This window comes from Felis catus, chromosome A1 (assembly GCF_018350175.1).
Source record: "Felis catus isolate Fca126 chromosome A1, F.catus_Fca126_mat1.0, whole genome shotgun sequence".
Classification (NCBI taxonomy): domain Eukaryota; kingdom Metazoa; phylum Chordata; class Mammalia; order Carnivora; family Felidae; genus Felis; species Felis catus.
In genome coordinates this window covers 29776063-29919580 of record NC_058368.1, presented here as the reverse complement: position 1 = coordinate 29919580, position 143518 = coordinate 29776063, and the positions used below count along the sequence as shown (strand labels likewise).

The following is a 143518-nucleotide window of genomic DNA, read 5'->3' as shown; positions in this document are numbered from 1 at the left end:
GAGCTGTCCAGGGACCAGAAGAAAGAGGAGCAGCTCTAGGAGAGACTGGGTAACCGGATACTGTGCAAAGCTGTGGTTCCTGGGTATTGTCATCCTGGGTGAAGGTGGAGGAAAGTCAGCAATGCCCTGCTAGCCAACCACTAGGTCTGGAAGCCCAGAGAGTAGGAGAAGGGGTTCTAGCCAGCTAAAGATTGCTGGTGAAGTGTTTGCTGTTGTGGCTTCCAGAAAATGACTTGCTGAAGATATGTTGATAATATCTTATAGACATATCTTATAAGATAAGATAATATCTTATAGACATATCAACTATGTGTCTATTTTTGTGAATTATCCTAGATTATCTTCTCCTATATAGCTTCCGCAGGTGGGTAGCATTATCGATAACAGGAATTTTGAAGCCATAAACCCAAGGATATCTCTAACACACCATCTACCAGCCAATTGCTATTTCTTTGCCACAATGTCTCCCTGCCCTTGTCTCCACCAAAACGTTCATTCCCCTTCATCTCATTCGCAGCCATCACACTTCCGCTCATTAAGCACCCACTATGTGCTAGAGCTAGGATTACAGTGGTAGCAGAGACAAAAGGCACAAATCTTGACGTCAAGGAAAATACCGAGTCTCCTTCTCCAAAAATGAACTACTGGGACCTCATCAAGATAAAAACTTCTGCACAACGAAAGAAACAATCAGCAAAACTAAAAGGCAACCAACAGAATGGGAGAAGATATTCACAAATGGCATATCAGTTAAAGAGTTAGTATCCAAAATCTATAAAGAACTGATCAAACTCAACACCCAAAAACCAAATAATCCAGTGAAGAAATGGGCAAAAGACATGAATAGACACTTCTCCAAAGACATCCAGATGGCCAACCGACACATGAAAAAACATTCGACATCACTCATCATCAGGGAAATACAAATCAAAACCACAGTGAGATACCACCTCACACCTGTCAGAATGGCTAACATTAACAACTCAGGCAACAACAGATGTTAGCAAGGATGTGGAGAAAGGGGAACACTTTTGCACTGCTCATGGGAATGCAAACTGGTGCAGCCACTCTGGAAAACAGTATGGAGTTTCCTCAAAAAATTAAAAATAGAACTACCGTATGACCCAGCAATTGCACTACTTGGCATTTATCCATGAGATACAGGTATGATGTTTTGAAGGGACACAAGCACCCTCATGTTTATAGCAGCACTATCAACAGTAGCCAAAGTATGGAAAGAGCCCAAATGTCCAACGATGGATGAATGGATAAAGAAGATGTGGAATATATACACAATGGAATATTACTTAGTGATCAAAAAGAATGACATTTTGCCATTTGCAACAACATGGATGGAACTAGAGTTTATTATGCTAAGCGAAGTAAGTCAGTCAGAGAAAGACAGTTCACTCATATGTAGAATTTAAGATACAAAACAGATGAACATAAGGGAAGGGAAGCAAAAATGATATAAAAACAGAGAGGGAGACAAACCATAAGAGACTCTTAAATACAGAGAACAAACTGAGGGTTGCTGAGGAGTGTTGAGTGGAGGGACAGGCTAAATGAGTGATGGGGCATTAAGGAGAACACTTGTTGGGATGAACACTGGGTGTTATATGTAAGTGATAAATCACTAAATTCTACTCCTGAAATAATTATTATAGTATGTGTTAACCAACTTGGATTTAAACTAAATAAAAATAAAAATAAAAAGTAAACTGGTCTTCATCAAGAAAAAAAAAAAAGTCTCCTTTTCTACTTCCTTCCACTCATTATGCAGGGGGAAGATCATGGGAAATAAAATCTGGGAAAATATTTAGGGGCCAGGTAGTGAAAAGCATTAAATGTCATGCCAAGGATTTAAATGGCATCCCATTGGCAATGGGAAGCAATACAAGATTTTAAGCAGGAGATTTAGATCCACCTTTGAATTTTCAAAAGATCTGGAGTCTAAAAAATGTTTTCAACTTTGTTAGTAAGGGCAGTTAAAACACTGAAATGGCAATTTAGCCTGTTGGATTGCCAAAGCTGTTTTCCAAGAAAACAATCAGTTTGAGCAAGGAATCCTGAAAATTAACAATATTATCCCTTACTGATAGGAGTTAAATTTGGCACAGTCCTTAAGGTTAATTTGGCATGTATATAAAACATACAAAATGTTGCATCTCCTTTAATCTAAAATTGCTGCTAATTCAAACGAGAAATGGTAGAAGCCTAATCTAAAGCAGAGACTGGAAGGTAGTAAGGTAAAGAAGAAAAAACTGGAAAAGGTTTATTCCAAAGACAGAAGCCATAAAAGCTGGTAACCAATTATATTGGGAATGATAAATAAGGAGGAATGTGACTCCATGGATTTCAGCCTAGGCAACTAGATCTATGTAGATGCTTTTAAATCACAACAATTAGAACAGAAAGAGGGATAAATTACAAGAGGGTAATTAAAAGTTAACTCTCAAACATTTAGGAGAACAGAGTGTATAAGGGGAAATGTCTGTGGGACACCCAAATGAGAAGCCTAATTGGATATGAAGATTGCAGGAGAGGGAATTTAGAAAGCATTTGTGATATTTAAGAAGAGTGTTGAGTGGTGAAACTAGAAATTATATTGCAAAGACCTAAAGAATGGAAAGCCAAGTAAGGAAGCTGAAATAGAGAATAGACCATAGAGTTGGGGTACTAGCTTGAAGGATAATAGAATCAAGGGAATGATTGTTTGTGTCCAAGAGTTTATCCATGGAAGTAGTTTGATATTTTAAAGCTGAGTGGGAACACCCAGTGGAAGGGAAGAAAGAGAAGGGGAAACAATTTTAAGAAGGTAGGTGTTGAGATGCCTGATTTAGCAAATAAAACTACATGATACCCAGTTAAATTTCAGAAATATAGTTAATAATTTGTTAGTTTAAGTATGTCCCATGCACTATGTGGGACATACTTGTAGTAAAAAAAATTATTTGTTGTTTATCTGAAATTCCAGTTTAACTGGGCGCCCTGTTTCTCATCAGGCAACTCTAGGTTGGGGAGGACAAGGAGCCTAGGAAGAAGGACAAGTGGGAAGGGTTGTGGACATGTCTGCTTTGACATGGTTGAGAAGAGGACCAGTGAAGAGAAAGGCATTTCAGAGGAGAACATGAAGCCAATGTATGGACCTCAGAAATCATATTCTCTGTTTTCTCAAAGATGAAGGTCAGGTCATCTGTGGAAACTGAGCAAGTCAGAGGACAGTATGGAGATGTGAAGGGAGAATGCAAAAGTTGGGATCATCAGCTGTGGAGAATGGAAGGGAGAGCCAACTAGGAAGAGGACTGCCAAGAAGCATGGAGGCTTCAGAAATTGTCCACTGGTACCGGACAGAGTGAATAAAATGCAGTTCAAGGAGAAGCCAGTGCCAGAAGCAGGACCTCAAAGGCCATGTCATGGAGTTTATATTTTACTCTTACTAGGTCATGGGAAGCCAGATCAGTGAGAGGTTTTGTGGTTTTTGAAGTCTTCTCTGGCTACTTGTGGGGAAAGAACTAAAGGTGAGCAAGAATAGATGTTGGAATATCAGTGGGGAGATTAAAATAATGTTCAGGAAAAGGATGGAAGAAGCCCAGAGAGAGAGACAGACAGAGAGATAGAAACAGAGAGACAAAGAGATTGAAAGAACTGAAGACAGAATAATCAAGACTTGTCAATTGAGTGCATTTGGGAAACTGATTAGGAAAAAAGAAGTAAAGGAGAGATGTTCAAAATAATTACCTCATTTCTGACATGAACAAGTGAGTAAAGAAAGAACATTGAGATAAGGAAAACAGTCTATGGCCATGCCCTCTTGTCTGATCTCAGAAGCTAAGCTGGGTCAGGCCTGGTTAGTACTTGGATGGGAGATAAGGAAAACAAAAGGAGAAACAGGATTAGCAAAAGGGACACTACACCCAGCCTTCCTTCTGAACCTCCACTAGAACCATGAGGGGAAGTAGAAATGGCCTGGATTGTGCCATCTATCTATTCTTTGAGAATCTCAGCACTAAGCAAGTCACATTCATATCTGACTCTATAACAGTGCTATAGGGTGTTATTATCCCTGTGTGGCAGGATAATATTTGGAATTATTCATTAGTTTTCTGTTTTTCCTTGGCAAGTTTGCTCTACCCACCTCTTCACCACTCCCAATTCAAACAGCTAGACAATACTAGTCAATACTCATTGCGTAAGGGGGCAGATCATACAGGGTGGAACAAGAAAGAAAGAAAGAAAGAAAGAAAGAAAGAAAGAAAGAAAGAAAGAAAGAAAGAAAGAAAGAAAGAAAGAAAGAAAGAAAGAAAGAAAGAAAGAAAGAAAGAAAGAAAAAGAAAGAAAGAAAAGAAAGAAAAAAGAGGGAGAGAGGGAAAGAGAGGGAGGGAGAAGGAAGGAAGAGGGAAGGAAGAAGGAAGAAAGGGAGGAGGGAAGGAAGGGAACGAGGGAGGGAGGGTGGAGGGAGGAAAGAAGAAAAGAATATTCTAACATTTCACTTTAAGAATCCAGTGTTCTTACAAGACTCAGAAGGACCTGGGCATAGGTTAAATGGTGGAGTGGAGTGAAGTCTCAGAGCAGAGCCTTCCTTTGAAACTAGAAAGCTTTTTTTCTGGCTGGGGAGATGGAAGACAAAGAAACCATGAGACCATGGATTTTGCTGAGCCTCGGAGTGGACCTCCTGCACCTACTGACCAGCAGAGATGGTAAAGTCTCCAGAGAATTATGTATAGTGAGTCGAGACAAGAATACTTCAGCACCACGACAGAGATTTTTATGCCCTAGTATTGCCTGGAAGTAGCAAAATTATTGCAGGGGTCTCATGCAGAACATGGAATTAAAAGAAAACCACATGGGGCGCCTGGGTGGCGCAGTCGGTTAAGCGTCCGACTTCAGCCAGGTCACGATCTCGCGGTCCGTGAGTTCGAGCCCCGCATCGGGCTCTGGGCTGATGACTCAGAGCCTGGAGCCTGTTTCCGATTCTGTGTCTCCCTCTCTCTCTGCCCCTCCCCCGTTCATGCTCTGTCTCTCTCTGTCCCAAAAATAAATAAAAAACGTTGAAAAAAAAATTAAAAAAGAAAACCACAGGATCTGATAAATCTACATGGAGAGGAGCAAAGGACACTGCATGGGGCAACCTGAGGTCTACAGGTGACAAAGATCTAGATGGGGCAAAGCACACTGTGTTAGGTTTTTGTGGACGGATGACAGCAAGGGCAAGATAAGCTCGCCCCAAAGCTCTGCCACTACAAGAAGGAAGGAAAAGTGAGAATGGTCCCCTAACTTGGCTGTGATTGACTTAACTGCCATCACAACAGTATAGGGTCTTGTAATAGATTAAAAAAAAAATTGTTATTGGAAAATTTTGAAAGTTACCTTTTGGACAACTGAGATTGATGAACTGAAAAACAGAGACTTCTATGTCCTGCTTACATTTCATAAATGGACAAACTCAGGCTGAGAGTTGCTGAGCCTTTCCACAAAACTGAGCAAAGGGAGGAGCGGAGTGAAACCCAGGTCCTCTCGCTCCAAAACCCACCTGCTTCCCACCACCCTGACTGTTACTCAAGGAGAGCAGTTCTCGCCCTCCGCCCCCTTTTTTTCCTGAATATTGACTTCCATTACAGATCAGCCTCAAGAAATGGTGAGCGTTGTCATTGCCATCTATCCTGAGAATGCTTTGAGATCTCAAGAGCTTAAGAAGTCTTCCAAATTAGAAACTTTGTCTAAACAGTTACTTGGATGTGGTGGCTGTCAGAATCACTAGACCAATGAATGCAGTAAAAACAACAATTTGCATTCTTAAAGCCCAGATAATGCCACCCGGAGTCAAACTGAGATTTTTATGCTGCCATTAAAGCAAAGTATCAGCAATTCCTCAGGGAAAGGGGAAACCAAGAGTTCAAAGGACACATTAGCAAGTTTCTCAATTAAATGCCAAGCAGTAATACAACTTTGTTTTAACACCCTCTTACTTAGCCATTTAATTTTTCTTGAAAAGGAAAAGCAACCCTCGGGGGTGTTGAACCTAATGCCTGTCTAAGCAGACGAAGCTAATGCTTTCTCAGAGAGGCTACTGAACAATATATCTGATTATGTCTATTTCTGAACAGGAAAATTGATCAATTAAGGGGAAAGGAGGTTTGCCAAGCCGAGCACTGAGGAAAAAAAAAATTTTTTTTTCAAAGCTGCAGGCGATGCTCCTGCTGGGAACTAATGAAAGTTCCACATAAGAAGTTAGATTCCAAATTGGAAGTCATGAGAAGTTGTGTTCACTTCAGTCAAGCCAGAGTGAGGGAACATGTCGAGGAAAGACGGAACACGAACAGTTCGTAAACTCGTTTAAGGAACTGCTAAATGAGCTCCCAATGGGCCCTGAGCTCTGCTATCTGTGCAAGGAGCTTCTTTCTAAAAATGTCAGTCTTCAGAGGCCAAGAGATGATGGGTGTGTTATCTGATCTTTGTGGGCCCAACATATCACACGAGAGACCTAAATACTTCAGAAAGCACTAGGCCATGTAACCAGCAGGTATACTCTATATTCTTGCTGACTGCACACCTGGTGAATAGTTCCTTAAGAATGTAGGGGACAGGGGTGCCTGGGTGGTTCAGTCACTTAAGTGTCTGCCTCTTGATTTCAGTTCAGATCATGATCTGGTGGTTCATGACTTCAAGCCCCATGTTGGGCTCTGCACTGACTGTGTGGAGCCTGCTTGGGCTTTGCTCTCTCTCTCTCTCTCTCTCTCTCTCTCTCTCTCTCTCTCAAAATAAATAAACTTTAAAATAAATTAAGAATGTAGGGGAAGAAGCACATGTCGACATAGCATACCACAAAATACTCTATGCTATAGCAGAAAGGGAGGTTCAACGTTTGATCAAATCATAGGAAGCCAGCATCGATCACCTGAATGCAAAGTCAGGTCCTTTTATCTCTTTTAATCATTGCTGTTCATGAGCACCTGTTGCATGGTTAGCACTCAGTTGGTACTTGTTAATTAATGAATGGCCACAAAGACCTAAGGAAGGTCAGTTACTCTAAGCCCTCAAGCACTAGGTGTGGTGACAATTCAGATGAAAACGTTGGTGAGGAATCTATAAGCCTGTCTCTCATGGGAGATCTTTGGGAATAAGATAGAATCTGCCTGTGACAGTTGGCATGTACTCCTGTCTAGGTAGGGGACAGGGGAGGAGATGAATGTACATAATGGCCTGTGACTTTAAGGTTCTGTTGGGCATATCTCTCACACTGGCACTGGCCAAACTTTCTCTCCCAGTTGTCCCTGTGGTCTTGTGATAATGAATCAATAAGAGGTAGAGCTAAAACCACTCCCTCCTGGCCTCAAATAGTCAAATAATCATGATCTGTCTTTCCTCATCGGTGGTTCACACTCAAGGAAATATTTAATTTTTCATATCTGAACTTTTTCTGTATCAAGGATGGTAAAGCTGGGTTTACTTTTGAGAACCTGACCCCTAGTCTTCTCCCCACTCCTCAAACAGGCAGAGCTGGCTCCCACTATGGAGCCTTGTTCCTGTTGTTCCGGAAAGTTCAGATGTACTAAGCTTCAGAGAGTGGAAGGTGCTGTCCCAAATCCCAAGTTAGGTATGGTCCTTACCTTCAGGGAACTCTCATAACAAGACCTCTGGCTCTACAAAAAGGTCAAGTTGTAGGCCTATCATCTGCTGCAAATGATCCACAAATTCCTTTTCACTTTCCCAGTGGAAATTTGAAAATTGGCACCAATCATGACATAGGACTTAGTAATCGCAAAGGACACAGGTTCACACAAGGGCATTTTTCCCTTTTAAATGAATTTGTGGGAACAACCACCCCAGAGTAGGGACAGGACTCCTGTCACTGAGCCCCATTGAGGCCCGATGTGAAATGTGCTGCCCACTACCGGCCTCCCTACCCCTACCCCTACCCCTACCCCCCACCTCCCCACCACCATCTGACTTCAGTGCAACAGTTTGTGGAACCATATGGCAAAGGTTGAGGTCAGATGGATAAAAACGTTTCATTGCACTGAAGAATGGTTAACAAACACTTGAATGTAAATTCTAACACATTGTGAAACTGTGGCAAACCGGGCTGAAAAGGGACTTTAGTTATGGCAGGAAATCTGTTTCTCAGCTCCACCCCACCCTTTCCAGTTCATTACAGGTATTGTGGAGGGAAAATGGGGTTTTGTGTCCTCCCTTGGCAATCTGCACCCTGCTCTTCTGCCAGATTTCTAATGACTTTGCAATGATGATTTAAGAGGTTTTGTGCCTGCAAGTTGTAAAGGATTTCAGCTTCGGGCTGCCCTCCTCTCGGGGCCCCTGAGAGGAGCGCGCACGCAGTGGGCTCTCAGCGGGACCAGCTCCTGCAACTGTGTCCTAATCTCGCTTCTCCGCTTGCCCTCCACGTCACAATGCTCTCTGAGGTCACTGGATCAATCCAGAGGCAAGAGAGACCCCTCCAGAGCTCAATGGTTTACACTGGAATTGGATCCATGTCAATTTGTAAACGTCGTTGGTGGCACAGCCACCCCCACCTCCAAAACTGAAACTCCCTGTAACCCCAGGCAGGAATTTGAACTGAAAACCAACTTTCTCCGTCAAGCCAGCAGCTGTCACTCAACACACACACACACACACACACACACACACACACGCGCACACACACACTCACTCACAATGCAACAGTCCCTGTTAAATTGTCCTGAATGCCTCAGCTCTCTCCTTTGAGGCCCAGAGCAGGGGAAACTGCAAGGGTTTGCAGGAGCTTCCGGGGAGATGAGGGCTTGGGCAGATGGGCTGGAAGCACATGAGCTGCTCAGTCTGGAGCTCACTCAGAGACCTCTTCCTCAGCCAGACACCTACCACCGCCCTCCCTATAACCCCCATTCTTCAGCCCTTGGCCAGGATGGTGCAGGAGCAGGGCCACCTCTAGCCTATAAGGGACTCATATTAGAAAGAGCATTAGAAAGAGCAAATTAGAAAGAACATTTTCCCTCATGCCCACCTGGGCAATCTCACTGCCTACCACAGGCATGGCTTGGCACCTTTTTGCTATCTTACTCATTTTTCTTTTGCTCTTTTGGAAATGACACGCTTACAGCTGCCATTTTTCCTCTGAGCACATACCTCCTGACACCCACCAGTGACAATTCTCTGTATTCCCAGGGCTAGCCTACTACATAACAGTGCATTTACTGATGAATTAAAATAATGGAGGATGGCAAGATAATCGGGATTTATCACTTGCCCATTGTTTACAGCAGTCTACTGGGCATTTGTCTGTTCTTTGTTGAGTTTAATCCCTTTGCTACAATTAACTCCAGAGTGTTCTTAGATAAGACCTTTCTCTCCATATTCTGTTTCCCCTTCAAAAACTGAAGAAGTGAAGAAAGTAATTCCTAAAATCAAATCTCATTCGAAAAGATTCCCACTCAATGATCTAAAATGTCCTTTAAATATCATGTAAATAGCATGTTTCTGTAAATATAAGATAAGGAAAAGAATATATTGGCCGTGCCCAATGTCAAAAGTAAAAAAGGGTATAATGATTCTGCTGAGAAAAGAATTCACACTCTCATGGGGAAGGATGAGATACTGAATGGGTATGATGACATCAAGGTCAAGTTTCCTTTGCCTGTCTTCTGCCTGCCTTCAATCAACAAGCTCTGGTTTCCAGGCAAACCTGGTAATCACCGAAAGATTTTTTGCCTTCTTTCTATTTCCTACATGCAAAAGAAAGGACTTGGGTAACATAAATTGATTGGAATTGGTTTCTTTTCCTGGGTGCCTTTAAACTCTCTTACATTATTTGGAAGTGAAAAGAGGGTGGGGGGAGCAAATGCTATGAACATCCAATCAAAATAGCAAAGTTGAAATTGTCTACCCCAGAACCTTTAAGATGAGTTCTTTGAAGACCTACATCAGACATCAGAATTTACTGTGGGGATTTCTGAAGTTCCCGGCATATCTTGTGAGCTTCCCACACAATCATTTTAAATTGGTCAAGAAAAAAAAAGGGAAAGAAAAAGAATCCTAGGCTCCCGAGGTTGCTGGTGACAAGATAGACAATTAGAGATGTGTGTGGTATGAGTGGGGCTGGACAGAGAAGAGGAACACAGCACACGAAGCTGCATTCAGTGTCCAAATTATTTATAAGAAAGCATGTGAAATGGCTCTTTCCCATTGTGTTAATAATATTTGAATAGAAATGGAAACTTTTCAGCTTTTCAACAAGAAGCTTGGGACCTTCCTCCACCCCTCCTGGTTTCTCCCCAACTCACCTCCTCACCCCCCACAAATGATTGATAGCCAAGGAATGGGAGCTGTGACAGTCCCTTTCTTTGCTTTCTTAACCTCTTTTTCCTCCTTTCTTCCCCACAAGGGGGAAAACACAGGCAAAAGGCAGTGGGAGGGGGTGAATGTCCTTTCAGCTGCAAGCCTCGGAAAGAAAGCTTTCTCTGCAGGGAGTGGGGGATTGAAGCGTCAGTCAAGAGCACTTTGGAAGTGTTTGCCTTGGCCTCCCAGGGGGGTTCCACTGATTCCAGCACCTCATTCCCCTCGTGTGCCTTGGCTGAGCCCCAAGGTCTTATCCGGCTCTCCTCTCCTGCCTCACACCGCCTGCCAGCCCCATGCTTCCAACTTTCCATATCAAGTGGAGGAGAAAGAAGCAGGACAGAGGGAAGAAGGAACAGGAGCCGCCAGGCTGTGTGAGCCAAGCAGGGCTGGGTGTGCTCCTCCAGCCTGCAGGGGCTTTCACGGAGAGCTGTGAACCGGGCACCAGCCAGGCTGCCACCACTCCTGGAGGCTGTGCTAATGTTATTGCTGCCTGTAATTAAAATACAGGCCCGCTATAAAAAGAACTTTTCATTTAAAGGTTTGATAGAGATGCATTAAGGATCCCTATACATGAATGAATTCATAATGGCCAAATGACATATTTATGCCATGTACTTAGTTATGCCTTAGCTAACTCCATGATTCTAATTTATTTGCTGGTAAAACACCATCCCCGCTGATGTGCTCTGCTGAGTATACTTCTGTCAAATACCTATTCAATAAACAAACAACATGACATATAAAGAACAAAGCCCATTGTGGGGAATAGCTCGGGATTTCACCTTTCTGGTGACAAACCCTGAGCTTGCCCTGCAGGTTGCTCTGTGGGAGCATCTCCTAGAGAGACACCAGGCCTCTTGCATCCCCCTCCGATCTCTTAACCGTTGGGCCACGGTCTCCACTTTGTGCTGATTCTGCATATCCCTGTAACCCGACTTCCTTCAGGTTCAGGGACTCCAAGAACACACTCACCAATACCACTATTGAATGTCTATTACTACCCTTTACGAGATTTCCTCGTGTTTCAGACTCCATACACCATTGGCAGGCATCTTATCAATTATGAACACCTACCAACGGACCTAGTAATCATAGCTACCATTCACTGAACACTTACCATGGGTCAGGGGCTTGGGATACCTTACTTTCTCTGCCTTGGATAATCCTTTAAATATCATTGGCTCCAATGTGTTGATTGGAAAATTGGGTGTTGAGGGAGCGCCTTGGTGGCTCAGTCAGTTGAGCATCCGACTTCAGCTCAGGTTGTGATCTCATGGTCCATGGGTTCAGGCCCCATGATGGGCTCTGTGCTGACGGCTCAGAGCCTGGAGCCTGCTTCAGATTCTGTGTCGCCCTCTCTCTGACCCTCCCCTGCTCCTACTCTGTCTCTCTCTCTTTCTCTCAGAAATAAACATTTTTTAAAAAGTTTTTTAAAAGATTGGGCATTGAGAAATTAGAATATCTTGCCCTAAGTTATGCAGCAGGGTGGTGGCAGAGACAGAATTTGGAATCCAGGTCTGTCTCTCTCCAAAGCCCACAACCTTTACAATACATTATGCTTTCTCTAAGAGTAATACTAATGGAGAAGAATGATAATAATTAATAGAGATTTTCCTGTATTCTGTGCAACTTTTAAGTGTTTTACATATAATTACTCATTTAATTAATGAGGTAGGGTTACTATCCCCATCCTACAGATGAGAGATAGGCAGAGAGCATGAGTAATTTTCCTAACAAAGTTACAAAGCTGGTTAATGGTGATGTCAGGATTTGAACTCATGCAGTCTTCTCCAGAGCACATACTCTGGATCAATATTCTGCTCACTCTGAAGGCTACCAATCAGACCATGAGTAGGCCTCTCTGGAGAATCCAGTGGCTTATTCCAGAATTGAGAATTGGGACCCAAGAGAGTGATGGAGAGAGCAGAGAGAGGTGCCCACAGACATGTGGGAAAGCATGTCCTGGATATGTGGAAAGAATATCCTAATGTCTTGTGGAATTTCTTCTGTCCACCTGCCAGCCTTTCACATAACCTCTTGCTTCTTATTTTTTCTTTTTCCTACTACCTGGAGTTGGGCCAAACTTCACAGGTTAAAGCCACAGTCCTCTGCCCTTATATCAGATACCAGCTATAAGTTTAAGGATATGCATGCTACTCTCACTTCTCACCCACTGGTTACAAATTTGGTTATTCCCACTACGCCCTCAGGTTCAATAATTTGCTAGAATAATTCACAGAACTAAGGAAAGCACTACACTGATGATTACAGTTTTATTATAGCAAAAAGATGCCAATCAGAACAGATCAAAGAGGGGTGCCTTGGTGGCTCAGCTGGTTAGGCATCCAACTCTTGATTTGGGCTCAGGTCACTGTCTCACGGTTTGTGGAATTGAGTTCTACATTGGGCACCGCACTGTCAATGCTGAGCCTGCTTGGTTCTCTACCTCTCTCTCTCTCTCTCAAAATATATAAACTTAAAAAAAAAAAACAATCAAAGGGAGGGACCTATAGTGTGAGGTCTGGGAGAATCCTAAACGTGAAGCTTCCATCCTCCTCAGGGACTCTCTCCCTACCATTGATGTGTGGTAATATGAAAGAATATTGCAAACCAGGGAAGTTTACCCAACCTTCAGTATCTAGAGTTTTTATTGGGACTTCATCATGTAGGCATTGATTAATTGAATCACTGGCCACTCGATTGAACTCCGTCACCAGCCCCCTTTCTCTTCTCAGAGGTTGGGCTGATATCACTGGCCCAAAGCCCCAAACCTCTAATCACAAGTTGGTCTTTATGGTGTAGTCACCCATATCCTGGGTGACCTCATTATCAAAAACTATTAGGTGTGGTTGGGATACCTGGGTGGCTCAGTCAGTTGAGTGGCCAAATCTTGATTTCTGCTCAGGTCATGATCTCACTGTTCATGGAATTGGGCCCTGCTTCAGGCTCTGCACTGACATCGTGTAGCCTGCTTAGGATTCTCTGTCTCCCTCTCTCTGTGCCTCTCTCCCACTCATGCTCTCTCTCTTTCAAAAATAAATTAAAAAAAAAAAAAACACTAGGGAAGGTCCAAGATGGAGGAATAGCATGGAAGTTTTTTTGTGTCTTGCATCCATGAAATGTAGCCAGATCAACTCTAAACCATCCTGCACACCTAGAAAACTGATTTGAGGATTAACACAACAATCTGCAAAACCTGAACCACAGAACTCAGCAGGTATGTGGCACAGAGAGGTGAACTGGGGGAGAGAGAAGCCGCGGAGGGCAGGGAGCTGGTTTTGCTTGTGGAGAGAGGACGGAGATGGGGGGAAGAGTACAGGAAAAGCACATCCCCCCAAAAGCACCTGGAAAGAAAGTGGAAAAGTGGAAACAGCTGCAGGGACTGAACTAAAAAGGGAGAAAGGAGAAAGGAGAGGGTTTAAATTCCATTAGAACTCGACAAACAGGGGGAGTGCAACTCGATACCTGGCAGTGCTCTGGTGGGAAGGGCAAATCCCCAGGAGCAGACAGCAAGGTCCAAGGGGTCCAAAGGCCACAGAGGCAGAGGCGGTTCCTCTGCTGGGAGGACATTTGGTAAAGGATGTACTGTGTCCCCACAGGTTAAAGTCCCAGCAGACTCTGGAGATCAGTCACATTCACTGGTGTTGGAACAAGGACGTTAAGGGTGAAGCCTGATGCCAGATGCATGTTGTGATTTACCATAATCCCTGAAACGCTGCTGCCACATGATTGCGTGCATTTTTCTGGGGCCGGCTGGACCCACCCGCAGTCTCCAGGCATTGGTAGCAGCACAGTCTCCCGAACATTCCTGGGTGCAGCCAGCAGCCAGTTGGTGACACTCTCCCCCAGAGGGTCTGAGCGGGTCAAAACCGCAGTCCCTCAGAAGTAAGGGGTTGGCAAACACAGCTGCATCTGAGATAAAACTCAGGAGGAAGGTGCCACCTGGCAGGCTGACAGCTTGGTCACGGATAGTGTAGAAGCGGGGAGTGGACGGAAGCCGGAGACAAAGGAGGGGTGCACAATTGCTGGTGGGGGAGAACAGAGCTCCAACACTAGAGACTGGGTAGGTGGGTGATGCCATTTTCACCCCTTCCGCACATGCACATGCGCACCTACAAGCGCCACAACAATCCACCCCAGTAAGCTAAGCAGCGCCACCTAGTGGAGAATAGAGCTATTACACTAAAACCTGCCCAACTGGGCCAACTGTGATCTTCACAGCACCTCAAGTCTCTCCACCTGGTTAGTTTACAGACTATAAAGTGCTTCATAGTTTGACTTCTAGGGAAAAATGAGGTAATTTCAATCATATTTCATTCTGTTCGCTGGTCCTTTTATTCAATTTATTTTCTTTTTCTTTTCTTTTCTTATTCTTGAATACAGAAAGAGAAAAAAATTTATTTTTATTTTCCATTTTTATTAAAAAGATTTTTCTTTAGTCGTTCCTGGGTGGATCAGTCAGTCGAGCATCCTACTTCAGCTCAGATCATGATCTCATGGTTCATGGGTTACAGCCCCTCATCGGGCTCTGTGCTGACAGCTCCGGGCCTAGAGCCTGCTTCAGATTCTGTGTCTCCCTCTCTCTCTCTGCCCCTGCCTGCTTGCACTCTACCTGTGTCAAAGTTGAATAAACGTTTTTTAAAAATTAAAAAATTTTTTCTATTATATTTCTTATTTTTTTGTAAATTTTTAAAATTCTATTTTACTTTCATCATTTCATTTTATTCTATTTTATCGTATTCATTTTCTTCAAATTTGCAAACATTTTCCTCCCCCCCTTTTTTCCCCTTTCTTTCTCTTTACCTTTTTCCTCTAAGCTATCAAACTCCTTTCAACAACCAGACCTATGATTTAGCATCCTATATTTGATTTCTTTGTGTTGTCTTTAATTTTTAATTTTTTTACTTTATTAATTCCTTTTCCTCCTTCAAAATGACAAAATGAAGGAATTCACCCCAAAAGAAAGAACATGAAGAAGCAACAGCCAGGGACTTAATCAACACAGATACAAGCAAGATGCCTGAACCAGAATTTAGAACCACGATAATAAGAATACTAGCTGGCATTGAAAATACATTAGAATCCCTTCCTGTGAAGATAAAAGAAGTAAAAGCAAGTCAGGATAAAATAAAAAAAAGCTATAAATGAGCTGCAATCTCGAATGGACGCCATGGAGGCAAGGAAGGATGAGGCAGTGCAGCTAATCAGAGATACAGAAGACAAACTTATGGAGAATAATGAAGCAGAAAAAAAGAGGGAGACTAAGGCAAAAGAGCACAAAATAAGAATTACAGAACTCAGTGACTCATTAAAAAGAAATAACATTAGATGCATAGGGGTCCCAGGAGATGAGAAAGAAAAAAAGGGGTAGAAAATTTATGTGAGCAAATCATAACAGAAAACTTTCCTCACCTGGGGAAAGACACAGACATCAAAATCTAGGAAGCATAGAAAAATCCCATTAGCTTCCACAAAAACCAACCATCAATAAGGCATATCCACAGTCAAATTCACAAAATACTCAGGTAAGGAAAGAATCATGAAAGCAGCAAGGGAAAAAAGCCCTTAACCTACAAAAAAAATTAAAGGAGTTCATGACCACTAAACCAGCCCTGCAAGAAATTTTAAGGGGACTCTCTGAGGGGAGAAAAGATGAAAAAAAAAAATAAGACCAAAAGCAACAAAGACCAGAAAGGACCAGAGAACACCACCAGAAACTCCAACTCTACAGGCAGCATAGTAGCAATATATTCATATCTTTCAGTACTCATTCTAAACATCAAATGTTTAAATGCTCCAATCAAAAGACATAGGGTAACTGAATGGATAAGAAAATAAGATCCATCTATATGCTGTTTACAAGAGACCCACTTTAGACCTAAAGACACCTTCAGATTGAAAACAAGGGGATGGAGAACAATCTTTCATGCTAATTGTTGTCAAAGAAAGCCAGAGTAGCCATACTTCTATCAGACAATCTAGATTTTAAGATAAAGACTGTAACAAGAGATGAATAAGGACATTAGATCATAATTAAGGGGTCTATCCACCAAGAATACCTAACAATTATAAATATTTATGCTCCAAATGTGGGAAAACCCAAATATATAAATCAATTAATAACAAACATAAAGAAACTCATTTATAATAATACCATAATAGTAGGGGATTTCAACACCCCCACTTAAGCAATTGACAGATAATCTAAAAAGAAAACCAACAAGGAACAATGGCTTTGAATGATACACTGGACTGGATGGACTTAATGATATATTCAGAACATTTCATCCTACAGCAGCAGAATACACATACTTCTCCAGTGCACATGGAACATTCTCCAGAATAGATCACATACTGGGACAAATATCAGCCCTCAACAAGTACAAAAAGATCAAGATCATGCCGTGCATATTTTCAGACCACAATGCTATGAAACTCGAAATCAACCACAAGAAAAAATGTGGAAAGATAACAAATACTTGGAGACTAAAGACCATCCTACTAAAGAATGATGGTCCAACCAAGAAGTTAAAGAGGAAATTAAAAAGTACATGAAAGCCAATGAAAATGATAACACCAGAGCCCAAAACCTCTGGGATGCAGCAAAGGTAGTGATAAAAGGGAAGTACATAGCAATCCAGGCCTTCCTAAAGAAGGAAGAAAGATCTCAGATACACATCCTAACCTTACACCTCAAAGAAGAAAAAGAACAGCAATAAAACCCAAACCAACAGAAGACAGGAAATAATAAAGATTAGAATAGAAATCAATGCTTTCAAAACCAAAAAAAAAAAAAAAAAAAAAAAAAACAGATCGATGAAACCAGAAGCTGGTTCTTTTAAAGAATTAACAAAATTGACAAACCACTAGCCAGTTGGATCAAAAAGAAAAAGGAAAGGACCCCTATAAATAAAATCAAGAATGAAAGAGGAGAGATCACAACCAACACAACAGAAATACAAACAATAGTAAGAGAATATTACGAGCAATTATACACCAAAAAAAAAAAATGGGCAATCTGAAAGAAATGGACAAATTCCTAGAAACATATACACTACTAAAACTGAAACAGGAAGAAATAGAAAACTTGAACAGACCCATAACCAGTAAAGAAACTGAATTAGTAATCAAAAATATCCTAAAAAAAAAAACAAGAGTCCAGGGCCAGATGGCTTTCCAGGGGAATTCTACCAAACATTTAAAGAAGAGGTAACACCCATTCTTTTGAAGCTGTTCCAAAAAAATAGAATTGGAAGGAAAAATTCCAAACTCTTTCTATGAAGTCAGCATTACCTTGATTCCAAAACCAGACAAAGACCCCTCTAAAAAGGAGAACTACAGACCAATTTCCTGATGAACATGGATGCAAAAATCCTCAACAAGATACTAGCCAACTGGCTCCAACAATGCATTAAAAGAATTAGTCACCACAACCAAGTGGGATTTATACTTGGGATGCAGGACTGGTTCAATATCCACAAACTAATCCATGTGATACATCGCATCAGTAAAAGAAAGGACAAGAGCCACATGATCCTCTCAATAGACGCAAAGAACGCATTTGACAAAATACAGCATCCTGTAGGAATAGAAGGATCATACCTCAAGATCATAAAAGCCATATATGAAAGACCTACTGCTAATATCATCCTCAATGGGGAAACACTGAGAGCTTTCCCCCTAAGGTCAGGAACAAGACAGGGATGCCCACTCTTGCCACTCTTTTTCAACATAGTATTGAAAGTCTTAGCCTCAGCAATCAGACAACACAAAGGAATAAAAGGCATCCAAATCAGCCAGGAGGAGGTCAGTCTTTCCTCCTGGAAAAATGACATGATACTCTGTATGAAAAACCCAAAATATTCCACCAAAAAACTTCTAGAACTGATACATGAATTCAGCAAAGTCACAGGATATAAAATCAATGCACAGAAATCAGTTCCATTCCCATACACTAATAATAAAGCAACAGAGGTAAATCAAGGAATCGATCCCATTTACAACTGCACCAAAAAACAGCAGTGCCTGGGTGGCTCAGTCAGTTGTGCATCCGACTTTGGCTCAGGTCATGATCTCAGGGTTCATGAGTTCGAGGCCCGCATTGGGCTCTATGCTGACAGCTCAGAGTCTGGAGCCTGCTTCAGATGCTGTGTCTCCCCCTCTCTCTCTCTGACCTTTCCCTGCTCATACTCTGTCTCTGTCTCTCAAAAATAAATAAATATTTAAAAAATCCTACAATTGCACCAAAAAAACATAAAATACCAGGAATAAACATAACCAAAGAGGTGAAAAATCTATACACAGGAAACTATAGAAAGCTTATGAAAGAAACTGAAGAAGACACAAAAAAATGGAGAAAGATTCCATGCTCCTGGATAGGAAGAACAAATATCATTCAAATGTCAATACTCCCCAAAGCAATCTACATATTCAATGTAATCCCTATCAAAATAACACCAGCATTCTTCACAGAACTAGAATAAACAATCCTAAAATGTGTATAGAACTAGATAAGACCACAAATAGCCAAATCAATCTTGAAGAAGAAAACCAAAGCTGGAGGCATTACAATCCTGGACTTCAAGCTGTATTACAAAGCTATAATCATCAAGACAGTATGGTACTGGCACAAAAACAGACACTCAGATCAATGGAACAGAATAGAGAACCCAGAAATGAACCCACAAACGTATGGCCAACTAATCTTTGACAAAGCAGGAAAGAATATCCAGTGGAATAAAGACAGTCTCTTTAGCAAGTGGTGCTGGGAAAACTAGACAGAGACATGCAGAATAATGAACCTGGACCACTTTCTTACACCATACACAAAAATAAACTCAAAATGGATGAAAGACCTAAATGTAAGACAGGAAGCCATCAAAATCCTCAAGGAGAAAGCAGGAAAAAAACCTCTTTGCCCTCGGTCACGGCAACTTCTTACTCAATACACCTCCAGAGGCAAGAGAAACAAAAGCAAAAATGAACATTGCGACCTCATCAAAATAAAAAAGCTTCTGCACAGCAAAGGAAACAATCAGCAAAACTAAAAGGCAACCGACAGAATGGGAGAAGATATTTGCAAACAACATATCAGACAAAGGGTTAGTATCCAAAATCTATAAAGGACTTATCAAACTCAACACCCAAAAAACAGATAAGCCAGTAAGAAATGGGCAAAAGACATGAATAGACACTTCTCCAAAGACATCCAGATGGCCAACGGACACATGAAAAAATGTTCAACCTCACTCATCATCAAGGAAATACAAATCAAAACCACAATGAGATGCCACCTCACACCTGTCAGAATGGCTAACATTAACAACTCAGGCAACAACAGATGTTGGCGAGGATGCGGAGAAAGTGGATCTCTTTTGCACTGCTGGTGGGAATGCAAACAGGTGCAGCCACTCTGGAAAACAATACGGAAGTTCCTCAGAAAATTAAAAATAGAACTACCCTACAACCCAGAAATAGCACTACTAGGTATTTATCCAAGGGATACAGGTATACTGTTTTGAAGGGGCACTGCACCCCAATGTTTATAGCGGCACTATCAATAATAGCCAAAGTATGGAAAGAGCTGAAATGTCCATCAACAGTTGAATGGATAAAGAAGATGTAATATATATATATATATATATATATATATATATATATATATATACACACACACACACACACACAATGGAGTATTACTCATCGATCAAAACAAAAATCTTGCCATTTGCAACTACATGGATGGAACTGAAGGGTATTATGCTAAGCAAAATTAGTCAGTCAGTGAAAGACAAATATCATATGACTGTATTCACATGAGGAATTTAAGATACTAAACAGATGAATATAAGGAAAGGGAAGCAAAAATAATATAAACAACAGGGAGGGGGACAAAACATAAGAGACTTAAATATAGAGAACAAACAGAGGGTTGCTGGAAGGGTTTCAGGAGGGGGGATGGGCTAAATGGGTAAGGGGCATTAAGGAATCTACTCCTGAAATCATTGTTACACTATATGCTATCTAATTTGGATGTAAATTAAACAATAAGTTAATTTAATTAATAAGTTAATTAATTAATTAATTTAAAAAATTTAAAAACCTATTAGGTGTGGTTGAAGGGGCCCACCCTGAGTAACCAAGATACTCCTACCACTTGGGAAACTCCAACGATTTAGACGTTACCTCCCAGGAACCTGGTATAGAGGTCAGCCAAATTCTTTATTTCACCTACAGTGTAGATTTGGGGCAACAGACACCTTTCTACAAATCTCATGATTATATTCTGATAACAGAACCAGAATGAGAAGCCAGCATTGATTCAATTTAATCACTACTAAAAGGTCAATCCAATTTTTTCGGCCATCTTAACTAAATTAGAAGGCTCATACAGCAATCCAATCAGTTTCTCAGATATTAACTATCAGATAACTGATTCTAATGGACTTTGATCAAGTATTTACAGTGCCTACACTTTGTTGGGGTGTGAACCCCTGAGAGACTCTGAGAGATTCTAACCATTAATCTTTGCCAGTGGAATCTTCCCAACTTCTCTGGGGAGGAAATGAGATGACAAAGGAGCTGGAAACAATATGTAAGGTCAAGTGGTCCAGCACCTTTGTTTTACAGTTGGAGAAAATGAGGACAAATGTCTTAGGGAGTCCAGCCAGCAAACAACTTGTATGATGCCAGGCCGTTCCTCTCCATTTGAGATTTATTTCTCAGCCTTTCCTCTAGAGCTCCCAGCCTTGAAAAAGCTGATATTCCTCAAAGAGTGAATGTATTAAGAATGTACAGCAGGAACTCCTGGATGGCTTAGTGGGTTGAGGTTAAGCTTCTGACTCTTGATTTGGGGTCAGGTCATAATCTCGCAGTTCATGGGTTTGAGCCCCAAGTTTGGCTCTGTGCTGGCTGTGTGGAGCCTGCTTGGGATTCTCTCTCTCTCACTCTCCCTCTTCCCTTCCCCTGCTCTCTTTCTCTCAAAATAAATAAACATTAAAAAAAATTTTTTTAACGTTTATTTATTTTTGAGACAGAGACAGAGCATGAATGGGGGAGGGGCAGAGAGAGAGGGAGACACAGAATGGGAAGCAGACTCCAGGCTCTGAGCCATCAGCCCAGAGCCCGACACGGGGCTCGAACTCACGGACCGCGAGATCGTGACCTGAGCTGAAGTCGGACGCCTAACCGACTGAGCCACCCAGGCGCCCCTAAAAATTTTTTTTTAAGTGCAGCAAATCAGGCCACCTCTTGGAGCCTCTGTTCCCTAATCTTTAAACAGAGACGACTGACAGGAGGCCCCCTAGACTCAGCCACACCTGCCTTGAGGCAGACAGGTGACATAACTGATTTAAGCAGGCAGTTGTGAAATAATAGACAGTGGGGCTGGGGGGGTGCGGACTGGAAAATGGAAGGCCTTCACATATGAATTTAAGAAATAAACCAAAGTCCTTTGGCACAGGGTTTATAGTCTCTGACCTGGATGACCTCCCAGGTTCCTCCCGGCTGTCTGATTCTATTATTCTACGTTTTCCTTAGCACAGTGTTTGTCAGATTGATTTCCTCTAGGGCAGTCAGTTATGCTCAGAGAATCAAGGAAGTGGGGTGATTGGCCAGGGGAGAAAGAAGGGAAAGTTTTAAACTGGAGGATACAGTCCCAACTGAGCAGCTGTGGGATCGTGAGTTGCCAAACAGGAGAAAGGGGGCAGTGAGAGAGGAGAGGAAAACACTGTCTCTAAATTTCACAGTTTGCCCTTGGTCATTCAGAGGTGAATCACCCACGCAAACTAAGGTTGCTGGTGGGGGGCAGCCCCTGGAACTATGCAGTGCACAGCATGCACAGTGGTATGCAGCAGTCCCGAGTGGCCTGCCCCCTTGAAAAAAAAAAAAGAAGTTCTGGAGACCTCCAGACCTCAGAAGAAATGCTCAGCTGCTACCAGGCCCAATGCAACGATTAACCCAGTTTTCCTGCTTCCTGAACCACCAAGTTTTCTTTCTGCTAAACCTCTCTGCCCTCCAGGCACTTTGACACGTGGGCTATTTTAGCAAGAAAAGGTTCAAGAGAAAAGGAAAGCTCACTGCCACACACACACACACACACACACACACACACCAGCACACGTCCCCTCCTGAGCAAGCTTGGCATTGAGGATGAAAGCCTACGTTCCCCTTGAGGATTTCTCTTTCCCTCTTCCTGAGGTGCCTGGCCCTGGGTATAGGAATAAGGAGGCAGGGGCTGCCCCCTCCCTGATCCATCCTGGGGCCTGATTTGCATACGTTTCAGTCTCTTGGCCCAGCTTCTGTCCTTTCTCCAAGATCTGCCACCTTCCCCGGGAACACTGCGTCCTCAGCAGGCTGTTCCCAGGCCCTGGAGCACCACCGATCCGAGGCTCTCTGCCCACAGCAAGCAGACGCTGGGAGGAGAGCAACCTTGCAAGGAGCCGCACCTTCCTCCCTGCGAGAGGGAGCGGGGCTTCTCCCTCCGCAGCTGCCAACACTCCTAATGTTATTGTGCGCGGGAGGCCCCTAAGACAGCTCCGGCAGGAGTGAATTAATAACTGCTGGCAACGGAGCTCCTGCAGCAACCAGCCCCGCCCCCTCAGGGACTGTTTGCCCTTCTTCAGAGAGTCCTCCTCAACCGCTTTGCAAACTTCCTTCTGTGCGAGCAAACAGCTCGGATGTACTGGGTATTCTTAAGAGTCCCCTCATTTTCAGAAAAGCTCAGGGCTGGGTGTCAGGACACGGGCGTTCTTGGCGAGCTCAGCCACCAACTGGGAGTTTAACCTTGAGCAGGTCAAGGTCCCTCCGCTGTCTTGCTTCTCTTATCTGTACATTTTTAGGTCGACCAATCTAAGATGTGATGAACATGACCCTGCGCTGGGTCCAGACCCGACTTCTGTGGCTGAAATTGCAGCCACCCACTGCTTCTGGGATCGGTGGCTGGGCCATTACCCCTGGGCTCGTGCAGGCTACAGCAGCTCCTTCACAGTCGAGCTGACCCGGGGACAGACGGCCCAGCCAAGAGACAGCCCCATCTCCACTCTCCCCTTCCTCTCCTCCTAATTTGTCTCAAGCCACAAGGCCTTTGTCTCTACACTCCACCTGGTCACTTTCCTTCGAGGCGTATTTGGGCTCGTGCCAAGCTCGTGCTCCTTCCAGGGCCTTAAGCAAGAAAAAGATTTTGGTGCCCACCCATCTAGTTCCATAAATAATTCAAAATAAATTTGCATTTTGGAAAGCAGCCAAAATGTATGCTGAAATTCTAACTTTTTCCCCCCCCAAAAGTTTCCCCCAATCACACATGCTTAAAACAGTTCATCAAGGCTTCATGTCTCTTGATCCGCCTCCCAGAGCTTGCCCATTGGGTGGTAGCCCATGACCTCATTTGAAAGCACTCCTGGGAAGCTCTGCTCTTTGGTCCCCTGGCACAGCTGCTTAGACCAAGTGTGGACACCTGACCAGCCAAGCCAATCAGAATTTTGACAGAGAAAAGGTCTGAAGTAAGAGACCAAAACCACAATAGCCCAACAGAGCTAGGAGCTTGAGCCAGAAGGTCGAGGTCAGAGCCCTTGAGGTGGTAATGACAGCCAAGGGCCAGCCAAGTTACAAAGCCTTGCAGAGGAAGCCCGGCTAAAGAGGACAGAGCAGATGTGCAGACGAGGGACCATGTGGCTCCAGAGAGAGAAGCCAGCAGTGCTGACAGCTTGCGGGTTCTTAGTTCCGGAGACTCGGCTGCAGTTCCTCCTATTAAATGTCATGAGAGTCTTCTGAATGCCGACAGTTAATCCCCCTCTTGCTAATCTTGTGTGGCCTGTGGAACAGCAGCCACAGTCGCACCTGGGAACTTTTTAGACATGCAGAATCTCTTGCCCAACCCCGGAGCTAGTGCATCTGAGCCACTCTATCTGAATCTGCCTTGTAAAGAGATCCCGGGTGATGTGGTGATGCCCGCGCAGGATCCGTGTGCAGGGCCCATGTGGTGGCAGTTTTTCTTCCTGTTAAGACACTCTGCTCCCTCCCCGGCGTCCCTATCCCTGTTAGCCCAGGGACCCCACCCAGTCCCTGCTCCCTCACCCCCACCTCCTCCCCCCCCCCCAAAACGGCTGTGTAGCCTCTGAACCCTGGCACCTCCCTAGTTGCCCAGCCCCTGGGCCCCGGCACCTGACAAATCCAGCAAGGAGTAAATGAATCACTGCTAGCAACTAAGCCCCTGCAGCCAAGCAGCAACTCCTCTTGGGAGGACGATCCGCCCTTCCTCCCAGAGCCTGCCACAGCAGTCTGCCTGCCCGACTCCCCGGGACTGCCTGCTGCCTGCCGCCCCATTTCAAGTTCCACGCTGCGGGACGATCTCCACTCACGACTCAGGCGGTGCATCCGGCCTACCTTTGGCTTACTTGACAACCTTGTCCCCAGGCCAGTTTCCCCAGCCCCTGTGGCACAGTGCGCCCCTCCTTGTTGACCCGCAGGTCTTGAGACCTGGCTGCCAGGGGCCTGCCCCAGTGACAGATGTAGGACCAGAGACCTCAACAGGTAAAGTCCTCAGGCCCCTGACTGGCACCCAGACAAAAACTCTCAGCTCCAGCTCCTCTGCCAGCATCAGGGTTTCCAAGATTGAGTGTGGAAGGTTCCAGACTGACATGAATCCTCCTAAATGCAAGGACAGAGGAACGCTATCCCGCCAAGTCCTGCCCACACAGCAGGCAAAGTGCTTGGGTGTAACCGCGGAAGGCCAGGCTGCTCGACAGCTGGGGCTGGGGTGCTGTCTGGGTGAGTCAGCAGGCTCAGGGACAGAAGCCCCAAAGTCCTGGTGTTCTGCCCGGGGACCTCTGCCTCGAAATGGCCCATAGACACATATCCAAGTGTGGTAGGAGTCTCCCTGAAAATCACATAATCATAATTGCCTGCATCTTTTTCTACAAAGTCTTTTTGTGCCTCATCTCCTTGAAGCCTCACGAGAGTTTGAAGTCACTCTAAAAGGTGAGTTGTGTGGGCATAATCGTCCTCCAAATGAGAAAGCAGGGCTTGCGGGGGTAAGTGGTTTACCCGAGGTCACCTCAGTCATGGTGGAGCTCCTCTTCGGAGGAAGATTTTCTGACCCTTTTCTAGTGCTCTTAGTGACCCAGTGAGCCAAATTTCTTGAAAGAGTTGCCTTTTCTTGTGCTGGCGCTAAACTCCTGCCTCTCAATCCCTTCTTAACACATTCCAGTCCATCTTCTCTCACCTTGCCACAAAAATAGCTCTCAAAGTTATCAACAGCCTCTGTTGCAGGTTGAATTGTGTCCCCCCCCCCAAAAGAAAGATGTGTGCACCGACACCCCCCCCCCACTCGTGAATGTGACTTTATCTGGAAATGGGTTTGTTTGCTGCAGATGTAATCAAGTTAAGATGAGGCCATAGTGGATTAGGGTGGGCCCTGTCTAATATGACTAGTGTCCTTATATGAAGAAAGCCCACATGTAAAGATGGAGGCAGAGATTGGAGTGATGCATCTACAAAGCAAGGAACACCACCACCAGACACTGGGAGAGAGAGAAGGAAAGTTCCTCCCCCAAAGCTTCAGAGAGAGTGAGGCCCAGCTGATTTCTGATTTCCGACTTTTGCCCTCAAGAAATGTGAAACAGTAAATTCCTATTGTGTTAAACCACCCAGTTGGTGGTAATCTGTTACGGCAGCCCTAGGAGATGAGTACAGTCTCCATGTTTTTGCATCCCAAGGACAATTTCTCATATTGTTTGACATCTTGGCCACGTACCGCTCTGGTAGCCCTGCATCTCTCCCAAACAAATTCTCTCCTGGACACTGTGCCCTCATATTCTCCCTGGCTCCATCCCCTGGGCACTTTCTGCTCAGTCGCCTTTATAGACTCTCTTCGTCTATCCAGCCATTGCGTGTTGGAGTTCATTAGGGCTAAGTCAGTCCCAGGCCCCCTGGGTTTCTTGCCCTGTCCTCTCTCGTGCAGTCATTCATTCCATCCAGGCCATTTGACTCTCCACCTATTCACTGATGACCCCAAGAATCAGAGTTCAACCCTCCCTTTGAGCACCACAAGTTCATGACCAACTGCCTATTTGGTTCTTTCAAAAGCCCATCAAACTTAGTATGCCAAAGGTGGAACTCATAATCTTCCCCATCCATCCCGTTGGGTCTGACAGAAACCTGAGAGTCATCTTTGATCTTCTTCCCCCACACCCTCTGTTCAATTTCTTTCTTTTTTTTTTAATTTTTTTTTCAGCGTTTTTTATTTATTTTTGGGACAGAGAGAGACAGAGCATGAACGGGGGAGGGGCAGAGAGAGAGGGAGACACAGAATCGGAAACAGGCTCCAGGCTCCGAGCCATCAGCCCAGAGCCTGATGCGGGGCTCGAACTCACGGACCGCGAGATCATGACCTGGCTGAAGTCAGACGCTTAACCGACTGCGCCACCCAGGCGCACCCCCTCTGTTCAATTTCTTACGAGGTCTTAATTTATTTCAAAAATATTTTGCCTCAGGGCACCTGGGTGGCTCAGTCGGTTTAGCATCCAACTCTTGATCCTGACCCAGGTCATGATCTCAAGCCCCACATGGGGCTCTGCACTGACAGTATGGAGCCTGCTTGAGAGTCTCCCTCTCTGCTCCTCCCCTGCATGTACTCTCTCTCTTTCTCAAAATAAAGAAATAAACTTTAAAAAACATTTACCTTTCTTAAATTTTTTTTTCAACGTTTATTTATTTTGGGGACAGAGAGAGACAGAGCATGAACGGGGGAGGGGCAGAGAGAGAGGGAGACACAGAATCTGAAACAGGCTCCAGGCTCTGAGCCATCAGCCCAGAGCCCGACGTGGGGCTCGAACCCACGGACCGCAAGATCGTGACCTGGCTGGAGTCAGACGCTTAACCGACTGAGCCACCCAGGCGCCCCAAACATTTACCTTTCTAACCAGTCTATTTCCTCCATCTTCACAGCCACCATGCTAGTATAGGCTCTTGGCATCTCTCGCTTGGACCAGCGGGACTGCTTCCATTGGCTGTCCCCTGTCCCCTTTTGCTTCTTTCCTGCCATCCCCAACCCACTAGCCAGAGCTATTTCAAGACACAATTTTCTTTTATACTTATTTATTTTGAGAGAAAGAGAAAGTGAGCAGGGGAGGACTAGAAAGAGAGGGAGAAAGAGAATCCCAAGCAGGCTTCACTCTGTCAGTGTAGACCCTGCATGGAGCTGGAACTCACGAACAGTGAAATCATGACCTGAGCCGAGATCAAGAATTGGACGCTTAACTGACTAAACCACCCAGGTGCCCCTCAAGACTCAAATCTTATCATAGCTCTGTCCTGTTTAAAATATTCAGCAACATCCCATAGTTGTTAAGATAAAGCAAAATCCCTAAATGAAACTCTAGGATGCTGCCCCTTATCAATTAGGAGAAGTTAGTTAACTTCTCTATCTCAGTTTCCTTTTCTGTAAAATAGACATAAGAAGAGCACATACCTTGTAGATTTTTCAGAAACAATAAATGAATTGCTACATATGAAGTCCTTAGTATGATGCTTGGCACATAGTAAATCTTAAGCAAAAACATCGATTAGTATTATTATCAATAATATGATAATGTTTGTTTATTTTTGAGAGGGACAGAGACGGAGTGTGAGTGGGGGAGGGGCAGAGAGAGAAAGGGAGACACAGAATCCAAAGCAGGCTCTAGGCTCTGAGCTGTCAGTCAGCACAGAGCCCAATGCAGGGCTCGAATTGTGAGATCATAACCTGAATCGTAGTTGGCGCTCAACTGACTGAGCTACCCAGGTGCCCTTATTATCAATAATATTGTTACTATTATACAACCATTATCAATATTTCTAACCTAATACTGCAACCTGCTTCCCTCTTGCTCTCCTCTTCCAGACACACTGGCCTTCTTTCCCATCCTTGACCATGTTATAGCTTCACCTACCACAGGGCCTTAGCATATACTTAGCATATACCTATTATATCTTCTACCTCATTGCCAAGTTAACTCCCACTCAACTTGCAGATTTCATTTGAACTGTCACAGCTTCAAGAAGCCTTCTCCAACATTCCAGATCAGAACTAGACTCCCCATCATTACATGTCCTCTTTGTTACATTTACCACTCTTATGATTATACTTGCATTTGAGTGACCACTTTGTAACCTATGCCTCTTTGAGTAAGCTGAAAGCTTTGTGAGTGCAGGGCTCATGAATGGTTTTCTTACCATCTATCCCTAGTGCCTAGCACAGTGACCTGCACCAATCCTCAAAGAATGTGTGCTGCAAGTATAAATGAATACTGTCCATCCAGCTACTTCCAGCAAATCTCCCCTTCTTTAAGTCCCCCTCAGGTCCATGGTGCTGAAATTACCACAAGGATAAGCAGGAAGAACAACTCAGGTGTAGTCCTTGTGAGCAATGCTGCTCTGTTCCAAGCAATAAGGAAGTAAATGTTCTCTGTTCTGTTCCTTCTCTCTGGGCAACCCAGACTAGAGGCACTAAAGCCATCTATCATGCTGTTTATCACAACACATCCAGATGCTCTGAGCAATAAAGTCATTCACAATACACAGTCATCCCATTTCAGGAAGATGCTCCCAGTCGAGCCTTCCCAGGGGATCTTGCAGACGAAAAGAGACACCCATCTGTCTGGGAAGGGGACTGCTGTCTGCAGAGCTCTCTTTCAGCCTGGTGGCATATGTCACGGGACCTGCCATCAGAGCCTGCAGGTAACAGACCCTGAAGTGGCGCCCTGTCCAATCAAGCTGACAGCAAGTTCTGCATTTGTTCAGGGTACTAGAAAATGCCAAACTCAGGTTGATTTTTGAGGAGAGACTCCTGTTCAAAATAAAGATGGTTTTGTAGGGGTTTTCCCCTCTGAAGCCAAATAAAATCAAACTCTGCAAAAGAGGTTTTTCTGAGAAAGAAAGAAAGAAAAAAAAAGAGGAGAGAAAAGAAAAAAAAAAGGAGAGGAGAGGAGAGGAGAGGAGAGGAAGTGAGGAAGGAAGGAAAGAAAGAAAAGATGCTTCAGCCTCCTGGATCAATGAGCCAAGCCTAACAAGATGAAGGTTAATAGGAATTAGTTTAAGGTGTTTCCACTTCAGTCCAGAAAGCCAACTGAAAAAACTGAAAACCGTACAAGGTGGTGGAGATGAGCCTTAGCAGCAGCTGGTGTGACAAAGATTTTAGGGGTTTTCGTTGACTCTCTGCTCAACAAGAGTCATCAGTGTGACGTGGCTGCCTTAGCAAAAGCATAGGACCTGGTAAGACAGAGATGATTGTCCTATTCCCTCTATTCTGGTCACAGCACACCCAGAATATTGCTCTCGGTATACACCACAGAACACAACTTTCACAGAATACAGTCAAGCTGAACAGCTTCATCCAGCAGGTAAGAAGGGGCAGTTTCCGGGAAGTCAAGCACCAGAAAACAATGTGAGGGTCAACAAACCAGGGCCATTTGGCCTAGAGAGCCAGTGCCTCAGTGCCTGGAAGGGACAGGCCTAATGGCATTCAAAAACTTTTGGTAGGTGGAGAAAAAAACTTGTCACTCTATGCAACCCTTTGCGATTCCCGTAGAACTGAAGAGGAAAATACAGAGTGAAGCAGGTTTGGCTCAATATCAAGAACATCAGTGTTGGTGTTGCTTTGCCTTTTATTTTTAAATTACACAACTACCACACGTACATGGTCGAAGAAAAATTCAAACAATACAGGTATATATAGAATATGAATTTACTCCCTTGGCTTTGCCACATACCCATATTTTACTCTCCCTCCACAAGGAGCCACGTGTAATTTTAGTGAACACCCTTTCAAGCCCAATGCAAAATGCATTTATTCACACACACATAGTTTGAGTTTGGGGTTTCTGCCCACCAATGAGACCATACTTTACCCATTGGGGAAAGCTTGCAGAGCACGGAGCTAGACAGGGAGACCATGGACTGCCTCCAAAGAGAAGGAGACCCCCTCTATTAGAGATATTCAGAGAACAGGCAGTTACTAATCAGGGTTCTTACAGAGGGAACTTGAGCATTGGAAGATCCTTAGTTCTCTCAAACTTTGCCTAAAGAAGAATCACAGAGGGTGATTTTTAAAATTCAGATTCCCAGTCTTAAATCCAGAGAAACTGACATAGTAGGGCTCGGGGGCCATAAATCTGCATTTCCCACAAGCACCCCAGGTCACTTTACTGCAAATAGTCAATGGATCAGACATTAGAGAAACACTGGAACGCATGGTTAGACCACTTGACCTTAGGGGTCTCTCTGTCCCTCGTCCTCAACTTGAACTGGATCAAATTGGAAAGTCTTTCTCCTGAGTAACAGTTTGCAATAAAGAGACAAACATGATGTCCCATAACTAACTGACTGGCTATCTTTGCTTGACTTTTCCCAGGTCCCTTAGCCCCGGTGCCCTACCCTCTCCCCATTCTGGAAAACTGATAGATTCCTCCAGGGAGCTCAGCATGGAGTAAACAGCTAGCTTGGAAGCAGAATGAGGGACACACCAAATCTGTACTCCACCACTCCCAAGCCCACCCCCAGGGGCCAGTTTTGAGAAGGACAAAGATTCTGCCCTGCCCCAGGCTCCTCAAGAGCAGCAGAGCAAGCTGGGACCCAAAAGAGGACAAGTCCCCTTGCAGGCATCCATCGCCCATGTGCTTTTGGGCTCCCCACAAGCCCTGGAAGTGGTGGTGGTGGGGGGAGTTGGAAAGGTGTGAAGAGTTTTAACAGTCACAATGACTGGGGCAATAACATTCATCATTCAGTGGGTGGGCCACAGATTTTAAACGCCCTGCAATCCGAGAGAGAAAACCACACAAAGAAAAAGTGTTCCTCTGCCCCAAATGCCAAAAGTACTTACCCTTCTTCTCCATGCATACCATCAACTATGCTCCTAGTGGCGATGTGAGTTCTACCGCTTAATTTTGTCTCCAGCTGATCACATTGACATCTACTCTAAGACAATAGGATCAAGAGGATACTGGGGGAAAGAGCACGGATTTCAGCAGAAACCTAAGCAAAGTGCATGGCCACCAGCAAAGCAAGGTCCCAAGTCATCCTCAGCTAATCCAGCCCAGACCTGAGAAATCCCCTCTTGTCCAGACAGATATTTTCTACCAAGGTTTCGGCTCCTAATGAGGACCTACCCTCCGAGCAACACCAAGGCAGCTTGTTTCTGGGCTCTCTCTCTGGAGGGCTCATGCACAAAGAGGATTTCTCTCACCTCAAGGTGCTCTTGGCCGGTTCGACAGGAGTGCTATGCACAGCAGGACCATGTCCTCAAATGGTCGAGGCTATTTGCTTTGTCAACTGACAAATGTCATTTATCATTTGAGACAGAGATTGGATATTGGGGCCTCTGGCTGGTGAAAGCTGTTGAATATTTTTTTCAGGATGGCTTAGCAGAAACTTGGCAAACTGAAATGTTTTCTCACGCTGTGGATTTAAAGGTACAGTCTTCCTCTATAGAAAAATGTCAGCCAGACTTTACGAGGTGGCTAAACCCTTCGGTTCAGTTCAAAAGCATGTAGTACTTACTCATGCCCTGTCTCTTCCTCGGGTGCTTTACCAGTATTTCTTCTCCCTCTCCTAGTGTTTTGTAGACTGCATACTCCCAGGAGATGGAAATCAAGCCTCTTCCTTCTGATCTGCCCACAGCACCGAGGCCAGCACTGGGATCACCTTGCACAGATACAGATGCACCTGCTAACTGATTATTGACTGGCCATTATCAGACGTGCATGTATTGTCTCCTCATCTATCTTACTCATTCTGTTCCAGTTTGCAAATTGTCCTCCCCCCCCCCCCCCCCGCCCAACTTGTACCGGACGACACAATCCAAGACCTCCCTCACTCTTTTTCTTGAGTAAATTCTGATCTTTTTCTTATTTCCCTGGATTTAAATTCAGGAACAGCCTAGAAGAATGCATTTGCTTATGTGCTATGTATATTGTCTTTTCAACTAGCCTACTGGTTTCTTGAGAGTGGACATCACATTTTCTGCTGCCTCTTTGTCCCCAGTTGAAACTTGTGCTAGGCTGTGTCTTCTCCATGATCACAGAGCTAACAATCAACGGTGCCGGGACTCAAACCCAGGTGTTCCAATTCCAAATCCAGTCATTTTCCCACAAAAACAAATTAGTGATCCATGATAATCTCGAAAGAGTCTGATTTTGATATTTTCTCTTATTACTGAATTCATGAGGGTCAAAAATACAACTTTAGCTACTTTGCAGACTATGTTTTGTTATTAATAATGCTCTGAGTGACTAATTTAGAATTTATTATTTTGAACCATGAACAACAACTGCATATATTTCATTATTTGGGAGAGTTAGTTATGCTTCTGCCTAATTAGTATTTTAAGATTTGTTTACAACTTTTACAGTAGCAGGCTTTTCAGTACTGACTCTTCCCTGGGGCTTTCCAAGTCTTTGCACATTATGGTTACTCTACTTGCTCCTGAGGATTTTAAAGCTCTCTATTCTTTAATTTATTTACATAATCTTCCTGGGACAGGAACACAATACAATAATTGTTAACATTTATTGAGCACTTATTGTGTGCCAGGCATTGTGCAAACCACTTTACATGCATTATCTTACTTAATTTTCCCAAAAACCTATGTGGAGAGTACTATTAACATTCCCTTTGAAGAAGAGAAAACCTAGTCTCCAAGACAGTAAGTAAAATTCTCAGGGTTTTCTAATGCAGTAAATTCAGAACTGAAACCCAGGGTTTGTTTGACTCCAAAGCCCAAATCTGGAGCTACTTTATTGAAATGACTCCAACTAGAAGCTTAGGGACCTGGATTCTACATGAGACTCTGCCAAAGCTGTGTGACTTTGAGGCATGGAGAAAAATGGCAGTGGAGCTTGAAGGTGAGTAGGCATTTGTAGCAGAGGGAAAACACACTCTGAGAAGACAGTAGGGCGTCCTTAAGGCTTAGAGAGGTATGTAGTGTGAAAGTGCTTAGGGTAACAAACCACTGAGGCTCTACAAAGGTATACCCCTCGGTGGCAACAAGAGATCAGTAACATCCATAGGCAGCCTTCCCAAAATGTTTTCTGGATATGTTTGGAAAGTGGCAGTGGAGCTTGAAGGTGAGTAGGCATTTGTAGCAGAGGGAAAACACACTCTGAGAAGACAGTAGGGCGTCCTTAAGGCTTAGAGAGGTATGTAGTGTGAAAGTGCTTAGGGTAACAAACCACTGAGGCTCTACAAAGGTATACCCCTCGGTGGCAACAAGAGATCAGTAACATCCATAGGCAGCCTTCCCAAAATGTTTTCTGGATATGTTTGGAAAGTATGGAGAAACCAAAAAGACACGACAAATTCTCAAGAGTGACAGAATCTGACAAAGCCCCAGGTTACCCTAGTAGCACCAGGCTTCAGATGTCCCAGAAGCAGAATTGTGACCTGGTGACTTGAGTTCCATAGGGCAGAGGCCACCCCAGAAAAAGCAAGTCTGTGTCAATGTCCTATCTGCCTTGGTAATGGCATCCTCCTTAATTTGGGGAACTCTCTCTCCCCTGATGTATTTCTATTGAGTTTCCAATTACAAAAATCCTCCCCCTGATTACCAGGGTGGCTAAAGTATTCCAAGGAAAGCAATCACAGCCCCTCTGTAGGGAAATCTGAATCTTTGACAAACAGGGGATCCAAGAGGTAATAGCTGCCATCCGACAATCACATTCCAGAGTGTTGGTCCAACTGCTGAGGTTCCGAAAACTGCCCTGATGTCCAGCCTGCCTGAGGCATCCTGGTTCAGCTACTACTTTTTGCAAGCTATGCCAAAGGCTTCCAATAATGCATTTTTGTTTAAGTTAGCTTAAGTCTGTTGCTTGCAGCCAAATAAATTTGATACTCACTGATAGAGGAAATGGGGGCCTAAGAACGTCCTGTGTGGTCTTAGGCTGAACCCAGGTCAAGCCCAAGATGACTACCATCTGGTAAGTGGTATCTGGACAGTCTAACAATCCACTGGACTCCAAGAGAACTCTCTTGGAAATACTTCCAAATGCAGCAAAACTTCTCCACAACATCTAGAACCAGGTACTCTCTTCTCCAGAACATTCCATTCAACACTGCTGAAGTAGAAAGAGCGACCTCCTCCCCACACACACTGACAGTCTTCATGCACTACTGCACTTTCACTCCCTCCTTCCCCCTCTCTGCCACATTCCATGCAGTCAATCCAAATCCTACAGCCTAAAGATAAGGGGTCAAGATATCTTTTCCTGAAAGTCAACAGGATTAAAGGAAGTCGCACATTATACCAATCCTTACAATCCTGCAAGGTAGATACACAGTTCTGTGTGATGAAACTGAGGTAAGAGACATTAATCCCAGGAATAGTTTGCGCAAATGGTAGCCGCCGAGGTCCATCTGGGCTCTTCTGCTACATGTATCAGACACATCTCTGTGCCTCTGTGCCTCCTCAGCCTCCCTTGTTCCCCAGATCTTCATCCTCTTGCTTCACCTCAGCCTCTGCCTTGGCCAACAAAATCAAAGCCTGATTGGTTCTTTCACATGAGGCCAGCCAGCCACATATGCTGTGTTACGGGTATCAAAGACCCCCACCACCCCAGGTTGGATAATTTTCTAGGATTCACAGGACTCCAGCATATAGTTGTACTTACGTCTATGATTTATTACAGCAAAGGATACAATGCGCAACTAGCAAAAGGGAAAGGTATGTGGGGAGAAGTCCAGGGGAGACCAGACACAAGCATCTAAAAGAGACCTCTCCCAGTGGGGTCCCACAGGACTCACTCAATTCCTCTAGCAAGGGGTTGTGACAACACATATGAAATATTGTCTATCAGGGAGGTTCATTAGAGACTCAGTGCCCTGTGATTTTTACTGGTGACTAGACATGTAGGTAACCTGTGCCAGCATGTACCTAAACTCCAGATCTGCAGAAGGAAAACAGGTGATCAGCATAAACTTGCACAAAAAGGTCTAGGCACAGTGATGTGAGCCCTTCTGAAATCCAAGTTCCCCAATGCTGGCCTTTCCAGCAGGCCTTTTTGAGAATAGCAATCTTAGGCCTACACTATTTACTCTTTTCTGCATATATGTGGCTTGGATGAAATGTCATATTATAGAGCATGAGCTCTGACTTTCTCAGTGGTTTTCAAGATAAAATAAACCTTAAATACAGGGAAGATCCCTCCCCAGGGCGCTTAACTTTGACCAATAGAAGTAAGAGACAGAGGATAAATCCCCTTCCCTTTTTGCTCCCAAGGACTGTTCTGAGGTATGGTTTTTCTGTATGGTCTGGCCAAAAACCTGCATGGCTGATCAGGTGCACCTGCTGAGCAACTGGCTATGATCATTTTGTTTGTTGTCATTGTGTGCGTGTGCGTGCGCGCGCATGCACACATGCTATCAGGAACCAGAGGCCAGCACAGTAACATATCACCTTGAGTTGCTTCCATTCCTTCCCTGACTCTTTTCTCTTTTCCTTCACTTTCCTGGGATAGCACTTCCCGCATAGCACATTAGTACTTAAGCCTTGTCTCAAGCTCTGAGTTTTAGGAAACTCTGCCTAAGACACCACACTCTGTTGGGAATATACTGGCACCAAGCCACTTTAGTTTTATCTCACTCTGGGAAGGACCACCCAAACAGGGTGAAATGGTCTGGACACCTTAAAGAAAGGCATGCTTATTCTCTAGAAGAATTAGATAGCCATTCATTTATATAACAAATTACTTAACCAGACACTGAAAAAAGGCAAAGCACCGTGGCCCTGGGGAAACAACAGTGAGCTGGACAGACATGGTCCTTGCCTTTGAGGGTCTGGCAGACTTGTGGAAGAGACAGTTGACTAAATAATTACCAAAAAATAAATGTGCTAAGCGCTCTGAAGACCAGGGTGCCACAGGATCCTAACCTGGTTCGAGGAAATGCATAGCCTCTTGGAGCTTACGTGGGAGATGGAAAATGTGTAGGCATTAGCCAAGGCAAGGGCCAGGGAGAGGGGAAAGATCTGGGCTGAAGACATGAATTGAGGAGTCTTCTCCATATATAAGTAATGGGAGGCAGGGGAGTGGTTAAAAAGGCACAGAGAGAAGTGTCACTGGCATAGATAATGCACTTAGCCATCTCTCCCTCCTCTGAACTCCCAAGGAACTCGGAACTGCCGAAACTTCTCAAAGTCCATGACATCTATCTGGCACCTCAGCTGTGAGTTAACATTTCATCTGCATTGAGGCTCCTCTCTGCAGCCAGGTTGTGGTGACCCTGAGGACAAAGGGAGCAAGAGCCTCGCCTACCTGGAAACAAGGTAAGTTTGAAGGTTTGACTGCCTATGTGCCCTACAGATTGATTAGGATCCTGGAAGGGGAGAATATCTTGAAGGTCTCTCTTTTTACACTTCCTCAGTTTGCCTATAAAAAAAAAAAAAAAAAAAAAAGAGAAAGCAGAGAGATGAAAAATCGTCCCCATGTCCCAAGGTTTATCACACTGTATTGTAATTGTCCAGTAATTGTTGTGCCTCCCGCATTACACTCTAGAAGCCGCGTGAGGGCAGGGTCTGTGTCCACCTTCTTTGCTCTTATGCTCTCCGAGCTTCACGCCATGTCTGGAACACACAAAATACCCCAGACAGGTGGGGTTTTTTTTAATTTTTTTTGTCACGTTTGTTTATTTTTGAGAGACAGAGACAGAGCACAAGTTGGGAAGGGGCAGAGAGAGAAGGAGACACAGAATCCATAGCAGGCTCCGGGCTCTGAGCTGTCAGCAGAGCCTGACACGGGGCTCAAACCCACAAACCACGAGGTCATGACCTGAGCTGAAGTAGGACGCTTAACCAACTGAGCCACCTGGGTGCCCCAGGTGGTTTTTTTTTTTTAATCCTTTATTTTTGAGAGAGAAAGAGGGTGAACGGGGAGGTGCGGAGAGAGAGGGGGATAGAGGATCCAAAGCAGGCTCTGTGCTGACAGCAGCAAACCAGATGCAGGGCTTGAACTCACCAACTGCGAGGTCATGACCTGAGCCAAAGTCAGCCGCTCAACCGACTGAGCCACCCCGGCGCCCCCAGGCATGTCTTGCTGAATGAATGGATCAATAAAACGCTACTTTAGGCAGAGCCCAAGCTAGGAAGCGCGTCTTTGGATCCTTCCCAGTGTTCTACCCACCAGCACTGAGTCTCACTTCACCATCACGTGTGGAACCAGACCTAGCCTTGGAGCCTGATACTCCTCTTGTTGGAGCCTCAGGCAGAGCCCGCCCCTGGCCACTGCTCGGAGTAGCCGAAGTATGTTGAGAAAGTACTTTAGTTCAAGCACAACATCCAGTTCAGCCCCAAACCTCCACTAGTGCTATTGATTTGTCGGGGGGGGGGGGGGGGCGTTGAAATGGAATGAGCGGCTGATTTTCTCCAAATGGCACATTTCATTCATGATGCATGATTGTAATCATGGCTGCCTGAAGCCTGCAGTCCCCAGCTCGGCGTGAAAAAAAAAGAAAAAAAAAAGAGAAAGAAAGAAATGGCTATTTTCTGGAGTGAATACACTGAAAGGGCAAGAAATCCATATTCATTTTCTTGCCTCTCGGCTGGACTCTATATTTCGCAGGCAGGTGGAACAAAAATCTTTAAATATCATGCTGATCCAGGAAATGCTCGGCAATATTTAAAGAGCTCTGCGAGCCTGCCTCGTGCCCCTCAGGTCCTCCGCAGGCAGCCCCCACGTCACCATTGCTGCGGCTACAGTGAGCACGGCTCCAGACCCCAGGTTCAGATTAACTGGCGCATGACCTTTACAAAGTACTGTAGTTTATAGGAATGTTGAATTTTTCAGCAGCTGGGGAGGACGGGAGCTCGTGGGAAGGGAGGAATGGGAAATGACTCCAGGCTATTTAAGCCTCCAAGGGGAGGAATGAACTGGGCTTCGACTTTAATTATGTCCGCTGCCCTCGGAGGCACATCAGGAGACAATAGACTGATACCATTAATAACGATTCTCCTGCCCTCGCCCACGATAAATAACTTTAAGAAGGTCTTCAGAATATCATTTAGGTTCTCCTCCTCCCTCCTCTAGCACCGACTTCCTTTTTCCTTGGCAGATGGCTGAGATCCCAGGACTCCCAGTGCCTTGACCTCCTGCAGATGTTGGACTCCGGATGAAGGACTTCTGGGAAAAAGAAAAGAAAGAGCCTGAATGCGTCAGATCACGGCAAGCCATGGGGTGGCCCACTAACTGCTTTTTTATGATTGTCACTTACTGCTCTGATTTACCCGCACGTAAAGAATTGTGTCAGCAATTGTCGAGGGCCTCAAAGGGAGACCGATGCAAGGGAGGGCAAAGCATTATTGAGAGCCAGGTCAAATGGGCGATGAATGGACGATTATGGGCAGGGGCAAAGTGCCATCGTTAGGATGCCGTAACAAACTAGACATTGATATATTGTCCTCTCTGAGATCCTCCAACAGGCCATTATGGCTCCCCTAATGAGATTGTCATGCGTTTCTCTTTACGTAGCTATTAAAGTCTTGTCTACATCTGCTGAGGTTTCCAGGGGAGGTGGGTGAGAAGCCATAAGGGGGAAGGCGCTCTGTATCTTCGTTTCTTCTGCAATCCACCCCGATATGCCAGAAAAGGCTCCGGTGTGGCCCAACAGCAGCAGACGAACCTTCCAAGAGAAGCAAAGGGTGGCAAGTGGCCTTGGTTTGGACGTGGGACAGGAGGGGTCAGCGGAAGCCTTCACAAAGGCCCCTGATCAAAGGGCCTTCTGGGAGTGGCCAACGAAGTGCTGCTTGTCCCACCGCTTCTTTCTCGCCCCAGATGGCGAAATAACATGCTCTGTGATTCTCATTCACTCAAAATCCCTGGACGTCAATGTGTGGGTGGTGACCCAGCCGATTGCATTTAATGCTGCTCATCTCAGGCACAAATACTTCATTTTGTCTCTATAAGACCGGAGGAGGAAAGATTGCAGAGAAAAGGCCCTGATACCTCTATGACTCAAAGCCACATGGGCTGTGGGTTTGGGACCATTCCAGGGCCCGTGAGCCTGTCGGGGTGAGGGGCGTCGCATCCACATAGATCTTGACCCCACTGCCATGCAAGGACTTTAAGGAATACCCTGCCCCACCTCCAGCTCAACATAAACTTGTTTCACAAGAAGCCACGACGAAGGCCCTGCCTGAGACTCTGCATGACTAAGCCACTTGGTGCTCCTGAGTTCAGCTCTGAGACATGTGACATTTGCTGCTGACTCCTCAGAACAGATCTCGATGTTTACAATTGGCTCGGTTTGAAATAAAAAGCACTTGTTTTTATGATTTTTTCCCCAGAACAACAACCACCAAAGAACACATTTAAATGTAAGCAGAGCGCCTTGGAACTGGTACTAAAACATCTCCGAAGGAGGCTTTGCAATGAATATATCAGATGTCTGGAAATAACTCCGCAAGAGGTATGCAAAGGAAGCCCCCTCTGCTCTAATGAGATGATCAGGCAGTGGGTGAATACATTTTGATACACAATGCTTCAGTGTCTGGTTTGTTTTGGAAAAACAGGAGCCCCTTTCCCCTTTTTCAGGCCAAATGCAACACAATAGAGCAAAGCCACATGAATCTATTATGTCTTATAGGGCTTTTAGCAGGAGTATGACTGTTTAACCAGGCAGTGACACGAGAAGAATTACTATTAGACACTCCAGCTGAAAGTAGAGATTTTATTGATTCCCCACACTGGCCTGCCTTTTTATCTTTGATTGAGTGGCTTTCATGAATCCAAAAAGGTAACACTCTTGCATTGAAAGCAGCAGCAGGCAGTCCAGCCCAGACTGAAACCATCTGTCAGTCTACAAGAAAGATGAGGGTACTTCCCCAAGTACCACTATCCGGGCCCCTCTCCCCACAGGACCAGCCATTGCCTACCCCAGCGCGGGCCCCAGCCCCCTGTCGGACTGCTCCTCCAGGCCGCTAAATCTTGACAGAGGACTTACTGAAGAGATAAGCAAAATACACCTTCGTATAATTAGGACACTAATTGCACCCTGAGACAGAGTAATTATGTCCCCCTTTTTAGGAAAGCCGTTAGTTCTGCACATTCTTACTCTCCAGGTTTTTGTGATCATTATTTTTTATTGTTTCTGAGGTCTCATTTGGAAAACGATTGGATTTGTCTCTCTGTTTACTAAATATCAGACATGATGTACAAACATCTTTCAATTAGGTGTTCTGTGAGGAGCCTGTTCTCCCCGTCTCTATTTTAAACGGGACTCATTTGCATTCATGGGCAAATTAGGATGCAGAAAAGCGTATAAGCAATGTGCAGGTTTACACTTCAGTGAATATTCATAAAGTACCGATTCTCCTCGCGACCATTTCCCCGCAAATGGCCCTCCCACTATGTGCACTGTGTTTGTCATTCAGGGAACTTTTCATTTATTTTAAAGTGCCAGGTTTGGAGACAACACAAATATATTCGGGCAGGCCCTGTAAAAGCCAGAGCCGAAAGGAAATGGTGTTTGTGTTTCATGCCACAACAGAGCACGCTGGGAATCCTTGCGTTTGACAATGCTGTCTCCCTGTGCAGGTATAAGAGAAATAATCCAGAGTGACAAATGGATCGGTCTGAGGCTGGAGGAGAGATGAACCCTTGTTCTGCAATACATGGTCTGTTCTCCAAGCTTCTGCCAGGCCCGGGTCCTCCGTGCATGGTACTCTAGGACCTGGGGTCTCTTTGCATGCTTCCTTGGGTCCTGTCTTCTCCAAGGTTATGTCTACATGGACGGCATCATCTGGATAATTCAGATGTTATAAATAAAACCCACTTCTGCCTTTATTGTGTTGCTGAGATAATACGTAAGATAATTGCATAATCCACCTCCAAATCAAATAAGCCCCTCAGTGAAACGCAAGGAATCAATATGGAAGGAGAAAGTAGGCAAAATTAAACATAAAGGCTTTGTCTGAATCATCTGCACTCTGAGAATGAGGCACATTTTTGAACTAGAGCTATGCTTCCAATCCCTCAAGTGTCTGAACTTCATATGAGGAGTCAGTCAAGTGGACAGTGGGATTGGGGGCAGGGCCAGCCTGATGGAGAGGAAGCAGGGGTGCCCCATATGGAGGTAGGGCCCTGAGTCCTGGGAACAAAGACCGTGGGGCCATTGAGCAGACCCTCCTCCTCCCACTTCCTCCCAGAAGGGGATTGCTGAGTAAACGCTTCCACAAACATGACCCTGGCTTTGCTGCTTATAGCTTTGACCCTGCTCGGAAGGAATTTAAAAATATAAGAGGAAAAGTGTAAAAATAAAAATCAGAACGAAAAGGAGCTACAGGACCCAAGAGCACAGGGGTGGTGAGATGCCACGGAGCCTCTGCCCACCTGTCTCTTGGCACCCTCGGCATTTGTAATTCCGATGACACAACCATGCACGGCATATGTGGCCTGAAGTCAATGACCCGGCTTCCTCCGCGGGGGAAATACAGATTTATACGTTTTGTTGACCCATACTGGCCAATCAGCCAACCAGATTTGATCTTGGGGGCAGATGTTTTTGGCTGCTCATAGACTCCCAAATGCCCCACTACCAGACCCCCAAAGAGGAACTGCTTGCGCCAGTGGCTGTTTGCAATAGACCAAGGCCATCCTCCTTCAGATCATGGTGTTGCACCATGCAGACTGCCCAAACTGGCAACCCTAGGTGTGTGGAGTAGCTCCCGAGTCCGCTGGTACCACGCCTAAAGTTGCCAAACAAAGGAAGAAGGAAAAGGAGAAAAGAACCACAGACAGACACTGAAGCATAAGCCAACAGAGAGAAACCCATACTCAAAATCCTCCAGACCCCAAAACTGGCTGAGGACACACAAGTGAAGATAAGCTGAAATCAACCCTTAAAGATCTCAGATGCCATCAGGGCACAGGGATCATGAGACTCTTTTGGTAAAAAAAAAAAAAAAAAAAAAAAGGGGGGGGGGCGCCCACCGACACTTTCTGCCAGGCATTGTTTTTTTGTTCCAAACCAATCAGGAGGAATGAAATGGAGGCTGCTTTGTGAACGGCGTGGGGGCGAGGGCAGGAAGAGAGATTTGTCCAACGTCAGAGAGATCTGCTTGCTCTGCACCCTCTCATGAGCTGTGGTCCTCAGCCCAGATGGTTTTTCCATGTCTCTTCCTCATTCTGACCTCAGCCCAGCCTGGAATTCACACTCAGCCATTTTGACACTGTGATTGCTTCCCGCCCCCTCCTCACCACCACCCCCCCCACTCCTGCCTTGTCCTTCTGCAGCTCTCCTGCCAGTCCTAGAGCTGTGTCCTTTCCCTGCTCTGCTCCCCTGCTGCTGAACACGACAGGAAAAGCAAGTTCTTACCAGAGTCCATCAAAATTCAAGCAGGGGGCCTGTGTTTGTTATTCCTTCTGAAAATCCCTGAAGTGGCTGATCCAAATGCGTTGCCTCCTTTCTGTCCCCAAACCCCACTCCCAACACCCTTTCCCCTTGAATGTGGCCTTGCTTGCTGCTTCGCCAAGAGCCTATTCCATTTTTTTTTTTTTCTGTAGAAAAATCTTTCTTTTCCCTGTCCCTCTTTCTCCATGCCTTTCCCAGGGAGGAAGTGCCCTTTCTGGAAAAGGATGCCCTTTTTCCCATCTCTCCCAGTCCTCACTTGCTTGCATTTCCAATCTCCCAGTCTCTCCCAGGAACTCCCACTCACCTGCAATCAGGCTGGGCCACCTGCTTCTCTCTCATATATTTCTTCTTTTCCCTCCCTTCCAAGTGCACTGAAAGAGGTCCCCAACACCTCCACGGCTTGCCCACTCACTCCTCGCTTGCCCCCATCAACTTCCTCACATCTCAAGGCTCAGGAATGACCTCCCCAACCCCACGGGGAAGACCTCTCCTCTCCCCACAGCCCCCTGACTTCCATGCAACATTGACTCTGTTGACCACTCTCCCCTCAAAGGCCCATGGTTTTTCTGCTCTTTCGCCATCCTGAGTGTCCCACCACCTCTCTGACTATCCCACCTAGCTCTGACTAACCTAGGGAATGAGGTTCCTTTCCCTCACTCCCTAAATCTGAGAGCTCCCTAAGGCCGCGCCCTGGGTCCTCTTCTCCAGCCAGGCTCATTGCTTCACCTCTGACCTACGAGCAGAGCCCCAGATTCATATTTCTAGCTGCCTTAAGGATCTTTCCACCTAGAGAGAAGGAGGAAGGAAAGAAGGAAAGAGGGGAGGAAGGCAGGGAGGGGAGGAAAGGAGAGAGGAAGGAAGGAAAGGAGAGAGGGAGGAAAGAAGTAAAATAAAGGAGAGGAGAGGTGAGAAGGGAAGAAGAAAAGAGAGAATGCAAGGCAGGGGTGGGGAAGAGAAGAAGAAAAGGAGGGAGATGGAGATTGAGGGAGAGAGCAAGCAAGGGAAGGAGAGAGGGTGTATATCTGGTTTACATTGCCTCTCTCACAAATTACCACATATTTATGGCTTAAACAATAGAGATTTATTACCTTAAAGTTCTGGAGATCCAAAGCCCAAAATGGCTCAGCAGGACTGCGTTGTTTTTGGAAGCTCTAAGGGAAAGAACTCGCTTCCTTGCCAAGCAGCTTCTAGAGGCTGCTGGCATGGCTTGGCTGATGGCCCCTTCCTCTATCTTCAAAGCCAGCATGCTGGATCTTTAAATCTGTCTCCAACTCTGACCCTCCGGCCTCCCTCTTACAAGGACCCTCATGATTACACTTAGGGTTCACCTTAATCACATCTGCCAAGTTTCTTTTGCCATATAAGGTAATATATTCACAGGTTCTGGGGATCAAGATATGGACATTAAGGGGTCCGAGGTGGGGGACCTCTATCCAGACTCCAGTACTCCTCCTCCACAGCACTTGTCCTGATTTTTCAACAGACAGTTCTCTCTCCCAACTCTGAACCCCAGCTGTCCCTTTCGGCTGCTCTCTGGTGGCTCCAGGAGAAGCTAGCCTGTAAGTTCCTTGAGGCAGGAACTGTCCCTTTCTCCCCTGCTTCCTTTGCAGCCACTCACAGCATCTCCCTCGTGCAGAGCACAGGCCCAATAATATTTGTGGGACTGGATTGAATTGTTGAAGGCACAGCTTCCCTGCCTGGGCCTGCCCTTGTGGCCTCAGCTGACAGCCTGGAGATTAACTGCCTAATGAATAAAGTTGCTGAGCCTGGCCCAGCTGTGCCTTTCAGAGTGTGTTGGGGTTTGTTTTGCCAAGTGCAGATTATTGGCCCTGTCATTCGTTCTTCAAGAGCCCGAGCTGCCGGGCCGAGGCGGGCAGGGCCACCTGATCACAGCCGCAGCTGCGGAGACAGCCAGCGAGACGGGCCTTCGGCTCACCTGCCTTTGAGTGACGCGAAACATGATGTGGGCCTCCAGAGCTGCCAACCGCGGGGCCGTGGAGGCCCGAGGGGGGCTGTCACCATTCACCTGATGGTTCCAGACAGCCTCTCCCCCTCCTGCAACTCCCACCACCCATGCTTGGCCCCGGGACTGGTAGCGCTTTAACAAAGATGTGGCTATGTATGCATGAAGGTTGTCTGCGGTTTTTAGGGTTTCTTAAGGAGTCAAGAATATACATAATTTCAGGATCATTAGATCAAATGTGACTGTGAACCTTCAGACAGGGAGTCTCACCCCAGCACTGAGGCCACAGATGTCTGGTTTGAGACGTCCTGGAATGCAGCCCGTGATGAATGTCCGGGAGGAACCCCAAGGCTGGCCCCCAGGCAGCTGGCCAAGGGAGGTTTCCATCTTTGGATGCAGGTCTAAGGAGAGCCCCATGGGCATCCAGGACCCCCTAACGATGAAGCCCAGTGCAGCCCCTGTGGCAGAGGACACAGTTCCCAGAACATCACAACCCAGGAACAGGGGCACCCTGCCGCCAACCTGTGACAATTCTTGTCCACACCTCCTGCTTCTGGAAGCCACTCAACTCCTCCCCATGGAGGGTGGGATCCTGTCACCTGGGGCTCCCTGCTTCACCCTCCCTTTCTCTCCCTCTCTGAATTGTCACCCTCTCCAAGGACACATTCCTCGGACATTGGTGAGAAACTCAAAGTGAAATGAAGACAGAGTAGAAAGAGAAACCTGATCTGAGAGCAATGGATGTCATAAAGCTCTTTCGAAAGCATAAAAACCAGAAGCAAAAAACAAAACAAAACAAAACCCTCTTTCGTTTGTGAATTATCCACTCCTTTATTCGGCAAGTAGGCACCAAGTGTCTACCATGAGCCAGAAACTGTTCTGGGTGCTGGGAAACAGCAGTGTACCAAACAGACAGCAATCCCTGCCCCCGTGGAGTGGGAGACAGAAATAAACACGATAAATAAGTAAAATGGGTAGCACGCCCAACGGCATAAGTGCTGAAGAAAAACAGGCAACACAGAAGTGGAGTGGGAAGTGTGGATGAGGCTGCCACTCCGGCTGGGTGCGGTCAGGTGCACGGCAGGCCACGAAGCCAACCTCTGAGAATGCTTGCAGAGCCAGTGAGCATCCGTTTCACTTCCCAGATCCCTGAGTCCCCTGGTCTCAAGGTTTTGCCTTTCCTCCCAGTTTTATGCCTGCTCCACTGCATTCCTGCTGCCTGGGAGTTTGCTTATCTCGACTGCAGTAACTGGAACTACAAACAGCCTGCACTATTTGTAGAAAAATCCTCCCACTTGGTCTGGGGATGATTCCCAAATGCAGGGAAGCCAGGTAGCAGCTGGCACCCTCCCCTTGAATAACCCATTGCAAGCCCGAAGCAAGACAGAGTTCAGTGCCTGGAGACGCTCATCAGAACACTAAAAAACTAGCAGACATCGAATAATATCCAGTGAAGGGAGCCGGGGCACTTCAGTAAACTAGGCATCCACTCAAAGAACTATGAAATCACCATTCTACATTATAACAGAGTTTCTCTACCTCAGCACTATTGACATTTGGAGCCAGAAAATTCTTTGTAGTAGGGGCTGTCCTGTGTACTGTAGGATGGCTAGCAGCATCCTTGACCTCATACCCACTAGATGCTGGTAGTCCTGTACCCTAGTTGTGACAGCCAGAAATATCTCCAGATATGGCCAAATATCACCTCCCAGTTGAGAAACATTGCATTATCAATATGAAAGCAATGTCAAAATATGGGGGAAATGAATAAGAAACTAGAACAGTGTGACAATTTCTTCCTCATGCATGAATTTATTCCTACCATCTTACAAAGGTATACAACTAAATCACATTTTGTTATGCATATAATGATTTGCCTTTTTAAAAAAAATCAGAAATAAATGAAAGCAAGAGTGTTACAAAAAATCTGGAGCACATTGTCCTATAGTAGACACACACACACACACACACACACACACACACAGACCTCCAAACTGTACCTTCCCTATGATTATTATGACATAAAAACATGAAAATAGTTTGATTTGCTGGGGTAGCAGGATTGTGGGTAGACTTTTTTTCTGCTGCAATGTTTCAGTGTGGTTATGAAATTATATAGGAAAGTAATTACATTTTAAAAATCTCTCTCTGCAGAAAAGCTCTCTGATGGCAACAGTGATGGAGAGCTGTGAGTTTGGTGGGCATCTACAGGATTTTGTTAATGATGGTAGAATTCAGAGCAGAAAAGTCTGCCCTTGCAGCTGCAGGGTAGCTCACTCCTTCAAAAGAACAATTTGCCAGGCCGTGGGAGGTGCAGAATTTAGCCTGGAGAATGAAGGAAATGATACCACTATCACTGACATATAAAAGACAAAACTCCAACCCTCCAGGTGTGAATCTAAAGGTGACTCTTCTGAAGACAGAGCTTATGGGAACATTGGGACTCTGTTAGGAAATTACACCTCTCTCTGGACTTTCCAGGAAGATTTCATGCAGGATGCACAGTGCAGCTCCCACTTTATAACTGATGCAAATGTTCACAAGTCACCTCTTCTTTATACATGGAAGCACCTCTTCTTTATACATGGCTCTGGGCTGGAACAGTCAAAAGTCTTTCCTAATGACTGGGGGGTAACAAAGTGGAAAAGCACAAACCAAACCGAAAATCTAGGTCATCTCTCTTGCAAAATACCACCTACTCCTTTTCAGTTAACAGAGCACCAACACACTCGCCTCCTTCCTGTCTCTCCCTCACCTTAGCATAACAGCCACCATCTTCAATATCCACCATGCAGGGCATTATCCTAGACATGGTCATTCTTCAGAGTCTGGACAAAACAGAGGGTTGCGTTCTCTCCATCTTCATGGTTTGGTTCCTGACTAAGAATCTCTTTGCAAATTAGGAGATGTCAAGAATGATTTCATAAGACCATGCCTACCCAGAAGAGGACCAACTTAATTTTGTGGGACCCAACAGACTAGCCATGTCAGACTACCGCTTGATATAACCTCACCATTCATTTGAGAGATGCTCACATGCAGTAACAGAGCATGGCTGCTATGTAATAACCTGGAAAGTAACTTCGCATTATTCCTATGTGCGTGGCCCATCAATTTCTGTCACTTTCTCTGCTACCTTATAGAACTTCATAACTTTCATCCAACATAGTACCTGGCAGAGGTAGCCTCCTATGGATTGGCACTGAATTGGTGCAAGGAGGCAGGACAAAGCAGGATAGTGCAAGAGTTTAGTGTACCTATTATGGAGACAGATAGATGGCTTGGGTTCAAATCCCATCATTTGTCCATCTGTCAGCTAACTTGGAAAAAAGATATTTTCACGTTTTTGTACATCTGCTTCTTGACCTATAATTTGCAGATTGGAATGATGATAAATTGTGGTGGTGATGATGGTGATGATGATGATGGTGGTGGTAGTGGTCGTGATGGTGATGATGATGGTGGGGATAGTAATGGCGGTGATGCTGATGGTGATCATGACAATAACATAGTTATAAAGAATAGTTCAAATAAACCATGCAAAGCCCCTGGCTTATAGTATGCCCTCAAATGCCATCATTGTACAACTGCAACTTCAGAGCCAGTCCTTGCCACTGATTTACCATGCGATCTCATTATAGTCACCTGCCTTCTCTGCACCTAGCTTCCTGGCTGAGAAGTGAAGTTACCATCCTGATGGCCTTCAGTTGTCACGAAGAGAACTTTATCATAATTGTGTTTAGACTCTCTACATTGGGTTCATAAATTACACCAAAGTAATTGTTGCTCCAAGGACCCCTGTTCGAAAGCCAACAGTCTGGGTCAGGAACAGTGCTCTAGTTAGACACACAAAGTTCAGAGCTTAGCAGGAGAACAAATGCAGAAAGGGACATAAACAATACGTTGCTTTGTGTTCTAAGTAAAAGGATCCTTCTGCTATAACAGAGTCAGAACAACCTCCGTACTCAATAGAGGGTCAGTATGTTTTATTGCCAAGGTTGATCACGTCCACACCCACCCATGGTGTCTCCATAACTTCATGCAACATGTACCACCCTGTGGCCAGTGGGTCTTTGTGCTTCCCTTCCTCCAGAGAGAGACAAGTTCTGGGTCAGGCACCAAACCCACATAGTTACAAAGATAGAAATCACACTAGAATTACTCTAGTTGTGGGTGAGCATCCAGAATTTCTGCTTCAGATCCTTCCATGGCTTTGGTCTTATAAACACATGCTAAGCGGTTTTAACCTAAGCTTACTCTTGGATGCACACACAAATCTAAGATGTGCCATTTTTGTTCCCTGATTCTCAGTTTCCTTTATTGCTTTGGATGCGAGAAATCCTCCCTGTATCATGTCACATGACCCTGTGAGTGACAGTCAGGTCACGCAACACCTGTTGAACTTTAGGATGTGGAAAGAGGAGCCACAGAACAGGTAAAGGCCACACTCCAGCAGCCCACTTCCCCTCTACTTAGAATGAAGGACATAAGAATCTGCTTTGGCTTTCCCCAGGCAAACAGAAGCCCTGGATAACATGTAGGGCCAAGAGACAAGCCCCTCCTGCTAGAGGCTCTATAATCCCAGTAAGTCCACTGAGAGTTCACAGAGAATTTCCCAGTCCATCATTCTATTTGCTCCTCACAACTTTGGACAGGCCATCTCCCCCATCAAAATATCTCTGTGGATCACCCACCTGTCATCTTGACCTTATGCTCACCTCTGCCACCATCTCCATGATTCCACGTACATTTTGACATCTGCCTTCACCTTCATATGAAGGTAAAACCACCTCACCTTTAAAACCACTGATTCCAGCATCCTACAATTGTCACCCAAGATGACAATTTCTTCTCCATCCAACCCACTATTCACTGACTCCTTCCACAGTCCTTTTTCAACCTCATTATGACCTCCAGTTCATTGAGCCCTATGAGTGCCTTCCTTTCTTCACTTCCTTCCTAATCCACCTAGGAACATGCCCCATCATGTCTCTACCAGACTCCTTAATTCCCTTGACACCCTCTCTTTTTATGATTCCCAATTTGCAAAAGCCCCAGGGTTTCTAAATGAAGCATTATGAGCCACATTTTAGAAAACAGCTCTCTGCCATATAGAGCTTCTGTAGCAGTTAGCATCCTAGCATCTGGGCACTGTCTCAACAGTGTCCCTAATCATTGTAACAACCAAAAGTCCCCCACAACTCCCAAACATGCCCTGCCTCCAGTCTAGGTCCCTGAAAGATGGCAACCCTACTTCACCCCAATTCCCTGGGACACTGTGACATAGGCAGAGATGGTTCTATGGGCAGAGAGATATACCAGTCAGGATTCCACCAGAGAAACAGAAGTAGTAGTAAATATATATATATATATATATATATATATATATATATATATATATATATATTAAGAGATTTATTGCAAGAAATTAGCTTATGTGATTGTAGGGGCTGGCTAGGAAAGTCTGAAGTCCATAATGCAAGCTATCAGGAAGGATAGGCTGGAACTCTCAGGCAGGAGCTGATGCTCCTGTCCATAGGCAGAATTTTTTCTTCAGAGAAACCTGAACTCTGTCCCTTAAGGTCTTTCAACTGATTGAATCAGGCCCACCCTGATTATCAGGAATAATCTTCTCTAGTTAAGGTAAACTGATCATAGACTTTATTCACATCTACAAAATACCTTCATAACAACACCTATATTAGTGTTTGATTAAATAACTGGGGACTCTAGACTAGCCAACTGGACACATAAAATTGACCATCACAGGAGACCGTATAATTTGACATCCAAACTGGGATACTCTTGAGAGTGAAAGGAAAAGCTATTCATGATTATGTCAGGATAAGCATAAACTGAGACAGTCACAAGCAAATTGGAACATATGGTCATCATATCTATGGGATGGCTAAATATGCCTTACAAAGTCCCCTTGTGTCTTAACAAGGCTCAGGACACAACCAAATATTTTCCTACATGGGAGAAAATGTTGAAGCCATTATATATGAGCTAGCAGACCTGGAAGGATCTCAATTCAAAGGGAATTTCAGCAAAAAGCAGAAGACCAAAGACCCGAGATTACAGATACCCCTCGGACGGTACCAGCTCCTGTCTGGTATCTCCCCAATTCATGTACCTAAACAGTTCTCAAGAAAGTCAGCAATGATCTCTACATAACTAGGAGGGAGAAGTATATGGCAGTGGTTGAGGAGATGGGATCTGGTGTCATAGTCCCTCATTCAAATTACTTACCGTATGAATTTAGACAAGTTATATAAGCTCTCTGTGCTCAGTTTCCTTATCTGGAAAACAGGGATGGGTTACACATAAAGGTTTTAGAGTAATTCCCAGTAATGTTAACTATCACCACCGTTACATCTAAAAGATACATTTCGTCCTCATCCTATATCACCTGTCAGCAGCATTTGACCCTGTAACCACACCCTTCTTTTTTGAAACACTGTCATTTCCTGGATTCTATGCAACAATGTTGTCCTGTCTTTCTTCCTGACTCTGGTCACTCCTCAAGCCACACTTTCTTCTCAAGCAGTCACATCTGCACCTGTGAATTCATTAGCCATCTCTTAACTCTTAAACCCATGTCTCCAGGTGAGCTCTCTCTTCCAAGCTTCAGATTCACACTCCCACATGCCTCCTCAACACTGCCTCTTAGATGTCTCCAAAGTTCTTAAATTCAACATGTCTAAAGCTGAACTTATGATCTTCTCCCCCCAAAACACTGGGGAGCCTTAAGTATCTGACTTTGGCTCAGGTCATGATCTCGTGGTTCATGAGTTTGAGCCCCATGTTGGGCTCTGTACTGACAGCTCAGAACCTGGAGCCTGCTTCAGATCCTGTTTCTCTCTCTGCCCCTCCTCCACTCCTGTCCTCTCTCCTCAAAAATCAATAAACATAGGGGCGCCTGGGTGGCTCAGTTGGTTAAGTGTCCAACTTCAGCTCAGGTCATGATCTCATAGCTCATGGGTTCGAGCCCCACGTCGGGCTCTGTGCTGACAGCTCAGAGCCTGGGGCCTGCCTCAGATTCTGTGTCTCCCTCTCTCTCTGCCCCTCCCCCACTTGTGCTCTGTCTCTCTCTCTCAAAAAAAAAATATTAATAAATAAATACATACACACATACATACATATATATATACATATATACATATATATTAAAAAACATTTTTTTAACAGCAGCAACAACAAAGAAACTGGGCTCTCCTCCTTAGTTCTCCCATGCCCCCATCATCCATCCCATGCTACTAATCAGAAACCATGGAAGTGGTGCTCTCCATCACCTCCTCTACCCAACCGACCTCCCAGTTCAGCCAGTTTCACCTCCAAAATGACACATGAGAGATCAAAAGTGTACCTAGTCCTCAGCCTCCTCGCTACCAACAATCCAAAATTCTCCCATGTCCTGCCTTTACTATTGTTGTGCCGCAACTGTTCTCTCCACATCCCCTCTGACTCCCCTCCAATTCATACTCATTTGTAGGCCTGACCTATACACACATGCACACAACATACACATACACACACTCGTGCACACATAGACATACAACACACACACACACACACACACACACACACAGAGTTTTAAAATCTTTTGTCATCTCCCATTTCTATTGGGATAAGCGTCAAAATCCTTGCTATGGCCCACAAATCTCTGCCCAGTCTGGGTCCTGCCTGCTTTTCTAGCTTCCCTTCATACCACGCTCCTGTTACTCTTAGCTCTAATAACTTTAGCATTTGGTTCCGTCCTGTGACTGAAACACACTATATACCTCCCATCCCAGGGTCTTTGCACATGCTGTTTCTTCTGTCAGGAACACACTAATCCCACTCTTAACTGGGATGTATTTCTAATGCAAGCTCAAATTTCTTTTCCTCTTCCCTAAACCATTTTCCAACTCCACCCTTCCATCTAGATCATTTCCCTCATTATAATCTCTCATAGAGCCACGGTCTTGATCCTTTAGGGCATGCAATCAGTTTGGAATCACATATTCATTAATGTGAGGATTTGTCATGAATAGACATTTTCCAGAGAAGACATACAAGTGGTCAACAGACACATGAAAAAATGCTCAACATCACTTATTATCAGGGAAATGCAAGTCAAAACTATAATGAGATATCACCTGACACCTGTCAGAATGGTTAAAATCAACAACACAAGAAACAATGGGTGTTGGCGGGAATGTGGAAAAAAAGGAATACTCCTGCACTGCTGGTGGGTTTGGTGGGAATGCAAACTGGTGTAACCACTGTGGAAAACAGTAGGGAGGTTCCTCAAAAAATTAAAAATAGAACTACCCTATGATCTGGCAATAGCACTCCTAAGTATTTACCCAAAGAACACTGGAACACTAATTCAAAGGGATACATGCACCCCAATGTTTATAGCAGCATTATTTATAATAGTCAAATTATGGAAACAGCCCAGGTGTCCATCAACTGTTGAATGGCTAAGGAAGGTGTGGTATTTTTATATAATTGAATATTACTCAGCCATACAAAGAATGAAAGCTTGCCATTTGCAACAACATGGATGGAGCTAGAGAGGTTAAGCTAAGTGAAATCAGTCAGTCAGAGAAAGACATATACCATGTGATTTCACTCACATGTGGGATTTAAGGAACAAAACAAATGAGCAAAGGAGAAAAAAAGAGAGAAAGAGAGGCAAACCAAGAAACAGACTCTTAACTATAGAGAACATACCAATGGTTACCAGAAGAGAGGCGGGGAGGAGGGGTTAAATAGGTGATGAGGACTAAGGAGTACGCTTGTGATGAGCACCAGGAAATGTCCGGAAGTGTTGGATCACCATGTTGTACTCCCGAAGCTAATATTATACTCTGTGGTAACTAAGTGGAATTTAAATAAAAACTTTAACTGGAATTTAAATAAAAACTTTTTAAATGTGATGACTTGTCTACCTCACTGGACTATAAGCTCTTTGAGGGCAGGGAACACGCCTCACTTTGCATTCCTAGCAGCTAGCTCAGTGCCCGCCATATCACAGGTAAATAAATGGATGAATAAAAATGAATGGATGAATGAACAATCCTGAGAAGCAGGTCCCAACCACTGCCATTTTAGACTCAGGAGCCTGAGCTGGATGTGGGGGAGAAGTGACTTAATAGTGACCACACACTAGTGAGTAGCAAAGCCGAGACTTGAACCCTGTTCTTCTGATGCCAAATCATATAAAATCTGTCACTACACAGAGTATTACTTTTTCTGAGAGGCTGGTGGTATATGACTAATAATGGAGAGAGAAATTTGAAAGAGCTTTTTCTCTCTGAGAATAAAATTTCTAGACTTGGGCGCTGAATTTGTATCAGTACACTCAACATAAAAGAAATCCCTTCTAACAGGCTATAATAAAGGCTCAAAAGGATTCTTTCACTCAACAGTAATGTCTCCTTCCCTAACTTAAAAATAGTCCTTCTCCTTGGCAGGTCAGGGTTTGCTTCTCTGTAGTCCCTCAAAGCTTATCTGAGAGCAGAGCTCCTCCATTGACTTCAAAAGGAACCTTGAGCTTCCATTAGCCACAGGAAGCAGGACTGCCATGAGAAATGGGTGCTTGGTCCTGGAACGAGCACAGACTACCAGAAGAGCTGTATGGGTGGTACAGATGTTAAGCTGCCTTGGGTAGCTTAACACTACCTGGGCCTTTTCAGAGTAGAGAATGACATCAGAATTCCCCAGCTACTGTCTCCTAAAAAATGGGCAGGGGTGGGACTTATTTATAGAAACAGCAGATCATCTGGTGGTATAGATGGTTATAAATTTTCTACACATTTGTAGAACAAGGGCAAGGAAGTCAGGAGACCATCATTCCGGTCATGGCTCTACCACTAACCCTCCAAGTGGCTTTAGACAATCCTGTTATACTCTTAGTATGTTAGCATTCTCTTTGGTAAAACAAGGGAATTGGGATGAATGGCCTCTAAGACTCCTATTATTATAAGACCCAATGTCTGCCCTCAGGTAGTGGGTTAGAAATATCATTTCCTTGGGCTTCAAAAGAAGTGTCGATACCAAAATGAATTGCTGAATTATTAAGAACTGAATTATTTCTATTGCTGCTGGATGAGTTGGAAATTTCTAAAAAGATCACAGATCTTGATTTTTTCCATTCACGGAAAATGGGGAAATATGAAATATATACATCAAACCCCATTTAGATATCTCTTCCAACTTTCTTCCCAGAAAAAGAACGTGGAAGAACAAAGATATGGAAAACATGAAGAATCACCTTCCACGTGGGCAGACAGCACAAGGAACATGGACACTTATACTGACCAGCCAGTCCTGGACCAGGAAACAATTTGCCTGTCGATAATAAGCCTCGAAGCTTTGCATCCCGTTTGCCATTTCTGTAAGATGCTCTGCTAGATGGCAAGCTACTTGACTTTAAGATCATGTCTTGCTCCACTTTGCATCCCTGAAAGAGGACTGCCTTACAAATGAAGTTCAGGCTCAGAATATTGATCACACTGTCACCAAGTAATATTTCTGAACACAAACCTCAACATGGCCCCATACGTCTTTCAGTACCCACATAGCTGTACCCATTTTACAATTTCCCTAATGAAGAGAATCACTTGGGAAACTTGTTATTCCCCCCAAAATTACCAGACCATGTGAGTGAGAATCTCCAGAGAAAAGGTCTGGAGATCTGTTTTTGCTTCTTGTTTCCTTACTTGCTTTCTTAATAAATCCCCCATTCTCCAACATGGCTCATTCACTATCAGGAAAAACTGATACTGCTTCCCTAGGGAAATAGGGGTAAGGAGGCTGATTGTAATGTCATCTTTAATAGCATAAAGCTGGAAACAACCAGTACCTCCATCCATAGGAAAACAGATAAATAAAATGTATCATTCATAAAATGGAATTCTATGCAACAGTTAAAATGAATGAACTTGATCCATCAACATGGATAGAGCTCAAAAACAAAGTCAAGGGGAGAAAAAAGCAAGATGGCAGAATGATGTGTTAGAGTGTGATACTTCTGTGTGTAGAATATGCTTTAAACGATCTGAAAGGATAAATACCAGATGAATGGTCATTGCCTTGGGAAAGGAGTGGAAAGAGAGCAATTAGGAAAAAGGTGTCAGTTAAAGGAGCTTTTAACATATCTGTAGTATTTTATTTCTTTTTTAAAAGACTAGAAAGAAACATGGTTAAATGCTAACAGTTTTAAATTCTGGGTGGTAGGCATATGGATATGGGTGTCTATGAATGCATTCTTTATACCTTTTTTTTAATTCTCAAAATTACAAAGTATGAACTCTTTTTTTTTAAGTTTATTTATTTTATTTTGGGAGAGAGAAAACAGGAGAGGCAGAGAGAGGGAAAGAGAGAGAATCCCAAGCAGGCTCCATACTGAGCAGTGCAGAGCCTGACACCGGGCTCGAACTCACAAACAGTGAGATCATGACCTAAGCTAAAACCAAGAGTCAGATGCTTAACCGACGGAGCCACCCAGGCGTTCCACAAAGGATAAACTCTTTAACATGAAATAGAAACTGTGACCTGACAGTTGCCCTGAATCATCCCCTGCCCTTTTCCTGTGCATCCCAGTCAAACCAAAACACTTCCTCTTGCCCTACACAGTAGTGTGGCCAGCTCTCAGGAGTCTGCACGTGAGGTGCCCTTTGTCTGTCCTGCCTCCCAAGAGCCCCAACTGCAAGTTTCTTCTTCATGCTTCAGTGCTCAGTTCTACTACCACCAACCCAAGGTCATGCTCTCCATCCTGCTCCAACAGAGGCAGGTGATGCCTTTTATACTCTGGCACAGATCTTATTTGAAGGTCCAGCATCCAGCCCAGTACATGGCATACAGTCTGCACCACATTAAATCCTTTGGATGAATCAAGGAATGAAATGGAACATTCAGCCAGTTTCCTATAAGCACGACTCATCCATGTGGATACACATTAAATGCCAATTAAAAGAAACAAAGCTATTTTCGGGACACGAACACCACTCCTCCTTAGCTCTTTGTGCAACAGATAAGAAAAAAGGAAGAGGTAGCTGAGGTAGCCATCTTCAAACATATGGAAGGCTTCAAATGGAAAATTGAGAATAATGGCTCCATTTCCACCAAGCACTGAGATATTCAGCCTAAATTATAGCTGGAAAGATACGAGTTAGATATCGAAAAGAACTTAACAAGAACAGCATACTATAGTGGGAAAGAACATGGTTTTGGAGTCAGAAAGACCTGCAAATAAGTCCCAACTCTTCTGCTCAATGGCTGTTTAACTTTGGACACATTATTTCATCTCCCAGACACTCGGTGTCTTCATTTCCGGGATGGACATAATAATACCCACCTTACCTAGATACCACCTTCCAGTAGTGAGCATTCAAAGGCATAACATGTAAAGCCCTTGGCACATAGTAGTTAATTCCCCTGAATCATCATAGAACTAAAATAGGAAATCCCCCCTCCTGCGATTTTTAAGGCTCAATCATGCAACAGTTGTTTAGTAGAAATCCTAGCTTTGAAGCGGGAGGATGGATTCTGGGAACGCCACAGGGCCATCCAGTTGACTGTGCCATAGAGCCCCAAGGTCTACCCAGGGGAAAGGGTAAACTTTAAACTCCCTTAAACTCCCTTTTGGGGAGTTAGACTATCCAGAACAATGAGGACTCAAGGCCCCTGATTTTTGAGGGCCAGTATTCTGCAATGGTGTTTTTCTTTTATCTCTCTAAAAAGACATGTCACTTATGGTCCTGATAACAGCCTAGGCTAAACTGTTTAGCATTTTCATTCTAAAAGGTGATACTTAAATTGTCTTTTTAAACCTTCATTGTAAAAGGTGATAGTTAAACTGTCTTCTTTCAGCCCTAACATCAACACCTCCCCAGCTCCCGCCCTGATAATAGGTTCTGGGATTGTGCTAGAATTACTTTTCTCCTCTCCTTTTCTCCCAGTTGGGGACAGAAAGGAAGACCTGCTCAAGACTCTGAGATTATTTTCTGTTTCAGTTCGTTCATGCTCAGCCCCTAGAAGAGATTCTGACCCGATTCTAACAGCGTCCTTTTATAATGAGATCAGGCTTTACTGCGGCCTACTCTAAGTGGAGAATGTGTTTTCTTGGAAAACGAGATTACAATTCACCCCTAATTTGAAAAATACATGATCCAAGGTCAATAGATCTAGCAGAGCTGAGCAGAAAGGCTGGATTCAAATCCCACAGTGTCACCCCCCACCCACACCCCATCTCCCCCCTGCCCTCCTCTACTCTGCCCTTCCCCCTGTCCCATCTCCCCTCACCTGTCCCTAGCGGAATGGCAAAGAGGTGCCTTTTCCAGAACTCCCAACAATACGCTCCATAATAAGACAACCCTTCCCCCATGGAATCCTGGCATTCTTTACACTTGGCTTCTCAAGGAGCGACAGAGAAGGCACTTATTTCCTTCATAGGATGTGACAGGGTTCGATACATAATGAACAAAATGTCATAATAGCTTGATAAAGGCACTTTGTAAAACACATGGAACAAGTAATTAAAAAAAACTCTAAATGAAGATTCAATTCCAAAGGGAAGAATGCCTTTGGGTTTTTTTGACAAAGCAAAATATTCCAAAATTCAATTGTTTAATAGGGCTTTCCCCGGCAGCACTGGCACATATTAATTCTCATTTCAAGGCAGCATGTTTATTTTAGTTCCAACCTACTTTCAATGGTAGGTAATTAGGGAAACTAAAAGTGCATATCTTATTGCTTAATTTAGAGTCTACCACTGTGTTTCTAGGCCTTTCTTGGGATGTGTTTTAATGATTCAGAACGATGAAAGATTTTTATTCAACTTTAACTGCTTGAGAAAGGCGGTGAATAAAACTCAGGTTATACATTCTGATCTTGAAAAGAAACCTCGCACCATTATTTTAAACCCCAGCTTTTCACCATGCAAGCTAAGCTCTTGTGAGGTACATTCTGCCAGGAGTTCTCAGAGCTCCTGACATCATTGCTCCGGGCGTTTCTCTGAAGCCCAGACACTTGCCACATGATTCCTAGCAGTGTCACCAGTAAAAATTGTCTTAGGTGGCCACCATGAAAGCCACAAGTATCTGTGGAGTTTCTTTCTATCTAAACAGAGGTAAGAAGCCACATCATCAGGAAGAAGAACAATTATATAGCATCACAAACCCCCCATGCCAGCAGACGCTCGAGTAGTACCACCCCAGCGAAATGCAACGTAAGCCCTGATGTGATGTAATTTCACGTCCTCTAGTAGCCACATTTTAGTAAAGTATACAATACGGTATTGTGAGGCTATGTCATTTATCATCGAAAGTTTGTACCCTTTGACCAACATCTCCTCATTTTCCCCACCCTCCAGCCCCCGGCAACCACCATTGCACTGTATCTGTAAGTTCAGCTTTTTTGCCTAATTATTTTAAATGCTTATTTATTTTTGAGAGAGAGAGAGAGAGAGAGAGAGAGAGAGAGAGAGAGGAGGGGCAGAGAGACAGGGAGACACAGAATCCGAAGCAGCCTCCAGGCTCTGAGCTGTCAGCACAGAGCCCAATGCAGGGCTCGAACTCATGAACGATGAGATCGTGACCTGAGTCTAAGTCGAACGCTTAACTGACTGACCCACCCAGGCACCCCAGGCTTTTTTTTTTTTTTTAGATTCCACATATAAGTGATACCACACAGCACTTGCCTTTCTCTGTCTGGCTTATTTTACTTAGCATAATGCCCTCCAGGTTCATCCACGTTGTCACAAAGGGCAACATTTCTTTCTTATTTATGGCTGAAAAATATTCAATTTTATGTATATACCACATCTGCTTTGTCTATTCACCTGTCCACAAACACTCAGGTTGTTTCTATATCTTGGCTATTGTGAATAACACTATAAGGAACATAGTGGGGCAGATATCTCTTCAAGATACTGATTTCGGGGGCTCCTGGGTGGTTCAGTTCTTGAGCGCCCAGCTCTTGATTTCAGTCTCACGATTCATGAGATCGAGCCCCGAGTCAGGCTCTGCACTGACAGTGCGGAGTCTGTTTGGGATTCTCTTTCCCTCTCTCTCTGCCCCTCCCCCGATATGCACAGACTCTCTCCCACTCTGTCTCCCAAAATAAATAAACATTTAAAAAAAAAAAAAGATACTGATTTTGTTTCCTTCAGATATATACCCTTAACTAAAATTAAAAACTCAGTTCCTGGGGCACCTGGGTGGCTCAAGTCAGTTAAGCCTCTGACTTAGGCTCAGGTCATAATCTCAGGGTTCGTGAGTTCAAGCCCTGCATCAGGCTCTGTGCTGAAAGCTCAGAGCCTGGAGCCTGCTTCAGGTTCTGTGTCTCCTTTTCTCTCTGACCCTCCCCTGCTTGCACTCTGCATTTTGCTGTCTCTCAAAAATAAGTAAATATTTAAAAATATTTTTTAAAAAATTCAGTTCTTCGGTTGCACTAGCCACATTTCTGGGACTCAGTGGACACGTTTCTAGGACTCAGTGGCCACATGTGGCTAGGCTACAACGGATGGTGCAACCCTAGAGATCTTATAATCCCCAGGGCCACACGGTGCAGGAATCTTGACCAAGGTGCCACTTGATCCTGAACCTCACCAAGGATGAGACCCCTACCCCACCGCCACAAAGTGGCTGAGCCGATCATCAGCTGAGGTGGTTAGAAAGCCCCTCTTATGTTGAGCTGAAAACTGCTGCCCTGTCATTTCCATCTCCAGATCCTAGCTCTGCTTCCTAGAAAGTCTGTTCCCTCCCGAGGGGGTGATGGGAGAAGCCCACACAGCCTTCAGAGGCCAGACAGTCCCAGCTGGGGTCTCCTGAGTTCTCCCTACAGACCACGTCTGTCTGCCAGAGGGCACCACATCCATTTAAGAGGAGTCAGGCTCTTCCAGAAAGCCTTCTTTCCCACCCCTGTCCCCTTGATCAGGACGAAGGGGAGGGTGAAAGAGCAGTTAATAACAGCTTTTCCCTGAGGCAAAGCGGCTCTGCTCTTTCTCGGCTCAAGCCATAAAATGCAGCAGCAGAGCAGTGACCCTAAATGCTGCAGGAAAAGAGCCCACATAAAACTGAGCACTTGGTACCTGGCACTAGGAGATTTTTCAGAGAAAGCACTTTTGGAGGAAAGATGAGCAGAGTAGAGTAAAGCAGTTAAACTTTAATACATATATAAACATTAGTTTTGCATAAATGGGGTCGTACAATCAATGCTGTTATCGTGAACACCGTACCACACCCTGTATCGGTATCAGCATCGCCCCATTGTCACACCCGTCCCCTTCACACATTTTAAGAACACGGCATGTGTCCTAGACTTACCTTCCCACTTACGTAATCCAGTACAGTCCTACATACACACAGACAGACTTTGAGTGTCTTCTCATAGCGTGCTCTACAAAACCGAGACTTCTAATACACACTCTCCGGCACCTTGCTGTGCTCGCCGAACTCCCTTTCAGCTGTGCGGGAAAACCAGCCTTCCCGGTGTCTCACGCTGAGCCCACTTCTGACCCCCGCTCGGTGGGCTGGCTGGTGTGCGCCTCCCAGCCACACTCACACACGCATGCACGTGTGCAGGTGCACACACAACACACACGCTCTGGGGCTCTGCTCAGTCCCAGCAGTCTGGGGACTGGCCCACCCGACAAAGCAGAGTTGAGACCACAAGGATGCCCCAGGCCTCGAAGTGGCTGGAGGGGATTCGGCAGGCGTCAGCCTGGCTGCCCGGGGAAACTGGGGAGAAGAAGAGTCCTCCTTCCTGCATCCAGGCGCTGGATGGACACCTTCACCTTCAGGGCCCTCGCCATCCGTGTTCTGTGTCACCAACACGCACACGCCTTGTTTCCACCCTGGAGCTTGGGAAGCATCCAGGAAATTGAAAGACACACCAAAAACTGGAAACGTGATAGGTTTGCAGGTGTGAATGGAGTTCTTTACACCAGGTGTACGAACTTGAAAGACAGTTTTGCAGCAGATCCAGGCAGGAACACTCCTCTGTCTTGGGAAGCATTCAATCGCTATCCATGACTTTCCTCACTTCCCTTCTCCCATTCCTGCCCTCCACCCCAGACTCAGATGGCAGCGATACCGCCCCCCCCCCCCACCAAGGGACCCAGATCTGTTCTTTAGCACTACTTGTCCTCGGGGGTGGAGGAAGAACTTTGTTCCCCAAAATGTTTCATGAGTCAGGGTCTGTAGTACCACCAGAAATCGTGGGGAAATGTTTCCTTCATCCATTTTTAACTGCTGCGGATGATAATGACATTCTTTGCAAAATAAATACTTAGCCACCTTCCCTTAGATTTTTCAGACCCGAGAAGGACGGAGACGTAAAGCTTTCAGTTAATAGCTTACTTTATTCTGGTGTCATTTCTTTTATTTCCTTTCGGCTCGTTATTTATGGCTTAAATTTTTTGCACCCTGGTGCTTGGCCTGCTTTCCTCGGGAGGATAATTAAGAAAAAGAATTTAGATGTTCAGGCATTTTTTTACCATTGGGCTGGAGGCGGTAGAGGAGTTGAGGGGGAGAGAGGGAAACGTGAGAGAAAGGAGCAAATGCCACTGCAGCCACCACCAAAGCCCCAAAATAAAATCAATGATTTCCCTGAAGGGTATTAAGGTGTTATTCTTGGCATTCAGGACGGCACAGCCTATTATTCTAACACTCAGCAGATTCTGTTAGGCGACTAGCTAACAGACAGGACGCACGTGTGCGTGGACAAATTACCATAGAGCTCATCTGTGGCCACACGGACCTGTAATTGAGATGGGATCAAGTTCTCCAAAGTGCACGTGCCCTACAGCCGACCTGATCTTGTTACACGTCTGGGGGCCTGTGAGACCAAATGGATCGAGAATGGAAGCCAAAAGAAAAATGGAAAGTACGCTGCCCCTGTCACGTAAAGAAGCTACTGTTTAATTAGACAGGGGCCGTGAACTGCAGCCTTCAAAATAAAATAGAGGGGGGAAAAATAATAAAACTTTCTCCATGAGTGACTCTTCCTCCCCTTGAAGACCATGATAATGAAACTGACAAATATACCTTGGAGGCCGGCTTCAAGAATCAAATCGATTTATTTAATAATTTAGGAATCACTTCCAGCCATCTCTCCCATTAAAATCTGAGGGGCCATTGTATTCTCTATTTCCTCGGTTCCCTTCCCTTCCCTTAGTTATGCCTCACTGGCTTTAATAAATAAGTAATACAGAGGAAAAAAAGAAAAAACACTTATCTGGAGTGCCTTGCCTTCGCCTTCACCCTGCAGGGCTCTCTGATTCTTTTCTACCTGGAAATAAATGGAGTCGAGAACAGTCTTTTCTCCCGTAAAGGCTGGGGCAGCAGGGTTGGACCCCTAAGTGTGGTCGCGGCAGCCCGGGAGCCCAGAGCGCTGCTCGAGCCCGAAGAAGAAGTGCAGAATAAATAACATGTTAAGACAAGCTCCGAGAGGCAAGGGCTCATTCCAGAGGCAAAGCATGTGCACACAGGCGACTTTCCAGCTAGTAAATGGCAAGAAACCACAGCGACTAGTAGGGGGGGTTCCGAAAGCATCAAAGTAAACTGTGATCATTTGTAGTTTATTGCTCAAAAGCGAGGGCTGCTGAACCCAGCCGCGGTTGTATTTCCTCATGATGCTTTGAAGAAAATGGGAAAGAGATTGCAAAAATACAGTGGGTCTCAGAAAGCAAACTTGCTGAACTCAGCAACAGTTCCTCCTGCTCCCTGCCCCCAGTCTAGACAGGCATGCCTCCCTCTTCCCTCACCCCTGCCCTTGCCCCAGGCTTTGGGGACCCAGGAGCCCACAAAGCCAGTGCTCACCTGGAATGAAGACCTTGGAATGATGGCTCAGGAGATACAACTGACCACTGACATCACTGGATCCATCTACCACCAACATGGCTGGCCTCCAGGACAAACCCCAAGCCATTGGCACAACCAACATTCATTTCCTAGGTTCTTCCTGAGCCCCCACAAGTCATCTCTGAGGGCCCCTCCTCCTATGCCAGTATTTCTACTATTAACAGGTCTTTCCCCAACCCTTTTCAGTGTTCTCCCAATTGGAAAGCCTGCCCCTCTACACTTCTACCCTGTCTCCAGCTAGACTAACTCATTTTTGCCCTGGAAGACGTGGCTCGGGCAAGAACCCCCACCACCCAGAATCTCCCCCTACCACTGTCCACGGCATTGACAACATGCCCTTTTTTTGCCACGAATCATCTGACAATGCAATTATTTACATTCCTTTTCGGTTGTGTCCCCATACCTAGCATATGCATGCACACCCAGGAAGTGCTCAGCAAACGTGTGTTACCTACATGTTGAGGAAAGCTGAGTTGGCTCACAGCCACCAGTCTGTGCCAGTCTGTGTAACTTGCACTTCCCAGATTTTTCCGCTGGGGAAAGAGAAGGCAAGAGGGGACTGAAGTGCTTTGTCTCCCCTGGAAACCAGCATCCCGAGTCTTCACCCAGCGGCCGATGTGAAGGCAATTTATCCCTGCCAGAAAACCATGGGCAGCAAGCCACATAGCTGCTTCTCTCCATCCACAAATTAATGATCATTCCCCGTGTTAATTCCATAAATAATTCATGAAGTCAAATGTAAGGTATCTCAAAGCCCCCACCAGCCATACTATACTGCTCTACTCACAGGAAAAATTTCAACACAAACCTGGAAGCCTCTTTGGTTTGCAGGAAGTTCTGATGTGGCTATTAAATGTGCTATTCACATTAAATTTAGCCAAATGTCCTTCATTACATAAATATGCATCGAGCACCCTGTCTGTGCTAGGCATGGTGCCTGCAACAAAGGACATAGTCTTTCCCCTACAGTAGAATAGGAGAAACGAGGACACATCACAGAGTGTTAAGCACTGAACAGATAACACAGGGAGGTTGTAAAGCTTGGAGGTTAAGTCTTTGTTCTCCAGAGTCCAGCAGACCTAGCTTCTAACCCCAATTCCTAGCCATGTGACCTGGAGCCAGTCCACCTCTCACTAAGCCTCAGTCTCCTCATCTGTTAAGTGGGCATGATGACAATGATAGTATCTACCTCACAGGGTTGGCCTGCAGGAAGAAAGCAAGTAATGTTTGGCATTAACACAATTAATATTATGATACATAACACACTCCTGGGAGAATCGGAGAAAGCTTTTTGGAGAAGCTGAGTTTCAAAGGATGCACGGGCGAGGGTATGGGAGATGTGGTGAAAGACCGGCTTCGTAATTTGCAGAGCCCAGTGCAAAATAAAAAAGCAGGTCCCCTTCTTCAAGAATTATTCAGACTTTCAAGACCATGACAACAGAGTGTGAAAGCAAGCCCGGGGTCCCTGTACGCACGGCGACCACGCCACTGCACGGGTCATCAGCCCGTGAAGCCAGCCAGCCCTAGGAGAAGGCACGTTGCCTACAACCAAACATGTGATGCATACTTGGAATGCAGGGACGGCGGCTCTGGCTTACTAGAGCCTGAGTTCTAAGCCTCGGTGTGAATGAGAGATGCTTCTGACTGAACTACATACGTTCTGGCTGTTGCATCAGGGTTTGTACACACGTGTGAATGACATCACCGCACCCCCCGCCACTCCTCTGAAGCTGTCTGCAAGCAAGAGAATGCACAAGGCCACTTTCCCAGGTCCCTTACTTGGCCTGGGATTCCTGAAAGAAATCAGTGGGAACCCTGGGATCTGAGATTCAGGCCTCGTGGGTACCCGCCCCAGCCCCTCACTCGGGGCAAATCACCTCACATCTCTGGCATCAGCTCCTCACCTATAAAGTGCAGAGAGTAGACTCACTTATCTCTAGGATCCTTTCTGGATAGGATATTCTGCACTTCTGTGCAATAGCAGCAGGAGGAAGAAAATAAAAGTCTGCAAAGCCAGAGTAAAGTAATAATTTTAAAACAAGCTATATACCTGCTGACTTTTTAATATACCATTTCTGGTCTGGAAAAAAAAAAACTATATTATGCAAAATAAAATGCTCTTGAAAACTCCCATAATGTCCCCATATGCATTTCATTTAGCAGGTGTGGTATATATCATGCCATTAAGGCTTCGTGTAATAGGGGTTCTGAAGCCCAATCCCTGATAACGATCTATTTAGACCACTCGGCATGGGGAGCATATATTTCCTGTACATCACTGACTGGTTTTATTGCTTAGAACATTTGCATAAAGTCAAACAATCACCCCCAGGAGATGGATCATTTGCTCCTGCTTTTCCTCACCTGAAGTTGCCATCCTTCAAACCCCTTCTTGGGATCATCTCCCTGACTCACAGCTGAAACCATCCATTGAGCAACATGCTCCAGGGACTTGGGGCAGGCCCCAGAAGCTGCCAGGATCCAGGGTCTTCTCCTCTGAAAATTCTTGTAAGCAATGTGGCATCTTAACACTGGTTCTCAAACTGTACTGTACATTACCTGAAGGGCTTGTTAAACGTGATTGCTGGACATAATTCCCAGAGTTTCTGATTCAGTAGGTCTGGAGTGGGGCCTCGGTACTTGCAATCCCAGCAAATTCTCAGTGATGTTAACGCTGCTGGTCCCAGAACCATGCTTTGAGAATCACTCTATTTGAGAGTAAATAGTAGAACATTCCAAGTCAACCCATAAGACAGACAATTTCTAAAATATGATCAGATAAAAGCTCACCTATGCAAAATGAATGGAGGGCAAGGCAGTCAGAAATTCTCTGAGGTTGGGCTTCCCTCAAGGGGGAGTCAGTATCTCCCAACCAGGCTTCAACCTCTGCATAGACAGATGGGTATTTTCCTGGCAGTTATTCATTTCTGGATATTGGGTTGGTGGGTGAGGGACCCACTGGGAATAATGTGCTCACAGAAAGTGTTCAGTCTGCTCCAGGAAGAGGTCCCACTCTCAGCCTCAAGTAGAAACACTTCCCCAAGGTTCCACTGTTCCCCAAATCCTTGAGCAATCAGCACCAGGGTCACCTGAGGGCTTGTTAGAAATGCACAATCTTGGGCCCCACACCAGAGCTCCTGAACCAGACCTGCATTTTTAAAATAAGATTCCCAGCAATTTGTATGCACATTAATGTTTGAGAGCCACTTCCCTACAGAACACGGGGGTGTGGAGAAACACATCTGGCAAAAGGAGACAGATTTTCCAAGAGTACATCTCCTTCTCACATGAACTTGAGCCTGGCTGGACTCTAACTTGGAGACAGGGAGGTGGAAGGAAGAGAACATGCACATACAGTAACGCCCATCTTTGTCTCTTGGTCCAGACCTATGGCAGCCTGGTATGTTCGTCATGTCCAGGCCTGAAGAGGGGTTGCACGCTCAGATGCTGGGGGGGGGGGGGTGGTATTGCATGTGATCCGTGCATGAATCAGGTGGTAACGTTTGACCCGACTGGAGGGGGCACTCCTTCCAGAGGCTTGCAGCTTCAAAATGTTGAAAACACTGTGCTAGCCCGATGCAAGTGTTAACAGGCTGGGCTCTGTCTGCAGTAACGATAGCATTGACTGAAATGTATTGGCAACTTACTAAGTGCCAGGCACCGTTATCATTAGGTCCATTTTACACTTGAGGAAACTGAGGCAAAGGCAAAGGAAGTTACGTGCCCTCAAATCATGCAGCTAATAAGGGGCAGAGCTGGGATTTGGATCAGGCAGTGTGGTCAGAAGTCTGCACAATAAAGCCTCCTGTATTGAAGGCCACACCTGTGGATAGGGAGTGGCCTCTATCCTGAAGGTAGGTAGAAGCAGATTCTCCTAGAAGGAACCAGAACTTGTCAGGTGGCCTTAGGACAAACATCATTTATTATCCAAAATGGGATGTTTCTGAGAATAAAAAATGGCACGGTTAATTAACTATGCTGAACAAGAGGTGTAAAGGCAGAGAGCTCTATGGAGGGCTCCTTACAGGGCTCTGATGGCCCTGAGGCTTAAACATGGTCTCTGCCACTCTGAGGACAGACAGGAGCTAAGCAGCGAGACAACAGAGTGAAAGCGAGGATGCGTAAACCATGTCTTAGAACCAGATTATCTAGTTGGTGGTGCTGGGTTGTTTCTTTTCCTCCCTTTCTGCCTGTTTTTCTTCTATTATGCACAAAGTCCAGTAAAGACTTGTGAAATGCACCCCTTTTCCTCCATAGCCTCCCCCACCTAGTTAGATAAACTAACCAAGAGGACAGAGTATGGCGTGGAGTCCAGCCCTCCCCTTCTCCCCACAGGGAGACCCTTCTCACTGTTACCATCCTTGGAGGGTCTGGTCTTACAGGGGAAATGTTATCTAAAATTACAACTCCCCCTAAAGTATAGCAAGGCCCTCATCCAGGAATCTGACTCTAGACTCAAGTGAATAAATACCGTGATCATTTTCAAAGACATGCCTGTCATTCTGCCCTCGCCACAACAGGGAGAGAGGTTATGCTCTCCCAATTTCATATCCGAGGCTCAGACAAGAGCAGTGAAAGCGACCAATTCTGAAACAGAGGCAATCAAACCTGATGAAAAAGCAGGACTGATTGGGCTGGGTCCGTTAACTGAGAATAATTACCATCTTTTTTTTTTTTTTTTAAGGAACTCCCACAGTGACCGCTGGGTGGTTCCTCTTGAGTAAATAAAATGAGTTGAAGAAGCATTTTTGTTTTGTATCGAACTGGCTGGAGGCAGCAGGTCCACACAAGAGAGCGGTGCCTGGGTCGTGCCTAGTCCTGGTTCATCTTTCTTCTTTATGCAGCTGCCAGCAGATGTCCCTCCCACAGCAGCCCCAGCCGTCCAGATGGCACAGAGAGCCTAATTGCCATTGTTAGCACTGATGGTGAATTCCAAAAGAGGACAGAAAATCAGCCAAGAGAGAAAATCTCTCTTCTCTCTGAGGAGCCACCTACTGCCTGTGTTTAATACAGACGAGCATCCCGCTATGCCACTCTGCCATCTGTGTCTGACGGAAAGAACTAGAAGCCCCTTCTCGCTCCGGGAACCATATGGAAGCCATTAAGAACGGTGCTCTTGCCACTCATTGGCCCAACACTGATGAAGAGGCATTAGCCTCAAAAACTAAAAAGTCTGACAAGACCAAGTATTGGCGACTATGTGGCACATCAGTATCTCTTATACTCTGCTGAGGAGCCTGTAAATTGGAGCACCCTCTTTGGAAACCTGTACGTTATCTAGTAAGGTTGAAAACATCCATTTCCCGTAACTTTGCAGTCACACTCTCCGAGGTATGGGCCCTATGGAAATGCATGCTTATGTGTTTCAGGATAGACTAGAATGTTCATAGTAGTGTCGTTCATGATTAATTACCACAAACTCGCAACAACTCAAATGTCCATTAGCAGTGGGATGGATGAATAAGTTAGGGGAAAGACAATCAATATCATGGCTGTTGTTATTACACAGCAATGAAAATGAGTAAACATAATCTTGAGGGGGAAAAAATGCAAAAGACCAAAGAATACACATAGTATGATTCCATTTATATAATGTTCAAAATCATCAAAATATCAGAAACATCCCACACCATCCCCTATTGTTTTGGGATGCATTTGGGTGCGGCAAATATTCACATAAAGCAAGGAAGGACAGTAATGGGGTGGAAGGGGTTGGGGGTTTTATGTAAGGTACTGGCAATATTCTATTTCTTGACCTGAGGAAGGCGGCCACACAGGTCTTAGCTTCTGTATATGTACGCTTTGTGCATTTTTCTCTCGATACGTTATATTTCATACACACACACACACACACACACACACACACACACACACAAGAAAATGTTACAAGAAGAAAAGAAAAAAAATCTCCCCAGGCCTGACGGCAGCTGCCCCCTACTGGCACCCGAGGAAAGTACAGGTTCCGGTGGCATGTATTTGGTGAGTGGGAGGAAGAGCTAGGAATGACAGGGACCAGAGAGTTTCAGTCTCAGAAGCACTGTAGCCACCTCCTCTGGAAAATTTTTTGAGTTTTACTCATGAGTTGTTAACCATTTTGTTTAGCAAATCGGTTTATCCCAATGACCTCTGTGGCGGTGGCAGCTGGCGCTAAAGGAACCCTCATGGACGCAGCTCCCTCCGCGCTGGCATGGGCCTCCGTTCCCAGGGCTCCCAGAGGGAGTCCGGTGGGAAAGGGAGGGAGGGGGGAGAGTGAGGGGCAGGTTAAGTCAGCAGCAGGCGGGGTCTGTGGGGATGGATGTAACCATGGCCCTTACAACCAACGGCAGCCCCAGAACAGAGCCCCGCAGATGCATGCAAGTATGGGAGCCTGGGAAACCGGAGCAGCTAAATATAATCCCTGGGGCAAGAGCCAGGGACGTGCAGGGGGGAAATGCATGGAGAGCATGGAGTTTGTATGAAAATCCCGGGGAACTAGATGACAGTAAGGATAAGGGCCAAGAGGCTAGTACACTCAACTCCCTGTTGTTGTCAATAGCCCCATCTGGTCCCTCCACTGCAGGAGAGTTTGCAAAGCAAGGCCTCTTCTAGGCCCTGACAGTGCCTCTGAAAGGGAAAAGCCAGAGCAGACGTCGTCAGGGGCTTAAGTCCCGAGTGGGCTGGGATGTAGTTCTGTTCTTTAACAGATGTAGTTCTGTGAGACAATGAGATCTAGTTCTGTTCTATAACATTTGGGGAAATAGCATAATGGGACTATTCATTAACCAGGTTAAGATGTGGTTTATCCTCTGTGTCTAATGTTAGTGACAACCCAATTTAGTAAAAGAAAAAACTTACGAGTCCTTGGGTCTGTGCTTGAAAATGACATTTTGCATCTTATACTTTTTTTAAATTTGAAGATGTTTAGATTTCCAGATAATGTAACAAAGGCCTCCCCACATTTCCTGAAAGACTACATCAAGGACTTTTGAAGCCATTTCTAATTTGTTGCCTTGAAAGGGTTGCCCCCAAGTATAATTGTGTTCCCAAGCCCAAGGTTTCAGGAAGCTATTCTGATTCAAAAATGGCTACAAGCAATAGATTAAATATAACTCTCCATTTATTCACCAGATATTTGTTAAGTGCTGACTAGATGCCAGGCCTGGAGCTGGCCACTGTGGCTAATGCTGGATAGAGCTTCTGTCTGGTGGGGAAGGAGGGTGACACGAGGGTAGCATAATGGGGTGCTGAGCGCTCAGATTCAGGAAGCGTGGGGCACTGTGGGAGCACACAGAAGGGGGCTCCTACCAGGCTCTGGGATCCAGAAAGGCTGCCTGGAGAAACGACATACAAACTGAGCTGGGAGGGATAAGCAGAAGCTGGCCGGGTAAATGGCACAGGAGAGCAGCGTGTGAGGTAGGTAAAAGATGGTGTGCACAAGGTGCAAAGCCAGGAACTGGGGAGTGGAGAAAAATGAGGCCTTAGAAGCAGAAGGCACCAGGTCATCACGGGCCTCAAAGGCCATCTGAAATAGTCAAACTCTGTTCTAACACGTGAGCAATCTCCAAAGGGTTGTGAGCAGATTGGCAGATTAGAAAGATGACATTGGCATCTGTGTAGAGTATGGATTTGAGGAAAACAAGACAAGCATCGGGGAGGCAAGTTGGGAAGCTGTCTCCGTGGATATAAGGTGGTGGTGAGCTGACGTGGGAAGTGAAGGTAGCGTGGAGACATGGGAGTGAGCTCGAGGGAGAATTGATGGTTCCTGGAATGCTGAAGAGGGAGAATGTATGCCTACTATGTAACTTCACTTCATTACCTTGGTGAAAGGTAATGCTTCAGAATACAAAGCACTAAGTTCTAACACAAGTAATCAGTCATTTCCTTCTAAACGTGATTGTGTACCTACCGGTTTAGGCATGGGCCAATGCTAGTGAATTCAGAGATGCCAATAAGATGCTCAGCATGAAGAAGGGCTAGGGCTCTGAGGTCAGACTGTTCTGGGTTCAAATTCTGACCCCAGTTGCTCTCCCTGTGACCAGGGACAAGTCATTGAATATCTCTAAACTTACCCTCTTATTTGTAAAGTGGGAGAACAGTGCCTGCCTTGTGGGTTTGCTGGGAAACTTAAACTGGGGGAAGCGTGTAGAGCCTAGCACAGTACCAGGCACAAAACGTTTGTCCATGAATGTCGGCTATTGTTACTGGTGGTGGTGGTTGCAGGGGTGGTGGTGATGGTGAACTCTTTGGTGTTGATTCCATCATTCAAGTCTATAAACCCTGTTTTAGCATAGCTGGTGAATCCTGTGCAGACGTATGAATGTTGTTCCCTGTGTTTCTCCTGTGGTTGCTAAGCAGGTGAAAGTCAACACCATTGTCCCAAGTGCCCAGCTGACAATGTGGCACATTTCAAAAAGACATTGATTGATCGGACACTTACAGTCAAGGAGATGCAGTGAGATGCCACCGGCATCAGTATGGTCACCTGAACATGGTGGTGACGATGCCATCTTTGAAATGTAGATAACTCTTTCCTCTCAGATCCCCTACCCAAGAAGACACACAAATGGGCTGAACCGCTTCACTGAGTCAGCACAAGGCTGTGCACCAACAATAAGAAGACTATGAATACACCCCAGATTGCACAAAATGCTGCACGCATGGAGGTTGAAATAGTCTCCAGTAACACTGAGAGTCAAGAGCTGCCCTGAATGCTGTTGCCTAGGCAGCAGAGTATCCAGTGATGGACTGTGGAACAAGGAAATAGGAAAACAGATCAAGAAAAGTGGCATGACCTTTGGGAGACTGAAAAGTAGGATAAGGCCAGAGCTGCCTTTAGCTCCACACTAAACTGACGCTTTACAGACCAGGAGTTGGGTCTGACTTTCTTCTTGGTTTCACTATCTGCTGCTTTATTATTTTTTTTTTTTTTACTTTGCCAACAACAGGTCAAAACAGATCATCCTCAAATGCTCCCACACTGAAGCAAATCAATCTGCAGCTCAGCCCCACGGGGATGAAACTGTATGGAGGATGGATATAATCATAGCAATGTAGCAGGAAAATATTTTCAGATTTTAACCAAGGTTCCCGTGCCCTGCAACACCCTCATCCCCTCTACCCACCCCTCTCTCCTCAGGCAAACACTTCCGAATCCAGCTCTTAATGCCTCAGGAAAGGGACGGCACAGCAGAAATACTCAGAGAAAGAAAAAGTCTATTCTTAATTTGAGAGCTTCAAATTTGAGACTCACAGCCGAGTTTAAGGCAGAGACTTTTGCATTCCAAAAGCTTAGGAGAAAGCCATTGTCCTAAGGGGCTCATACAGAAAATGTGTAAAGGGGAGCTAAAGGTCACTAGACACTGGGGGGTACCCCACCACACTCCCAGGCAAGCACTGGCAGGAAGAGCACAATAAAGACCCCACAGGGATTCTGCAGATTTAAGAGCTTTCCAACAGGAAGCCAATCCAGTGGAGCAGTGGCCTGGGATGGCTGGGTGGGAACTGTAGGCAGCCGGGCCTGGAAGAGTTTTCAGCGCTCCTAGCGTGATGTGAGGGACAGCCAGATCTTCCAAGTGTGCAAGAAAAGAGCAGAAATAACCAAGTAAAAGGCAGATCTGGAAAGACCTTGCAGGTCAGAGGAGAAAATATGGCCTCCATGTTCACTGACAGAAGCCCAGAAGGCTGATGGGAATATAGAAGGGGAAGGAGGCAAGAGATGACCTGGACCAGTGACCAGATCTCCCCCAAGGATTCGGGTGAGCTAAGACCCTGAAATGGTTGAGGTTAAAACTTCCACTATCTGGCAATTTTAATGAAAGGGGAAAAAAGGAAGAAGAAAAAAGGGAAGGAGGGAGGGAAGGGAAGGGAAGGGGAGGGGAGAGGAAAGAATGGAAGGGGAGGGAAGAAGGGGAGGGCGAGTGTGACATCACTATCATTATTAGTAAGTTAATACTGCCCTTTTCTTTGTAAATCACCCACTGTGTGCCAGTCACTGAGGGCAGTACATTGTACCAAACATTTTATAAAAATATCCCTATTTATTCCTCCAAATGATGCTCTGAGGGGATGTATTGCTCACTCGCTTTTACAAATAAGAAAACCAAAGCAGAGATTTGAGTACTTGCCCAAAATGTCACAACTACTTAGAGGCAGATCCAGGATTTTATCCAGATCTTTCTCTCCCACTGGGGCCCAGCCAAGTGGCTTTTGCAGGGAAAAGAGACCTGGGCCAACCACAAGCTGCAAGGATGGGAGAAGGAGGTGCCAAAATTGACTATCACACAAAGAGACCCATTGGCAAGGCTGTGCGCCCACCCTTCATTCACAGAAATGGGCTCACGTCCCCGTGGGCCAGCACCCAGGGGACCCAGCATCCATGAAACACGTGCTCTTCTGGGACAGCAGCAGGCTTTCCCTAACTCCTGGTGACCATCTGCCCATAAACACCCACACCTGCTAAGCCCGGTCCGGGGGTGACTGGGCCTGCAAGCCTCCTGTTGACTCCCTACAAGTGCTCCTGCTCAGGCACCAGCAAGGACAGACCCAACAGGAGTTTTGTTTGTGTTTTAAGAGATCTCACAAATCCCTGTTCAATATGCATTTAGGGATGATTTATCACTTGCTCAACGGGCTGATGGCTTCCTGCGCTCTTTGATTTTAGGCCTCTCATCCTGCCTAGTGGAACTGATGATGGCAAGGCAGCATGAGCCCTGACAGAGGGAGGGAAGGAGCTATTTCAAACTTGTGAATAAATAATCTTTTAAGTAACAGATTTGAGCTAAAAGGAGAGTTTTGCCCTAAACACAGTCATTTATCTACAGTCATGGGCTTCCGTAATGCACGTCCTCTCCTCACAAAGCGGAGTATTCCAATTAGGAGGTGGCTGTTCTCACGCTGGGATGTTTGAGGGCCATCTGAAGGTTGCAATGCCGACTGCGTGTATTCAATGCTTAATTGTCACTATATCTAAGCGTAAATCCCTTATCTTCCAAATTAAATCCTCCATTCTAAATCCTAAAACCAATATCTTAAATCCTTTTTATTTTTTTTCCATTTGCTACCCCTCAAAATCCATATTATGTTGATTCTTCTTCCTCAGTAATCCCCAGAAGTGTCCCTTCCCTGCTCCCTAGTTAAACCTTGCATTCAAGTGCAAATCTCTCCTAACTGGCTGTCTGGCCTCTTCGGCTTGTCTCTACCTGCTTTCCTGCTTCTGCCTTTACTTTTTCAGGAGGGCCCATTTTGCCTCTCTCTAGAACTACCAAAGCCCAGATAAGCAACCCATTTCTCAAAAAAGCAAAAAACAAATAGTTCACCATGTGCTTCTTCTGAATCAAATTCACTATCATGACTCACCTTTAGAAATACCCTACTCCCTCCTGCCCTGGACTGTGGATGCATTGCTGGTAAATGAGATAAATTATCCTCCGTGATACATGGAGTCCAATAATACCAGAAGCATTTACTGAACTCCTATTCTCTGCCACACTGGGCATGAGGCCAGGACTGATGATGGATTGTCCATAACTCTTCACATTCATCCGCACACAAACACTTACACACCCTGTAAGCTCGGTCAGGGAGGGGTGAGGCCTGCGAGCCTCCAGATGCCCCCCTACAGGCCTGCCTGAATACACACAGTCTGAATTACAACCTTCAGATGGCCTTCAAATATCCCAGGGTGAGAAAAAACACCTCCTAATTGGAATACTCCTCTTTGTGAGGAGAAGATGTGCATTATGGAAGGCAATAGCTGTTTACAAATGATTCTGTTAAGGGGTATAAAACTAAAAATAATAAATTATAAGCTCACATTTAATGTACAGAATACGGGAACATTCGCAACAGCATGTAAATACTAACCCAGCTCTCAGCTCAGGAAGATAAGCTTCCTCACTCTCTTTACTTCCATTTTGGTGTTTATTTACAATGAATTGTAATTGACAGATAACTTACCCAATTCCCCACTAGACAATGAGTGAATTCCTTGAAAGTAGAAGCTGTTTAATTCACTGTTGAGTCCCCAGTATCTGGCACAGTGCTTGGTACCTGCCAACAAGCATGTGCTCAATGACTATTTCTTGAATGACTAAGTAAGCAAGTGATGTACAGTAGCACAAATGAGGTAGATCAGGAGAGCTCTCACAGGGTAGGTAAGGCCTGAGTTCTACAAAGGTTTGGAGATGTCAAAGTTAGCCAGGCATTTGTAAAATGCAGATAAATGAATACACCAGAGCGCTGGGCTGGTCAGGGACAGAGAAGCAGACTGGACAGGCAGGTGGGGCCAGGTTGTGAAGGGCCTCATACACTTAGGAGGTTGGCTATAATCCTGTGCAATGAGAGAGGACCTTGGTGTTCTGTCTTCCTGGACTCCTCCAATCCTCTTAAATTACCCCTTTCCTCTGATAAACATAACCTATGACAGCATTGCGTTAAGGACAAGAGAGGGGGATGGAAATAAAAGTTCCCAAGGTCTACTCAACAACAAAAAACACAAACAACCCAATTTTAAAAAGTGGGCAAAGGACTCCACTAGCCATTTCTCCAAAGAAGACAAACGAATGGCCAATAAACACATGAAATAGCTCAACATCACTAATCACTAGGGAATTGCTAAGCAAAATCACAGCGAGATAACACTTCACACCAATTAGCATAGCCATTATAAAATAACAAGTGTTGGCAAGCATGTGGAGATATGGGAACACTTGCACACTGTTTCTGAGAATATAACATGCTCTAGCCACTGTGGAAAACACTATGTTGGATCATTAAGTATTTGCACAGAAAAGTAACATACGAGGCAATGATTCAACTTCTAAGTATATACTCAAAAGAATTGAAAGCAGGGACATGAGCAGATATTTGTATACCCATACTGTGAGTAGCATTATTCACAATAGCCCAAAGTGGAAACGACCCAAATGTCCATCAACAAATGAATGGATAAACAAAATGTGCTATAGTAGGTACCTTAAAAAGGAAGGAAATTCTGAGACATGCTACAACATGGATGAACCTTGAAATATTATGCTAAGTGAAATAAACCAGACACAAAGGGATGGTTGTTGTATGACTCCACTCACAGGAGTACCTAAAATGGTCAAATTCATACAGACAGAATCTAGAACAGAGTCTATGATGGGCTGGCTGGGGAAAAGCAGGAATGGGGAGTTGTTTGTTTTTGTTTTTGCTTTTTTAAGTAATCTCTACACCCAGTGTGAGACTCAGACTCACAACCCTGAGATGAAGAGTCACGTGCTCTACCAACTGAACCAACCAGGCACCCCAAAATGGGGAATTATTTTTAATGGGTACCAAGTTTCAATATGAGCTAATGAAAGAGTTCTGGAGATGGATAGTGGGGATGGTTACACAGCAATGTGAATATATTTAATGCCATCGAAATAGGCACTTAAAATTGTTTAAGTAATACATTTTATGTGATGTATATTTTGCCACAATAAAAAAATCAAAATTAAAAAGTTCCTGTGGACTTGATTTTCTTTGACACAGCGAATTTGAGTGACTGGGGACATCCCGTGGCTGCCAAATCCTCTCATTTATGTCCCAGTTATAACACTGGTACATGCTTTCTTGGGTACTCCCGCTGTTCACTCCACTAAACCCCTTCACCTCTTGCAGACCGTTAACAAATGTGTATCTTTCCATGACACATTTCAATTATTCCCCAGCCCTGAAAGGTTTTCCCAGAGTTCACCAGGCTCTGAGAGGAAAACATGGCATCTTTCACAGTTAGCTTGACCAGGTTCACACTAAAGTTTTTAACTAAATTATTGCATCTACCTAAGATGCTAAATGTCTGGCCCTTGGTGTTTTCAATACACATAAAAAAACTATCAGCAGCCCATAACTAAGAAGTGTGGCCTCCCCCACCTATAGATGGGCAGGGCGCCATTGTGAATCTCTCGAGTGAAGCCTTCTACCATTTTGTGAGAGGAAGAAAATGTCTGCCTCTTGCCCTCAAGAAGTGCATGTCTGATCAGTCCTCTGAGAGGTTCATATGAGCAGGAGCCAAGGTAGTGGGCAGGCAGGAAGGCAGAGGGATACACTCAGGGACCTTGGCAAAGCACTTCTGGTTCTTTATACTGAATATTAGTCAGTCGCAGGTAATCATTTGAAACATTAACCTTATTTCCAATACCCATACTCTTTTGCCACACAAGGCAGGTGAGAATTCTGGTTTTGTTTCCTCAGGGAAGGCCTGACACAGAAGAAAATGAGAGCAATAGTTGGAGGAAAAAAAAGGTTTTAAGTTTCAAAAGGCTAGGACTTGGGGCATAAATAAAAGATTTGGAATAAAATATGATCAGTTAGAGCCAGTCTTTCCCATTCTGGAGAGTCAGATAAGGTGTGCTCCAGGGAGGGGAAAGGGAAAAGAAGGGTCAAAAGGTGAGAAGTTTCTGCACCTCTGAGAAGGCCTCTGTCCCCTGCCCCTGCCCAAATCATGCCAGGCATCCCAAAAGAGCCCAGCACCCAGCTTCTTGCTAGGAGAGCCCAAAGATCTAGGAAGATCACTGAGTCCCCACAGCCTGCAGAGGATAGGAGCGTTAGAAAAAACATGCCATGTAGGTGTGAAGGTAGAAGGTCTTGGTCAGCTTTGTGAGTTCCCTTCAGCCCCAGAGTAACCGGGGAGAAACACTTAACACTCAGTATCAGGAGAGGTGGAGAGAAACGTAGAGAGAACCAGACTAGGAAAGAATATGGCCGGGACTGAATTCCCAAGAGTGACCCAGCTGGACAAATGACTGGTTACCACGTTCGAAGGAGGGTCCTAGCAGGTGTGTGGGCAGATGACAACCGAGAACCAGATGCCCCTTCCACTCCTGCAACGTGACACAAAACCCTTTTACCTACCAGCTCAAACTTAGACCCAGTCCCAGAAAAGGGAGAGGAGACTCTGAACTAATTGAGACTTAGTTTCTACCTCTTGGTCCTCTAGAGATTCAAATTGGAAAATCTGCCGTGATGGGGGAAACAAAGTAAGCCACATTTCTTAAAGAAGTGAGTTTCTGGTCTATGATTTGTACCTGCTGGGTATTTGTGCTCCCCGTGGAGTCACGTTTTACTCACGGGGTAAGTTTTAAAGTTGACCCATGAGGTGAAAACCAAGCATATTCATAACTATGCTCGAAAATCTCTTGATTTACTCATAAAGTATACTGTGCCACTATTCAGTACATTTAACGCAGCCAGCTTTTCTTCCAGCTTTGAAACAGATTGCTGGTTCGTATTTTCCAATCAAGCACCAAATATAGTTTTGGCTTTTGTTTAGAAGTGTGTTATGCCAAAAAAAATAAAAATAAGTTTTTTAATTTTCTACTGCTAAAAGCACAAGCATGTTACATTATAATTCAGTCACACAAGGGAACGAAGACCTCCTCGTAAGGAAAGCGTGGAGCCCAGTCTTCCCATCTTCCTTCAGGGCGTACTCTCACGAGTGAGATGAAAGGAAAACTTCACCCACAACCTAAACTGCCATGTTCTGCTTCTTGGAGAACCTAACGCTGAATTCACATGAGTCCCCTCCACATATGTTTTGTGTGGTCTGTCACCTTTAAACCTAATGCTTAGTAGTGGGACCGTGTGAAACAAACATTCTAGAAACTCTATGTCAGCTGTAACTTCACCAACCTTAAGGCAAGGCTCAGTTTTTCTTCACATTCACCAAAAGACTCCCTCACTCCAAAGTACTAGTCAGGCACATTTTCCGGAAGTTTCTACAGGTGAATCAGAGGAAGGCTTTACATCACACAATGCACAACTTCATGTCCCAAATCCACACTAGACATCCCTTCTCAGGCCTCCCTCCCCACCTTAGAACTGCTGGGTCTCCTTTCTCCCACCCCCGCCACCCCATCCCACATTCGGCCTTCCTGTCTCCCAGCCTTCATTCCTACTCTTTCCCTTCCCACTTTCGTAGTCTCTCCACCGTTTACATGTAGACTTTATCAATTTAAATTTACAGCCTCCTGATTATCAATTCATTTAGCAAAAAGGCCCCTCCACCTGCCAGAACCCAGTCCCTTAGAAGGTAAAGGATTATGTGTAACCATTTCTCCCCCATCACATGTCTATTACATGTCAGCTTATTATGAATAAACATGGAACAAATTCACCACCTGAAAAGCTACCATTTATAAACAAGCTGAATACGCCACATACTTTTTATGCGTTATCCCAATTACTTCCTAACAAGGACCCCAGAATGTTCTCTAAGGGTCAGAGAGGTGAAAGTCATCTGTGCAGTCATGTAGCTCAGCCTAAAGTGTGCAGGTTTATTCTGGCACCACACTGCCTTCAGCCTGGGGCTCTCCCCAGGCTTCATTACCTGCACTTCCCTTTCACATCATATTTGTCCAAATCTGGATGTGAAATTTTCACAGGTAAGCAGCCACATTTTCAGGTAAGCAACCTGGCTTAGCAGTCAAATGAGGATACAACCTCACCCCCGGGATCATGGTGCCCAAGAAAAGAATTGTAAGGAAGACTGTTGGCTAGCTGATTGGCTGGCCTTCCGGTTAGGGCTGGCCACATGACACAACTCTGACCAATGAGATATAAGTAGAGGTTGTTGGCTAGGGCTTCCCGGAAACCTTCTCAAAAGGAATAGACTGGCTGACCCTTCCCTCTTCTTCCTGTCTGAAACCCAGATGTCATGCCTAGAGGTGCAACAGCCATCTTGTGCCCACAGACATGATACAACGGCAAGGTGGAAAGAACCCTGACGATATACTTGAGAAGCGTTTCAGCTGTGGACTACCTACCCTGGTCTGCTTTTCCATGGGAGAAATATAAACATTTTCTTTTTTTTTGTTTAACGTTTATTTATTTTTGAGACAGAGAGAGACAGAGCATGAACGGGGGAGGGTCAGAGAGAGAGGGAGACACAGAATCTGAAACAGGCTCCAGGCTCTGAGCCATCAGGCCAGAGCCCGACGCGGGGCTCCAACTCAAGGACCACGAGATCATAACCTGAGCCAAAGTCGGACCGACTCAACCGACTGAGCCACCCAGGCACCCCAAAACTTATTTTCTGATAAAGCTGCCAGTAAGGCTTTCTGTAACTTACAGTCTGATCCATTCCTAACTGATCCAGTCACTTTCTGTGAACACTTGACAGTTAATAAATGGTCTCTTTCCTGCCATAGGACACACCTCAACAGCACTCACTAGCCAAGGTCTGACCACTGGGCTGACCCACTTAAGCACACCTTAGAGCCCTCTGTCCCCAGATTTACAACAGTCAAAACTGTCCTACCTGGGGTGCAGAGTGAAACTCATTTAGCAAATATTATATCTGAATGAATCAAAATTAGACAGCTGTGCCCTGGTGGAGTGTATGATTAAAAGGATTAAAATAATGATATGCTCGTGGGAAAGTTCTTTTCGTATTTCCATAAATTTTGCTTTTAATGGCCAGCTCCCCCTGGGTGGATGGTGTCTCGCCCCAGTCCCAGGAGGGCTCCTGATGTACGACGAGCTCTGAATAGCAGAGTTCAGATCGGAAAGAGAAATTCTGCTGTGTCACTTTCAAACCACTAAATGGGCTCCCTAATGATTCTTGGCCAGGAGTTTTGAACATCTGAAAACCAAAGGAGACACCAAGTCTGCCGAAAAGAAACCAGCAGGTTGGCAGGTTAGCGGCCACTGTGTTAATTGGGGCCACACCAGCAAGTGGTGGGGTCTGCTGTATTCGTAGAGGCCTTGAAGGGCACCAGCGAGCCCTGGGCCTTTCTGGGCTCTCTGCTCAGAAGCCAGGCTGAAAGTGTCATGGGACTTGCTGTGCCACATCGAGGCTTACACGTATCAAAAATTTAGACATTAACCCCTATTTACAACATTTGTTCACAGCATACGGCCGAGAACCTTTTTAGTAAATCACTTGAGATAAGCTGTCTGGCCCCAAATGAAAGATGTTTGCCAATTTCTTGGTAGGCAGAAGAAGAGCTCTTTATCAAAAGCATATTAGCATATTTTGCCTCATTAATAACTTCACTGCAGCATTAATTTGCCTAATTATCGCATTTGGAATTCAACATGGTATCTAATTAATTCAAAACTCGAAAAACAAATCCAGAATTATAAAGCACACCGACATGCTTCTGCTTTATCATTCCTTCTTTCCTTTGTGCGTGTGTTTGTGCAAGCGAGGGTGCGTGTGCTGGTGTGTCTACCCAGGGAGATCATATTCTTTATTCTGTCCCATATAATAAACATTCATTACTTTAATAAAATGTTTCCTTCTAATGAGGTGATTCTCTTCTAGGCCTAGCAGTTTGGGTTTCTGACCTAACTTCACTTCTCTTTTGCTTATTTCTTTTGCTTTTTTCTAAAGTTTCATAGGCCTCTCCTAAGGTTTTCAGGAATATGTACTTGAGAAGCAAAAAGATCATGATTTTTTGGCTTGCAGAACTGTGTCATTTCCTTTCTCTACCAGCCAATGCCTTTAGCACTAAGTAAACTAACAGTATTTGTCCACATTTTCGCCTCCACGCAAAGCCCTCCTAACCAATTTTCAGGAGCCCAGAGTAAACATTAGTCAACACTATCAAAAATAAAAATCAGAGCATATTGGCCGAACCTTCCTGAAAGGTTAGAGTTTTCTAAAAATAAAACTGCAGGACACTTCAGTTCAAGGCTCAAAACAACAGCTTTAGACCCAACAATAATATTCTCTCCATTCACCCGTGGCCTCTTACTTCCCACAAGAATATCTGATTGTAACAATAGACCATATGCTGCCATTGTAGTGGAAAGATACAGAAAAGACTTAGATCTACATGACATTATAGGCAACACGAAATAGTTGTTTAAGTAAATGGTCCCTCAGCTATGCTGGCTTCAAGGCTATTTTTGAAGCACAGTTAAAGCTGTGGCTAAGAAGTCAGGTCAGGTCAAGGTACTGGGGAAATTCAGATTTTAAAAGGTGCTATTAACCATCCAATGGGAAATGCAGTTCTGGCAATCTAAGATATAAGAGCGGAGCCTGCCGTCTTCAAGTAATTCATTCTAACTCAAAGAGCAGATATTTATAGATTATGAGGCATCTCGTGCTATAGGTCAGATCCGTACCAACAATAGTCTACTTCCCTTGGCAGAGAATTTCCTACACAAATGCATAGTTCAAATACTCATAAGCTATATGCTTAGTGTTTTTGTGGCCTCTACACCACACTTACGACCAAGAATAGTCCAATCCAACAGCTCATCCCATGAATATCAGCAATGACTAAGAAAACAATGGAGTTACTCTGTGAGTTGACTTTCCTTCTGGCATAGCTAACGTCAACATGCCCTTGAACCTGGGAAACCGCTTCCAATCTGCCCGAAATGAACAGCCATAACACGAGTCTAGCAAACTTTGACCCTGTGTGATTCTTGACAGAAGGGGGACCTATCAAGGTCTTGGTGTCTTATCTTGCTGTCATAGGATCAGGAGTAGATTACAAATTTTCCGATATTAAAGGACAAAGACCTGGGGAAAACATGAGTCAATAAACCTTCAACAGAAGATTTAATCCATTTCAAGCCAACCTATGAAATAACACCAGAGTCAACCCTTCTTGTCCTGGAACCAGAAGACTGATCATTTGAATACTGACCACTGCAGCACCAGAGATGGGCTGAACGGGCACAGGCTCTGGCTAGATCACCAGTAAAAGGAGGGAAAAATGCATTAAAGTCTCTCTCATGCTTCTCTGAAAATAGGCATGAATCCACATCATAAAGCTGCCACGTTATCGGAAAAGATTTACTATTTGTTCAGGAGACACAGAGGCCCAGAATAACAGGGGTCTGAGGTTAAACAGCACAAGCAAAGAACTGTGTGAGCCACTGTGGCCACTCCCCACCTCTGCCTCTTCACTCCTATGAGCCCAGGAGGCAGATAGTGGCTTTTCAAACCTCAAGAAAATTTTAAGGAAAAAAAAAAAAACAAAAGCATTTTCGTAAGCCTTCATGCTCAATAAAGACTGTGCAGACATAAAATCCCTCATTTAAATGGCTGCAGTTTTAATATAAAATGTATTATACAGGAAAAAGATTTTATTACCATTAAATGCTTGCTGCAATCCAACAACAGAGGAAATTGACCTTGATTCTGAATCTCCTGCCTTTTTCCTCCTTTATTCTCCTTACTGTTACTTACTGAACATACTTTCATTATTTCCCTTCCTTTTTGGAGAAATAATAATTTTCTCTAGAAGGTTAGTAAATGCACATTGTTTTCTCAAGACAATCCAACAGACTGTTTTGCAAAGAAATGCTAATAAAAGAATAGAGTAGAGACTTTGGAGACCAAAGAAACTCAATCTTGGAAAATAATGGAAACTGGCTTTCCCTGGTCTTGCAGACTCAATTTGAAGGGAGAAGATGAAATCCAGAGAGCAAGTAGTAAGGCAGAAGGAAGGTAAGGGATGAAGAAAATAGCCCTCTGAAAGTTATAAATAGGAAATCCTCGGGAAAAAAAAAAAAAAGAGGAGCTCCTAATCATCTCCAGTCCTGGTAAAAAGAGACATTAATGGATGTAACCCCAAAACATTAACTCTGACATCACTAAAGGGATGCATAACTGTATCAGTAAAGGTGCCAGAAGGTAGCAAATGGCACGCTCATGTTGAGCGATCCAATTGCCCTAACCCCCTTATAGGTGCTAATTTACAGAGTGTGAGCAGAGCTGAAGAAAGCACAGGGCATTGTGCAGCAGCTGTTACCAGCCCCTAAGCCCAAAGTGGCAGGGGAGGGAGCAGCTAGTCAAACCGAGGGAGGGGAGCTGCATGCAGAGGGCCACCTGGAAAAGCAGTAGTCTTCGGGAGAGAACCCAACAGAGAGAAAAATGGGGAAAATAAACGCACCAATCTCATTTCCCACCCACCTGCTGTCCAGTGCCTTGTTTGCGTCTCACCTTGGCCAAACCCAGCTGTGAGCCAAAGAACAAGGGCACCATTGAAACAGCCAAGATAGGTCCATCCTCCACATTGCAGGGCAGAGTGCAGAAGGATGGAGAGTAAATCTGGAGGAACTAACAGAAGACATCAGCAGATAACAGCCAAGAATTCAAAGAAATGAGTGAGAAGATAGTAAAAACAGAGTCAAACCAAACTCCATAGTTAAGAATGGTAAATTCACATAAACGTCTGATGTCAGAGAGATCTAGATTCAAATCTGTCAGCAACCATGTGATGTCAAGAATCTTACACAGTGAGCCTCAGTTTCTTGGCCTGTAAAATGGAGATAATGCTGTGCACTCACATGATGAATCATAAGACTGAGCTAAGCACTTTAGACCCTCAGTGATCACTGGTTCCTCCACTGCCGCCCCCCCACCCCCACCCATTCTCATCCCCTGTCTGTAGAGACTGCTCATTGAACTTGGTCACGTGAAACAAAGAGAGAATTTGAGTCACCAGTGTCCATGGGTGGAGATGTAGCTTCACAGCACCCACTGGAGGAATCGAGAACACTCACCCTGTTCTTGGTGTCTGTGGTTCGGCCCAGCAACCTGCAGCCCGAGAATGAGCCTGGAATAGCTGAACCCAAAGCTTTGAAAGATCTTCCCCAACATCACACACTCTCTCAGGAGCTCTCCACACTAGTTATAGAGGGAGGTGCCGCAGGGCCTATCATGTGGTCAGGCTACCCTGGCAGATCATCCTGGTCCTTCTGGACCCTATGTTCCTTTGATTCACCTTGAATCAGAAATAAGAGAGCACTGTAGCAGGACCTGGGTTATGCACAAACCCCTTAGAAGAACCTAATGTTAGGCTTTTTTTTTTTTTTTTTCCAAGAACAATACCTATCTGCTTCCTTTTGTCTTCTGAGACCCTGCATCTCGTTCCTCGGGGCCATCCCTCAGCACAAAGATCGCTATTGCTCCAGTTTTCATGAGACATGAGGAAAGAAACTTTACAGCTTCTTCTGCACTAAAATGTAATAACTTTCTCCACACGGCTGCACAAAGGATTTCTCTGGGAACAAGGGACCAAGTTTCACAGTTGCATAAATATAAACTAAAGTAGAAATCCATCTTTGAGTCTGCAGGCACAGTCAACATTCCCATTTTTCAAGAGGCTCAAGGTCATTCTTCACTCTGTGTTCTTTCGGCTCGGCTTTAAAGTTAAGCTAGTTTAATAATTCATGACATCATACCCATTAAAATATGAGTATTTTCCACCAAAGGAAACAGGCTTTCTGGGTTTTTTTTCCCCCTTTCACGGTGGAAGAGGCCCAGACGAGTCCCTGCATCCAAAAGCAGTGACGCCCCGCAATAGCAACTGATGAAGTTTCAGAGAGAGGCTTGCAATTTCGTCTGCCGCTGCACACAGCCAGTTTTATCATGAAAAGCCAGCGCCATATGCCAGAGGAGACAGGTTAAGCCTCTTAAATGTTCCTGACAACAATGAGCTTTCATTTGTGAAAAGTAAACATCTGCCTCATGGGGAAATAATCCACAAAACAATGGAGATGGTTATTTGTTTGTTTGATTTATTGTGACTGCATTAGGGCCTGGGGGGGGGGGGGGGTTCAGACGCCCATGACCCATCAAAATACAAATAATTTCTTAAACATTTTAAAAATTTGTTTGAAACCTTCTTCTAAAGACATCAAAGGGGACCCCTGCAGGCCCTAGACTCTTACAGGGAGGAGCTGGTGATTTCAAAGATTAGGAAAGAGAAGATCAGAATTCAGTGTGGGCTCCACTGCTAGCTATGGATCTTGGGCAAATCAGTTAACATCTCTGGGCCATATTTTCTGCATCTGCAAATGAGGGTCAAAATGAAATCTATTCTACCGAGTCAAAGGGATATTATGAGACACCAGCGATTTGTGACTTTAGAAGTACTTTGTAAACTGTACAGCACAACAAATGTTGAGGTGGTGGTAGGTATTAACCAGACAAATGGCACATTTGCCTCTACACTTTTAAAAGTCAATAGGCAGAAGATTTATTACCTACATGGCAAAATGAAGTTTCCTCTTACCTGCAGATCTTCCCTGGAAATGGTTGCAGCCCCCAGCTTATCTTAATATGGCTGAGTGTGCGGGTGGCAACGATCATTTGAGTGTCGGTCAGCTGGGAAAAGCTGGGCCCACAGTTCCCACCGGTGTGCCTGGGAAGAAGGAAAGATAATCATCTTCATCAACCCCTGTGGTTTGCAAAAATCCTTTTAGACTTTTTTAAATTTGACACTCCCAAAAGCTGTGTAAGTGGGTATACTTAGGCTTATTTTAAAATGAAAAAAAAATGGAGATTCAGAGAGAATCCAGGTTATGCATAGGTCACAAGGACAGTATTAAAACCCAAACCCAAGGAGAGGGAAAATAGTAATGGCGGTCATCCACTTGTTCCTTGTGTCCCTCCAGTGCCCATACAGATATCTCACATGGCACTTGTGAGTTTCTCTATCACACTATGCGTATGTTTTTCATCCTTCCTTGAAGAAGGACCTGCGTCCTGATCACCTTTGAGCCCAACCCCTCTTTAACACCAAACTAGGCACATGACGGCCCCTAAAAGGATTTGTCGAATAATGAGAAAAGAAAGGGGAAAGTAGAAGAAGAAAATGAGTGATTTATTATTATTATTATTAACTTGTAAAAAAAGTCTCTCTACTTCTCCTGAAACTCCTTAGGCTATGGGAACAGTCCCCTCTCTTGAGCTCAATTACAGAGTCCACAGTTAGTTGGAAGGAAGCAGGTGAGAGCAAGCAAGATTCGGGGAGCCTCCAGGCATGTACAGCTGGCCAGGGAGGTGATGCAGAAAGAGAGAGTACAGCAAAATGCCTCTAGAAATTATTCCAGGAACCACTCTGGGAGATATGTGCCAGAGTCTGACCAAACCTGTCCATTGTAGTCTGGGCCCCAGACCACAAAGGGCTTTATCAGCTAATGTGAGCAGCCAGCAATGAATCTAGAGTTGGATAAATACATGGCCTAGATGCCACAGCCTCTGTTCGGCATGTACTGTGTGACCCATATCTTCAAACAGATAATCAAATATACCTTGAACTTGATGACACTTCCAAAGGAACAGAAAGAGTCAGCTTAAGCAAACCATTTTTAAAACCACTTTTGCATAAAAGTCCGTTTTAGACATTAACGAACTATCACTGGCTTATCCCCTCTCCCTCCACCTTGGAAATGGGCACTCTCCCCAATTTCATCAACACTCCACCTCCCAGCTTTATAACCTGCTCATTTTTGTTTTGTCTTGTTTGATTTTTTTAATTTGAAGATGTCAAATATATACAAAAGTAGAAAAATATAATTCATGTAATTTACCCTCATGGACTCATAACCTAGCTTCAACAATTATCATCTGTGGTCTCTCTCATCTCACCTCCACCCCTACCCTTTCCCCACCTTCATCCCTGCATTTGATTATTTTGAATCAATCCCAGACATGATATCATTTCATCCATAAATATTTCAGTATTTATACTCAGAGATAAGAACTCCTTTTTCAAGCATTTCTGGCACCATTTTAAACTTTTTTCTTCATTTTCACATCCAATTTATCACTAACTTAACACTGATTATTTCTCCAGCATGGTGTTTCCCTTTTGTTTGTATTTCTTCAAACCTCATCCTGATCTTAGTTCTCAGCCTAGAAGATGGAAATGCCTCCTACTCAGTGTCTCCACTCTTAAGTTCTCCTTTCTACCAGACACCTTTATCATTGCCCATCAACACCCTCTCCTTATCCCTTGTTCAAGAATCCACAGTGGGGATTTCTGTTTCCCGTAACAAATACTAGATTTGTCCTCCTGCCAAAACAACTTAAAAACAAAACATATGACACAAATTTTTTCATAAATCACATACAAAAATCACAAAACAGAAGTGAAATTCACAAGTTGAACCCCCAGCTCTACACCAGGGAGTGATTTCCCAAGTGGATGACATAAGTAAACTGGAGACCAAGCAGACCACAGAAGTCCTGGTAAGTTCAGTAGGCAGAGACCAAGAGTTTGGGGTAACTGGAGTGGATTCTGTGAGGTGGGGCACAGACGTTGAAGGATCTATACAGAGGGAAGGATCCCGTGTGGGGATCTCTGTAAGTGCTTAGTCAAGGACTGAACTATACATGGGTAGAGAGAGTTTGACACACAAAGTGTGGTACACAAAGTGTACCAGAATTTGTCTATTCTTGGGTTGAGAGCAAACCAGAAATACGTAAGGTTAAGCAGTGTTGGGGGATGTTGTCAGCAAGAATGGAGAGACCTTGATAACACCTTGTGCACAGTCGAGGCACCCTGTTGAGACATGAGAAATACCACTCCTCAGGAGTAAAAATCATACCCCGAAGTAAAATTTACAATAGACCTACACTACCAAAGTCTAAAACCAAGCCTTGATATGATTGCCAGAAGAAATAGTGATGGAGACGTAGTCCCACAGGTTAAAGTTATCATGATTTGAAAAAACGTTGGAATTTTCACAGATATTCCCTAAAAAAAAAAAAAAAAAAAAAAAAACAAGGCTTATACAAATTCAAGGTGATCTACCAGTAATTCCACCACCTATGAAAACAAAAATCAACAAAGGAATGTTACTGATTCACCCTCAACTTCCTCACTGATTCAACCACAACATCCAGTATAAAACCAAAAATTACTAGACACACTCACACATACACACACAAAGTAAAATGTAATGCATAGTCCAAAAAAAAAGCAGGTAGTAGAAACCAACCTAGAGGTGTTCCATATATGTAATTTATGATGCAAAGAAGATATCATAAATATATTCAAAGAATTAAAGGAATTACACACAAATTATTAAAAGAAAATGAAATGAAGATACAGAATCTCACCAGAGGAAATGAAAACCATTAAAAAATGAAAATTCAGAACTGAAAAGTTCAATAATTTAAAGGAAAAGTTTTCTGCATGGGCTTTGAGCAAATTGAAAGTGGTAAGAGAAAAACTCAATGAACTTGAAGACAAATCAATAGAAAGCATGCAATCTGAAGAAGAGAATAAAAAGAGATAGAATAAAAATGAACAGGGACTCAAAGACCTAAGGACAATATTAAATAATCTAACATGTGTAACTGGAGTCTCATAAGGAGAAGGTGATAATGGGAGAGCAAAATAATTTGAGGAAATGTCAGAAGCTCGGAGAGAAAGAGACCTGAGTTGTCAGATGTCCAAGTAGCAGATTAAAGCATCAAGCTCAAAATGAAAGAGCTAAGCATTTAATCACTTACCATGATGGTATAAGCAAGAAGCTAAAATTAGAGAAAATGCTGGTTCTTTGTTTTATTTGCTTCATTAAATGGCACAGCAGTCAGGGGTCAGGTGAATCAGAGCAGACATGGGAATTGTCTCGATGTTGAGAGAACCCCTAACAAAAGACTCCAGCAGTTTTAGGGACCTTGGGGTCAGAAGAATGGAGAGGAGGACTATAAGTCGAAAAGTACTGGGCACTGAGTCAGAGTGGGGAAAATGTCTTCAGGTTTTCTCCCTCTTTACCCCTATAAGAAGACCCCAGTGGAAGCATCTAAAAAAGACATCTGATAAGGGCTCAGATACAGAGATCTAGGAATAAAAGTGCTGAGTCTCAGAATGCAAACACGCAAAGAGGGTGACCCACCAGTGGATCCATGTCCTTGACTGCAATTCCCTCCAGACACCTCAGTGTACTGGCTGTGCACCAACTCTGGTGTGGAGAGGGTAGCTTCCCACCATGAGGTATGTCACGGAAAGCCTTTGTAATTGCCTATGGCCAAGACTGAAAAATCCCACATAGGTTTTTAACCAGAAGCTGGACTCCTCAGAAATAATACCTGAAAATTTCCCACATTTGATGAAAATTTTCAGCTTATAGATCCAAGAATTTGAGTGAACCACAAGCAAGATAAATATAAGGACTACTCAACCAAGGTAATTCATGGTCAAACTGTTGAAAACCAATGGTAAAGAGAAAAATTTGAAAACAGCCAGAGAATAAAAGACATCATAAACAGGGTAACAACAATACAAATAATGGCTGTGTTACCATTAGAGGAAGGGAAGAAGGAAGAGGAGAGAAAGAAAAAGAGGAATAGAGGCCAGAAGACAATGGAATCCCATCTTTAAAATACTGAAAAGCAAAAAACTATCAACCCCAAATTTTGTACCCAGCAAAACTGTCCTTCAAAAAAGCCAAGTGCAGAAAGGAATGTTCAGACAAAAGAATGCTGAGAAAATTTTTACCCAGGGGACTTACACTAAAAGAAATTCCAGAAGATCTTCCCTATGCTTGGGAAAGGATACCAGACAGGAAGTTGGATCTGCAAGAAGGAATGAAGAGAACCAGAATTGGTAAATAAGTGGGTAAGCATGAAACACTCCTTTATTTTCTTCTCATAATTTCCTGAAAACTATTGAAAGCATAGCAATGCTGTCAGGTGGGATTTATAATTTATGAAGAAGTAAAAGAGATGAAAAAATAGAGCAAAGGTCAGGAGAGAGGTAAATGGATTACACTGTTGTAAGATTATTAAATTTGTGACATGAGACATAGAAAGCATGAATTGTCAGGTTTGAGATAGGAAATGAGGACTAGAGGTACCTGGGTAGCTCAGTCAGTTAAGCATCAGACTCTTGATTTCGGCTCAGGTCATGATCTCATGGTTCATGAGATGGAGCCCCACCTTGGGCTCTGTGCTGACAGCATGGAGCTTGCTTTGGATTCTCTCTCTCCTGCTATCTCTGTGCCTCCCCATTGTGTGCACGTGTATGTATGTACATTCTATCTTTCTCAAAATAAATAAATAAACTTAAAAAAAATGGGGACTAAAAAGTGGGAAGTGTGTAGAAGCGAGAGTTAAGAAGCCACAGAATATGGACCCCCACATCTGGTAAACACAGGGATACCTATTAAACACTGAAGGTGCAACCCCTCTCTAGGATGTTTGGATTTTACTAATGATTCTTAAAAAGACTTAAGACTATCTGATGACTAAGTGACAGACTATGGGATTTGAATTTCAGACTAGAAATCTCTGCCAGCACTTCCTCAAGTCACACATACAGGTGACAGCTTGCTTGGCTGACGGTATCCAGGGCTGATTCCAACTCTCAATTTACCACAATCTTCAACTTACCAGAAGCTCTTTTTTGCCATATTACTTGAGATAAATAAGAATATACATTTTAAAAAATATTCTACTGCATATTGTGAATTTTACTAGATATTATTTATACCTTTAATTATGTTTTATTATAATGTGTTAAAACTATGCATATGATATAGTTTGTCCTCATTTAATCTGTTCTGTATTAATGTATCAACGTGTAAATCACAGCATTTTCTACTACAGGCCTGGGAAGAGAATGAGCAGAGGTGGGGCCATCCCAGGAGGCAGCACAGTAACAAGGGACACCGAGGATCTTAATTCTCAGAGGCTAAGCCCTTTACCTGATTGGTGTAACTTGAAAGGAATACCGACTGTTATCATGATTAATAAATACTCACTCAAAACTTGAAGCAAAAATAAAAGAATGTGCTCATTAAACACATAGAAATGACAAAAATGTTGGTTTCCAGGGCCTAGAGGGAGGAGGCATAGGGGAGGTGTGGATGAAAGGGCATAAAGTTTCAGTCACACAAGATGAATGGATTCTGGAGACACACTGTACACCTGGGGGCCTAAGGTAATACTGTATTGGACTTAAAAGTTAGTGAAGGAGGGGGGCGTGGGTGGCTCACTTGGTTAAGCGTCTGACTCTTCGGTTTTCACTCAGGTCATTACCTCACAGTCTGTGAATTCAAGCCCTACATCCAACTCTGCACTGGTGGTGTAGCCTGCTTGGGATTCTCTGTCTCCCTCTCTCCCTCTGTCCCTCCACCATGCATGTGTTCTCTCTCTCTCTCTCTCTCTCTCTCTCTCTCTCTCTCTCTCTTTCTCTCAAAAACAAATAAATAAACGTTTAGGGAGGGTCCAAGATGGTGGAACAGCATGGAAGTTTTTTTGCATCTCTCACCCATGAAATACAGACAAATCAACACTAAACCATACTGCACACCTAGAAACCTGATTTGAGGATTAACACAACAATCTGCACAACCTGAACAACAGAAGTCAGCAGGTACACAGTGCAAAGAGGCGAACTGGGGAGAGAGAAGCCGCAGAGGTCAGGGAGCTGTTTTTGCTTGCAGAGAGAGGACAGAGATGGGGGGAAGAGTACAGGAAGAGCACATCCCCCCCCCCCCCCAAAGCAGCTGGAGAGAAAGTGGAAAAGTGGAAACAGCCGCAGGGACTGAACAAAACAGGAAGAGAGGAGAAAGGAGAGGGTTCAAATTCCATTATGACTCTATAAACAGGGGGAGCACAGAGTCTGAAACTCTGAAACTCCATACCTGGCAGAGCTCTGAAGGGAAGGGTGAATCCCCAAGAGCAGGGAGCGAGGTCCTTGGGGTCCTTGGGGTCCTTGGGTCCTTGGGTCACGAGCAGAAGCAGATCCCCTGGTGGGAGGACATTTGGTAGAGGCTGTGCAGGAACCCCACAGGCAAGGTCCCAGCAAACCCCAGAGGACAACCACATTCACTGGTGCTGGAACAGGACATTAAGGGTGAAGCCTGGCGCCAGATGTGTGTTGTGATTTTCCATAATCCCTGAAATGCTGCTGCAACACAATCACTTGAACTTTTCCTGGGGCAGGCTGGACGCAGCCACAGTCCCTGGGCATTGGCGGCAGCACTGTCCCAAAAACTTTCCTGGGTGCAACCGACACCCAGCTATTGTTCAGTGAGACCCTCCCCCAGAAGGTCTGAGCAGATCAAAGCTCCAGTCCCTCAGAAGTGAGTGGTTGTGAAACACAGCCACATCTGAGATAAAATTCAGGAGGAAGGTATTGTCTGGCAAGCTGACAGCTTGGTCAGGGGCAGTGTAAAAGCGGGGAGTGGACGGAAGCTGGAGACAAAAGAAGGGTGCACAATTGCTGATCAGGGAGAACAGAGTTCTGATACTAGAGACTGGGTAGCTGGGTGATGCCATTTTCACACCTCCCGCACATAAACACCTACAAGTGCCACAACAATCCACCCCAGTAAGCTAAGCAGCACCATGTAGTGAAGAACAGAGCCGTTACACTAAGCCCCACACAACTGGGCCAACCTCACTCTTCAGGAACACCACAAGTCTCTCTGCCTGCTTAGTTTACAGACTATAAAGTGCTTCATAGTTTGACTTCAATGGGAAACAGATGTAATTTCAATCATAGTGTGATTGCTGTTCCATCTGTTCAATTTTTTTCCATTTTCCTTTCTTTTTCTTGAATACAGAAAGAGAAAAAATTATTTTTATTTTCAATTTTTATTAAAAATATTTTTCTTTAATTATTTTCTACTATATTTTTACTTTTTGTAAATTTTCCAAATTCTATTTTACTTCAATCATTTCATTTTATTCCATTTCATTGTATTCACTTTTTCAAATTTTCAAATATTTTCCTTTTTTTTCTTTTTTTATCCTCTTTTCTTATCTTTCCCCTTTTCTCTAATCTATCAAGCTACTTTCAACAAAGAGACCAAAACATACCTAGGATCTAGCATCATTTATTTGATTTCTTTCCGTGTGTTGTTTTTAATTGTTTAATTTTAATTTTTTTCACCTTATTAATTTCTTTTCTTCCTTCAAAATGATGAAACAATGGAATTCACCCCAAAATAAAGAGCAGGAAGAAATGACAGCCAGGGCCTTAATCAACACAGATACAAGCAAGATGTCTGAATCAAAATTTAGAATCATGATAATAAGAATACTATCTGGGGTTGACAATAGATTAGAATCTCTTTCTGCAAAGATAAAATGAATAAAAGCTAGTCAGGATGAAATAAAAAATGCTATAACTGAGCTGCAATCTCAATGGATGCCACGGAGGCAAGGATGGATACGGTAGAGCAGCAAATCAGTGATATAGAAGACAAACTTATGGAGAATAATGAAGTAGAAAAAAAAAGGGAGACTAAGGTAAAAAAAAAAAAAGCATGATTTAAGAATTAAAGAAACCAGTGACTCCTTAAAAACGAACATCAGAATCATAGGCGTCCCAGAAGAGGAAGAGAGAGAAAAAGGGTTTGAAGGGTTATGTGAGCAAATCATAGCAGAAAACTTTCCTAACCTGGGGAAAGACACAGACATCAAAATCATGGAATCCCAGAGGACTCCCATTAGGTTCAACAAAAACCGACCATAAACAAGGCATTTCATGGTCAAATTCACAAAATATTCAGTCAAGGAAAATCATGAAAGCAGCAAGAGAAAAAAAATACTTAACATACAAGGGAAGACAGATCAGGTTCAGAGCAGACCTATCCACAGATACTTGGCAGGCCAGAAAGGAGTGGCAGGATATATTCAATGTGCTGAATCTGAAAAATATGCAGTCACGAATTCTTTATCCAACAGGGCTGTCATTCAAAATACGAGAGATTAAAACGTTCCCAGACAAACAAAAATTAAGGAGTTCATGACCACTAAACCAGCCCTGCAAGAAATTTTAAGGGGGACTCTCTGAGGGGAGAAAAGATGGGGGGAAAAAAGCAACAAAGACTAGAAAGGACAAGAGAACACCACCAGAAACTCCAACTCTACAAGCAACATAATGGCAATAAATTCATACCTTTCAATACTGATTCTGAACGTCACTGGACTAAATGCTTCTATCAAAAGACATAGGGTAACAGAATGGATAAGAAAGCAAGATCCACCTATACGCCGTTCACAAAAGACCCATGAGGAGTACATGGAAGCCAATGAAAATGATAACACCACAGCCCAGAACCTCTGGGATGCAGCAAAGGCAGTCATAAAAGGGAAGTATATTGCAATCCAGGCATTCTTAAAGAAGAAACAAAGGTCTCAGATATATAACCTAACCTTACACCTTAGAGAGCTGGAAAAGAAACAGCAAATAAAGCCCAAAACCAGCAGAAAACAGGAAATAATAAAGACTACAACAGAAATCAATTCTATCGAAACCAAAAAACCAGTAGAACAGATCAATGAAACCAGAAGCTGGTTCTTTGAAAGATTTAACAAAATTGATAAACCCCTAGCCAGTTTGATCAAAAAGAAAAAGGAAAGGACCCCAATGAATAAAATCAAGAATGACAGAGGAGAGATCACAACCAACACAGCAAAAAGACAAAAAATAGTAAGAGCATATTATGAGCAATTATACGCCAATAAAATGGGCAATCTGGAAGAAATGGACAAATTCCTAGAAACATATACACTACCAAAACTGAAACAGGAAGAAATAGAAAATTTGGACAGACTCATAACCAGTAAAGAAATCGAATTAGTAATCAAAAATCTCCTACAAAACAAGAGTCCAGGGCCAGATGGCTTTCCTGGGGAATGCTACCAAACATTTAAGGAAGACTTGACATCTGTTTTCTTGAAGCTGTTCCAAAATATAGAAATGGAAGGAAAACTTCCAAATTCTTTCTATGAAGTCACCATTACCTTGATTCCAAAACCAGACAAAGACCCTACTAAAAAGGAGAACTATAGACCAATTTCCCTGAGGAACATGGATGCAAAAATCCCCAACAAGATATTAGCCAACCGGATCCAACAATACATTAAACAAATTATTCATCATGACCAAGCAGGATTTATACCTGGGATGCAGGGCTGGTTCAATATCCACAAAACAATCAGTGTGATTCATCACATCAGTAAAAGATAGGACAAGAAGCACACGAACCTCTCAATAGATGCAGAGAAAGCATTTGACAAAATACAGCATCCTTTCTTGATAAAAACCCTCAAGAAAGTAGGGATAGAAGGATCATACCTCAAGATCATAAGAGACATATATGAAAGACCCACTGCTAATATCATCCTCCATGGGGAAACACTGAGAGCTTTCCCCCTAAGGTCAGGAACAAGATAGGGATGCCCACTCTTGCCACTGTTATTCAACATAGTATTGGAAGCCTTAGCCTCAGCAATCAGACAACACAAAGAAATAAAAGGCATCCAAATCAGCCAGGAGGAGGTCAGTCTTTCCTCCTGGAAAAATGACATGATACTCTGTATGGAAAACTCAAAAGATTCCACCAAAAAACTGCTAGAACTGATACATGAATTCAGCAAAGTCACAGGATATAAAATCAATGCACAGAAATCGGTTGCATTGCTGCACACCAATAATGAAGCAACAAAAAGAGAAATCAAGGAATCGATCCCATTTACAATTGCACCAAAAACCATAAAATACCTAGGAATAAATCTAACCAAAGAGGTGAAAAATCTATACACTGAAAACTATAGAAAGCTTATGAAAGAAACTGAAGAAGACACAAAAAATGGAAAAAGATTCCATGCTCCTGGAGAGGAAGAACAAATATCGTTCAGATGTCAATACTCCCCAAAGCAATCTACATATTCAATGCAATCACTATCAAAACAACCCCAGCATTTTTCACAGAGCTAGAACAAACAATCCTAAAATGTGTATGGAACCAGAAAAGACCCTGAATAGCCAAAGAAATGTTGAAAAAGAAAACCAAAGCTGGAGGCGTCACAATTCCGGACTTCAAGCTCTATTACAAAGCTGTAATCATCAAGACAGTATGGTACTGGCACAAAAACAGACAGATCAATGGAATAGAGAACCCAGAAATGGACCCACAAGCGTATGGCCAACTAATCTTTCACAAAGCAGGAAAGAATATCCAATGGAATAAAGGCAATCTCTTCAGCAAGTGGTGCTGGGAAAACTGGACAGCGACATGCAGAAGAATGAACATAGACCACTTTCTTACACAATACACAAAAATAAACTCAAAATGGATGAAAGACCTCAATGTAAGACAGGAAGCCATCAAAATCCTCGAGGAGAAAGCAGGAAAAAACCTCTTTGACTTTGGCTGCAGCAACTTCTTACTCAACACATCTCCAGAGGCAAGGGAAACAAAAGCAAAAATGAATATTGGGACCTCCTCAAAATAAAAAGCTTCTGCACAGTGAAGGAAACAATCAGCAAAACTAAAAGGTAACTGACAGAATGGGAGAAGATATTTGCAAATGACTTATCAGACAAAGGGTTAGTATCCAAAATCTATAAAGGACTTATCAAACTCAACACCCAAAAAACAAATAATCCAGTGAAGAAATAGACAAAAGACATGAATTGACACTTCTCCAAAGAAGACATCCAGATGGCCAACCAACACATGAAAAAATGCTTAACATCACTCATCATCAGAGAAATACAAATCAAAACCACAATGAGATACCACCTTACACCTGTCAGAATGGCTAACATTAACAACCAGGCAACAACAGATGTTGGCGAGGATGTGGAGAAAGAGGATCTCTTTTGCACTGCTGGTGGGAATGCAAACTGGTGCAGCCACTCTGGAGAACAGTATGGAGGTTCCTCAAGAAATTAAAAATGGAACTACCCTACGACCCAGCAATTTCGCTACTAGGTATTTATCCAAGGTATACAGGTGTGCTGTTTCAAAGGGACGTATGCACCCCAATATTTACAGCAGCACTATTAACAATAGCCAAAATATGGAAAGAGCCCAAATGTCCATCAATGGATGAATGGATAAAGAAGATGTGGTATATATATACAATGGAGAATTACTTGGCAATCAAAAAGAATGAAATCTTGCCATTTGCAGTTAGGTGGATGGAACTAGAGGGTATTATGCTAAACGAAATTAGTCAGAGAAAGACAAATACCTTATGACTTCACTCATATGATGACATTAAGATACAAAACAGATGAACATAAAGGAAGAGAAGCAAAGATAATATAGGGACAGGGAGGGGGACAGAACATGGGAGACTCTTAAATGTAGAGAACAAACAGAGGGTTACTGGAGGGGTGGTGGGAGGGGGGATGGGCTAAATGGGTAAGGGGAATTAAGAAATCTACTCCTGAAATCATTGTTGCACTATATGCTAACTAATTTGGATGTAAATTTAAAAAAATAAAATTAAAAAAATATCTACCATCAAAAGAATTTGGCCCAAAATATAATGGTCAGTAATAAATAAAATATTCATTAACATATGAAAAAAAAGAATATCTGTCCCTAGGGGCGCCTGGGTGGCTCAGTCAGTTGGGCAGCTGACTGTGGCTCAGGTCATGATCTTGTAGCCTGTGAGTTCGAGCCCTGCATCGGGCTCTGTGTGACAGCTCAGAGCCTGGAGCCTGCTTCTGATTCTATATCTCCCTCTCTCTCTGCCCCTCCCCTCCTCACACTCTGTCCCTCTCTCTCTCAAAAATAAACATTACAAAAATGTTTTAATAAATACAAAGAATTTTTGTCTTTAAAAAAATTTTTTAACTAAAAAATAAAAAGAATTAATAGTAGGAATATAAGGGAAGGAGAATAGGAAGGAAGAAGGAAGGAAGGAAGGAATTGCAATGGCCCTGTACCCATCAGTCAGATCTACTCCTTCATCTGCTTGCTTCCTCTTCCCCCATCAGCCCCACACATCTATTCCCACTGCCTTTCTCACTCTGTTCTTCACCTATTTCACTAGTCTCTTCCTTACCATCCTCCTGGGTCCCCAAAATCATTTCTCTTGGCTCTCTATAAACCTTAACTCTATTCTCCTTCAGGGCCAGGCATTTCTCAGAGCCTATCAGACCCAAGTTTAAGATGTGACCTCTTCTGTAGAGACCACCTCCCCCCACAAATATAAATCTGCGATCGTGAAAAAAGATTTCAGTTTTAGGGGCACCTGGGTGTCTCAGTCAGTTAAGCTGCTGCCTTCGGCTCAGGTCACGATCTCACAGTCTGAGAGTTCAAGCCCCACATCAGGCTCTGTGCTGATAGCTCAGAACCTGGAGCCTGCTTCAGATTCTGTGTCTCCTTCTCTCTCTCTGCCGCTCCCCCACTCATGTTCTGTCTCTCTCAATCTCAAAAATAAATAAACATAAAAAAATCAAGATTTCAGTTTTAATCCTGCCATTTTATTCCCTGTTCCTCACAGATTTGTAATTTGGGGCTGGTGAATTCTAATAACGGTACACCTTGTGTTTGTTGCTCTGATAGGCTAGAAAGCTTCCAACATTTTATTTATTTATTTATTTATTTATTTATTTATTACTAATTTATAAATAGCCCACTTCACTTTGCTCGCTCTTGAACTCCCCAGATGTCAGGACACCAGTTAAAATAATTTCTGGTGGCCTGAACCTGTTACCACTTCAGGCCTCAAGCCCAGACCTTTGCAAATCAGTCAGCAGAGCAAGAAGGTTGCTATTCTCACATTTTAAAGCTTTCCCCTGTTAATATCGCCTGGCTGGATTTTCTTTTGCTAGAGAGCATGAGACCAGTGTTAAGACATCTGACAACAGCTTTTCTTCATTGTCTACAGGTGTCTGGGGAATTGACTCTGCCTGGATCTCCTCCCAGTCTTCCTCTGCCTCCTATATCCCTGCTTCCAACGGTTCCTCGTTCCCCACACCAAGAAAGGCTGGGCCGGGGAGAGGACTGGCAAGTATCCTTTCTAGTCTATGTTTCTCTGATTTCTTTTCTGTGCAGCACGTGTACACCTACTCCTAACTCATTTTTAGCTTTTGGTCAATAATTCCCTCAAATATTTACGGAGTGTCTTCTATGCACAAGCACTCACCGGGCAGCAGCAAATCAGACCTTATAGTCAAATGAAACAACTAATCATTCAGTTAAAGATTTCATTACAGTTGTGAGAAGTGTGAGATGGGCCAGACGGTCTGAGAGAATGTAAGCTGTGACACAGCCCTGCTGGAATGTCAGGGAGGGCTTCTGTGAAGAAGTGATTTTGAGTTGAGTCGAAACTAAGGAGCAGAGTGGCTATAGGAGGAGGTAGAGGGGATCGGAAGGGCAGGCCAACAAGTGGAAAGGAACGTGGCCCTTGGAGGCCCTGAAATAAGGCTCTAGGTGGCCAGGGCGCAGGGAACAAGGGGAAAGTGCCACACGTTGAATGCGGTGAAGCAGGCAGGGGCTGGGTTCCACAAGACCAGCAGGCCATATTAAGGATTTGGGGCTCTATCTGGAGTAATGAAATTTCAAGCCTTCCCAGTCATCCATAGCATCAATTTCAAAGTCATTTCTGTAAGCGAAGAGAACAAATCCACAGAAATTGAGACACTGCCCAGTTCCTAACGCCACTGACGGTTTGTAGGAAACTCTAAACCCTCCAGAACTGCAGCTCTGAAGCTCCACTGTCCTGCCCAGGAAAGTTCCCAGTGATATCGTGTTAATTGAAACATCCTGCCGACCACTGTCCTGCTAAACAGGCTCGGTCTGGTCCCACCTTGGCCGGGGATGAGGCTCTCCCTTCGTACCAGCACGCCCCTCAGTATTCCCAGACAGCTAGTATCCAGCATGATGACCATCATTAATAATACAGTATTGCTCCTGGAAATTTGCTTAGAGAGCAGATTTCAGGTGCTCCCACCACACAAACACAAATGCTAACTATATGAGGAGATGACATGTTAATTAGCTTCACTGTAGTAATCACATCACTGTGTGTATGTATATCACATCATCATATCGTACGCCTCAAAATAGACAATCTTATTGTTCAGAATTTAATTTAGTTTTTAAAAAGAGGCCCGAGTCCCCCACTTTCTGTCTGCAGGCCAGTGCCCTTGATGTTGTTGTGCATTGATGATGGACCAGTGGGGCACTGGACAGTCTCGCCATGCAGATGAACGGGGCTCTGAAAGGAGCACGTGCTGGGTGTCAGACTGACAGGTGACAATGGGTGGTCCCCTCTGGGTTTCAGTGGGACGACCTCAGGCTGCTTGGCTTCTGAGTGGCAACCTGGAACAGGCCACCTTGCTTAGGTGGTTTCTCAGTGTCACTTTTCCTCTCTACTCAGTCCCACATGCCCTTCTTCTCTCTATCCCACAGCATCCGTGCCAGACGTCTTCCATTCACCCCTGCAGATCCACTCTCCATCCTGCTCCACCCAGCTCCGTAACCCAGGAGCCTGACCCCCATGGACCACTTCAACAAGCCCCCTCGCTCTGCAGTTGCCGGCTGAAGTCAGCCCACGGGGAGCACTTCAGGAGAGAAGAGAAGGAGTGGAGGCATTTATGACTTCTGCTCTCTTGTGTGGGTCACCGTGAACTGACCTCAGCCAAAGTTCATGGCTCCACCAGATGGACCTCTCCGGACAGCCATCCTCACTGGTGCCAGTAACTGCTCCCTCCCCTGCTCTCTCAGGCCTTAGAGTTGCATTGGTTCCTGGTGTTGCCAACCCCGTGGACGTAGCACCAGCCCTCCTTGCTCTCCCTACACTCTGCCCTCATCTTTGCAAACGGTGCCTTCATCAAACTCCCCAAGGGACTGAACTTAAGGGTGCCATGCTCCTCCCCACTCCCTGAGCCACACACCCAAACTCACAGCCCAGAAGTCTCAGCATTCCATCCCCATCTTAGGCCAGTGACGGCCTTTTTTTTTTTTTTTTTTTTCTGATACATTTTGACTCAGATTCCCTGGTAACTGACCTGCATAGGCCCTCGAAGAAGCTGAAGGAATTTAACAAGTGTAGAGTAAGGGGAGAAGCATGGCTGATGCTCTGTTCCTCCCCTTCCCTAAAAGGCCTGACCCAATCTGTCTCCCTTTACCTCCAGCCACTCTGCTGTCCTTGCTGCTTGAACACAGCAGGCACCACCCACCAACAGTTTTACAACTCCTGTTCCCTCTGTCTGTAATACCCTTCCCCCAGAAATCCACCTGGCTCACTCCCCCACCAGATCTCTTCCTCAAATGTCACCTTTTCCATTAGACTTCTCTGCTCTCCCAATTTAAAATTACCCGCCGCCCCCCCACCTCAGTATTCTCATCCCCTTCCCTGCTTTCTGCCTCTCCAGCCCCCCGTCACTTTCTAATACGCTCTCTAAGTATTTCTTTTGTTCGTTGATCACACATACACCCTCACTTGAATGCTCTATGAAATGTTCCACGAAGGCAGGGATTTTTGTCTGTTTTGCTCACAATCATATCCTCAATATCCAGACCCAAACCACACATGCTATTTGTTGAACAAGTGAAATCTTGGTTCCAGAAACAGATATGTAGAAAGGGCTCCACACCAGTGACCATTTTTGGTCCCCAAACCTTTGATCAGTCTCCCGGCGCAGTCACTTCCTGCCAACTCTCAACTGCAGCGAGTATCTGTGCCTCATCCGTGACTCTCTGCAGAACGGAAAACATAAGCTCTGCTAGGTGCATGTCCAGTCGCATCCAGTTGGGCTACATTCCTGGGGAGCTGAGGCCTTGCTCTTTCCAGTCTCCATTTCAGAAGTTGAATGATGCACTGGAACTATAAAGCTTCCCTTTACCTGGGAATATGACCCCACTGACCCTGCGGTAAGATATACACTTTGAGCAGACATAGCCATTCACTCTATTCATTCTGAAAGCTCCTACTACATGCTCGGCTTTTTGCCAGAAGCTGAGAAAGGAAAGATGAATAAAATATGGTCCTCTCCCTCCAGGTGCTCTGACACACCACACCGGTCTTCTATGAGGCGAGAAGATGAAAGACATTCTCTTCCGTAGTGCAGAATCAACCCACTAGGTTCGACCACTCCCAGACGGTGCAATAGCACTAAACACATGGAGAGACTTTCCATCCCCAGGAGAGCCAGGCCTTGCCTCTGGATCTACAGTCTCTGAGAAATCAGAGACGTGATCCACCACCCCCTCCCCTTTTTATTTTTGAGAGAGAGAGAGGGAGAGAGCACAAGTGAGCAAGGGGCAGAGAGACAGAGAGACAGAGAGACAGAGAGAGGGTATCGTAGTAGGGGCAGAAGGAGAGGGAGACAGAGAGGGAGAAGCAGGGCTCACCCAAAGCTGGGCTCTTGGTTGTTTTTTTGTGTTTTGTTTTTCTTTTTCTTTTTTTTTTTTTTTTACCAAAGCAGGGCTCATGTTCCCCTGAAGTGGGGATCAAGCTCTCCTGATGTGGGATTTGAACTCATGAACCATAAGATCATGACCTGAGCCACCCAGGTGCCCGTGATCCATTCCAATATCAGAAACCAAGAGAGAGGAAGCCCAAAGTTGAGATGAGTTCCTGCCACATCCTGGGACCTACAACTACTGCAAACCCCTGCAGGCAGGGACATAACCAAAATCATGACTCAGGCCCAGCACCTGCAGAGACCAGGCAAAGAAGTATTTGTTGAGTGAATGAGTGAGTAAATAAATAAATAAATAAATAAATATAAATGAAGGAGCTAGAGGTAATAAGGGATTACAGTCAAAGGTGGGTCCCCTATTTTGTATCCATCCCTCCTGAACGCTACCATCTGCATTCCCAGAGCCCATGGGTCCTCTGGATGTCCACTGCAACGGGGGTAAAGGTTGGAGCCGAAAGAGGGGTTCAGTGTCAGGAGAATAAGCTCAATGGTAAAGATTAGAAACAGAGAACAAATCAGTAAATTCAGTTGAGGATTAGTATCTGGACCCTCAGGTGTCAGCTGAACATCGATTATTCATTAGATAATGCAATTGCACTCAACAAAAGGCACAGCAAGAGCCCTGGACAGTTTTAAGTAGCAGAATTAGCTATTTGTTCCCTTCAGGTTTGTGTGCTCTGTGAGAAACTAAATGCGGTTTCTCAGGAATAATGCCCAGGCACAGCTTTTTAAGATAGCCATCGAAGTGGACCAAATACATCATTTCTTTTCACACGCTTTCCATTAAATTTCAGTAACTGTCTCTGAGAGGTTAGACTCCAAGAACCAGAATCAAGGATACAGGCTCTAGGGCAGCCAAGGGGTGAGAGGCAGGTCACCAGGAAGCCTAATGCAATGAATTAATTTTGTGAATGCTGGGCCTCTGAATGATGGGGGACGGTGCTGGGGAAGGCGGGCGGGGGGGGGAGGGGAGGGCGCTGGGGGGGCACTTAAGGAACTGCACAGACCACCTCCCAGCTGATGTTTCTGCTGTTCAGATGCGCTGATGAATACTCTTGTTCTCCCACCTCTCAAAGTAACACCTGGAACCTAGTTATAAAGCACCTTAGCATGGAAATAATTCTGCCTGCAAAGCAGATGTGTGCTGCCCCTGCCATTTCTTGGGCATATGCAGAACTTACAGGGTGTCAAAATCTCAAAACTACTCTTCAAAGCACAGTACCTGTTCTCTCTCTGTTCACGTTTCTAAAATGATGGTTGGCACAGGCTTCATGCAATCGATCCCAGGAAGCTTCTATCAACCCTTTTGCAGATGCTCTCAGTCCTGAGCATTTCCAGAAAGAACAGTACTTTTCTTTGAATAGTCTGCCAGCTGGTCGGAGAAAGGCAGGTGCAGATCTTTTTAAATGCCATATGCACTGCGTCCTCTCCCAGCTTCCCCGCCTGCCCCCCGCCACAATCTTGAGAAGCGGTTGTTCGGGTTGTTTTATTTTTTTCTTCTACACAATTTTCCCGAAGACTACTGTGGTCAAAAGCAACAGTTATTTTTAAAAAACAATGAGAAGTGTTAATACTAGTCATTTTAATTTACAAGTGGATTTTCAACACTTGCTCCACAAAATTCTAATATAAGAAGAGCCGCCAAGGCTGGTCTGGAGAAGGAAAGAGGACATTTGACTTTTACCTCCTAGGACTAGTCGGCTGAAAATGGCACTGTTCTGTTCACTTTCTGTGCTCCTCTGTTCTCCTTAGAATAACTGAGGCAAGGAACGGGATGGAGTGTTTCTTTGTGATCTTGCCATCACCACAGACCTGCTATCACATTAGATTTTTCCATTTTGTGCAGGAATGAAAATAAAATAGCAAGGCCCCGGCTATCTTTGATACAAGCCTAGAATAGCAACTAGAGGAATAAACAGCTCCAACCTCACTCATCGCTCTTTCAGGTAGAATTCTATTACATTTAAAAGTATCCTTTGAAATTCTGATTAGCCCCAAGCCTTTGAAAGCAGATAGTTATGCAGAGGCCCACGTAAAGCAAAATTCTCGAGCTGACAGCTCCACAGCCTTTTGACCCTCCACCCTCTGGAAGCCTCTGCTCAGCCTCCTGACTTCACCAGCAGATGTTTTTGAGCTCACTGAGGTACAAACCCTTCTGATGGGCATATGAAACCAGGGGTAAAGGACAAAACCGGTCGTGCTAGGGAAATAGGTATGTAAATTGACCCGAGAGAACAGAAAGCACTAATATATATGCAGCCTGAACAACACACCCTTCGTTCATTTATTCATCCCACAAAGATTTATTGAGCACCTACTAACATGCCAGATACTCAGCTGGCTGCTGGGGATATGATGGAGAAAGACAGACGTAGCTCCTACCCTCTAGGAACTCACGGTCCAGTGGGGGAGACAGGCAGCAACCAAATGATCCCACAAACCATGAACAGCAGTTGCTGGGACCAGTGTGGCAAAGTGAGGTCCACGGGGTCCTGTGAGCACGTGGTCAGGGCTTCAATGAGCCAAGGCTTCCAGAGGAAGTTTTGACCTGCGATCCAGGAGATGAAGACATAGAAGGAAGGAAGGCAGAAAGGCCTTCACGTGGAAGTTTGTGGTCCTCAGTGCAATCCAACCTGCACAGACACCAGGCGTTGCTGAAGCTGCCTTACTTAGGCTGAGTGTCTGAACTGCACAGAGCCAGTGGGGTCTCATTGCTCATTTCATATTTTCTGAGCATTTACTGTGGGTAAGACACTGTGCTACCTGTTTATGAACACTATCACATCCATTCCTTACAGCATCCCTGGCATGTCAGGGGTACTACTATCTGCCAACCTAAAAGATGGTTTGGATCTGGCTTGTGGGTATTAGTTTGCCCATCCCTGGTATAGAATGCATGTGAGGTGGCTGGAGTGAGAGCAGCCATTTTGGACCATGAGGTGAAAGTATCTACTGAGAACGGCAGAGAAATAAACTAGAAGGAATCTGTATCCTGGTTATCACAGAGCCATCCTGTGAGCTAAGGAACTGAGGCACAGAGAGGCTGAGCAACATTCCCAAAGCCAACCAGAAAGTGACAGGCTAGGCCAGGACTGAACCTGACTCTATAGCATTCTGAAGTCTGCACTGCTCCTCCCACGCCTCACCATCTCTGATCAGGGATCTGGCGCCCTCACTTAAGCTTTCCCAGTGTGGCGGCTGAACACTCTGAAGGCTGAGATCTTCTGTAGGCCTACTCAAAACCTCTTTTGTTTCAAAGTAGCTGATTCCTCCCCTCTTTCATAAAACACAGGCAACAATTTGCCCATAACTGCCTCACTGAACACCACACATACACACACACACACACACGCAGGCACAACCTCTAAGTGGTTGAAAACAAAGCGTGGGCACATCACCACTCTGCTTTCTCCTCTACAGAAACAACAACCCCACATCCCCCATTTATGGGGACACCCCATAAAGCGCTAGTCTGCATCCACAGGCAACCGCAGCATTGCTTGCAGCAGAAGAGTGGACGAGTCTCCTGGCAAGAGGTCAGCAACAATATTCCAGCAGCTGTGGGGAAGGGCACATTCCTGGAGTCAGAGCCAAGTTGCAAGGGTTTTCCATTGCCCTTTGGGTTTCCATTACCCTGTCATTCTTGCAGTGTGCATAAGACTCCCAGCTCCTACAAACTGGGCTTTTGGATTTGCTCGAAGGATTCGGCGGAGTCAGTCCCTAGGGCACCAGAAACTAAGTCATCAGAAAGGATTAGTAAAGGGCACCAGAGGCTTTTCCAATACTACTGATCCAGGGACAGCTTCCGACTGACGGCCACAAATAAAAATAAATAAAAAAATAAAAAAGAACGCATTTAAAATTGCAGCGCTAAAATTCAGTGTGCTTGCGTTTGCACCTTGTAAACCTCCCTAGCACGTGTCAGAGCTAGGGTCCAGTGTGTACAGCTGGCAGAGGCCGCCTGTCCGTTGGCATGTTGTATTCGGACAACCCCAGGGCCTGCTGGTTACACCCACCACGGGTCAGTTTGGTCAGCTCTCTCTTCATGCCCCTTGTGAGGCACACAAAGATCCATCCAGAGTTTTATTTGGGTCCTCAGTTCGTCGAGATGGGTGGAAAATTCTGGAGGTATACAGAGTAAAGGACACACTGCTGGAAAATGCATGCCTTGTTCCTGGCTGGAGCTTTGCTTTCATATTCCTCAGTTGGGCTTAACCACACATGAATGGTGTATTAGTCAGGATTAGGCTCATTTGCAACCGACAGTAGCTTAAGCAAGACAGAACTTTATTTCTCTCCCGTAAATGAAATCCAGCAGGCTCACAGGGTAGCTCTGTGAAAACTGGGGACTCAGGCTCCCCCTGGCTTATTTTTCTGCCATCCTCAGTACATGCCTTCTGCCCCGTGGGTCATTCCAGCCACCGTGTACACCTCCTAGACCAGGGACAGGCTCCACCCATAAGCCAAATCCGATCCTCCACCCATTTTGGTAAACAGGTCTTGTTGGTACACAGCCATACCCATTTGTTTGCATACAGTCTATAGCTGCTTTCAAAGTTCAGCGGTAGAACTGGGTAGTTGTGACAGAGATCATATGCCCCTCAGAGCTGAAAATACTCACTATCTGGTCCTTTACAGAAGAAGTTTGCCAACTTCTATTCTAGACCAAACAAGGAAAAGACAAATAAGGTCACAGCAATCCAAGCCATTTCCCAAAAATCACACAGGACATATCTGCTGATAACCTATCACAGAATTTAGTCTCATAGCCATATCCAGCTACCGGGAAGGCTGAAGGATACAGTCTTGATTCTAGATGGCCATGTGCCCAGCTAATGTTTTCGGGTCACATTACTAAGGAAGAAGAGGAAAAGGCACTTGAAGAGTTGGCTTGCCATCCAGGGACCCTTTTTGTCTCTCAGACTCAGGGCCTGGACAGAGACAGGCTGACTGGTTTCCTTGGCCCCCTCCCAGGTGCACAGACTGATGTGGGCCCCTACTGACTCTGGCCGAGCTGGCCCCTTGCAAGGGCTCCTTGCCTCCCCTGCTCTGAGCCACTGCTAGAGGCTCCCATCTGAGGCAGGCAGCCTCCACCCACACTATCACAGCAGCCAGGTGGGAAGAATGATAGAAAAGGAGATAAGTTGACAGACAGAGATGGAGTGGCAGAGAGTCAGAGATCTAAGAGAGAGGACTGAAAAAAGGCTAAAGGTGGGCATAAAACATTACTGACAAATATAGAGGTGTGAAAAATTATTTTTATTAATTCGTCTTCATTAAATTCTGCATTAAATTCGACTCTAAAACACTATGCTGCTGAGCTGGTCAGAAACTCATTGTAGTCAGCATGAGGGCCCCTCTCCCCAGATTTGAGCAAAGGTCCCAGGGGTTTCTGTAGCAATGCCCATTGATGAGTCACAGTGGGTGTACTGGGACACCATATGGTCCCTTCAGATGAAGCTGAGAGACCCAGAGAGGCATGCTACCTAGACATGCTACTCTCTACAAGGCCGGGCACCCTCACCAGGGCACAGCCACCTACTACTTTCCTAACAGAGGGAAGGCTCCAACCACACCCTCATTCAGACTCCCAGAAGCATACCCCTTCTCAGCTTCCTCTCTGGCTCTTCAAGCAGCTTCTATTTTCTTCCCAGGAAAAAACCTCATAGTCCAGAAAATACCAAGAATCTGACTACCTGTTAGAATGGGAAGTAGTAAGAACAAGAATAAGATAGACACATGATGAAAGATAGATAGATAGATAGATGTCACCAAGTTTGACATCTGTGCTAATATTACCAGGTTTAACAGCTGTGTATCTCCCCTACCTTGTAGCCCATTTGCAAGTCTCTGTGGATCCTCTAGGCCTTGACCCCAGGCTGGGTTTCCTCCTGTTGGGGGCTGTGAGAAGGAGAAGGAGGTGAAATATTTAGGAGAGAGGTAGGTATCTTGAGAACCCCCAGAGGCAGCTCTACAAAAAGCCTGAACTTGGCTCTGATAATAACCACACCTAAATTTAAACCTATTCTAAAACAAACATTTATGTTAAGGTCCTTGTTGTCTATAGAAATTGATTATTACTAAGTGTTAAATATCCAGGCACCATCCATGAATGGAATTGGATCTTGACCTGTGGAGGGTTCCTGAGTGGGACAAGTTGAGTTACTACCCAGCCCATACCCACTAGGAAAGCTGTGCCAGTTATAAAAATACTAAAATACTGCTACCCTCATTGATAAAAATCCACTGCTCTGAGGTCCTAAGTGACACCTTAGCTACTCCCCGGTGATCTCCCCAACTTCCCACAATCAAACAATTAAAGATTCAATCCTTCCTTAGCAGGAAGCCTGTAGCTCTTGCTCATAGATTAAGGCTACTGTCCCTTCTGATTGGTCAGTCTCCATGCCTTACTGGTTGCTGAATATTTTGAAATCATCCTAGATGAGAATGTTTTGAAGGGGGAGAAACATGAGCAGCAAGGAGAAGGCTCTCTTCTGGGGTGACCATGCACAGTTGTGCAGGCTGTTCACTGTGTAAGTTCTCCTGACTGAGGTAGCCACTGAGAACTGAATCCCATCCTGTGCTCTGTTTGCCAAGTCATGTGACCTGGGATAGGACTGCATATCCAGAGAAAAGGGAGCCTTTATCTAATGCACACAAAGGTGCTGTGTGTTCTAGCTGCCAGCTCACCTCAGAAGTTAGTCTAACTATCCAGGCCTGAGTGGAAGAGACCTGACTTAGGGTTGGAGTCATAGCCTGAGAAGTCAGAAGTACCTACAAGAGACATTTGGGAGCATAATACAACCCTTAAAAAAATGGTTAGAGATAATGAGGGAGAGTGAAAATATGAACATGATTCCTCTGTGGGGGCTGAAGGACAACATGATTGATACAGAGAGAAAAAAAGAACCAGTCTGAGAAGTGATAAGATGAATTTTGTTTCCTACCAGCTTTCTAGGAAATTATAGCTGAGTATCCAAAAAAAAAAAAAAAATGCCCAACTAAAAGACACAGAGTGGAGCTCAAAAGAGGGGTCAACGCTGGAAGTAGAAAAGTAGAGGGGCCTTAGAGGTAGGACAGAATAACCCAAAAATTAGATGGTCCCCTGGAGAGCAAGATGGTGGAAAAATTGGGGTATGGCTCCATATAACAGAAAGTGCTTGGGGGTTTGCACTGTTAGAATTGGATTTTTTTTCTTTTTTTGATTATTTTTTAATTTTGTTTAATGTTTATTTATTTTTGAGAGAGAGCACACATGTGAGAGGGGGACAGGCAGAAAGAGAGGGAGAGAGAGAGGGACACAGAGGATCCCAAGCAGATTCCAGGCTCTGAGCTGTCAGCACAGAGCCTGACGTGGGGCTCGAACTCACAAACCACAAGATCATGACCTGAACCAAAGTCAGATGCTTAACCAACTGAGCCACCCAGGCACCCCTAGAAATGGATTTAAATTTTTCCTTGCCATTAACCAGCCAGGAGCAATTGCAGACACTAATTCCTCTGAGCCTCAGTTTCCTTAAAAATAATAATACCTACTTTACAGAGCTGTTGAGAAAATTAAATTAAGTATGTAAACTGCCTGACACAACATGAGGCAAGAATCCGGGGCTCAACACCCATAACTATTACTAGAAATACCACTGCTAATATTCTCAGTAAAGGGATACGCTCCAAGTCTTGGAAAAAAAGCTACAGAGCAGGACAGAACATAAGCAGAGTCATCAGAGACATATTAAAAGGATGTATGATAAGTAACAAACTTCCTAAGATGTGTACTAGGACCATGCCCCTTTCTCCTGGAGACAGAATTTAATATATGAATGTGATTTTGATAAATGACATGTAATATGAGCTTATCTATGAATGAACTAGAATCACATCTGAGCTGGGTTTGGCATCAGGAGAGCTGAAGACAGGAAAGGAGTGATGCTATAAAGGCCCTGAGGAAGAAGAAAGATTCCATGAAGGCCAAGTGCTGAAGCTGCCTTGACCAGCCTGGGAATAAGCAAGGTGAATGCAAGGCAACAAGCTCTGTTTTAGGGAACTGGAATCAGTCTGGGGGCTCTCAAGGAAGAGGGAACAGGGGTGCCTCGGTGGCTCAGTCAGTTGACCATCTAACTCTTGATTTTGGCCCAGGTCAGGATCTCACAGTTCATGAGATCGAGCCCCAAGTTGGGCTCTTCACTGACAGCATAGAGCCTGCTTGGAATTCTCCCTCTCTCTGTCTCTGTCTCTGTGTCTGTCTCTGTCTCTCTCTCTCTGTTCCTCCCCTACTTGCACGTGTGTGCTCTCTCACTCTCTCCCTCAAAATAAATAAATAAACTTAAAAAAAAGAAAAGAGGGGAAGGGGGGCCAAGATGGTGGAATAGCATGGAAGTTTTTTTGCATCTCTCACCCATGAAATACAGCCAGATCAACGCTAAACCATCCTGCACACCTAGAAAACTGATTTGAGGATTAACACAACAATATACACAACCTGAACCACAGAACTCAGCAGGTACATGGCATGGAGAGTAAACTGGGGGAGAGAAGAGCTGCGGAAGGCAGGGAGCTGTTTTTGTGTGCAGAGAGAGGATGGAGATGGGGGGAGAGTATGGGAAAGCATCTCACCCTGAGTGAAAGCAGTTGGAGAGAAATGAAAGAGTGTACAAGGTACTGAGCAAAAAAAGAGAGAAAGGAGAAAGGAGAGGGTTTAAATTCCATTAAGACTCTATAAACAGGGGGAGCACAGAGTCTGAAACTCCATAGCTCAAAACCTGGCAGTGCTCTGGTGGGAAGGGTGAATCCCAAGGAGCAGAGAGCAAAGTTCTCAGAGTGCCCAGAGTCCTCAGGCCACAAGGGGAGTGGTGGTTCCCCTGCTGGGAGGACATTTGGTAGAGGCTGTGCAGCTACCCCAAGGCAAGGTCCCAACAGACCATGGAGAACAACCACATTTGCTAGTGCTGGAACAAGGACAATAAGGGTGAAGTCTGGCACCAGATGTGTGTTGTGATTTTCTATAATCCCTGAAACCCTGTTGCTACACAATTGCATGAACTTTTTCTGGGGTGGGCTGGCACCTACTATCAATCTCTGGGCATCAGGAGCACCACAGTCTCATGAACTTTCTTGGGTGCAGCCAGCACCCAGCCATTGCTCGGTTAGACTCTCCCCCAGAGATTCTGAGTGGGTAAAACCTGCAGCCCCTCAGAAGTGAGAGATTGAGAAACACAGCCACATCTGAGATAAAACTCAGGAGGGAGGTGCTGCCTGGCAACCTGAAGGCTTGGTCATGGACAGTGTAAAAGCAGGGAGTGGACAGAAGCTGGAGACAAAGACGGGTGCGCGATTGCTGGCTGGGGAGAACAAAGTTCCAATACTAGAGACTGGGTAGCTGGGTGATGCCATTTTCACCCCTTCCCCACATGCACATACACACCTACAAGCACCACAACAATCCACCCCAGTAAGCTAAGCAGCACCATCTAGTGGAGAATTGAACTGTTTCACTAAGACCTGCCAAACTGGGCCAACCTTGCTCTTCAGGAACACCACAAATCTCTCTGCCTGCTGAGTTTTCAGACAATAAAGTGCTTCATAGTTTGACTTCTATGGGAAACAGATGTAATTTCAATTGTATTTCATTATGTTTGCTGGTCAATTTATTCATTTTCTTTTTCTTTTTCATTTCTTTTCTTTTTCTTGAATACAGAAAGGTAAAAAATTTATTTTCACTTTCAATTTTTTTAATTTTTCTTTAATTTTTTCCAACTACATTTTTGGCTTTTTTGTAAATTTTTCAAATTCTATTTTACTTCCATCATTTCATTTTATTCTATTTCATTGTATTCATTTTTTCAAATTCTCAAATGTTTTCCTTTTTTTCCCCCTTTTTTCTCTAATCTATCAAGCTCCTTTCAATAACCAAACCAAAACACACCTAGGATATAGCATCATTTATTTGATTTTTTTTCTTGTTGCTGTTGTTTTTAATTTTTTAATTTTAATTTTTTTTACCTTATTAATTCCTTTTCTTCCTTCAAAATGATGAAACAAAGGAATTCACCCCAAAAGAAAGAGCAGGAAGAAACGACAGGCAGGGACTTAACACAGATACAAGCAAGATGTCTGAATCAGAATTTTGAATCACAATAATAAGAATACTAGCTGCAGCTGAAAACAGATTAGAATTCCTCTCTGAGGAGATAAAAGAAGTAAAACCTGGTCAGGATGAAATAAAAAATATTATAACTGAGCTGCAATCTCCAATGGATGCCATGGTGGCAAGGATGGATGAGGCAGAGCAGCCAATCAGCGATATAGAGGACAAACTACTGGAGAATAATGAAGCAGTAAAAAAGAGCAGACAAAGCAAAAGAGCACGGTTTAAGAATTAGGGAAATCAGTGACTCATTAAAAAGGAACAGCATCAGAATCATAAGGGTCCCAGAAGATGAAGAGAGAGAAAAAGGGGTAGAAGTAACCCCTATGATTTGTGAGCAAATCATAGCAGAAAACATTCCCAAACTGGGGAAAGACACAGACATCAAAATACAGGAAGCACAGAGGACTCCCATTAGATTCAACAAAAACTGACCATCAACAAGGCATATCATAGTCAAATTCACAAAATACTCAGGCAAGGAACGAATCATGAAAGCAGCAAGAGAAAAAAAAAAAGGACTTAACCTATAAGGGAAGACAGATCAGGTTTGCAGCAGACCTATCCACAGAAATTTGGCAGGCCAGAAAGGAGTGGCAGAATATATTCAATGTGCTGAATCTGAAAAATATGCAGCCAAGAATTCTTTATCCAGCAAGGCTGTCATTCAAAATAGAAGGAGAGATTAAAAGTTTCCCAGACAAAGAAAGTAAAGGAGTTCGTGACTGCTAAACCAGCCCTGCAAGAAACTTTAAAGGGGACTCTCTGAAGGGAGAAAAGAAGAAGAAGAAGAAGAAGACCAAAAGAAACAAAGACTAGAAAGGACCAGAGACCACCAGAAACTCCAACTCTACAAGCAACATAATGGCACTGAATTTATATCTCTCAGTACTCACTCTAAACATCAGTGGACTAAATCCTCCAATCAAAAGACATAGGGTAACTGAATGGATATGAAAACAAGATCCATCTATAAGCTGTTTATAAAAGACCCACTTCGGACCTAAAGACATCTTCAGATTGAAAGTAAGGGGATGAAGAATCATCTATCATGCTAATGGTAGACAAAAGAAAGCCAGAGTAGCCATATGTATATCAGACAATCTAGACTTTAAAATAAAGACTATAACAAGAGATGAAGAAGGGCATTATATCATAATGGGGTCTATCCACCAAGAAGACCTAACAATTGTAAACATTTATGCTTCAAATGTGAAAGCACCCAAATATAAAAATCAGTTAATCATAAAAATAAAGAAACTCATTGATACTAATACTAAAATAGTAGGGGACTTCAACACCCCACGTACAACAATCGACAGATTATCTAAACAGAAAATCAACAAGGATACAATGGCTTTGAATGACACACTGGACCAGACGGACTTCACAGATATATTCAGAACATTTCATCCTAAAGCAGCAGAATACACATTCTTCTCCAGTGCACATGGAACATTCTCCAGAATTGATCACATACTGGGAGACAAATCAGCCCTCAACAAGGACAAGAAGACCAAGATCATACTGTGCATATTTTCAGACCACAATGCTATGAAACTTGAAATCAACCACAAGAAAAAATCTGGGAAGATAACAAATACCTGGAGACTAAAGACCATCCTATTAAAGAATGAATGGGCCAATCAAGAAGCTAAAAAGGAAATTAAAAATTACATGGAAACCAATGAAAATGATAACACCACAGCCCAAAACTTCTGGGACACACTAAAGGTGGTCATAAGACAGAAGTATATTGCAATCCAGGCCTTCTTAAAGAAGAAACAAAGGTCTCAGATACACAACCTAACCTTACACCTTAAAGAGCTGGAAAAGAAACAGCAAATAAAGCCCCAAACCAGCAGAAGACAGGAAATAATAAAGATTACAACAGAAATCAATTCTATCGAAACCAAAAAACCAGAAGCTGGTTCTTTGAAAGATTTAACAAAATTGATAAACCCCTAGCCAGTTTGATCAAAAAGAAAAAGGAAAGGACCCGTATAAATAAAATCGAGAATGAAAGAGGAGAATCACAACCAACACAGCAAAAAATACAAACAATAGTAAGAGAATATTATGAGCAATTATACGCCAATAAAATGGGCAATCTGGAAGAAATGGACAAATTCCTAGAAACACATACACTACCAAAAATGAAACAGAAAGAGATATAAAATTTGGACAGACTCATAACCAGTAAAGAAATCGAATTAGTAATCAAAAATCTCCTACAAAACAAGAGTCCAGGGCCAGATGGCTTTCCTGGGGAATGCTACCAAACATTTAAGGAAGACTTGACATCTGTTTTCTTGAAGCTGTTCCAAAATATAGAAATGGAAGGAAAACTTCCAAATTCTTTCTATGAAGTCACCATTACCTTGATTCCAAAACCAGACAAAGACCCTACTAAAAAGGAGAACTATAGACCAATTTCCCTGAGGAACATGGATGCAAAAATCCCCAACAAGATATTAGCCAACCGGATCCAACAATACATTAAACAAATTATTCATCATGGCCAAGCAGGATTTATACCTGGGATGCAGGGCTGGTTCAATATCCACAAAACAATCAATGTGATTCATCACATCAGTAAAAGATAGGACAAGAAGCACACGAACCTCTCAATAGATGCAGAGAAAGCATTTGACAAAATACAGCATTCTTTCTTGATAAAAACCCTCAAGAAAGTAGGGATAGGAGGAGCATACCTCAAGAGCATAAAAGGCATATATGAAAGACCCACTGCTAATATCATCCTCCATGGGGAAAAACTGAGAGCTTTCCCTCTAAGGTCAGGAACAAGACAGGGATGTCCACTCTTGCCACTGTTATTCAACATAGTATTAGAAGTCTTAGCCTCAGCAATCAGACAATGCAAAGAAATAAAAGGCATCCAAATCAGCCAGGAGGAGGTCAAACATTCACCCTTTGCAGACAGCATGATACTCTATATAGAAAACCCAAAAGACTCCACCAAAAACTGCTAGAACTTATCCACGAATTTAGCAAAGTCACAGGATATAAAATCAATGCACAGAAATCAGTTGCATTGCTACATACCAATAATGAAGGAACAGAAAGAGAAATCAAGCAATCGATCCCATTTACAATTGCACCAAAAACCATAATATACCTAGGAACAAATCTAACCAAAGAGGCAAAAAATCTATACACTGAAAACTATAGAAAGCTTATGAAAGAAACTGAAGAAAACACAAAAAATGGAAAAAGATTCCATGCTCCTGGAGAGGAAGAACACATATCGTTCAGATGTCAATACTCCCCAAAGCAATCTACATATTCAATGCAATCCCTATCAAAATAACACCAGCATTCTTCACAGAGCTAGAACAAACAATCCTAAAATGTGTATGGAACCAGAAAAGTTCCGAATAGCCAAAGCAATGTTGAAAAAGAAAACCAACACTGGAGGTGTCACAATCCCAGACTTCAAGCTGTATTACAAAGCTGTAATCATCAAGACAAAGCAGGAAAGAATATCCAGTGGAATAAAGACAGTCTCTTCAGCAAGTGGTGCTGGGAAAACTGGACAGCAACATGCAGAAGAATGAACATAGACCACTTTCTTACACCATACACAAAAATAAACTCAAAATGGATGAAAGACCTAAATGCAAGACAGAGAGCCATCAAAATTTTCGAGGAGAAAGCAGGTAAAAACCTCTTTGATCTTGGCCGCAGCAACTTCTTACTCAACATGTCTCCAGAGGCAAAGGAAACAAAAGCAAAAATGAATATTGGGACCTCATCAAAATAAGAAGCTTCTGCACAGTGAAGGAAACAATCAGCAAAACTAAAAGGCAACTGATGGAATGGGAGAAGATATTTGCCAACGACATATCAGATAAAGGGTTAGTATCCCAAATCTATAAAGAACTTATCAAACTCAACATCCAAAAAATGAATAATCCAGTGAAGAAATGGGCAAAAGACACGAATAGACACTTCTCCAAAGAAGACATCCAGATGGCCAACTGACACGTGAAAAGGTGCTCAACATCACTCATCATCAGGGAAATACAAATCAAAACCACAATGAGATACACCTCACAGCTGTCAGAATGGCTAACATTAACAACTCAGGCAACAGATGTTGGCGGGGATGCAGAGAAAGTGGATCTCTTTTGCACTGCTGGTGGGAATGCAAACTTGTGCAGCCACTCTGGAAAACAGAATTCAGGTCCCTCAAAAAATCAAAAATAAATTACCCTACAACCCAGCAATTGCACTATCCCTAGGATAAGTATTTATCCTAGGGATACAGGTGGGATACAGGTATGCTGTTTCAAACGGGCACATGTACCCCAATGTTTATAGCAGCACTGTCAATAATACCCAAAGTATGGGAAGAGCCCAAATGTCCATCGATGGATGAATGGATAAAGAAGATGTGGTGTGCCACATCTTATATATATACATACACAATAGAGTATTACTTGGCAATCAAAAAGAATGAAATCTTGCCATTTACAGCTATGTGGATGGAACTAGAGGGTATTATGCTAAGCGAAATTAGTCAGAGAAAGACAAATATCATATGACTTCACTCATATGAGGACTTTAAGATACAAAACAGATAAACATAAGGGAAGGGAAGCAAAACTAATGTAAAAACAGGGAGGGGGACAAAACATAAGAGACTCTTAAATATGGAGAACAAACAGAGGGTTGCTGGAAGGATTGTGGGAAGGTGATGGGCTAAATGGGTAAGGGGCATTAAGGAATCTACTCCTGAAATTATTGTTGCACTATACGCTAACTAACCTGGATGTAAACTTAAAAAATAAATTTAAAATAAATACATAAATACATAAATCTGAAAAAAAGGCATAAGAAAAGAAAGAAAGAAAGAAAGAAAGAAAGAAAGAAAGAAAGAAAGAAAGAAAGAAAGAAAGAAAGAAAAGGAAAGGAAAAGAAAGAAAAGAAAAAAGAAAAGAAAAGAAAAGAAAAGAAAAGAAAAGAAAAGAAAAGAAAAGAAAAGAAAAGAAAAGAAAAGAAGGGCTAAATGTTTCCCAGAATGGAACCTGGAGCAGGCAAAACAGTCTGGAAGTGGGGCCTTGTATCTGTGGCATCTTGACTTCCTAGCAGTGCTGACCAAGATCTCACGTCCTCCTACTTTGGTCCCATGGGCCTTAGGATGTCTGTGTTGAGCTGAATCTGGGATACAGAGTCTGCCCTGACCACCTCTCCAAACTCATACTTATTGAAATTAACCAGGGGTCTCCTGCATATGGGCAGACAGAGATCCATACCATGTCCCTGGTAAAATCTAAGGAGATGCTATTTCATTCATTCATTCATTCATTCATTCATTCATTCATTCATTCCAAAACATATTTATTCGTGACTTCGTTATTCTAGGCACTAAGGATAAAACAGTTAACAACCTCCTCTCTGACCCATGTTCAGCCTCTAGCCACTGCCCCATCCCAGCTGAGCAGAAGTGTACCTTCTTCCTTTTCCCACTGCCCCCACCTTTTGGATCCAAGGTGCTGAAAACTTTCTATGGACTTCAGATCTAGCCTTGCTCTGGTGCTGCAGCAGTTGCCCCCAGCTGCTTTCCGTCCTTCATCATCTTCTGCCTTCCACACTTGTCTGCAAACTGGCTCCGTGTCCCTTTAGTTTAAGCACACCCATCAGCTCTATGGCTTACTGTGTTCACTGTTTTATGGCTCCTAAAGGGCTCTGCATTCTTTGTACCATGGAAACCTCACCTCAACTGTGAGACAGGTAGAGGCAAGAATTATCCACTTAGGGGGACCTGGGTGGCTCAGAGTCTGAGCATCCAACTTCGGCTCAGCTGGGTCATGATCTCACGGTTCTTGAGTTCCATCCCTGTTATCAGGCTCTCTGCTGTCAGCACAGAGCTGGTTTCTGATACTCTGTCCCCATCTCTCTCTCCTCTCTCCCACTTGTTCTCTCTCTCTCTCTCTCTCTCTCTCTCTCTCTCTCTCAAAAACAAACATTTAAAAAAATGAATTATCCACTTCATTTAACAAATTTAGAAACAGGATATTTAGGATGCCTGCATGACATCTTGTGTCTCTTCATATTTTCTACATTCTATATTAAAATATTGTATTATTTTATGTGTTACTTACACCTTGCCTATTTCAAAAAAACACATGTGAATAGTATATTCATCTGTAATAGGACATATTCTAGTCTCTGAACCTTTTGGATATCGATGGTTATAAATAGAGCCTTAGAAGTACAGAGTGGCAATTATTCCTGCCCTATGCTTACTCCCAAGTCCAATGCTTGGCCTAAAATAGCCCCCTCCTTCTCACAAGGAGTTTGCTGAACCATCTCCCTGCTTCTTAAGTGAGCTCCCAGAAGCTGATCTTCTCTCCTGGGAATCTATCACTAAATTTATCACTGTTTATCACTAACCACATTACACTGAAGTTGTGTGATGGTGTACTGCCTTCCCCAGTGACCAAAATGCCCTAGGGAGTGACAGCACATACCCTGGTGCCTAACCCTGTGGATGGCACAGACAAAAATGAACTAAATTCTCCTGATTCAAACTTTCCTAAATATTGTTCATGATCCCTTCTCTATTGATCACCCTACCAAAAAATTTCTTCTCAGGCTTCCCAGATGTCAATATTCATATTCATGTTGTCTAGCTATTCTTAGTGCTTCCATCCATGTGATTGTAAACTCTTTTTTTTTTTTAACTTTATTTATTTATTTGGGCGGGGGAGGGGGGAAGAGAGAGGGAGAGAGGGAGAGGGAGAGGGAGAGGGAGAGAGAGAGAGAGAGAGAGAGAGAGAGAGAGAATCCCAAGCAGGCTCCACACTGGCAGCACAGAACCCCACATGGGGCTTGAAGTCACAAACCATGAGATCATGACCTGAGGCAAAATCAAGAGTCAGACACTTAACCAACTGAGTCACCCAGGCACCCCATGATTGTAAACTCAAAAGGGAGAGGGTTTAACTCCACTGTAAAGCACTCAACAGAGCATAGCTCCATTCCACACTCTGTAAGTTGCTTAGTAAAATGTTTTTGATCCTGGTAGTTGGTTGATGGTGGTAAAAGTAAAAGCCATTAGGATTGTGATTAATGAAGATACTTTATGCAAGTTTTCCCCCAAGCACAAGCAAGAGGACATGTAATCCCATTACCAATACTCAATCTTTCACTCTTGGGGGATTTCCTTGCTAATTAGTCTGAAGCTGTAATTTAGCCTATACTTTAAGGAATGTGTCACATGAGGACACTTCTAATTTATTTCTGACCTTCCTTGAATTTAGAGGCACATATGCCTTTGCCCAGCATTTCTCCCAACTGCTATTTTCCTGCTGCAAAAAAAAAAAAAAAAAAAAAAAAAAGTAATAGTTTGTCCAAGACCTGAGAAGGGGAGGCAAGCTCAGGGCACATGCCCTGACTCTTGGCCTGTCTAAGGGTTTTGTCCAGCTCTCCTGTTTTATTCCCTCAAGCCTGCCTTCTAATGACTAAGCAGAATGAGCTTTTACACTGCATTAGCAAGACTTTGAAGTGGACAAAGGAACATAAAAAGGAAGTCTGTCATACGTGGGTGGAAACTTTAAGAGCCAATACACAATTTGCTACATTCCCTCTTCCTTCTGCCACAACAAGGAGAAAGTTCCAGATGGTGGCTACTCTAACAGTCTAGGTCCCCAAGTGAGGACAGCATGCAGCATATTCCCAGATGGACATGCAGAGTAAGCAAGAAATACACCTGCTGTTTTAAGTCACTAAGATTTGGGGTTGTTTGTTACTGAAGCATAACCTGACCTGTGCTGACTGATACAATTGTCCTAAGTAAAGGAACTCCTATCCCAGACTTTGACAAAGTGTATTTTGCTCTCACCCCTGGATTTCCTCCTGGAGATCTACCTCTGCCATTGACCTCAGCGAATAGCTTTCTTGATCCCCAGAAATTCCATGGCTTCTCTATCACTAGACTCCCCCTCCAAAATACTCTACTCACAACATTCCACTCCTGGAAAAAGCCACTCCACTCCTCCTTTTCCAGAAGTCCAGCAAACAGGCTCCACTGGGGTTTGATGGAAAAGTGTGTAATCCATCATACATCTTACATTGTTCCCTTCTCCCAGCTCCCAGCCTTGAAGGATGTGGGGCCTGGCAGGGCCCCCTGGCCACTGAGGGAACAGGAGTCACCCAGTCGCCATGTTCTGACAGCTTGTCACATTATTTTTCCCTGTGGGGGCTCTGATCCCTCCATCTAACCTTCTTCTCAGTCCCCTGAGACCATGGACCTCTATACAAGGCTCCCCAGGCAAAGCAAAGCAAGATTGATGCCCTACAAATGGCCAGCCATGCCCAGGAGGGCTCTCAGTTCAATGCATGGAGCAGTCCATTCTTCCCCATCTCGCGTTCCCACACTGGACCCGGGAACTGAGAGCCAGGGCGGCAAGAATTCAACCTTTATTCATCCCAGAACACAAATGATCCGCCACACTCCCCTAATCTCCCTGGCCTTCTCACCTTACCTACCCAAAACCTTTCTGAAGCGCCTGGGTCTTCCTGGGATAACATGTGATTCACACTGCCCTTTGGACTGAGGGGCTGGAGCCAAGGGAGAATCAAAAAGTTTGAAGGAAAAATACTCATTTAAATACTGACCAAGGAGCGTTCCCCACCCCCACCAATGTGCCTCTTTTGGCATTTGGCCCTTATTACAATAAGTAGTGTTTAACAACTGTAGGCTGGGTTGTGCTGCTGAAGAATCATGAATTAGTATTAATGCCAATGGTTATTTGTATCTACAATTCCCTGCACTGCAGGTAAAAGCCTCCTAAGGGTTTGGACCTAAAAGCAGGCCTTCAGGGACTTGGCGGGGCAGGGGGGGGGGACGCGGGGGGGGGGGCGTTGTGCTGTCGAGCAATACATATAAAAATGATTTCATCTAAATTCCCTGAGTGATTTCATAGACCAAAGCACCTCTGAAGGACAAAAAGACAACTATAAAATTACCTGAAAATAAATGCTTCTAAAGTGTTCGGAAATAATCCAGGATGAGAAGAATTGGGAGGCCGATAACGAATCCATCAGCTTTTTTTTTCTTTTATCCCACATCTAGACTTTTTTCTTCCAAGGCCGCAGCCTGTCACCATGCAGTTTATCAGCCGTCACTCCATCTCGATTCTGGGTGACATGAGATCAATGGCCTAAAACTGCTCTCAGATCTACGCAGAAATTTATAACACCAGGCTCTGCGGTGCCCTGGCTGGGCCTGGGTCCCAGGGCTCTGAGGGTGAGGCTGCCATGCAGACTTCATTTCCATTTCAAAAGTGGATTGTGACCCACTTGGAGCAGGCGAGTTCAAGCCATCAGACGCTAAAGAAGGCCTGAGTCAGAAGTCTTCAGCACTTACAGAACAATGACTTTGAGGAAAAAAGAAAGGAAGGAAAAAAAAGACCAGTCAATGATTAAATTCTCTCTGCCTTGAAAAGGCTCCAGCTTCCTGCTTTAATTTCTTTTGAATCATGTGGCATTTATTAATAACTAAACCCCAAATTTGCAACGACATGTTTTAGGCTCTGAAAGCAATCAATCCATCCAATTTATCTAACTACAGAACTCCTGAGTATGGTTTGAGCAGAGATTTGTGGTTCTTTTCATCCTCACTGAGGGCTCCTTTGGTTGTCTACAACCTCTTTTTTTCCACCATGAACTCTGTAATTTGGTCCTAATTCTGCCTCACAGTGCCCATCAACCATCAACTGGGTCCTAGGAGGCCAGGCCATATCCTATATCCTATATTTTCCAACCAAAGGGCTCCAGGGAAATTCTTAATCCCGCTCCCCTCCAACCCTCCCCCTCCCCCCCCACACTAAATCTTTCGATGATAAGGAGAACACTGGCCTTCTGTCCACACCCCCAGGCCACAGGCAGCTATGGAACATGCCACTTCTCACCCCCTCTACCAGCACTATTTGTCTTGGACAGATGTCCAACAGAAGACCTACTGTGAGGACTCTGGACCTGCTCCTGGCCGAACCCAGAGAAGCCTCAACTTTCTGAGCAAAAAGAACCCCCTCCCTTCCACTGCTGTCTGCCTGAACTCTCCTTGGAACCAGACTTCCAAGAGGAGGTTCCCAGGAGAAACTGCATTCTCCAGAGGACTGGAGATGCTGGAGATCACCAGCCAACTCCTCTGGCACCGGCACCGCTTACTCCAGCGCCCTCTGGCTGGGGGAGAAGGCAGGCCGGCAGATAAGGAAATAGTCCTCTGGCTAAACCCACAGACAAGTGCCGTCTCAGTGCATGTCTCTCTGTCCTGAGTCTCTTGGGATTCAGCCAGACCACTAACTAGCTAGTCACTGTTCCCAAACCTGCCACTTGAGAGCTCCCTCCTAGATCAGTCTACCAGTTTAGGTTCCTTGGTCCATTTTCCTGCCCCTACCCTGGTAAACCTGTGATTTCACAATGACATCCTTCAACCCCATTGCCTAAGGATAGAACTAGAATTCCTTAACTGTGGTGTATGAAGCCCTGACTTGCTCACTCTGGCTTTCTTCCCCACAACGTTCCTACTCCGGACCCTCATGGCAACCTACACCCCAACCCTTGGACCTTCATGCCATTGAGTTTCCTATTCCTGCAAGAAGGGTTGACCTATTCATCTCCATCCCTCTCTCTCCCCTGCTACCCCCAGCTAATGTCACCTCCTGCAGAAAGCTTTCCCTGAGCATCTCCACTCCCCAGCACAATTGGGGCCCTTCCTCTAGGTTCATGCAGGTGTGCAATGCACACCCGCACCACTGCTCTTAACATATGGCCTGCATTCAGGTATTCCACTCCCCTAAAGACTGTGGGTAGCCACCTGTGATAGACTGCAGCATAGGCCTTCATCACAGCAATCCTCATATGCGACTGTGGTATCCTTCTTCATCTGTGTCCCACCTACGGGCTGGCATACGGAGTCTATTTTTCTCCGCCATCGTCATCGTCGTCGTCTTCTTCTTCTTCTTCTTCTTCTCCTCCTCCTCCTCCTCCTCCTTTTCCTCCTCCTCCTCTCTCTTCTCCTTCTCCTTCTTTAAATAAAGCTAGCAGAGAAGCATAGAACAGATTCTCCCTCACAACCTTCAGAAGGAACCTGTCAACACCTTGATGTTGGACTTCCAGCCTCCAGAACTGTGAGAAAATAAATGTCTATTGTTTAAACCACAAAGTTTCTGGCAGTCCTGGTGAACTAATGCTGAGGGGAAGCACAGAGTCAAACACTGGCTCCACGTAAGGTACAGGAAGTCACCAGCTACTCCTGAGCATCCTAAGAGGGAAGGCCTTCTGGAATAGTCCTGCTCCCCCAGAATTATGTGTTGGTGTCCATTCAATATTTGTGTCTGTAGGTGGTTTCAGTCATGATAAATGGCTTTTGTAGAAAAGGATGGTGGATAAGTCCACTGGAAACTCCTTTTTGCCATCATCTAATCTCAACCAGAGAGTAAGTTTCCAAAAGATTTTGAAATGACATGAAAGCATTAAAGTGACTTAACCCTCACATGACCATGTCTCTCCTTCCATGGGGATCTATACACCCACCACTATACCTATTATTATTTCCAGAAGGGTAGGAGGAAAAAAAGAATCAGAAGGATAGTTAAAACTAAAGCAAAGAAGCAGACAGGAAGTGGGAGGGTTGTTCTTTTGTTTTGTTTTGTATTTTGTCTTTCTGAATAAATACCTCACCTGTAAAATAAGAGGTTTAGATGATACCTCCTTGTGCTTTAAAAGGAAATGATAATTAACATGTGTTCAGGGCTTCCTAAGTACCTGATACTGTATTCTTACACAGTCCTTAAGTCAACTTTACAAGGTATTAGTATTATCCCCATTTACAGAGAGATCAAGTAACTTGCCCAGGGTTACACAGCAATTCAGTGGTATCAGATTTGAACACAAGCAGGATGATTCAATGCCTGCAGTCCCAGCCTATGTTTCATTTCTTATCAGGTTAAGCAGGCATCCCAGAGCATCCCGACACACAGAACACAAAAAAGGATGAGTAACCCAAGACTTGGAAATGGTCCATGATTTGTGAGCATCTGGCACTGGGATCAATCCAAAATCAATGTTTAAACAACAGTTACCTTCACCCCCAAACTGTCTCGTCTGACTGCTGAGTTTGAATCAGGGCTACGAAGGATGTTACTCTGTGGTTGAAATCAAAGTTTAAAAGTCACTCTGCCAGCATCAACAGCCCAATAAAAAAGGGAGGTGCATTTTAAAAAAATATAAGTTAGCATCTGGAGTGTAGGAAAGAGCTTGGTTGCATTTCTAGAGAGCAAACACCAGCAAAACTCAGTGACTTAGAAATTCTAAGAGATTTCTACAAAGTGTGCTTTCCTTACAAGAATGAAGTGGATGCTTCTGAAGAGCTGCCTCTGTTCTCTGCTTGGAGGAGCACTTGCTGCAAACTTCCCTGGAAGGTTTATCCAATGGAGTGAGCCTGTTGAAGGAAAAACAATAGGCCCTGGGCTTTTTTTTTTTTTTTTTTTTTTTTTTTTGAATAGTTAAAAGGGTAAAAAATAACCCCTCTCCCCATCCATCCTTAGAATTACACTTTCCAGCGAACTCTAGTTCCCTTTCCTGGCAGATATAATCCTAATTAAAAATAAATTACATGCTGTATAGAACTTGCAATGGAAAAGATAATCCTATTACATATGAGAATATATCCTGATTTTCTTTCCCGCTAAACTGTGGGAGATATCAGATCAGGCTGAGCCCCCCATTGTCGCCGCTTTGAAAACTTTCCTAGAGCCCTAATCCGTCACGTGACGCCCGTGTCAATCTCGGGGTCTGCACGCGAGTTTCACAAAGCAGGCATTAGGCTCGGCAACAGAAACCCAGCTTTGCGGAGCCCGCAGCATTTGCATTCCGAGAAAACGCCGGCCATTGTGGGGCTGTGTTTGTTCTCAGGATTGCGAGACTGTTGCCGGCTAAGTTGCTAAAACCCAGAGAAAGGGGCTCCTTTGAGCCTGCTCGGGCCTTTGGTATGATAACAAGTCGATGTGAGTTGCTTTTGTGGGGCGGGAACGGCGCTGGGGGAGGGCGAGCTCCCCTGCCTTCCCCCCCCCCCACCCCCGCCCCCGGCCCCACCTCCACGGACATTTTGCTTCCCCCGGGAGTTGCTGTAGGCGCTGATGCGCTATTTTAAATCGTATTTCAATAATCTGGAGGCCGCAGGAGGCAGTGCCGGGAGCTCGTTCTGCTCGCGTGCCTTCACACCTCTACGGCCGGCTCGGAAGGCCGTGTTCGCCGCTCGCCTGCTGCGGCTACCCGCTGGGGGCTCTGCGCCCCACGCTTCCTGGCGCCGCCGCTGTCAGGGTCACTTCCGAGCGGCCGAGTCGCCAGCCCAGGATAAAATGCTTTGGACCTGCTACTAGCCGCCCACACCCCTCCTACCGCCTCCTGTTTTATGCCTGTTCTGCCACTCCCTTCCCCCTGCCCCCAGCACGCCTTCCCGTATTTCAGTCTTGAGAATGAGCAAGATGACACGAAGCGCTTTGAGTAAAAATATTAGGTAGTTGGGATTCTCCAGCCAAGCAAAAATAAAACAAATTTAAACAGCGCGCGGCTGGGATCCTGTGGTCCGGCCCAGAACTGAGAGGCTCGAGACCGCAGGGGGCGCAGGCGTGGGGTCCAGTTCTCAGTCACTTGTGACCGTGCTTTAGGCAATTGTCTACTCACGGAAACAGCTGAAAACATCCTTTTTCTGCTATTCTGCCCCACTGCCCTCACCCTTGTCCTCCCTCAACCCCTCCCTGGGTTCTTGGCTTCGCAGCCGATGCACCGCGCGGACCTGACCTCTAGGGGTTACACTACTGACACTGGGAGGCCGCTGTCCGACTGCGGAGTTCTGAAAGTGTTCGAGTCTGGGCTGACCCTGGAAGGGGAGGGGGGGGAGGGCGCGACTCTGGAAACACTAAAGGTCACTAGCAGGCCCCAGGCCGGAGTGGGAGTGCTGAGGAGCTCGGAAAGAAGACCGAAAGTTCTTTTGGCTGCGCATACCCACCGAGAAATACCTCTTGGGCAGGAGCAGAGAGAGAGCAAACTATTAATTGGCAGCTGCGAGGGGGAAAAAAGTGGAAGGGAAGGCTGGGGAATTGTACTCCTGCAGGGGGCGTCGCCCTTTCCTTGTCCCTTCGCGGCTGCAGTTGCCCGGCATCAATGCTTTTAGCAATACCAGGACAGCAAGGTGAACGGGGTGGGGGAAGGAACCCAGAGGCACAACGGCTCTGAAGACGCCCCCAATCTCTTCTCAATCTCATAAGAGCTTTATTTATTGATCTCTGGGGCTGCGTGTGTGTGTGTGTGCGTGTGTGTGTGTGTGTGTGTGTTGTTTGTTTGTTTTATTTTTTGCTCTTTGGCAATTCCAGGGCTCCTACTTCATTCTCCTCCACCCTCATTGCACCCCCACCTACCTGCTTGCTCACCCTGCGGAGCCGGAGTGGGGTGGAGGAGAGCCCCTGAATGTCTTCTGAAAAGACCCCAGGACATAATCACTCATGTCTGAGGGAAAGGAAAACACAGATTGGACGCTGACAGCAGGACTAAAATCTGGATTCAGAAGAATATTTACTAAATACAGTCTGCTTATCAAATCCATCACCTTAAAAATTTTTTTTCTTGCAGTGCGTGGCTTTTGCTTTTATCTCTCCTTCTTCATACGTATTTGCATAACCCGTTCAATAAAGCTCTTCAATAAGAATTCGTCTTGCTCCTGCTTGGAGCTCCACCTCCCTGGGTCTTTGGATTGTGGGGGTGAGGGAAATACCTGTGAGGGGAGGGGGCACCGCAAAGCCTGGCCAGTCCGGGGACCCACCCAGCCCAGAGTTTGGCAATACCAAAGCTCCACACGTTTGTAGGCAGATGGTTAAGTTCCCCCAGGTTAGTGCCAGGTTTCAACGTCATGCTGTGATTTTGTTCTTCTGGAACGGGATGAGTGTTGCTTCTCTGAGCAGCCCTATTAGAACAGAAAGAAAATCCTCTAAATAGGCGGAACAAGGCATCAGGAGGGAAAGTTCTCTAAATGCACTTTAATATGAGCCGGGTATTGTGTGGAATTCAGCGCCCATCACCGTTTAGCCGGAGAGTTATGGCAGTGATTGGGGATGAATAGAGGAACATAATGGATACATGTGGCGTTTGCTCATTATATTCAAGTTAGCCCAACTCCGCAGTGGAAACTGTTCAACTTTCTCTCCCCTTAGCTTGTCACAGTGAAATAATACAGACATTGGGGCCTCCAATGGGATCGCCTGCCACGCCATTCTATTTCCACTGCTAACGAGGGCTTCATAAGCCTTTGATACAGTCTGATCTTTGAAACCTTTCCAAATCTCCTCAAGCTTATGCTAAATCCTATTTGGAACTTTTTTTTTCCTGGCCTGCTAGCGCCCAGGGCTTAAGAAAGCCATTTGGACAGTGACATGCATACTAACACATCGCAGAGCTCTTTTCTGAAAAGGAAGTGGCAGCCCTGATCGCCGTCGCTCACACGAGTAAAACACAATTGCGTACACAAATTTGAATAAAACCAATTCTCTCTTATCCTTAGGACTCCTAAATCGAGAGAATGTATCTGAAAGCTTTGGGAAGCTGGGAGAGAAAGCTAGTAAAATCTTACTGGGTTAAGCAAGTCAGTGGAGAAAAAGGAACGAGGTTTAGGAAAGCCTCTAAGATGCAAAATGCAGAGTGGGTGGGGGGTCCCTCACCACTACCCCGAAATCCAAGGTTGTTTTCAGTTCAAACAGCCGGCCCTGGACAGGCACAATTAACAAAACCATCCACCCCCTTTAACTCCCGGCGACCTGTGCCAACTCCTCTGTATTCAGGGCGCTGACAGGAAAGGAAAAAAGGCGAAAGGAGTTAAACAAAGAAAAGATTCCCTAATTTTCCTTTCTTGTTTTCCCCTCTAAGCCTTTCCACATTAAAGGGATTGTCAGAGGCTGGCGTAGGAGCGGCGCGAGCGTGAAGCTGCCATTGGCTGCCCGGCTCTGGTTATTTGCATACCGGCTGTTATAAAAGCGGAGGCGGCGCGCAGCGGCGCAGCTCCAGCAGCTATAGAAGGAAGGGAGAGGTGTGTAGTGTGCACCGGACTGAGCGTCCTCAGAGCCCGCCGGAACCTCGAGCTGCAGCCCACAGATCTCCCGCACTGGGCTCGCAAAGAGCGTGCTCGGAGGAGCCTGGGACTCACGCCCGGACCTGCACCTGCAAACCAGAGAGGAATTGCTCCCTCAGCTTTTTGGAATAGCACTTGGGGCTAGCGGCATGAGTCCGGTGAGGCGCGGGGGCAGCCCCTGCCTTTTCCCTTTACAGCTCTTCAGCCTCTGTTGGGTGCTTTCAGTGGCCCAGAGCAAGACAGTGCGATACAGCACCTTCGAGGAGGACGCTCCTGGTACGGTCATCGGGACCCTAGCTGAGGACCTGCATATGAAAGTATCCGGAGACACAAGCTTCCGCCTGATGAAGCAGTTCAACAGCTCGCTGCTCCGAGTGCGCGAGGGCGACGGGCAGCTGACCGTCGGGGACGCGGGCCTGGACCGCGAGCGGCTGTGTGGCCAGGCACCACAGTGCGTGCTGGCCTTCGACGTGGTCAGCTTCTCGCAGGAGCAGTTCCGGCTGATACACGTGGAGGTGGAGGTGAGGGACATCAACGATCACGCGCCGCGCTTTCCCCGGGCCCAGATCCCCGTGGAGGTGTCCGAGGGCGCGGCTGTGGGCACGCGCATCCCGCTGGAGGTGCCGGTGGACGAGGACGTGGGAGCCAACGGGCTGCAGAGCGTGCGCCTGGCCGAGCCTCACAGCCCCTTCCGCGTGGAGCTGCAGACGCGCGCGGACGGCGCCCAGTGCGCGGACCTGGTGCTGCTGCAGGAGCTGGACCGCGAGAGCCAGGCCGCCTACAGCCTGGAGCTAGTGGCCCAGGACGGCGGCCGCCCGCCGCGCTCCGCCACTGCCGCCCTCAGCGTGCGAGTGCTGGACGCCAACGACCACAGCCCGGCCTTCCCGCAGGGCGCCGTGGCCGAGGTGGAGCTGGCGGAGGACGCGCCCGTGGGCTCCCTGCTGCTGGACCTGGACGCAGCCGACCCCGACGAGGGCCCCAACGGCGACGTGGTGTTTGCCTTCGGTGCCCGCACCCCGCCCGAGGCGCGCCGCCTCTTCCGCCTGGACCCGCGCTCGGGCCGCCTCACCCTGGCAGGACCCGTGGACTACGAGCGCCAAGACACCTATGAGCTAGACGTGCGGGCCCAGGACCGCGGTCCCGGGCCTCGGGCCTCCACCTGCAAAGTCATCGTGCGCATCCGCGACGTCAATGACAACGCTCCGGACATCACCATCACCCCGCTGGCCGCCCCGGGCGCGCCTGCCGCCTCTCCCTTCGCCGCCGCCGCCGCCGCCGCCGCAGCTCTCGGGGGTGCGGACGCGACCTCGCCGACCGGACCTGGAACGCCGGAGGCCGGCGCCATCTCGCTGGTGCCAGAGGGGGCGGCGCGCGAGAGCCTGGTGGCGCTGGTCAGCACCTCGGACAGAGACTCGGGCGCCAATGGGCAGGTGCGCTGCGCCCTCTACGGGCACGAGCATTTCCGGCTGCAGCCGGCCTACGCGGGCAGCTACCTGGTGGTGACCGCGGCGTCCCTGGACCGCGAGCGCATCGCTGAGTACAACCTGACGCTGGTGGCCGAGGACAGAGGCGCACCCCCTCTACGCACCGTGCGGCCCTACACGGTGCGCGTGAGCGACGAGAATGACAACGCGCCACTTTTCACACGACCAGTCTATGAGGTGTCCGTACGTGAGAACAACCCGCCCGGGGCCTACTTGGCCACGGTAGCCGCCCGGGATCCGGACCTGGGCCGCAACGGCCAGGTCACCTACCGGCTGCTGGAGGCCGAAGTAGGCCGTGCCGGGGGCTCGGTGTCCACCTATGTGTCGGTAGACCCGGCTACCGGGGCCATCTACGCGCTGCGAAGCTTCGACTATGAGACCCTACGCCAGCTCGACGTGCGCATCCAGGCGAGCGACGGTGGCTCCCCTCAGCTCTCCAGCAGTGCCCTGGTGCAAGTGAGAGTACTGGACCAGAACGACCACGCACCCATCCTGGTGCACCCGGCGCCGGCCAACGGGACCCTGGAAGTGGCGGTCCCCGGGCGCACGGCAAGGGACACGGCGGTGGCGCGTGTGCAGGCCCGGGACGCAGACGATGGTGCCAACGGGGAGCTGGCATTCGAGCTGCAGCAGCAGGAGCCGCGAGAAGCCTTCGCCATCGGCCGCCGCACGGGGGAGATAGTGCTCACAGACGACCTCTCCCAGGAGCCCCCCGGCCGCGTCTTCCGGGCTCTGTTGGTCATATCCGACGGCGGCCGCCCCCCGCTCTCCACCACTGCCACTGTCAGCTTCGTGGTGACAGCAGGTGACGGACGCGGGCTGGTGGCGCCCGCCAGTGCAGGGAGCCCGGAGCGCTCTCGCCCGCCTGGCTCGCGGCTCGCGGCGTCGGGGCCGGCGCTACAATGGGACACGCCGCTAATCGTCATCATCGTGTTGGCGGGAAGCTGCACGCTGCTGCTGGCCGCCATCATCGCCATCGCCACCACCTGCAACCGCCGCAAGAAGGAGGTGCGCAAAGGGGGGGCCCGCCGGGAAGAGCGGCCCGGGGCGGCGGGCGGCGGAGCCTCGGCTCCCGGCTCCCCGGAGGAGGCTGCCCGGGGAGCCGGGCCCAGGCCCAACATGTTCGACGTGCTCACCTTCCCTGGCAGCGGCAAAGCGCCCTTTGGCAGCCCCGCGGCCGACCCGCCCCCGCCCGCGGTCGCTGCGGCCGAAGTGCCGGGCTCGGAGGGCGGCAGCGCCACCGGGGAAAGCTCCTGTCACTTCGAGGGGCAGCAGCGGCTCCGCGGCGCGCACGCCGAGGTGAGGCCTTCCTTCGGCTGGGCGCCCCCCTCCGTGCTCCGCGGACAGGCTGGGGGAAGGGATGGAGGGTTCTGGGTGTGCTTGCGCCGGAGAGGTCTAACCTGTCACACTTGTTTTTTTTGTTTGTTTGTTTGTTTCTTGTCCAATCCTCACCGCTCCCTCCCTCCATCCCACCCCCGCCCCGCTACTCCCATTCCCTGCTGCAGCCCTACGGTGCCTCTCCCGGCTTCGGAAAGGAGCCGGCGCCCCCTGTGGCGGTCTGGAAAGGACACTCTTTCAATACCATCTCCGGCCGAGAAGCTGAGAAGTTCAGCGGCAAAGACAGCGGCAAAGGGGACAGTGATTTCAACGACAGCGATTCCGACATCAGCGGGGACGCTCTGAAAAAGGATCTCATCAACCACATGCAGAGTGGTGAGGACTCTTCTTTCCTGCCAAGTTCAACGTTCCTTCTCTCCCCGCCCCCTTCTGCCCTCCTCTCACTCTCCGTTCCCCCAGCCCTCCTCCTCCTTCCCCACTTTTTTCAGTCCTCGGGGTTTGGGATCCCACCCTTCCTCAGAGAGAAGAATTTCAAAATGCCTCGTCGAGGCAGCTCCACCACTTAAATAAAGAACACAATCCCATCCGGTTAGGCGGAGGCAGGGGTGACGCTAGCTCCCTGAGGAGGGGAATTCTGCTTATCAGGTTTTTAATTTGCTTCCAGCCAAAAAAGCTGAACCAACTTCGTGTTAAGGTGGCTTCATAGGAAGCAGTATTTCTTTCGAATCTTGAATCGTCGCGTTCACCCCCATACTCTTCTTTTCAGCCACCCTGACCCCGTCTGACATTCTGAAGAGGGAGGCGTAGCTGTATGCAATCTCAGTAACAATCATCACCCTCTCTCCCTTTCTCTTTTCTGTTAGGACTGTGGGCGTGCACCGCTGAGTGTAAGATCCTGGGCCACTCTGACCGCTGCTGGAGCCCATCATGCGGAGGGCCCAACACACATCCCCCGCCTCACCCACCGGCCCAGATGTCTACCTTCTGTAAGAGCACGTCCCTGCCTCGTGATCCTCTGCGCAGGGACAATTACTACCAGGCCCAGCTGCCCAAGACAGTGGGGCTGCAGAGCGTCTATGAGAAAGTGCTACACAGGGACTATGACAGGACAGTCACTCTGCTCTCCCCTCCCCGCCCGGGGAGGCTCCCAGACTTGCAGGAGATTGGGGTACCCCTCTATCAGTCCCCCCCTGGCAGGTACCTGTCCCCAAAGAAGGAAGCCAATGAAAATGTGTAATCCCATGCTGCATGTCTTCACAACATATACAGGTCACTCCGAGAAGCCCCTAAATTATTGACAGGTTTCAGTGTTGTATATATAAATATGCAAGATGTGCCTTAAAATGAAGTTGTTGGAAGCTATTTCCAATCACATTGGTACTGTTTGGTATTTGCAAACAAAAATGTAGTTAATGTAATTTTTATGAAATGTGTGCAGTATTTAATTTTTCTTATCATGCTATTGACTTTAATTTCACTTGCAGCTTGCCATTTTCTTAGTGTTTTTAACCTGTACATTGTGTAATGTAATGTTTGTATATAATGAAATTTTGTTATATTTTTATATAATAAAAGCTAAAGTGGAAGTTATTGCCAAAGGAACTGTCTGTAAGACAAAAAAAAAATGGGAATTACTTAATGGAAATTTACCTTTCAACTGAAACAACCTAGTGTTTGAGAATTTTTGCCTTGCCAAGTATACCTTGTATATCTTGAGTCTGTGGTAGATTTCAAGTTCAATGTTACTTAATTACATTTGGTTTTCTGTAAACCGTGTCACTTATAAGCACAGTAATAAAGGATTTGTCATGTGTTTGAAGAATCTGCTAATTGCTTTTCATGAAGTTGCCTACAGTTAGACATTCACAAATAATCTAAGAGCCAGAATTAAACCTTCTTTCAAGTGCTAATTATTTGGGCATTATTAATATTCACAGCAATATTAAATTTCCAAGTATTGGAAAGTCTCATCTGAGTATTAAAAATACTTTATTTTGTAAATCATGCACAACTCCATTTACATCAGGCACTCTATAAAATCCTTTTCCTCATTTATTCACTCAACAGATATTTATGGTGCATCTACAAAAAGTAGAGAAAGCTGTTTGGGCTGTTCATTCACTAATTAAACATCTGTTGAGTTTTTACTAACTGCAGTAACTCCTCTAAGAGCTGGAGTTCGAGGTTAAGAAGACCTAATCTCAAGGAGCCCTTAGCATATAGGGTGTTAATAGCAAAAAGACACTCAAATGTACGGGTGAAATGACATGGTACTTGGGATTTGCTTTAAAATATTCTAGAAGGAAACATGGGGCTACATGAAACAAGACTGATAAAATATGGATCATTGCCACTGCTAGCATGGGTACATGTGGGGATGGAGGAGGGTAATGATACTGATCTATTTGTGTGTTTGCATGTACTTGATGTTTGTTATGGAAGGTTTTTAAAAAGCCACTCTAAAAGACCTATGTCTATTTCTTATATTTAATGCATTCATTTCACTGGAAATTAAAATGATAACAATAAGCGCTAGCATTTACTGAACAAGCTTTAAAATGAGCAGAGCTCCTTACAAAGCATCTGCATGAATTATCTCATTTAATCCTCAAACTACCCCGCATGAGATGGGAACTATCATTATCTCCATTTACAGATAAGGAAACTGGGGCACAGCAAGGTTAGGTAAAATGCCCAAAGTCACACAGCTAATCAGTGCCCAGAATGAGATTCAAACCCAGATTATTCAAGGCAAGAAAATAAAATGAAGCAACAAGAGGCTTGTTTTTTTTTTTATCTTGAAAGAAACAAAGAGGTGGAAAAGTCCTAATGCATTGCCTTTACCGCCTGATTATTGTTTAGCTCTTTATATTTGTGAAGTGCCTGTGTTCCCTTATTACTAATTACAGAGTGTGAGGCACTGTAATGAATAGAGGAGCCCTCAAAGCTGCCTGTTGAAGTCATAATTGAAACCAGTGGTGGCTCCAAGCCGAACAGCAGGGTGGTCACACACAAGTGCTTCGCCACCCAAGGCCTGCACAAAGTTCAGCGGTTTCTTCATGCAACTGAGCTGAGCATGTGCCTGACAAGTTCAGACTGCCCAGACATCACGTTCTAAAAGAAAGCATCAGATGTGGCTAGGTTACCAGACAGCTCCAGAGCCACGATGACCAGGCGCCAGCAGAGAGAGCCCTAGCCAGAACTCCCATTTCAACATCTACATCTTTATTCTTGAGCCAGTCCCATCAAATGCAGAGCCGAAGGACCAATAATCCCACATTGCCATCTAAAAACATCCGATCTCTGGGGTGCCTGGGTGCCTCAGTCAGTTAAGCGGCCGACTTCAGTTCAGGTCATGAGCTCACCTTTGGTGGGTTCAAGCCCTGCCTCCGGTTCTGTGCTGACAACTCGGAGCCTGGAACCTGCTTCAGATTCTGTGCCTCCCTCTGTCTCTGCCCCTCCTCCACTTGTGGTCTGTCTGTCTCTCTCTCAAAAATGAAAGAAAGAAAGAAAGAAAGAAAGAAAGAAAGAAAGAAAGAAAGAAAGAAAGAAAGAAAGAAAGAAAGAAAGAAAGCATTCAATCTCTGAATGTGTTTGCCTGTTTTTATCCTTCCAAAGTAAAATACTGTCATTGTCATTATTTTATTTTGTACCATGAAAACTATTTCATTAATCCAAAAAACCAGTTGTCAAAACCGCTATGACTTCACCATCATATTTTTCCCTTAGAGAAATGACCATTAAGAGACCTTAGTTTTGCTTAGAACTTAAAAAAAAAAAATCAAACATACAATTCAGTCCATAAAATTGTTTGTTTAAACCAAAAAAAAAAAAAAAAAAGGCAGGGGTGGGGGGAGTTGGAGGGGAGTTCTAAGGGCCAGCAGCAGGAGCTCTCAGAGAAATGGGAGTTAAGTGCAAGAGGCTTCATGCTTTTCTCTAGAAATGTTGACTTTTGTGTACATTTCTAAGAAAATATATTACTTATTAAATTAAATGAACAGCTCTAAATGCCGAATACTTAGGACAATGCCCAGCCCATGGTAATAATTGCTTCGTTCTATCTTGCCTTCCTTGAAAGCCAATCTCTATAGTAACTATCAGCCCAGTCCCACCACTAGGGAAGAGAACACAGACTCGGGCTGTCTGGCCTTGTTTCGCAATCAGTTTGCTTTCTTCACTTTTTCCTCTTTCAGTATGTCATTCAGAGCCTTGTGTATACTCAACACTCTACAAACAAGTGCAGCTAAAGTAAACATCACAGGCCAGCTCACAAACCTTAGAGATCTGTGATGCTATCACAAACACCTCTCTCGAGCTGGAGGCCAACAACCCTTAGGCACCTTGGCAGTGAGCACTGGGACATGGGAAAGTCCTTGGGGAAGTGGGAGAGTCACCTTGAAAGAGAAAGCTCAAGCCAGACTTTCCCAGTTTCATATTTTTATATCTGGCCCCATTGACTTGGATGTCCTACACTTCCTATAATAAAATATCCATCAAAGAAACCACTTCAGAAAATTAAAATGTAAGTGGTTTCAACATCTATTGAAAAATGCATTCTGAAATAGAGTGAAAACAGGATGCATATCTTCAATACAAATATATATGCACATGGAGAGAAAATATATATACAATCAGGATGAGTTCCATGCCATAATTAGCTAACTATCTGGCTTATCTCACTTGGCACACATAAGGTTTTATCCTCTAAAAATTCCATTTTAGAAAACAAGCATATTCACTTTCGTATTGAATTCAGTAACAACGGGATAATTGGAATGCTCTAAGTTTTAAAAGCAAACTGAAGCAAAGTAATACAATACTCAATGGAGCACTGTGCTTTGCAACAACTCAGAAGGGCTTTGAAAATGCTGTCTAGTTTTCAACAGCTATGCAATAACTCAAGAGAGTATTTATTATTCCCTTTCTTCAGAGGAAAATAATCTGCAATGGAATTCACCAACAAGTTCAAAGTCACCTAATGAGTGAACAGCAGGTAAAAAGAGACACCAGGCTGTTTTAAAAGGCATCAGTTAAAATGCCAGATTAAATGTGCCCTTTTACCAGGGGGAAAAAGTCTTCACTCATTATCCGAGTACAGGATTTGCTCCCACGAAACTTGTAAAAGAAATTTCAACATGTCAGAGTAAAATCCACATAGTTTAAGGTGAATCAGGGAAATTCCATTTTGCCCACCCACTGTGACACTTGGTTATATGATGGACACTTTGGACTCATTGTGTCCAAATGGAAATCACCCCCTTTCCTTACCACCATCATCCCCCAAACTACCTCTCTGGCAATTGTTCTAAACCCAATGAATGGGACCACAGTTTATAGACCAAACCCAAAATACACACCATTTTAAGACTCCACCCTATTTCTTTCTTCCGCTCAATCAAGATCCGTTGGTTCTATTTTCTAAATATTTTTTTAAGTTTACTTTTTTATTTTGAGAGAGAGTGAGAGAGAAAGAGAGAGAGAGTGAGTGAGCAGAAAGGGGCAGAGAGAGGGGGAAAGAGAGAATCCCAAGCAGGCTCTACATGACCTGAGCTGAGATCAAGTGTGGGTGGCTTAACCGACTGAGCCACCCAGGCGCCCCTCTACTATCTTTTTAAGTGTTCCTTCACTCCACGCAGGAGATCTAATGCTCTGCCCAACTTCCCACTCTGAAGTCCACCTCAGCTTCAGAGGCTGCTTCGGGTTGCATCTGTGATAGTCTCCATCATCACGTCTGTCTCTGCTGCTCGAGACTTGCTTGAGGCCCCAACACTGGTAGGGCCACACAAGTTTATTCAGCCTGTGCACAGAGCAGTCTGGAAGGACGGGGGATTTAAGACCTGCAGAGGCAACCTTCAGCCAATTAGGGATGCGTTTGGTGGACAAACACCCCAGCTTCCCTGTCTCTTGGAGGGGCAGTTTTGAGTTATGTTCTACACAGTTCTCCTTAGAATCCCAAGTGAATTTGAGCCCCACTTGCCCACAGCAGCAAGGCACCCAGCAATACCCCCGCTCATTGGTGTTTCCCTACCTCACTTTCCTCAGTGCTTTCTAGGATCACTTCCCAAACAAATTTCTTGCACCCGAGTCCTTGCCTCAGTGCCTGCTTTTAGGGAGACTATCTAAATTAGGATGGCTGCACAAAAACAAGAATAAAGATACCATTTTTTAGTGATCACTGTGCTCTACACACTGCACCAAGCACTTTACATGCAATCCTCACAGCTTTGCAAGGTAAGGCCTCATTAGACCATACATATGGGAAAAAGCAAGACTTGGAGAGGTAAGGTAACTTGCCGTAGGTCACACAGCTAATTGGGGGTGGGGGGGGGAGCTTGAGATTAAAATGGACATCTGTCTAATACAGAATAAGAAATACTTGGGGCTCCTGGGTGGCTCAGTTGGTTAAGCATCTGACTTCAGCTCAGGTCATGATCTTGCAGGTTCATAAGTGAGTTGTAGTCCTACATTAGGCTGTCTGCTGTGGTCACAAACCTGCTTCAGATCCTCTGTCTCCCTCTCTCTCTGTACCTCCCCTACTTGCGCTCTCTCTCTCTCTCTCTCTCTCTCTCTCTCTCTCTCTTTCTCAAAAATAAAATAAACATTAAAAAAAGGTGGGGGGTGCCTGGGTGGCTCAGTCAGCTAAGCATCCAACTCCAGTTCAAGTCATGATCTCACAGTTCATGAGTTCGAACCCCACTAGGGGTTCTGTGCTGACAACTCAGAGCCTGGAGCCTTGGGATTCTGTGTCTCCCTCCTTCTCTGCCCCTCCCCTACTTGTGCTCTGTCTCTCTGTCTCTCAAAAATAAACATTAAAAAAATTGTTTTAAAAATACTGCCTTATTCAAACTCTTATGGTGTCTTTCCTGGGTTCCAGCACAACGCTACCTGCTCTGCCTGTCCCCTTCCACTCCAGCCTCCACACTGCCGCCATAAAGACTTTTTCTAAACATCTGATCTCAGTCACTCTGCTGATTAATACCCACATGACTCCCACCACCTTTAGGAAGTGCTGTCGGTGACATCCCAGACCCTTCATGCTCTTGCCACCACCACCCCCCCCCCCCGCCCTCCCTCCCCAGACTGGGTCCTGCTGCTGTCCCTTCCTCCCCGCCAGCCCACCCGCTATGCACACCAGGAGCTTCAGCCACAAGGATCTACGTAGGTTTCACGAAGGGCCTTCATGCTGGCCCTTCAGCCAGGGCTAGCATTCTATTTCCTCTCCCTCTCCCCATCTTCCTCTCCTATGATCCTTTCTTCTCACCCTTCAAGACTGTTCAAGAATCACTTCACCTCCTCTCCCAGCCACCAGCCAGACCAGGCAGGGCACACCTCCTATGTGCTTCCTTAGCGCTTACCAAACTGAGGGTGATCACTGCTCCATCTCTCTCTCTCCCCCGGCGGCCCATGAAATCAAGGACTGTGTCTTTCATCTCTCTATCCCCAGCACCTGGCTGGTACATAATCAGGATTCAATAAAACCACTTGCTGAATGAAATGATTTACTGAGCCAAGCACAAAAGGTCATGGTTACACACCACAGCCAAGAGACTCTGCATCTACAAGTCAACATACCTCCCCACAGGGGGTCTATGCTAAATATGCCTCCAAATCAGACATGACCAACAGATTCAGGATCTCATCCACCCCAGCCGGTCTAGTGATGGCAGGAGTTCCAGAAGACCACAGAATAGCATCAGCCCTGTCCACATAGAAGCCACCTTACCTATTGAAGATCAACCCTTCCCCCATCTTCAAGTCCCAATGCAGCAGCACCTCTTAGACCCAACTCAAGCCACTCACAGAAGTGTGTGGGCATCATTTTTCTGGAGATTTGATGTGATCTAGTCCATTTCAGTATTTCAGTATCTGAAGCAACATGGCCCCAATACAAATAATTGTCAAATCTATCTTTCATTCTAGGCAAACACAAGCAAACCATGCAGTTGATGAAAGCATCTAGTTGTTTTCTATGTTAAATGTTGGCTATTAGTCTCTTCTCTTATTGAGACTTTGTCCATTTTGCTAATTTTTCTCCTATCAGTTCTAGGAGAATAGCTGCTGAGGAGTGAAGATTTCCTTCTGATGAATGTCACTAGATCATCGGAGAAAGAACTGGGCTGTTGGCAGTAGTGGGTGAGTGGGTGGAAATGGAATCTCAATTTTATTCGGTGACTGACTTTCAGCCATCACTGAACCTCCTTGTGATTCATTCTACTTATCAGCCAAGAGCCCTTAATCACCAACCTCACTGCAGGTCTGAGAATGAACTAATGATGCTGAAATGCAGCAAGAATGCTAAGGGCTGTGTCTGCCATCCTCTCGTGCTGAAGAAATTCAGTGTCACCATTCTGTCTCTGGCATTCCTCCCAAAGCATGGTGGGGCATCTCCCAAACTATATCTACATACAAAACTAGTAAATGTCCCATTCTACAACATTATCTAGATTTTTTTTTCAGGTACCCATATGGACCTCTTAAGTATCTTCATAAATCTTTCAATTCCTTGCTTAACTTTGGGTGACTATTCCTGAGCAGCACAGCCTGAGATGGAGATTCTCCTAAAAATCACTTATTGAAAAAGTTCTCTCAGGAGAAAGGGAGGGAAGCCAGCACGAGAGGGCAGGAGAAAAAAGCTTTCCTGGGAAGGAAGCCATCATAAGTCTTCAGCAGCTCACAGCAGCCAGGAAGGAGTGCACGGGCTCCACAGGTACTTGTGGGTGGGGCACCAAGAGCATTGACTTTAGCAGCGCTTCCCAAATCAGAATCACCTAGAGGACTTGTTAAGACACAGAGTGCCAGGGGCACCTGGGTGGCTCAGTCGGTTAAGCGTCCGACTTCAGCTCAGGTCACGATCTCGAGGTCCGTGAGTTTGAGCCCCGCGTCGGGCTCTGGGCTGATGGCTCAGAGCCTGGAGCCTGCTTCCGATTCTGTGTCTCCCTCTCTCTCTGCCCCTCCCCCGTTCATGCTCTGTCTCTCTCTGTCTCAAAAATAAATAAAACGTTAAAAAAATTAAAAAAAAAAGACACAGAGCTTCTGATACAATAGGTTTGGGGTGAGGTCCTATAATGTGCATTTCTAACAGGTTGCCTGGTGATGCTGCTGCTGCTGGTCCAAGGACCACTCTTTGAGAAACATTGCACTATGGAGATTATGCAGTGTCTCCAGAATATTTAACTGTATGCTTGTCACAGACACCAGAACAAACAGAAAACCCCCAAGTAGAGACAAGGTGAAGTGTTAAGTGCGAAACTTGGAGCTAAAAAGGCAGGATCCTGCCCCATCTACCAAGACATTATCTACACTATGTGCCTTGCCTCTATCCTCTCCTCCCCTCACCTCTCCGCTCCCACAGCACACAGGTGAGAGGTGTTGGGAGAGGTTAAAGGGGGCCTGAAAAAGTCTATTGATGTCCACTCCATGCTGCTCACAAATGATGAGGTTCCTGCTGAAGTGCTGTGCACAGCTCTAAGTGGTACAACTTGTCAGGGACCTGGGGCATGTCTGAAGGGGAAGGAGTGGGGGTTGAGGGTACTCAGTGCAGTAACGTTTCATGGGGGAGATTTGGTAAACAATCTATAACAATGCATGATACTCAAAACTAGGATGGGTTACCTCAAGAGGTGGTGATTCCCTGTCACTGGAAACTTTCAAGCAAAGGTAAGACAATGAGCTGATGGAATAAGGGGTGAGGAGTTCTGATTTGGGGGTCAAATAAGGTAGCCTTTGCGTTTCCTCCCAAGCTTACTAGTTACTAGTTTATGCAAATTCCTGTTATGGCCTTTCTTCTTCTCTCCAGGTATTCTCAGTGTCCTGTCCTGCTCTACCTGATTCTCAAATGGTAGAAAGCTTAGCACTCTAGCTTTTATTCCATTCATCTTGTAAGAGCCCCTAAATTCCTTCCAGTTTTCTAAGAAAAGCCAGAATAATTCCTGTTTTCCTGGTTGGGTACTTAGCTGATCTGAAAGACCAGGTCTATAATTTTCTCCTTTTATGGCATAAAACCCAACTCTTGTCCCTGCGAAATTGTCTTTGATTTGTTGTAAGGTATTTCTCAAGACACTTTTTAAAATATACTGCTCACAATGACAGCCCTCTGTCACTGATCATGATAAGTGGCCCCATCTTACAGAAAGGGAAACCGAGCAAGATTATCAGAAGCAGGTGTCCTCCCTCTCCCTTCCTTCGTCCTGCCACCTCAACCCTCTCTTCGATGCTTATTAAATGGAGATATTTATTCAACCTAAGTCCCAAGCTTATGTTCATTTTCAATCATTTAAGAATTGAGTCACTGGGGTTGTGTTTTGGCCAGCCTCCTGCATTCACTCATCCCAGACCCATGCGCTAGAATACAAAGGGGCTGTGATTCATTTCTGCTCTTCAGCTTCACTAATCAGAGAAGCCCATGGCTCTTGCCATGCGCTGAGTGATATAACGGAAATCTCTAGTCTGAGGGCATGAGATTCAGATGCAGCTTTAAAAAAAAAATGTCAGGCAATCTGATTTACTGTAGCTGTGGAGATGTGGGAAGAAAAAAGAGCAAGAGTGGGTTGTTTGTGTTCTCTCTTACTCCTGACTAGGACACAGACAACTACCAATTTGCTTGACCAAGTCATCCATGTGGGCTCACATAACTCCAGCCAGACAAGGACGAATGGACAGGCCCGAGCAGTGCACAGACAGCCAGTTTATAGGAAACATCATCAAAATCCCCACGAAATGCAACGATCCACAACTAGTTTCCAGAACGCCTCTGAAAAAGAGAACTGCATGTGGTTGGCATATTGAGATGGGGAGGGGGGGAGATCAGCTGCTGACCGGCCTTCCAAGGAAGGTCATTAATTGTCAGTTAATGTTGTTGTTTTTTTCTTTGCTGAATGGGGCAGGCGCGTCTGGAGCAAGTTGAACCACTGGGAGGAAGAGAGGGTGATTATCCTCTGCCTTTTCTCACAGCCGTTTTTCAAAACAAATGTTCAATGAATATTTAAAGGATAGA

General features: G+C 45.0%; 1 protein-coding gene and 1 long non-coding RNA gene across 3 annotated transcripts; one reads left to right on the top strand and one right to left on the bottom strand.

The window, feature by feature from the left end:
- Positions 1–60080: 60080 nt before the first annotated feature.
- Positions 60081–130091, bottom strand: LOC109498231. The gene is made up of 7 exons (XR_006595224.1): positions 129960–130091; positions 128004–128545; positions 124400–126025; positions 122548–122957; positions 109235–109307; positions 86499–86627; positions 60081–66224 (listed from the first exon to the last, which is right to left on the bottom strand). It is a non-coding gene; the product is annotated as an uncharacterized LOC109498231 (long non-coding RNA).
- PCDH8 (protocadherin 8) lies at positions 129646–134347 on the top strand. 2 transcript variants are annotated; one of them, XM_045053721.1, is made up of 3 exons: positions 129646–132195; positions 132693–132900; positions 133389–134347. In XM_045053721.1, the coding sequence occupies exons 1-3, from the start codon at positions 129853–129855 to the stop codon at positions 133760–133762; spliced, it is 2925 nt and encodes a 974-aa protein (XP_044909656.1). In that variant the 5' UTR covers positions 129646–129852; the 3' UTR covers positions 133763–134347. The 2 variants fall into 2 exon arrangements, with proteins under 2 accessions (XP_044909656.1, XP_023107808.2); XM_023252040.2 differs by having other exon boundaries at positions 129646–132486.
- Positions 134348–143518: the final 9171 nt, after the last annotated feature.

What these genes read in the sequence shown, in the direction of transcription:
- PCDH8 (XM_023252040.2), top strand. Translation starts at nt 129,853, where the DNA reads ATGAGTCCGGTGAGGCGCGGGGGCAGCCCCTGCCTTTTCCCTTTACAG. An exon ending in TCCGCGGCGCGCACGCCGAG is followed by an intron (nt 132,487 to 132,692) that starts GTGAGGCCTTCC and finishes TCCCTGCTGCAG; the next exon opens with CCCTACGGTGCCTCTCCCGG. An exon ending in CATCAACCACATGCAGAGTG is followed by an intron (nt 132,901 to 133,388) that starts GTGAGGACTCTT and finishes CTTTTCTGTTAG; the next exon opens with GACTGTGGGCGTGCACCGCT.